Raw genomic sequence first — 109111 nt, 5'->3', positions numbered from 1 at the left:
CGCACATGTTGCCTAGATGCCATCGCAGCCCCCTATCACCAACTTACACCTCAATTTTAGAGGGGTATGTATCTTTGGTTGAACATCGGTAAAGCATGTTGGTGAAGATCACAACCGTCGATCTTGAATGTGAACTTGATGTAAACTAAGTGTAAACTCGGGCAAGCATGAACTTCTTATGATGTTGCATGTGAACCAGGTGTGAACTCTCCAAGGTATGTGCATAGCATTTTGGTGGGGGGTGTGAACTAGGAACGTGGGTGTGTCAAAACTACTTAATATAATGCTACTTTTTTCCTTGCATAACAAAACGCGTGCACTATTGTAGTGGCAAGACATTTGCTCCGTGGCAGGGAGTTTATGAGGTTAAACTCCACCCAATCCATAATTTTTTCTCCAAATGGATTGGACGGTCCACGATCACCAACAATCGCAGACTGTAGATCCCTTCCAAAAAAGGAGGTGTTAATTAGTGTCGTGGATCGTGCCCAAAGTTTTTTTGCGATGCGATCTTAGCCCCATCTGTCTGTGAAATTATGTAACAACGAAAAAAAGCCACCCAGCATCGCATCCGCTTAGGGGTTGCACAATAGAGTTCATCCTCGCCAAGGAGACTGAAGTTGGAAACCTCTCTAAAGCCTCGAAAAGAGAATGGCATCGAGCTTTCTACGTCTTACTTCAGACGTTTCTTACAACAAGAGACACAAAAGCAAGCATTCAGATTCAGCCTTCTATAAGAAGCACAAAAGTAAGCATTCAAATTCAGACTTTCCCAGACCTCTCTCCCTGATGAGAGAGGGAGAATCAAAAATATGTAGGAGGAACATGAGGCTCATTTGAAAGGAGAGGAACAACACAAAAGTAGAGGTGGTGGTGGACATGATAGCAAAATTGAACGTGATGGTTGACGCGAGGGTAAAAGTTGTAGAGGAGGAGATGATGCAGATCCCAATAGAGTACATGATCGACCTTGATGAAGATTGTGGTAGTCCTGATTGACATGACAAAAGGTATGCAAAGACAAAGAGACAATGAACATGGAGAATGAACGTATAAGGGATCGTAGTCATAGGGATGGTGATCAAAGGGCTCACAAAGAGCATGATGATGCAAGCATAGACATAATGGATATGCTGGTAATGAAGGTGACGATGAATGCAAAGACGGAAGCAAGAGGGGTTGAGATGATAGAAAACCTAGCACTTCAGAAGGACAACAACTTGATTTGTTAATTCAATGTTTACCGAGGTAGGGTTTCAAGCAGCGTGGAACATGTCTGCTTTGTGCAGCTTGTGGGTTTTTATGATCAAAAGAAAGAGATTATGCATGTGTCGAAAGTTGCCACACGTTACACGTATGATTGGGAATAAAATTAGCCTTTCCATTATTGGGAATCATACGTGTGGCAAACATCATTTTTATTCCCAATAATGCAAACAAGTTAATGTGCAATTTTGCAAAACCATATTGCCAATACCCCAGCATTTAACCTTAATGCGAAATCCAAAAATCCAATAGGTTGGATATCCAACAAAGTAAGATGCAATTTTTGTGCAGCAAAAATAATTCCTCTTTCAACTTCTCCAGGTCCTTGCGATCCAAACTTGCCTCGATGCTTTGCTCAATAGCCAAAGCTCACCTCGAGCTTGTATGCACAAGAAGGGACCCTTAGGGTGACCTTAGGGTAATTTTAGGGGACCCATTAAGGGCATGGTCATGCGAGGCTTAGTTATATGTAAGCCTTGACCGACTTGACGAAGGCATGTACGACAATGAAAAACGCAATGGGGAGCAGCACGAGCACGCGCGCGCGCACACACACAGCATAGTATGATAACTATACCTTTTTAGGCATAGTTTGAAAACTACGTTGGTTGAAAGTTGCATGTTGTCAAAAAATCGCAAGCTTGTTACAGCGAACTAAGCCTCGCGTGACCATAGCCTAAGTCCCAAGTATAAAAACCATCATTTAAACACTCTAGACAACACATCGATTCTACTTTACGTGAGCGTGACGCTTCTTTCCCACCCTTTCTTTGATACCACGGAGATGGCAAAGGTCTACTCGTCCTAACACTCCTCTCTTCCAACCCCCTATTTATATAGGTAAATAGGGGCCTTGGGTCATCTGTTGTAAGATGGTGGTCACACGAGCATAGTTATCCGTAAGAGAGAACTATGCAAAACTAAGGCCCCTCATTAAATTATTAGGTGGCGGGCATTTTCAGCATTGTCATGTGCAGGGTTATTTGCAAAATCAACAGACAAGTGGACGTTACTGCGTGATGCATGGACGGTGATGAGATGGGTAGCCGGTGAGCGAGTGTGCTGGAACCTAGGGTGAGCACGACACAGAGCCTTTTGAAGGCATCACGTCTTTGCTTGCAACTTCCAGACATTAAAGATATTTCTCCGTGCGGCCAATTTTAAAGCTTATTTGCCCCCTAGCTTCGTGAAACTATGCCAAAATAAGCCCAAGTATAGTTCTACTGAGGACTTTAAATTTTCTCGCGTGACCATGCCAGAGGCATAATTATTAGCAAAAGTAAATGATAACTATGCCTTGTGTGACTATGCTCTCGTCCGAGCATCAAACATAACACACTAGGTTTCTAGCACGCAATGCATTCATAGCATCATGACTTATATGGCTAGATGCCCCAACAATGAAATGCCTTGTTAAGAACAATCTCAATTTTTTTGGAAGGACTAAGGCTATGGTCATGCGAGGTTTAGTTATCAATTAGACAACTATGCCAACTATGCCCAGACAGAGCATTAGATGAATAACTAAGCCTCTTGCATGGTCATGAAAGGCTTAGTTATTCATTCAACCTCCCAAATATGCCTTGAACTTCACAACTATGCCAAATTTGACGTAGTTACAAAGGGTAGGCATAGTTATTCATTTAATGCTCTTCTTTACGCGTGACCAAGAATGAGGCTTAGTTATCAATTCAAATAAATGATAACTAAGCTTCGTGTGACCATAGCCTAGGGAATAAGAAACTCCACATTTACATGTTTGAAAAGGAGCTTACATCTTTAGTGCATGTTGTTATGATGCTCAAAAGTATGTGGATAATTGTGACCTGACATGCAATAGCAAATGATATTGCATCTATAGCCTCTAAGAAGACAATGTAGACATATAAATCTAGAAACTATAGCCGACTTGATCATAAGAAAATAAGAAAAGAGGGCCAAAACAATACATCTCATATAGGTGGAAGCACGTTAACGTGTCATGCTTTTTGTGCTAGTTAGCATGTGCCAATAGAATATCTTCTAAGCATAAGGACAATGATGCCTTTCAAGTGTGTGTGCCTCCATCATGAACTATATAAAGTGCATAAATACTTTGCTGATGGAAAGCTCCCAAGCTCAACATCCCAATGTTGGAGAAATTTTGTATTATAGCAAAAGATTTCAATGTTGTTCATGGCATCTTGATGGATGGTACCGACCCCAAACTCGTGAAGTGGGCCGAAATCATTGATGTGGAGTGGTTCAGTGTATTCAGAGAGTCGAAGAATCGCAATTGATATCGTCTTAAATGCAGTTGCATACATAGCGATATGTATGACTAGGTAATGCAGCTGCACTACATGGTGTATCAGAAGGCCCCAACCAACATGGAGATCAACTCTGCAATTGCAACAAAGGGGTTTGTAAAAGAACTCAGTCTGGAGGCAATTACAAGCGGTTCACCCATGCAGTTCAATTGGGTTGAGTTTGTTGTCCAGCATTTGCAAGACCTTCGAGATAGAGGATACTATGAATCCATTGTGAGTGCGCAAATGTGGTGCGTGTGTGGAGAGTGAGAAGAGGGGAGAGAGAGAACACAGGATGTGGGTGAAGCTCCCAAATCTCGATGTATGAATATAATGTAAGAATGAGTGAGAGCTCCTTATTCTTTGTATGTATAAAGAATAAGGAGATAAATGTGGGCGGCCGGACACTCGCCAACGGACAAAAGCAAAGCACGGTGAGGCACACCGCTTTTACCTAACATTCTCCCACTAAAGGCTGTGTGCCGATAAGTGGCGAGAAGACTAGCCTACAACTAGTATATACGAGAAGTGAGAGACGACAATCTCTTTCTTGCCGATATTTGCGTTGTTGGCATTGTGGTCACACAGGCACATCAGATGCCGTTGTTTCAAACGTATAAGACAACAGTGCAGAGATGTATGCGTGATGCAGATACGGCTTTGACACAGGTTACAAAGGCAGTTCCAGTGGCAGTGTATGCTAGTGATGGTGCTGTCATGCTTACCTTGAGTCTACCTCTTGTAGATTTGTCTATGGATAGCACACTTTCTCCACAGTGGTTACTAGATAGCGATGCTGCTTTCTACATCACACCATGTCGTGAGTGATTTAGCACTTTTTCTAGTGGGAGATTTGGTTGTGTGCGACTTGCTGATGGTTCGGAATTTGACATAGAGGGTGCATGAGACGTTTGTTTGTCTTTGCCTAGTGGTGCGTCATACACGCTACGGCATGTGCACTATGTTCTTCAACTGAGACAAAGATTGATTTGAGTGAGCCAATTGACAGCTTTTGGTTGTCATGTCTTGCTTAAAGAGCAGTCTTTCCAGATGCGTTGCGGTTCATTAGTGATTGCCAGAGAAGCTCGCAGTGGCTTGGTATATCCTATGCATGTGTGAGGTTCGAAACATCGTAGCCTTGATTTTGTTGCTGGCATGTTTGGAGCGAGAGACGAGGTATGTCTCTTTGGCGGATGTGTTGCATGGAGAGCGAGTTGTGCATTTGTCTTATGGTGACGTTCACGCAGACAGTGGTATCTTTGGAGCGAGAGACGAGGTATGTCTCTTTGGCGGATGTGCTGCATGGAGAGCGAGTTGTGCATTTGTCTTATGGTGACGTTCACGCAGACAGTGGTATCTTTGGGGCTGCACAACTTTGTCAGTCATCAGTTGAGGTGACATCAGTTGAGCCAGAGATCGATGCATTGTTCGATGATGCGTCTGATACGTTTGAGGGTGACAGTGTCCTTCAGACAGCTGTGTGTGATTGCAGTGGTGCTGATTTTTGGTTTTGCAGTCATTCTCAACAGATATGCCTTTGCTAGACGATGCTGACATGGTGATGCATAGTCAGGTGGTTCCTGATGAGGATGCATAAGTCCCTAAGGTTGCTGACACGGATAGGTTGGCACACCTAGTGCATGTTTCATCGGATTTTGGGTCTCTCATGAATGACCTTTTGGTCTCGGGTCTCGAGACCTGATCTTGCTTATGTGGTTGGTGCATTTGCAGTGGGAGTTGTCAGTCATGCGATGACGGACACTGGCATTGTGCATTGTGGAGCCATGCAGGCCGTCACTCGATACCTGCATGAGGAGTGTCATCATAGCTCTAGCCCTAGTGGTATGCATGTTGCATCTACACTAGAGCCCTTACAGTGTGAGCCAATGGGTATAGGTTGAGAGCCATTTTCTCTCACCTCTTGTATATACTAGTTGTAGGCTAGTCTTCTCGCCACTTATCGACACACAGCCTTTAGTGGGAGAATGTTAGATAAAGGCGGTGTGCCTCACCGTGCTTTGCCCATGTCTGCCATCGGATACGGGCAAAGCACGGTGAGGCACACCTTTACCTAACACCCATGTCGAAAAGTGGAGGATGCGTAATTCCCATCGTTCATGTCAAAACATTGCGGAGGGGTCTGCTGAAATGAAGGAGGACTACTCGGGCCGAGTAGCTACGAATATTTCCAAAGCTACCAAGGCGCACCCCTCTTTCACCACAACACTCACCAAGGGCAGAAAGCCTGTCATATTCTGGCCTTTAGGATTTGCAGCACATAAAGGTTACCGATGATCATCACACAAAACAAATGCAAGATGCTAAACATCTTGTGAATGCAAGACAGGAGTTCTCAAAGTTGCAAGGGTTTTGAAAACAAGCATTACTAGGGTTAGCCCCGTTGTGGTTGCTATGAGACAAAAGCTTCATGATAATGTCAATAAATTGCAGAGTTTATTACAGAGCCATAGTGTGGATGAAAGAGGGAAATAGAGCTTAAAGTGAAGATAGAGATACTTAAAGAGACTGGATGGTTTGGCGTTTCCTCACAGTGAGGACACCCCATTGATGCTGAAATTGACAAAACTTGTTATCGTGTAAGTGTCCGTGAATTTTGTGCTTGAATCTTATGTATGGAATATATACACAACTATTCTATGTACTTATCATGCTTCTCTTTTATTTGGGTTGTAGATTAATGTGGAGGTGCAAGAAGCAAAAGTGCACGCCTGTGAAAGTCAATTGCAACTACTCATGTATACAAACAAGATGCTAAAAGGCTCCTTCTTCCCCGCTGCACTCTTTAAATTAGCTATGGACACTTTTACGAAAAGGATATGAGAGGTATACAATGGGACGTCGATCAACCAATGTACTGGTTGTCGTCTGCCACTTGAAGTACACGAAATTACTACAACGGTCAAGATGACCTGTGAGCATAGCTATTATCTTCTCTGTTTTGTTGATGCATGCTCCCTGGGGACAGAATGTAGAGCTTCCACCTGCTAGTAGAGGATACCAACAGAATGGTGTTGCAAGCTCACAAGGCAACGACATCCAATCACACCAATCTCTAGTAAGATAATCATAAATGGAAACATGTTAATCAATAAACCAACATAACAAGAAAATATTGGTATGCTAGTTAGCACAATGGGCATGGTGGTTAGCATAGTTTGTATGCTAGGTAGCATAGTGGGTACTGTGGCTAGCATACTGTGTATGCTAATTAGCATACCCAGTTATTCTAGTTCGCATACCCAATTATGCTAGTTAGCATACATAACAAGCTAGTTAAAATACCCAGTTATGCTAAGAAAATTCAGTTATGATAGTCAGCATACATGCTACTGTGTATGCTAGTTAGCATACCCAATTATGCTAGTTAGTGTTGGGGTATAAAGCCCAATGTGGTCGCCCAGGTAAGTGGGCGGGCCGTCAGGTATGTACACATATTCTTTTGTAAAAACCTAATAAGAACTCACTATGCTCTACACATTACAATAGAGCGAGTTCACCATATCGTCGTGCTCTTCTTCTCGCACTCTCTCTCGCGTCGCACTTCCGCTCGTACTCCTTCAACTGGTATCAGAGATCAGATCGAGGCTCGGGGCAGCACTGCAGGAGGCTAGAGTCACCAGTTCAGATTGGAGTGAAATTCGACAGGCGAAGACACGGCCCCAAATCCTGTGGGAGAACCCGTAGGACCTGGTGTGCTCAGAATTTCATTCTGAGGTCATCTCGGTCACCGTTCGGCTTCGACAAAGTTCTGCACAGGCCATTTTCGACTACGTGGTCTCAACGGGTGTAGATCCGACTCTGCAAATTTGGGGGTTTTTTGGCCTACGACTGCAGGTGCTGAGGATATCGACACTCCCAGAGTGTTGATTTGTGGCTGTCTACACATCGAAGGACGGCTCACAGTTCTTGGAGGCGTGTCACATACGACACGGGCGCATCTACACACAGACTATAGGCGACATCCACTAGTTCATCAGGTAGCTTGTGTTTGCTGCTTGATATTCCAGATTTCATCCTGACATTGCAGGTACTGCCACATGGGATATATTGTCAGAGATGATGTATGTCTGTTGAGGGTTTGCTGGCTGTGAGTCACGCAGCAAACAACCGCCGTAGCGGTTACAGTATATAGTGGGAAATTTGTGGATGTATGACTTTGTGGGAAGTCTATGTACTGTCAGATTTACTGCAGCCTTTGTTGAGGGTCGAGTGAGGTTTTATTGAGTTGGGGGATTCGCGAATGTTGAGATCCTTTCGGTGATACAGGTCTTGGAGCGATCCCTCGAGCACCCTTAGATAGGCAGCTAGGATGTATTGACTGTGAGTTAGACAGTTGGGATTGCATCTTTGTTTTACTGCCGTTGAGGCATTGTCATAGTCTATGCTTACAGGACAGTGAGAGACAGTACAGGTGTAGGACAGGTTTACCCGCAGCTTACATTGTCAGAGAGACAGTGTTTTTTGAGCTGTTTTTTGGTCTGCTTTTAGTACACCAGAGCCATTTTACAAAGGAGACTCTGCCAAAATTTCTGTAGAATCTGAAGCTTTCTTGGATCATCTGACAGGTTGATATTGGTTCAGAGGTCAGTTTACAGGGGAAACTCTGCCGAATTTTTCCCAGGAAAGTAAACTACTATGAAGCGTAGCTATGGCTGGATCACAGGACACTGCTCTTTACAATATCAAGAAGCTGGATGGAACCAATTTCCCATTGTGGAAGAAGCAGATTTGGCATGTGTTGGTACAAAAGAAGCAGATAAAACCTATAAAGCTCAAGGGGATAAAACCAGAAGATATGGACGAAGATGAATGGAGCGAAATGGATGAATTGGCACTTTCTACCATTATGCTGACTTTGGCAGAAAGCGTTTACTTCAATGTAGCAGATGAGATGTCGGCTTATCAAGCATGGTTAAAGCTGAGTGATCTTTATGAGAAGCAGAGTGCAGCTTCACAGGTATACTGGCTTAAGAAGCTTGTTGACTTGAATATGAAAGAAGGGACACCTATGTCCAATCATCTGAATGAATTCAACACAATCTATAGTCAGTTGTCAGTTCAAGGTGTCAAGTTTGATGAACCTGTTAGAGCTATGTTCCTGTTGATCACATTGCCGGAAAGTTGGGACACTTTTCGCACAGCTTTGAGTAATTCTGCACCTCCAGATGGTTTGAACATAGCAAGTGTAGAAGGAAGTCTGCTTACTGAAGAAACCAATAGAAAGACAATGGACAAAGGCAAAGGAACAGCCTTAGTTGTCAGGGGAAGGACCAAAGAAAAGTACAAAGGTGGAAAGAGGAATTAGTCTCATAGCAAGTCCCGCAGTGCTAAAGGCAAGAGTGACATAGAATACTACCATTGTGGCAAGAAGGGTCACATGAAAAGAGACTGCAGAGAATGGAAAGCAGAAAAAGGCAAAGAGAAAGCTGAAGACCATGGTGAGAAGAACAAGTCCTCAGTGAAGATTCAAGAAATAAATGTGACAAACACTGTTGCAGAGGATGACAGTCTAGTGTCAGGAGACATCTACTTCTTGAAGAATACAATGGACTCAGCTCTTCTTACAGCATCTGATGGAAATGCACTGAGTGACTGGATTATAGACTCAGGGGCATCACTTCATGTGTCTCCAAACAAGGAGTGGTTTACCTCTTATGTGACCACTAAAGATCATGTTCGGCTAGGCAATGGGCAGACATGTGAGATCTTAGGTGTTGGAGATGTTCAATTGAAGTTTCAGAATTGCTCTTCTTTCACGCTGAAGAATGTGAGACATGTTCCCGCAATTACAAAGAGCTTGATCAGCACAGGTTTACTTGATGATGCTGGCTATGTCACCACTTTTGGACAAAACATGTGGAAGATATCCAGGGGTTCTATGACAGTAGCACATGGAGTAAAGTCTGGAGGACTTTACATGATTTATGTATCAAATGTCTCTAAAAATGTAATCAATGTAACCGAGCAGTCGAACGTTTCTTTGTGGCATAGCCAGTTAGGACATATGTCCAAGAAGGGAATGGAAATCTTGTATCGTTCTGGTTATTTGCCTGGCTTTTCATTTAATGATTTTGAATTTTGTGAACATTTTCTGTATGGTAAGCAAACACAGCAGCCACATAAGCATAAAAGCAGTAGAAGAGATACACAGTTGGCACTTGTTCATAGTGATTTGTGTGGACCTATGCCTAACCTATCTCTAGGGGGAGCTTCTTACTTTATGACATTTATAGATGATTACTCGAGGAAAGTATGGGTTTACTTTCTCAAGCACAAGGATGAAGCGTTTAGTGTTTTCAAAACGTTTGTGACACTTGTGGAGAATCAGAGTGGCAAGAAGCTTAAATGCTTACGCACTGACAATGGTGGAGAGTATGTTTCAAAGGCCTTTCAGGACTTTTGTTAGTCAAAAGGTATAAAACGTGAACTCACTGCTCCTTTCAATCCTCCTCAAAATGGTGTTGCTGAGAGGATGAATAGGACCATACAAGAGAAGGTCAGAAGTATGTTGTCTAATGCACAGCTGCCAAATGGGTTTTGGGCTGAAGCTGTATCAACAGCTGTTCATCTTGTAAATAGATCTCCTAGCAAGGTTTTGCAGAAGGATTCAGTGCCAGAGATGGTATGGTCAGGCAAAATGCCCTCATACAAGCATCTTAGAGTCTTTGGCTGTGAGGCATATACTCACGTTCCAAAGGAATTTAGGAACAAACTTGAGCCAAAGAGTAGAAAGTGCATCTTTCTAGGCTATGGTAATTCTGGTGAGATGGGGTACAGACTTTGGGATCCCGAATCCAGAAAGGTTGTCCGCAGCAATGATGTTCACTTTAATTAATCCAAATATCATTCTAAACCAGAGAGGGTTGAGGAGATTAGAAGAGTTGTCTTCCAAGAAGATGGACCTGCACGTGCAAGACAAAACGTCAGGGCTCAAGAGGAGCAAGGACAGGATAGAGTGGAACCACAGGTTGTGGCTGAGCCTGAGACACCTATTGTGCGTAGATCTGGACGTGTCACGCGACCTCCTGATAGGTTTGTTCCATCTATGAACTATGTCATGTTGACTGATTGCAATGAGCCTTCATGTTACAAGGAAGCAGTGCAAATAAAGGACTCCGGGAATTGGCAATTGGCCATGCAGTCAGAGATGACAGCTCTGCATAAAAACCAGACATGGAAGCTAGTTAAATTACCACAGGGCTCTACCTTGTAAATGGGTTTACAGGTATAAGATCACCGCTCATGATAGTCAGCCAAAGTACAAAGCAAGGCTTGTTGCCAAGGGCTTTAAGCAAGAACAAGGCATTGACTTTGATGAAGTCTTCTCTCCGGTGGTCAAGATGACTACATTGAGATGCTTTCTTGCATTGGTTGCCATATTAGATTTGGTGTTGCACCAAATGGATGTCAAGACAGCGTTCTTGCATGGTGATTTAGATGTGGAAATTTACATGCAGCGGCCAGAAGGGTTTGTTGAGAAAGGCAAGGAAGATTGGGTATGCCAGTTGTTAAAGAGTCTTTATGGCTTAAAACAATCACCGAGGGCATGGTACCATAAATTCCACAAGTTTATGCTTTCTCAAGGCTACAAACGTAGTGAGTTCGATCACTGTCTATATACAAAGAAGGCTAAGGATGGTAGTTGGCTGATCCTTATTTTGTATGTGGATGACATGTTGATTGCTAGCAAGCACTTGGAAGAAATTTCAGCTTTGAAGTCAAAGATGGCAAAATCGTTTGACATGAAAGACATGGGTGAGGCAAGTCATATACTTGGTATGCGCATTGAGAGAGACAGATCAAAGAAGTTGATTTGGTTATCTCAAACAGAGTATATTGACAAGGTTTTGCAACGTTTCAATATGGAGAAGGGAAAGGCACTGAGTGTTCCATTGCCACCATATGTGAAACTTAGCAAACAAGATTGTCCTGTGTCTGAGGAAGAACAGGCTGAAATGGATAAGATTCCATATGCGTCTGCAGTGGGTAGTTTGATGTATGCAATGATTGCTACTCGCCTTGACATTGCATTTGCAGTGGGAGTAGTAAGTCGATACATGTCAAACCCAGGCAAGAAACATTGGGAGGCAGTGAAAGGAATATTGAGATACCTGAAAGCTACAAAGAGTATGCGTATATGCTATGGGAGTCAGGAGCTAAGTGTAAAGGGTCTTACAGACTCAGATTATGCAGGTGACTTAGACAACCGAAGGTCTACGTCAGGGTATGTCTTTACATTGGCTGGTGGAGCAGTATCATGGCGTTCTAGATTACAAGATTGTGTTACTCAGTCTACTACAGAGGCTGAATATGTTGCAGCATCAGAGGCATGCAAAGAATCAATTTGGCTTAATCGACTAGTAACAGATTTGGGAATCAAAGAAGAGATGCCTGTGTTATATTGTGATAGTCAAAGTGCTATACAATTGGCTCGCAATCCAGTTTATCACTCAAAGACAAAGCATGTGGATGTGAAGTATCATTTCAATAGGGAAATGCTCGAGGATAAGCAACTTCAGCTTGTCAAAGTTCACACCACAGAAAATCCTGCTGATCTACTTACAAAAGGACTTCCCTCAGAGAGCTTTGCGCATTTTCGCAAGCAGTTAGGTGTAGGGTAGTACATCACTTCTCTACACTCTTGTATATTAGCTTGTATAGTAGCTTCTCTCACACTTAAAGTACCATATTGGACTTTAAGTGGGAGGTTGTTGGGGTATAAAGCCCAATGTGGTCGCCCAGGTAAGTGGGCGGGCCGCCAGGTATGTACACATATTCTTTTGTAAAAACCTAATAAGAACTCACTATGCTCTACACATTACAGTAGAGCGAGTTCACCATATCGTCGTGCTCTTCTTCTCGCACTCTCTCTCGCGTCGCACTTCCACTCGTACTCCTTCAATTAGCATACGCAGTTATGCTAGTAAGTATACATGCAATTCAATGTTGAGAAAGTAGAAGGGGGTTTATATGTTTTATGAACCAAGTTGTGTAATCTGCATGATAAGTGTGAATTATCGGGTTTATTGGCAAAAGAAGCTTGTAGACTATCGGATGTAAGAAGGGACATCAATGTTTAATCATAATGTTTGATCATTTAAATGAGTTTAATTTTATCTTTTGTCAGTTGTTGGCACAAAAGGTTTCATTGGCCACTTCACTCAAAGCTATGCTCTTGTTACTACTTTGGCAAAGATTTGGGCTACTTTTATGACATCAATTAGTTATAATGTCACGATTGATTAGTTAAAGACATATAATGTTGCTAGTTCTTTGCTTACCAAGGAAATGAATGGCAGATTCTTCTGAGGGTATTACTTTTAAATAAGGGGGAGATCCCATGCAAAGGAAAATCCTATTTTGTGAGGTAGATCGAGATGGCTCTTTTACGCATACGGTTATGACTTCAACATTGTTCTCTTTCTAGTGATGGGTTTCACAAAAATACTTAAGGTATACAACCTTTGAGGTAGTTGTTGAAAATAAAGCATGATTGATATGTTGCATTAATTGAACAGGGGTGATCTCTTGAATGCTAGGATCTTTTGCAAGACTTGTGGATCATATACTAAACTACAAAGGAAAAATTCTACTTGCATGATGCGTTTATTCATCATGCTTTAGTTTTTAATGAGTCATGATGCTTCACTTAAAAATCTAGTGCATCTTTAAGCTCTCATATTTCACTTAAATACGAGTCCACACATCATGTGATCAAGGATAGAATTCATTAATAGATGCATTCAAAATGTACATTTAGCCTTGATTGATCAAAGGAGAGCTAGAAATCACACAATTCACTTCATGATAAGTTTTTTGTAGTGTAATGATCACGAACATGAGTAATTTTTCTAAAGAGATTGAACAAAAAACATAGTTTGTTTTTGAGAAAATATTATCATGTTGAGGAGCATGTGCTATAGTACGATCCCAATTAAAACGTTTTAAAAAAATTTGATGAGTTAGATGGTCAATCTTTCCATAATAGTAGTCATAAAAAAATATTTAGATAAACGTAGTTATTTACTCGTAATACCATGTTCTTTGTCATACTACTTTGCCCTGAAATCATCTAAAAGATGACCATCTTTACCAAAATAAATTTCTATTAGGAAATGTGAAATGAAAAAATTTGACACCACGACGATCCCCTGTGATTAAAGCATAGAAAGCGACGTCTTCAAACAAGTAAATATTGTGTTGACTTTGTGTCCTCTTGTGAGATCAAAATTGTTTCTTGATTTGTATGTTTATTCATGTCATACATGTCGAGAAGGATACAGAATACTTGCACAACATGCACTATATGTCGAACATAGACATGAGAATCACAAAAATCATGAGCATGACAACGATCATGCATGTATACTTTTTGTCTTCGTTGGGAGGTTTGTAATAAATTTGTAATAGCACTAATAAGATGTTGATTTGTAATGATAGAGGAGCTATAAAGACAATCAAACAGACATGTACCCTCTCAAAGAATGAGTCATATTGATCACAAATCGTGTATATATATATAGGGGAAACTTAGCTTAATTAGATCGAGCTATATATAACTCCATCAGTAATGACTAAGTTGATACAAATTCACAACCCTAGTAACTAAAGAACAAAATAACTCATTCTTAATAAAGCTCCGTACATCTATGCATAATCTTTGCCTATAGATAAGCTAACTTTCCATTAGTTCAATGCCAAATTCACAATCCTAGTAACCTAAAAAACAAAATAATTCATGTTTAATAAAGCTATCTACATCTATGCATGATCTTTGGCTATAGATAAGCTAACCTTCCATTAGTACAATGCCAAAAGCACAAAATGAGTTTCATGGAAGACTTCTTTTCATTTCATGAAAATTTAAGTAAAAAGATATCACAAGGCAATCATTGGGAATCCATTGCATGGTCCCTTTTGGCAAGGGTTTTTTGCCCTTAGTCGTATGTTTTTCCATTGCTGGACCTGGCTCTGTGATTTTGATCAATGGGGTCGTTTGCTTCTCTGATTCATCCTGAATTTATACCAAATTGGACTTCCAATCGGTCTGAACATTGTACAACCGTTGCCATGGCTGCCCTAGCAATAGTTTGTGTTGGTTTTGATGGTCTTCTACCACATAGAATCTGTGTGGATAGACATAGGTATTGATTTGAACATACAAGGTTACCAACCCTAATGCTTTGATCTGATGGTCAATATATATATGCATCTCCTGTGATATCTTAAAGGGGAGAAACAATGGATACTGCACTTGTTGATCTTCTACCACATAAAACTTATGCGGATAGACATATTGGGTGGTTTGCACAAATATCATTGTACAAATGCGGATAGACATATTGGGTGGTTTGCACAAATATCATTGTACATCCCATTGTCTTGATTGAATGCTCCGAATAGCTTTGTCATGTTGTGTGGGTTGGAGCTTTTCCTCAAGTACGAGCTGTTTGTATATGTTGTAGGAAATAAGGTTTCCTTGAGCTCCTGAATCTAGAAGGGCATTTGCTACCACTTGATTACTTCCAACCTTGACTTTTGATTGTTGAATCCACCCTATCCTTGTCATCAAATTCTGTTACTTGAGTGCATTGATCCGTAGTGGTGGTCCTTGCTTGTGCCTCTATTGTAGAAGCTTTCTTTTTTCCATCCGTTCCTTTGCTTCCGCTAAGGCAAGTACAGCTACGACTCTTGGTTTTTTTTTGTCCACAAGCCTTAACTAACAATCTATTAGCCTCCCAAGGTGATGACTAATCCCTAAGGAGTCTTAGCATCGGCTCATGGCCTTGAGAACTCATACCACATGATAGCCAATCTTGAGCTACTAATTTGAACACTTTTTTTTTCTTTTGATTTTTTATTTGGTTCACTTCTTTTAAAATGAGGAATTTCTAGCATGTGGACTAAGAGAGAGAAGCTCGATCACAATCCTAGAGCGTGGTAGGTGAGATTTCACCATTAAGGAAGCATTAAATCGACTAGAATTGTAAGATGTGAACTTGAATTAACGAAAGATCACAGTCGACTACTTATGATTAGAAAAATAAATCCTAACTTTCAATGATTTAATGCTCACCAAAGCTTACATTTTAATCCTATGATATCTAGTTTTGACATGCAAACAATAGTGTAGATCCATAAGAGAAGCAAAACATGGAATCGTTACACTTGCTTATGCTCCTTAGACCTTCTTATGTGCTATTTTGGCCTATGACCGCTACCTTTGCATTGTGGGTTTCCCCGACATATTCACTGGCAATTTTCCTTTGTTGGCCGTAAATACCTTGGGTGGAACAAATGCAGAAGTGATCTCTTTTGAAGTTCTCTTTGGTATTCATTGTTGAACTGCTAAAAGAAGGGTTGTTTTTCCTTATCTCTTGACTCCGCTACCGATGATTTATCAGCTCTTTGGGTAGCAAATGGAACCACTTGGCGTTCCTTAGCATGTTGAATGCTGACTCTATCAGAGCTCCAATCAATTTGTACATTTTACAATAGCATGCTTCTATTGACTACTTTTGGCCTCTTATTGAATGTTCAAAGCTCCTTGTAGCAAAGATTAGTCTTAGAGCACAAGCACGAAAGCATTTAGTAAAAAATTCAAAACAAGTGCTATTCAACCTAATCTAAGGTCTCAAAAATATAGATATTCCAAAGGAAAAAAATCCTAGGGAAAGAAAGTGTCTTTAGTTTTAAGCTCATGAAATTATGCTAATAAATCTTGAATACTAGTAAAATGCAAACAACGGGTAAAAGAATATTGTGATAATAAACCTTTTGCAATTTGTGAAAAACCCTTGGCAACTAATCAAGCTTTGAATTTGTCGAAAGATTCATCCATTGAAGTTCTACAACCTTTTGATATTGTTTGAAATCTATAAAGCATTTGATTTATATCGCAAGAGGAAAGCAATGGTGAATCTTGAGAAATCGTCAATAAAAGTCATGAAATATTGATAATGAGATTTGGATGGAGAAAAGGATCCACAAATGTATGAACCAAATCAAGAAAAAAATTGGAATAAATTGGTAGAAACTAGAAAAGGATTTTGAGAATGTTTACCTACAAATCTCACATATCTCTGTATAAGGATGACCTTTGAACTCTATGCTTTACACAAGATCATGCTGGTAAATATTAATTAGTTTGAAAAAACTTGAGTGAGAAAAATGATGATTTCATCTGAAAATTTGGAACATGTAAAATGCTTCGTAATTCTAGAGAAAGAGTACCAAGATATAAATCACCAAAGTTTTTAACTTGACAAATTATGTCATCAACAAGGTAGACCAATTTCGGATACGAAGAGGATGATAATTATATAACCATTGAGACTGATATGTCATGTTTTTTGTAGCACTAGAATCAGTAACAAATAGGATTGTCCCCAAAGAGTTGGTCTAACGGTAAGGCTTTGGCCTCTCACCCTACGGGTTGTGGGTTCAAATCCCCCGTTGGGTCACACTCTAGAGGGACACCTTGTGCTCAGCTAGTGTTCACGTTGCTAGGGCTCTTGTCCTTGGACACTCCAGTGCATCCTCCTCCTGGGGTGGGTCACCAAAGGAGGAGGTTCCTAGCTGGTTGCTACAAGCTCTCTCCGTCGTTCCCAGTACGTGGTGCATCAATGAGGTGGCCATGGTGATGCCTAGGCATGGCTCTTGCCCAATGGTATGCGGCCCTTACCCAACCATCTAGCATGGCTAATATTTGGAAGGGATAAGCACCTTCCCCTGTGGGCCCTCTAGTGTGTCGAAAAAAAAGTAAAATAAATAGGATCTACTTTGCTGTTAAAGTTGGATTTGGAGGTTTATCAAATGGCTTTCAAAAGTGACTTTCTTAATAGAGACCTCAAGGAAGAGATATATATGGAGCAATCTGAAGGTTTTATAGTCAAAGGTAAGGAGAATCTGGTATATTTACTTTATAGAGAACATTATAGTTTCAAACAAACTTTACAACTTGGTATATCTCTTGTTTCTCGATCCTAACTTATATATCAAATGCCAAAATGATCATTTTGTTATTCTTGCTCTATATACGAATGATACCATACTTGTTTCCAGCAATCTCAATTTTCTTTAGCAAGTAAAAATGGTTTTGCATTCTATATTTGACATGGTGAATTTGGGAGACATACACTCATGTCTTTGTGTGATAATCAAAGTGCCATCAGTTTTGCTAAAGACTGTGTTCAACACAACCAGAAACATATTGCGGTGCACTATCATTATGTACTATATGAACTAAAGAAAGGCACGCTCATGATTGAACATTTTCCCAAAGATCAGATGCTTACAAATATCTTCACAATTCACTCTCTTACACTCTGATCTTGGTTTTTTCTCAACCTCACCGTTTGGGAATTAAATTATTTTCATCATGAAGTATCACTGTATATACAACGTTGTAATCAATATATTCAGATTTTGAGAGCATAAATAGTGTTTTGGTTGTCTCAACATCTTCTCTATTTTTAAGTTTCAACAATTGCTCTTGCTTGTGTTATCATCAATAAGTTCGAAATTGCTAATGGCTTTTAATGTTCACAATTATTTATGTGTTTTTTTTGTCTTATGCCTGTTTGATTTTAGCTAAAGATTCAAAAATATCTTTTCTCTTTGCATGCTTTTACGATTGTTGTGCTTAATGCTTTATCTCACAACTAGTTGGATTATGGTGCTTATCATATGCTTTATATTGTTGATAGTTCAACATTTTCTCTTGAACTTTCATCTCTACGACCATGTCACTATTGCCTCTTCTTGTTGCACATGACAACGTGCGTCATATTAGGAGATGAGAAATATTGGCAGATGCCAATCCATGCAACCAAGCAAGAAAAATGGCCATTCATTATGTATGCTTTTGGGCTCATAAGGGCTTCCACTTTGTATCATCTAGTAAAATAGGTTTAATTTATGGATATTGTATAGGAGCTTCAGGTCCATGTCTATATAAAGAAGCTCGTGTAAAGTTACGCATCCTTGGAAGAGTAGCCGAATCTTGAGCTTCAATATTATGCTTAAAGGGCTAAAGTTAAACTCTTGCGCAAAGAGGTATTCATGAAATTCTTGAGCTTTCTATGCTCTTGTCAACTCTTGATTTAAATCTAATCTTCATTAGTGTCATTAATATTGTCTCACTTTTTTAATAAGGGTGTGTATGAAATAGATTAGTTTTCATTATTCTCATTATTATAGTGCTAATTGTTTTTTCTTACATTCGTAACTCTTAATCATGTCATGAGTACTTAACTTTGTGTTTCAATTTTTGTTTTGCACATTTGATTTGTTCGGGCACGTGATGTATTCTTGACCTTGTTTTTGTGTGTGCATGTTCTTAATTGTGTACTTGTGTTTCAATAGGTTTTAATGTGGTTACATATATATTAAGCATTTTTCACAAGAGCATCATGGTGTTTTGACACATTGATTGACATTGTATGGGTAACCATTTCCTATGTGTGTGTAAGCTTAGTTTTGTGTATGTATCAAGAAGATCGGTAGGTTAAAACTCCATTTACAATGTGTGTGGAAGTGGCTAATGATTGATGTTTAGAAGAGGATTTAGAGGTGAAGCCATGGCTTCTTTCTAGCCCATTAGCTTTTACTACTCTCAAGGATACTCTTACCAAAGCATCTAATGTAACTCTTGTTGGATACCTCTGAGCCGTAGTTGGGTTCTTGCTCCTCAATTGGATACCCCACCAACACACATCTGGTCTAATAATCTCGTGTGGGATCGAGGCATTGCCCGTGTCATACGTGATATCATCATGACCAACAGTCTCTCTATGTTCTCAATCATCACAATACTTTGTCTGGCCCATTCTCGTCTAGTAACGAGTGTCTCTATGTATACAACAGCACGGTCCCCAAATAGCTGCACGGTAACTAGTGTACAAACAGCCACAATCTGGTGTGTGGCTCAAGGAGTTGTATATGTGCATGTTGCCTCTCCAACACCGTAAGTGCTGCATATGCTTGCGCGAGTCCAGCCTATGATGTCTCTTGCCAAGAAGGTTGGCTCTTTGAAAGTAAACCCCTATTGTCTAACAAACTCCGCTCGCTCTTCCCCAAACGTGAATATGCTGGTCTCCTTACCCACAGAACTAAGGTGCTACAGTAACTTTGGTCTTTTGGAGGTTCACCTTGAAATCTCTATCCTTGCAAAATGCATGTAACACATCCAAATGTCTCTACAACCTGTTTAGGTGAATCTAATGCATGTACAATGCCACTGCATATAGCATCAAAACCCCCGGTAGGCTAGCTCTCGTCCCTTCTCTCGATTCATGCCAAAATCTCATCTACATAATCCCCAAATGAGTAGGAAAAAGCAGACAGCCTTTGTTCACTCCAATGGCGCTTCTGGCTGGACTGGACATTTCCACGAAGGGCCTGCACTGTTCCCATCATAAATGGTCCACTATATCTTCACAAGGACTCCAATATCCTGTAACCTCCTCATCAATCTCATATGTGGCATTGCATAACATGCTTTGCTGAGATCTACAAAGCAACAATATATACTCTCTTCTTCCTTGTTTGGGGGAAACACGGCTATCAAGATGTGGAACTACCAATTGTCGAGTCTTTGCAACATTATTGTTCCCCTTCTACATTGTATCATTGGACCAAACCCCAAGGGGAGGTTTGGTGGGTGCGTGGGCTTTGCTCCATGCCAACTAACTTTTTTTTGTGAGAATCCCACCTTGCATCAATAAAAGGCACCAGAAAAGCAAGTGACAGGATATAAAAGTATGCAACATGTACAAGAAACAGAAACAAAAATGATTGAACAGGAGTCAAATATTCAGCCTCTCTTATACACAGGTTTATACAAGGTAGGAATAAAAGTGCGCTCTCGAAAGACCATAAAATGAACAAATTCAGAATAGAATTAGCAGCATCATGTAGAAGAATACTCCGAAGTGATTCATAGAGTCTTGGGAATGCAGATCGCTATTCTCCAACATTAGATCACCACATATTCACGGACAAGCAACCCAAAGGAACTGCTCTTGATCTGGTAAACAAAGAACCTTATGCTTAGAATCACCCCATTCACTAGTAAGTTTACTTTCAACAGGCTTGCTATAAATGAAGTAATATGGTAGGTACCAGACCCTGCAAGGGTAGTAACTTTTATATTGATGGACCTACACCAATCTAGGCTCTAGACACAAGTATACAAGCATGGCTGTGGCTCACAATTTTCAACATCAACAGAGGCTTCTTCGCTTTCCAACATGCTTGTCCATGAAAAGCCTTGACAAGGGACATGAAAGTCCAAAATTTGCCAGCAAACCCTACAGCATGCCCATGGTGACAGGTAGAACAAGAGGCTTTAAAGGAGGGGATGGAAACCCTTCTTGACTGTCGTGTGCACTTTCTTCCTGCGATTCTGGCACATGCATTCTCAATGCTGGAATAGATAAGCTCCGTGCTCCAAGATCACGTGCGAGTGGCGGTGGTGGCAAGGGAGATGTTGGGCCTGACTTGGGCTGTGGAGCCTCATGTGCTTTCTTTCCTAAAGGTGCTGAATGTGCAATGAGGCCAGTTGAGTTTGGTGAAGGTGGGGGAGGAAGCTTATGGAGCTCACTAATTTGAGGCAGAGACAACAGGTTTGGAGCAACATTCTGAGAGCGAGGAGACGCAAACATTGGCATAGGGGACCTGCTTACTGGACCAGATCTATACAAAGGATCAGTTTCTTCAAGGTGACTTGCAGTAGAGCTTGAAATGTTGTCATTTTGGCGTCTGTTGCCAGGCAGGCGCTTATTGGATATAGATCCCGAGTGGCTGTAGCTTCTACTCATCTTTGGAATCTTGTTCACATTCACATCGTTTGTGAGCTCATTGAATCTGATCAGCTTTTCATCTCTTTTTGCATGTTTTGCATTCTGCTCAGCTGGCATACCATGGATTCTTGACGCATTGAAAGGCAGCTTTGTAGAACTATCCACAGGCTTTCCCAGAGATGCAGGTTTCTTTACTTCAAGAGTAGTGCTTGAATCACCGAAGTTTTGCTTGGACGAGTCCACCCCTTGTCCTAATGAACAACAGCACAGTCTTATAATCTATGGTCTAATTCAAGCAGGAGGTAGCAAAACAGTAAGACCTGTCATCTGGAAGGTGAGGGCCGCACCTGTATTAGATGGAGATGGAAGGGCGTACATCGAAAGTTTTTTCTGTCCTGAAGCTTCAAGTGATGTTTCGAGGATTCGAGAAGTCTCTTTTTGATGATACATAGAGGATGAGATGGGTGCTGACTTGCTAGTTGGATCCAACTTTTTTGGAGCCATATCAACTTCCGGTGTTTCCGCAGCACCGTCCTGAGTTTCCTGGGCACATAACAGAAGTGAGCTATAAACTTCAAAAGAGAAATATGTTGAGATGACAGAAATTTCCCTACCAATAACGCTGTCGGTGAGCTTGTTAAACTTTCACTGTCAACTCCATATTTTGATGCATCTTCCACTTCCTGCACATCCTCGAAGGACACATCGTTACTTATTCCCGCTTCAGACATACTCCTGTCGATATTCTTCTCCAATGCAAGCTGCCTCATGACAGGCTCCATAGCAGTTATCGATGCAAGACCTTTGCTAAAGAGATGCATCTGTATTGCAGCCCCAACCAAAACATTTTAATACTGAAAAATTGAAGTCAATGACTTCTGTTAATATAGTAGGTAAAGACCTGTGCTGAGTGATATCTTGCTGCCTGAGTGATGAGACTGCGTGACTGGCCCTGCGTTACAGATTGCAACCTGAAACTGAGGACTTGACCTTGTTCATTAAACTCTTCCTTTGCCGATGCAAGTCGGTTCATATTGTCTACTTTTCCACTCTTTGGCTTGCCCTTTTGCATGTCCTTCAGTAAAAGGTTGAACGTATTCCTGCATAGCAGAAGAACAAATTCATGCCTATATGCAGAAAAGTTTTGAGTGGCTGAACAATGTCAAAGGAACAAGTTTGTACAACTACTCTGTAGAAGAGTAATAACTCTATCTCACCACTCCAACTGCAACTATTGCACTTGCAATGAGTCAACACCTATATCTTCCCTACAAGGAGGAAGAGGGGGGGCTGATGTTCCCGCCTTAGACCAACATCGTATACCTTTTAAGACAACGTTGAAATGAAACAAGGCACATATGACACAATGAGCCCAAACGGCCGACCCCTCCCTCAAAACTTCTCTTTCTTATGGGAGAATTGTACTATCACCGGCAATACAATGCAAAACTTCCGTAGCGATGCAAGTGAAAAATCAGCATTGCAAACAAGTGAATGTCGATGGCAATCCTCTACTCCTTCCAAGTGCTCACATTCTCTTCCATTTGCTTGCAATTGCCTTCCAAGCAAGATGCACACACACAGGACAAGAGAATGGTACATGAGTAGATTGAACAAAGTTTTCACAATCAAAACACTTGGATGACCGAAATCCTCAATTCCAATGCAATTCTTTGTGATGACAGTCCTCCATTTGTTACCAAAGAGGGATGGCTTAAATGGAGAGAGGCGCTGTAAACAGAGAATTCAGGAGTCTAATAGACAGTTTTGATGAAAAACAACAACATGAAGTGAGAAAAGAGGTGTACGATGATGAAAAGAGTCCCTTCGAGGCTGGATATGGATATGGAAAGCTTCAAAATGCAGAAAACTGCTGCAAAGCCTGAGTTTTCAGCCCCTAAAAGCGCACTAGAAGGTCAAACTTGCAAATTCTCTTATAAGTATGCCTTACCACTCAAATCTAAGTTTTCAACCCACAAAATTTCCCTAGAAGCTGAAACTCACAAATCTCCTTGAAGTAAAGTCTTTTTGGACTTGCCACTCTTCAAAACTCTCAACTTGGACAAAGGGATTTGATTTAAGTCTTTCGTGGCCACCTAAAAATTAGAAATGTGTATGAACACGCACTTGCTAATGTTCTAAGTGACTTTTTGGCCACCCAAGGGCTAGTTCTACGATGAGATTTACCACTTCTTCACAAGCCAGAAAAATGTGTCAGCGTCTCCATTTTCCGAGACAATTCACAGCATTCATGCAAGAAGGTAGCATACAAACGCAACACATAAATATGCTATGCAATGCAATACAACATGAGTATGGAAAGTCCCAGTTCATGAGCCTATGACTAGGGGATGTTCTTGAGCAAATACGTAATGGTACTAAACCCTGCGAAAAGCTAGCCTACATGGCATTTCTAGGCATGTGCATGCAAGTAGAAATTAGAAAGCTTACTTTTGCCAGTGTTCCATTTTATTCCAACAATGCACCTCTCCTTCCTACATCTACTCTTCTTGTTTCTCATACTCCACTTGTTGTACCTTCTCGCACTAATCGCCAAGCTTTTTATAGCCTTCTTTGCAAGTTGCAACAAGCATTTTTAAGAACAAATAATCAATGCCATCGGTGTTTTGAAACAAGACATATCGGTTGTAAACTTCCTTTATCAATATAAAAGAAATACTGACAAGTATGCTCGACTTGAGAGCCAATACTCCCTGGACTGTTCTCGTGCCGTCTATTGAGTGCAAGTGTCATCTTTTCAGTTCTATCAAGTCTTCTAATTGCAGATTTACGTGTTTCAGTGAGTCATCCGTCAAGTGGGTGATTACACCAAGCCTTGGTATGTACAGGTGCTTTCACACACCTAGCCATGTTATTGCAATTAGAGCACGTAGGAGAGTGCTTCCTCTTTGAGGTGCAGCATGAGGGACGACTCTTGCTTTTAGTGCAAGTCTTCCCCGATTTCAAAGTGCACTTTCCAGAGGACCAAAGTTCTTGTTGTAGCATTGCATCAATGGTTTATTGATCTAGCTCTTGAAACACTTGGGGGTTGACGACTGAAAGCCCATCCCCCAACCATCCATCCATCAATCTCTGGTCAAGAGCTTCCTTCACGACGGAGCAAGTTCTTTACTAGCATCATAATCATAGGCTACCTGTTTGGCTCTTTCCACTACCCATTTTGTGATGTAGACATGGCCTGTGTATTTTGTTTCACTCATTTTGGGGGGGTTTCCTCTTTACAGGTGCTTTCACACACCTAGCCATGTTATTGCAATTAGAGCACGTAAGGAGAGTGCTTCCTCTTTGAGGAGCAGCACGAGGGACGACTCTCTTGCTTTTAGTGCAAGTCTTCCCCGATCTCGAAGTGCACTTTCCAGAGGAACAAAGTTCTTGCTGTGGCATTGCATCAATGGTTTATGGATCTAGCTCGCCTACAAGGTGTGACTGTCTGCTTGGTAGCACTCTAGCTGCCAAGCCGTGGTTTGTTTGAAGTGTTAATTCCAGTTACAGGTTTATTTGCAAAGTTTCTTTATGTTGTAAAGTTCAAGTAAAGTTTTTCAAGGAAAGAGCAGGAGTACGAGGGCTTGCTACGGATGAGACCGGCACGCGAAACGGAGCCCAAAACAGTAAAATACAGCCTACTGTGTATTTTTGCAAGTTTAGGGTTTTGACCCTAATTGATCCCTAATACCCCCAAGAGCTTCCCCGATGGGATCGTTGTGCGGGTGATCTGGTGCATTTTTGGGGTGAAAAACAGAGAATTCAGCGTGCTGCAGACTCTCGCCAGGTTTGGAAAAGTGCTCGTATGCACCGGGGAAGTCACCTTGTGCATGGGGATTTTATCTGTGAAGCCTCCAACTACAGTTATGCTACTGAAATCGGGCTAGAGTAGGTCATTTTCAGCCCGGTAAAAGTGGGACAACTCGTAGGAACTTGAGGTTTTATCTTAAGTTTAATAAGAATAAAGAAATACCAAAAGGGGCGCCAATCCTTGGAGCCTACAGGGTGTGACTGTCTGCTTGATAGCACTCTAGCTGCCAAGCCGTGGTTTGTTTGAAGTGTTAGTTCTAGTTACAGGTTTATTTGCGAAGTTTCTTTGTGTCGTAAAGTGCAAGTAAAGTTTTTCAAGTAAAGAATTGGGTGAAAGCTAAAGTCTACTGCCCTAAAGGCCGATTTCATGGTTCCCTCGCCAATAAAATATAGCCTGCTGTGTATTTTTGCAGGTTTAGGGTTTACACCCTAATTGATCCCTAATACCGCCAAGAGCTTCGGGGAAGCGAAGGGATCATAGTTACAGGGAATGGAGGGGACGGGGCTTAGGGGCGGGGGACGGCCGTAACCGGGTTGGGGACAGTGTTGGACGGCTAGGAACGGGCAGCTGAGCACATGCCAAGCGGGAGCGCAGGTTGCCGTACCGGGGATGGATGGACGGAGGGAAAACGGCTGGCAGGGAACGGACATGATTTTCAAAATTCAAATTTTTAGCCGTTTGAAACGGTTAGCAGGGCAGCCTAGCGTCTGTTTTTGGGGGGAGGCTATAAAAGCACCCCTTGGGTCTCTCAAGGCTCAAGCCTCTACTCTCTATGGTCTACCTTTAGCAAGCTCTACCCTTGAGTCTCTCTACCCACTCTCTCCCTCTTCTACCCTCTCAACTTTGAAGCTCTCCTCTACTCTCTCGCCACACAAGCTCTCCTCTACTCTCTCTCCACCATCATGTCATCTCAAGCTAACTCCACTTCTCAAGCTGGCTCTTCTCAAAGGAAGCCCACCATGCAAACATGGTCGTGGTGGGATGAAGTCGACTCCACCGTGCGTGGTCAAGGTGGCGGTGCAAGACTATGGACATGCAAGCTATGCCCGAACAAGAAAACGGGTGGTGCAAACAAAGTGCGAGCCCATCTTCTTCATGAACCCGGTCACGAGGTGAAATTTTGCCCTCGAGTATCTCTCGAGAAGAGGTTGGAGCTTCTTGAGAAGCTCGCGGTGTATGAGGTCGCGGAAGCGGCCAAGAGGGGCCATTTTGTTGCCCTCCGCCACGGCGACACCGCGAGAGCAAAGGCAAGCCAACCTTGGATCCAGCTCTCAAGCGTTCAAAACAAATGCATCTACATGAGGGGCTTCCATTGCGCATCGCCAAAGCACCCTCAACGAAAATTGGACTCCTAAATTGAAGAAAGAGGTGGATAAGTCGGTTGCCCGATTCTTCTTCCATGACCACATTGCCTTTCCATGCTTCGCGGTGAGTTTCCCTTGTGACTTATGGCATATGCACATTGCAATCTCCCATTTTGTATTTCATTATGGGGTCTCGACTCTCGACTCTCCATACTAACACAACATCTCTATTTTGTGTGGATAGGTCTCCATACTTTCGAACCATGGTTACGAAAATAGGGGAATATGGCCCCTCTTACGTGCCACCTTCATAAGAAAGGCTTCGCACCACCCTCCTTGACAAAAAGAAGCTTGTCGTGGAGCAAGTGGCCCAAGCAACAAAGGATTTGTGGGAGACCAATGGCATCTCTCTCCTTGTAGATGGATGGAGTGACACCCGCAAGCGGTCCATCCACAGAGTGGTGGCCTACTCTCGGGGGGAGATGTACTTTGTGGAGTCAGATGATGCATCCGACAGTGGCAAGGCCGCGGAGATGCTTGTTGCGGAGTGGACAAGCACCATAGAGATCATCGGCCCAAAGAATGTCATTTGTATGGTTGCGGATAGAGAGGCGTCAAATAGGGCAGCCGGGGCTATCATTGAGGGCATGTATCCCAACATCCATGTCACATTTTGCATGACGCATTGCCTCAACAACCTCCTCAAGGACATAGGGAGCTTGTCATGGATTTCACCCACCATTAGTGACGCCTCTCAAATCGTCTTCTTTGTGCTCAACCATCAAAAAGTGCACCATGAGTTCTCAAAGAGGAGCCACTTGTCCTTGCTCAAATATTCAGAGACAAGATTTTCATTCAATTGGCTTTGCTAGGCTGCTTGGCTACATGTGGCGGAGCGCTAGGGGGTCTCTTTCTCATTGATCAGTTTCAAGCCATGCCGGAGTCTACATCAGCAACAGGATTGAAATGCCGAGAATGGGCCGACGATGCTGCTTGGTGGGAGGAGGTGAAGACTCTTGATGCCATGGTCAAGCCTACTCTACACCTACTTCGAGTTGTGGATAGCTTGCAGCCATGCATCAACAAAGTCTACGAAGCCATGGATCGGATGATAGAGACACTTGAGAAGCTTGTGCCTGACCCTATTCAGTATGCGGAGATTCGTGGCTTGTGTGAGTTGAGGTGGAATGGATACTACTCTCCACTTCATGCGGCAGCTTATGTGCTTGACCGGAGTTTCAGGGAAGGCGTCAAGAGACCGACAAGGAGGTGAGCAAAGGATGGCGGCTTGCATTGGAGCGCCTTGAGCCTAGCAGTGACACTAGGCGCAAGATTAGAGATGAGCTACTCAACTACAGGCAAAAGAAGGGCTCCTATGGATGTGTAGATGCACAGGTTGATCGCAGCAAGATTGGCTCGCTTTTGTGGTGGGAGGACTATTGAGGAGATGGCCCACATTTGCAGCGTTTGGCTGTTCGTGTCCTTAGCCAAGCATGTACCACTAGTTTCTTGGAGCAACTATGGAGTGTGTACAGCCACATTGCCTCTAAGAAGAGGAATCACCTTGGGGTCCAGAGGGCCAATGATTTGGTGTTTGTGAGCGCTAACTTGCGCACGCTTTCCAAGAGCGTCACCCACAAGGCAGATCCCTTCATTGAGTGGGAGATGGCACAAGAGAATCCATCTATGGCCGAGACACTTTTGGAGGAGCTAGAGGAGGACTGCGAGCCTCAATACGAGGCTCGCGAGGCCTCGTATGTCGCTGACGACCTCGACTACGACGATGATATGGAGATTCAACAGGCGAGCACTTCTAGAGTTTGATGAACATTGATCACTCTAGAGTCTAGAGTCTACTCCTCCAAAGTCTACCTAGCCCTTTGTACTTTTTGTTATCCTTGAGGCTTGTCCTTTTTCAGCCCTTGTGGCATGCACTTTTCATTTTGTATCCATCCATGTTTTATTAGCACATTTGCGTCTATATGACTCATGCTCTTTGGTCCATTTAGTGTAAATTAGTGGTCAAAGTGATGCTCTCTGTGTACCAATCAAAAAATGCCAAAAAACTCTTTTCTGTTTTTGTCGTTCCGACCCCCATCCCCGTTTCCTGACTTTTGCCGTCCCGTCCCCATCTTCATCCCTGTCCCAGTTCCCGACCTCGACCCGCCGTCCCATGTAACTATGGATGGGATTGTTGTACGGGTGATCTGGCATTTTCGGGGCGAAAAATAGAGAATTCAGCATGCTGTAGATTCTCGCCAGGTTTTAGAAAGTGCTCGTATACGCCGGAAACAGAATTGTTCTCGTCCGTCGGACGGAACGAGGTGTCCGGTGGCGTCCCCTCTGGTCAAGACGTCCGATCCATCCGGTGGCTTTTTTAGTTTGTTTGACTAGTCAACGGTCAATTCGACCATTTTGACAATTTTTGGTTGCACTTTTTTTTGGAAGGTTTTTGGGTTGTCTTTTGGCATAGGATCCCTCCCACCTAGCCTAAGATCCCCCCCCCCTCACCTCCCACATGCCTTGAGCCTCCCCTCCCTCTCTCTCTCTCTCTCTCTCTCTCTCTCTCTCTCTCTCTCTCTCTCTCTCTCTCTCTCTCTCTCTCTCTCTCTCTCGGAAAAAGTCAGGGTTGTATATTACTGAGTACAATATAATCCCCAACGGATGCCAAAATAGCCTATCACGTGAGGTGTACAAGCTGAATGTAAGGAGGAGAGCCACTATAGTGACTACTCGACTAGAACAATCTCATGGTGGTCGGTGTGACAAGTGGAGGAGAAACCACCGAGGAGGGGCATAATGCCACGTAATCTGGCCACCTGTCAGTGTGAAGAAGAGTGGGGATCGAGCCCAACGCCGAAGGAAGGCAAATCGGCGAGCCTCGGCTGCTCGAGATGTACTTGAGGAAGAATCCCACTGCCAAATCAGGGTGTGAATGATGTCCAGCCAAATGGCAGTGAAGGAGCTGCGGAGCCGCACTTAGAATGTGAAGACAATGAGCTCTCCAAACATTCCATAGTGTAATACTAGTGATGACTGAAAAAACTTCATCATGTGTCTGAGAATCCCCTTGCCAAGCAATCTGTGGTATCATAGCCAAAGTCCCTCGCCGATAACCAGTCGAGGTAAGCATGAAGGCTTGATCTGTGTCTGAGCCCTCGTAGAAAAGATGCGGGCCGGGCATCGACATCAACCATGAGACAGATCCCCAACTGAGAAATCCATGCTAAACACCTACTCTGCTGAGTAGAAAGCAAACTGCAAGCCACACTACATGGGAAGCTGAGCATGACCAAAGACAGTGTGCAGGTGACTCAAGTAGTCACAGAGGACAGCGAGTACATAACGGATCATGACCCATGGTAGCTAGCCAAGTCCCAACTGGAAGTCCCGCATGTGCAATCATCCACATGAAAAAAGAAATACGACGAGCCGCATGTAAATCCCAGATGGCGGACCAAAATTGCTGCAGATAGGCATGGGAGAGGCCTGAATGTAACCAGAAACGCATACGAGTGGGCTGCTCTGGTTGCTCTCTCTCTCTCTCTCTCTCTCTCTCTCTCTCTCTCTCTCTCTCTCTCTCTCTCTCTCTCTCTCTCTCTCTCTCTCTCATATTGCAGAGGAAGCTCTTAGACTTTAGTGTCTCTCATATCTTTTTTGCCCCTACTTCCACTTTTTGCACGATTGAGGCTTAAAAGGCCTACTTTTTTGTATCATCTTGATTATCAAATCTCAACTTAGCTTTTTGATTTATGACAGACATATGTAATGCGAATCACGGTTCATGCCCATTGTGTCTCATTGTCTTGATTCTCGACTCTTGAGTGTCGGCACTTGGCTCTTGCAAGTTGCCTTCTTGTCCAATGTGATAATCAATTGTCTAATTGTATGAAGTGTAAAATCTAGGCTTGAGAGTTGCATGTTTTTATTTTTGAACGTACGTAACTGATTTGTACAGAGCCATGATTCCCCAAATCAACTCAATGGGCACTCTCATCTCCTATAGTCTGCGCATCACTCAATCTGGCTCTGGGCACCATGTCAAATGCTCTGCGGAAATCCACAAAGCTACAATAAATCCGTCTCCCATGTGCCCTACCCTTGGTCTAGAGTGGAGAAGCCTCTCTTGAAACCGGCTTGTCCCGCTATCCATATGCCCTCACTCTCTGCCTATCTATTCAACTACGCTCAAGGATAGATGCATACAACCGTGCCAATGTGTGCCCAATCATGATAGTACGGTCCTAGGATCACCTGCCTTGAAGATAGGCACACTAGTAGATAGTCTCAATGTCTCAGATAGACCCTCACACATGACATGATTGAACAGCCCTGCAAGAACCTTTGCCAACATATCTCTAGCTCTGCTACTAGACCATCATGATCATATGCCCTCCTGGTCCTCATCCTGTCAATGGCCGTCTTCACCATCTCAGTGGTTAAGAAGGTACTCGTAGATGGGCATGGCTCAGGAGGATCTGGAAGGGGTGTCTGTCCAGGGACCGTATATAAGGATGTTGCATACTAACCCCACACATCAGGAGAAGTAATCACCGGGGGGGAGGAGTGCTCATGAAACAAATGTCATGCCTCTCCTGAGTCTCTACTCAAGAACAACTGGTATAAGTCTCGCTCCATCTGAGCTAGGAACCTTCCCTTCTTTTGTCGCACAAGGGGCCAGAAGGCTATGCGAGACTGTTTGTGATTGATGATCCCTAGGAGAAGATCCCTCTGAAGCTATACTCTCGTCTCTCTACAGTCCTCGTCATGTCAACTGTTCTGAGGCATGCTCCCAAAACGGCGCCTTTGATCAGGCTGAGTGTGTGGGTATGCCTCTGCTGCTGCATCATGTAATGTCTCAATCAATAAAGTGGTGATCTCCTCCACAAAGAGTCCTGGCCTGGCTGTTTACATAGACGACTATGGATCTCCTCTGTATAAACAGAGTCGGTCTCTCGTGTAAATGTATAGCGGGCATGTGTCCTCCCTCCTAATACCTACGTTGTACTGTATTGAAAGGAGACGGAAAGTGTCAAGAAAGCATGATCCACTACTGTGAAATCTTGAATGCAGGGAATGAAGCTCGGTTGTGCCATGACATCGTCCACTGTGCTGGCCCAATGCCTATGTGGAAAGCATGTGAAATCGACCGCTCTAGGAAAAAGTTGTAGGCCATTAAGTATGGCCAGATCATGTGTAGTCGCCATCTCCGTGAGATGTCTTCCATACTTTGTCTGCTCTCTGTCTTGTGTTTTGTCAAGCCCCAGATCTCCTATATCCAGCTCTCTAAGCCTCTCCTTTGCAGTGTCATAGAAGACTGTCTAAGCATTGCCCATCCGGGCATTGAAGTCCCCTAGGAGGATGATGTCACCATCCTTGGAAAACTCCCATATGTCATCCTCTTGGACAGAGAAAGTTGATTGTCTTCTAGGCCCAACATAAACTGATGTACTGGGGGAAAGTAGCATATGGCCATGTATAAAAATCAGCGTGTGTCGGCCCTCAACCTCACCCACATGTATCTAGCATATCATCTCTCCGTACAATGTGTAGAAGAGGCTATAGCTCCTCTCTGAATAACACTCCTACTCCCCCCAATCATCTGCTCCCATGCTCAAATCTCGTATCAATCCGGCAAGCTGTCTCCCATCTATATCCCGTCACATGTGGTATCATCTGTCCGGGGGCTTGATGAGTCTCTAAGAAGAATATAATGTCCTTGTCTCGAAAGATATCCTCAAAGACACCCACATCCAACCTATGAGATCTATTACAATTCCAGGCTGCCATCTTCAGTATGGTCCCGTAGGTCTCACACCGTCATGTAGAGAGTCGCTCTACAATCACCACCCAACCATCTTTGTAGACAGCTATCTTTCCCTTCTCTCTTGTTGCTGTAATCTCTGACATCACACCTCTCACGTGAGTCAGCTGCGAGAGGGTGAGATCATCACCGAGAAAAATACATGTCCTCTTAAGGGTTGGCCTCTTCCTCAAGAAGTCCTCCTCCTCCAAGGAGGGGAAACGTAGTATGAGTGCTATGTCCTTTGAGGACTCTCCCGGGCCTTCACTCCTCTTGCCCACCCTCCATGCCTTTGTGTGTAAAGGCTTCTCCATCCCCATCAAAGACATGAGGGTTGTGACCTCTTTTTCAACATTGTTGACATCCTTGAGGCCGGTGACCCTCAAATGTACGGCACGTACCCGCCTTCTTTGCTCTTCTTCAAGGGTCATGTTAACAATGGTAGGGGTAGGTGTATAAGGAGCCTCTTTACCTTTCCCTTTCCTGGCGACCTACTTTCTTTTGTGTCTTGGTAATGACCTCGACCCAAGATGACTTGTTTTCCTCGTCCTCCTTGATAAACCGGACTTGTTCTTTGATTGTGTTCAGCTCCTCCATCACGTAAGGCTAAAATTCCCCTTTTTCAAGTTGCCGACTTTTGGCCTTGTAGAGTACGGATGGTGGAATCTCGGATGACCACTTTCTCCTCGAGAGAAACGATCCTCCTACGCATGCTATCTCTTTCTTCATTCCATCTTTGAAGAGTAGTGCTCCTCTCCTTTCTCCACTCTTCCACTTCATTTCTCCATTCTCTCATTTCCTTCTCTATTGCCCACACCCTCTTCGCTGTCGAGGCTTTGCAGGCGGCCAACGAGGTATGCGTCTTCTTATACATGGGAGAAGCCATTGGCACTTCTCCGATGCTTCCCGTAAGGCTTCACACAGCTTCACATGGGTAGAGAGAGAGAGAGAGAGAGAGAGAGAGAGAGAGAGAGAGAGAGAGAGAGAGAGAGAGAGAGAGAGAGAGTGGAGAGGTGTCGAGAACCTGCTTTGTCCAAGCTCCGTGCTCGAGTAAATTCAGAGCATGCATTTGCCTTGCTCCCCTTAGCTTCACACAGCATTCTGTCACGAGTCTGTGGCAACTTTACTTGTTGATTTCTTTTTGGGGGAAATTTATTTGACTTGTTTTAAAGCACCCCTCTGGAAATGCCAATGCCCGAGTTGCATGGTGTGAGGCGGACAGTGAGAGTCTAGGCCGGACGGCCAGTGAGCACTAAAGTTGGACAAATGGACTAAGGTTAGCCACGATGGGGCTACGAATGTAAATCACCTGATAGCTGGCCTACATTGCATTTTTCGATGTGGTTACAGTGGTGATTGATGGTCAGATGACCAGTGTGAGTGCCGTGGAAGCATCTCCTAAAATTTAGGGAACTGCTATTTTGGACCTGAAAATGTGTTCGTGTCATTAGCTCTGGAATGACAAGGGGAACATTTTATTGCTCTGCTGCCAAGTCAACTAACGCACCAGTTGAGATATTTTTAGCCAAGTTTGCCAAAGTCGGAAACTGGGCGAGGTGTCGCTCTATGAGAACTTCTACCACTCTGGGTGAGTCTACAAGAGAAAGGGGGCGCCATTTTCAGCTGCAGGCGGATTGCAACAGGTGCAAGAGCTATGGAGTGCTTACTTTCCCTCTTATGTACAGTGCGGTGCCAGGAGTGATGCCCTGCACGCTATGCACTGCTCTCTCTCCCCCCTACGAGCAGTTATGTTATGCCCCTCAAGTGGGCTTCTCATTTGACCAATGTACAGTTGTGTGGGTTCATGCGCGATTGCCGATGCAAGAGCCTCTTGCACAGGTACTGGATTAGCTAGTGGCTAATCCCCTGCACGTACAGGTGAATTTAGAGAGGTTTCACGTGCGAAATCTCGTCCAATTGAAAGGGCAAGTAGCCCTATAGGTGCGGGAGCTCGAGGACTTGCTACGGATGCGATCGGCACGCGAAACGGAGCCCAAAACAGGGAATTACAGCCTGCTGTTTATTTTTGCAGGTTTAGGGTTTTGGCCCTAAACGGTCCCTAATACCCCCAGGAGGTTCGGGGACACGAAGGGGCCGCTGTAGAGGTGATTTGGCGCATTTTCGGGGCAGAAAATAGAGAATTCAGCGTGAGGCAGATTCTCGCCAGGTTTTGCAAAGCGACCATATGCGTCGGAAAAGTCATTTATTGCGTGGGGATACTGACTGTGAAGCGTCCTAGTACAGTTATGCTACCGAAATCGAGGCAGAACAGATGGAATTCAGCCCAGATTGTGCGGGATAGCTTGTAGGAAATCACAGGTTTTATTCCCTCTGTTAAAGAATAAAGAAATACCGAAAGGGGCGCCAACCTTTGGGGCCTACAAGTGTCGTTGTCTGCCTGGGAGCATTCTAGCTTCCTGGCCGTGCTTTTGTTTTGAAGTGTAATTCCAGTCTCAGTTACAGGTTCCTTCTAAGTCATTGCTTTGTGTCATAAAGTCCAGTGTTAAAGATTGGGTCAAAGCTAACGTCTACTACCCTACGGGCCGGTTTCATGGTTCCGTTGCCAGGACAAGATCACTTTTTCCTTAAGAAGTGAGCCTTGGTTGGTTTGCGGCAAAGACACAAAGCATAAGAGCTTGGAATTACACTATGGCTGACACGAAAGCGAAGAGGGTTCCTCTTCCCAGGGTAGACACGCTATTCCTTTACAGCATGAAGATGGCGAGAGTTCACGACCGCCATTGTCTACGCCTTTTGTTCGTGTGAATGCACAACGAGAACAGGTTCAAGGGTTCATGACTGGGCACTTTGAAGAGGATGCGTTCAGGACACAGTTAGTTGCTACTGTGAATGTCTTCACTCAGTTGGTGTAGAATCCCAGGTTTATGGATTATCTGCAAGCACCATTAAAGTCACAGCAGGCAAGGGAATGTCCTCAGCGTACAGAGCCCGTTGAGGCTCAAGCCTAGGTCCCCCATGCGACTGAGCAGGACAGGGAGCATTCACATGTTGCGGAGTCACGTCAGGCTCCTAGACAGGTCCCTCCTGTCCACGAACAGGTGGCGAGGATCCCTACTCCACAGGTTCTGCCGGTTCAGCCCGCCACCTTTTAGGGTCAAAATGTTGCATTGAATGGACAGGGAACCAGTCTCCAAGCAATGCATCAGGTTTTTCCACCACCCAAGGTACATCCTGGGTATTTCGGGGGTGGATCCATGTTCCAAAGTATGGTTGGTTATGCGCCTGGAAACCAACAGTACATGCCTGGAGCTGTGTTTGTGGGCATGCATGGCATGACGCCAAACCCCATGTACGGTAACATTGGCATGCAGCAAGGCTTTCAGAGCAATCAAGGCCAGTTTGGGGTGCCACAGGTCAATTTGATATGGCTGGTTTTTCTGGACAGCAGCCAGATATGGCACCTTTGATGCAGAATCTCAATGACCAAGGGGCACAGATGGTCCCTAATACAATGCCCATGCTGCAGACGCTTCCCTATGACAGTTTGGGGCCAATAGAAAAGCCAAAACCATACAAAGAAGGTGGTGCAGCTGTGAAGTTCAGCACCTTTAGTGGTTTCGAGGATAAAGCAAAGGCTCTCACTTTCCTCCAACAGTTTGATATAGCTTATGCAGGAGGGAATTTTACGGAGGCCTCTAAAGTAAGGAAAGCTGCCACTTTCTTAAAGGAAAATGCGCTTACATGGTGGACGACATTGTTAATGCAAGGACAGGCACCTGCCACTTGGGTTTACTTCAAGAAAATGTTTGCATCTGCTTGGCTGTCAAATGTATTTGAAGCCGATGTCATGACAGTTTGGCACCAGCTTACTTTGGCTACATGCAAGAGCTTGCAGGAGTACAATAGGAGGTTTTGTAAAGCATTACTCTCAGTGACCTCCTACAGATTTGTGCCATTGATAGAGCAGATAGAGAAGTACTGTTGTGGGTTGCCTAAAGGGCTTCGCGATTACTGTACCAAGAACAGAGTGGCTACCCTCACTCAGCTTATGGAAGTTGCTAACACTGGTCTTGCCTTGTTCAAAGGAGAGGACAGTGGGTTTCCGAGCAACGAGAAGGAGGGCAGCAAAAGAAAAATTCAGCAAAGCAGCCCTTTACGAAAGTGGCTCCTGAAGCCTCCTAGGGGCCGGCTAGGTTCAATAAAGGCAAAGGTTCAGCCGAGACTTCTAGAGCGTAGGCAAGGAAGCAGAAAAGGAAGCCTTTTATGCATAAGACGCCCGAGGAAAAGAAGGTCTTGATGGCTGAAAACAAGTGCTTTATATGCAAGCAGATTAGTCATTTTGCAACCAACTGTCCACAAAAGAAAAGGCCAGCTGACTCAGATGACAAAGAGGACAGGAAAGGAAAGAAGTCTATGCCCTCGGCAGGTTTAGTGCCAGACATGTTGGGCGACAGGCTTAGTACAGATGCCAGTGAGTTATGCAGAGCGTGGGGTAAAGTTAGAGACCAGATGGCACTTATCTTCTTTGATCCAGGTGCCAAAGCGAACTTTATCACGCCAGAATTAGCTATGAAGCTGGGCATCAGAGCTGAAGAGATGGGGTACACCGCAGAGGTAGGATTGGCATGTCTTGGCCACTCAGAATGCGTCACTACCATCATTGGAAAGCTGCGTCTGCATATTCAGTCGTATGTGGACACAGAAGAGTTCTACATCATGCCGCTGGAAGGATGTGATGTCTTGTTGGGGATCCCGTGGATGTTCCGAGTGCATGGAGTCTTGGATGCGTACAACAAAAAGATCACTGTACAGCATAGGGGCAAAACTCACATCTTGGATGTAAAGCTAAAAGGAGAGTCGGTCCCTATTGTATCTGCTTCTGCTATCACTTTTGTAATAAAGAATCATCTTTCTGCGTACTTGGTTTTTGCAAGTGATGTTTCACATAGTTGCCAGTCAAATTTATTTGTGTTAGATAAAGACAGGTTAGCATTTTTGCAAAAGTTTGATGGCTGTTTTTCTGATTCATTAACGTCTCAACTACCGCAGGAGAAGCCCGAGGATCATGCGATTGATTTGGTGCCAGGTTATAGCCCACCAAATAGGCCACCGTATAGGGTTAGTGAGGCACAGCGGAAAGAGATTATAAGCCAAGTGGAGGAGCTCTTAGAGAAAGGGCTGATTCAGCCTAGCTCGTCACCCTATTGCTCTCCAGTGCTCTTAGTACAGAAAAAGGATGGCTCGTGGCACATGTGTATTGACTCCCGTGCGTTGAATAAGAATACCATCAAGAATAGGTTTCCTATTCCAAGGATTGATGATATTCTTGACCGCCTAGAGGGTGCGGCGATTTTCAACAGGATCGACTTTAAAAGTGGGTACCATCAGATTCGAATTAGGCCTGAGGATGTGCATAAGCCTGCGTTTAGAACAACATTTGGTCTCTACGAGTTCTTAGTGATGCCATTTGATCTTACGAATGCTCCTGCTACGTTCAATAGGATAATGGATAGGATATTCCATCCATATCAGAACTTTGTTGGCACATTCTTTGATGACATGATAGTCTACTCGAAGAATGAAGAGGAGCATAGGCATCACCTAACCATTGCGTTCAAAGAGTTGCGCAGGAACAGATTGCTCATCAATGGCAAGAAAGCGAGTTCTTCTTGGAAGAGATCCACTTCCTTGGACACATTGTGTCAAAGGATGGTGTCCGAATGGATCCTGCGAAGGTGGAAGCAATCAAGACATGGCCAGCTTTAAGGACTGTGCACGATGTCCGTAGCTTCTTAGGACTATGTTCTTACTACGCAAGATTCATTCGCAACTTTGCAGAGATTGCTTCACCTTTACATGCTTTGCAAAAGAAAGAGGCCACTTTCAGATGGACCCAAAAAGAGATTTCAGCTTTTAATCTCTTAAAGGAAAAGATGACTTCAGATCCAGTCATTGTTTTGCCAGATCTCAGGAAGTCATTTGTGGTCCAGTGTGATGCTTGTGGCAGTAGCATTGGTGCAGTGCTAATGCAAGATGGCAGGGTAGTAGCCTATGAGAGCAGAATCTTGTAAGGGCCAGAGATGACCATGCAGGTCTATGAAAAAGAGTTACTGGCTGTGATTCATGCGCTCTTAAGTTGGAAACACTACCTGCTAGGTGCTGATTTTGTTGTCCAAACGGATCATCAGACCTTGCGATACTTTCTGACACAGTCAAAGCTATCGGAAAAGCATATGCGATGGGCAAACATTCTTTCCATGTTTCACTTCCAGATTGTGCATGTGGAAGGCAAGAAGAATGTTGTGGCTGATGCGTTATCAAGAAAGCCACAAATTTCAACTGTGTAATTCCTTATCATCATGAGCTTGATGACAAGAAGGAACAGTATGCGAGTGACGAAGATTTTGCAACGATCTTCGAACAGTTACAGGAAGGACAACGTCATGAGCACTACCTCTTCAGAGATGATTTTATGATGATGCATGGCAAACTCTGTGTCACTAGGCCATTGCGACATAAGGTCATGGTAGAGAGTCATGTCCCATCGTATGCAGGGCATCGTGGTATAGATGCTACAGTGAAAGCGGTTGAGACATTCTTTTATTGGCCTACCTTGAGGAGAGATGTGGATGCCTTTGTGCGAGCATGCGTGATTTGCCAGAAGGTCAAGTTTGACAAGCAAAAGGCACCAGGGCTGTTACAACCATTGCCGATTCTAGATAGACCATGGGAAAGCATAGCTATGGATTTTATCTTTGATCTTCCCAGAACACAGACAAGAAATGATGGAATCTGGACCATTATTTGCAGATTCAGCAAGCAAGCTCATTTCATTCCTGTTAGGAAGAAGATAAAACCAGATCAGATGGCACGTCTCTTTATGTTCAAAATCTTTAAGTACCATGGTATGCCACCGTCGATTGTCAGTGACCGTGACCCACGGATGACAAGTCTATTCTGGAGAGGCATATTTGAGAATATGGGCACTACGCTTAAGTTCTCATCGTCGTTTCATCCATAGACAGATGGGCAGTCAGAAGAGGCAAATTCTACTGTCTTGGATCTACTTAAGTGCTATGTGTCAGAGCACAAGGCGAAGTGGGAGCAGTATTTGCCGTTGGTTGAATATGCGTACAAAAACACAGTGCATTCTTCAACAGGCAAAGCACCTTTTGAAATTGTCGAAGGACATGTGAAAGTTCCTCCCATTTTACATACCAAGGAAAAGATCTTTCAGGCAGATCAATATGTACAGAACATGGATGAAATGTACCTGAAGATAAAGCATGCTCTTGAAAGGACACAGGCAAAGCAAAAGAAAGTTGCTGATCTCCACCGTCGTGAATTGTTGTTTTCACTTGGTGATTGGGTATTGTTGCGGTTTGAAAAGGCACGCTTAAAGAAGCGAAAAGGTAAAGAAAGTCTCTTTACAAAGCTTAGTATGCGTTACTATGGGCCTTTTCAAGTAACAGAGAAGATCAGTGACGTTAGTTATAGGCTGAAATTGCCTGAGAACTGGAAGATTCACAATGCCTTTCACGTGCGTCTTCTTAGACCATTTATTGGTGATGTGCTAGAGGATATGCCAATTGAAGAGCAGCCAGAAGTTGAAGAGCTTGATGAAATTTTGGTCCCAAGAACAGAGAAAAGTCAAAGGCAAGGCTATAAGGGGATATTTGGTGAAGTTCAAGAACTATCCACCTATGGATGCAAAGTGCATGGAAGAAAGTGAACTATTAGAGTCACCAAATGTATTGCAGCTCTACCTTGAAGCCTTTGGTTTACCACCTACGTATTCTCCAACTAGAGGGGGGTGATCCAGGAGCTAGCACCATAGTTACACGGAACGAGAACGGGGAACGGGAACGGGGGGCTCCGGGACGTTTCCGGAACGGGGGGCCCTCTGGGTGGCGGAACGGGAACGGAGGCCGGAACGGTAGCCTTGAGGGAAAAGGAGAGGGAGCCTTGAGGTAGAGAGCTTGAGAGAGAGAGAGAGGGTTTAAAGCCCTTATTTATATAGGAGAGGATGGAAATAACACCCCCCCAAAAGTTCAAAAAATCTGCCCCAAACTGTCATTTTTTTAAACTTTGGTGTTCCGGATTTGCCGTTCCGCGTTCCGGATGCCATTCGGGCCGTTCCGGGTCCCGTTCCGCCTGCCGTTCCGGTTATGCCTGGGAAGGGAACGGCGTTCCGGTCCCGTTCCCGTTTCGAGGAGGCGCCAGGCTTGGGAACGCGTTCCGGGAACGGGAGGGCCCCGTTCCGCCCGTTCCCTGTTACTATGGCTAGCACTTCTCATGTATCTATGGATTTAGTGCAATAGAAGTGTATCCTGCTTGGCAACCGCCCATGAGAAATAAAAGTTTTGTCCAAAAGTTTGTTCAGTGCTATAGAAGTAAGTATGTCTTGTCAGTTGTCAAGAGTACAATAATTGCTTCTAAGGAGTACATGTTGACGCATTTTTAAATTGCTGGTTTATTATGCTTGAAAGGATTCGAAGTGTACTAAAAGTTATGGACTCTATTAAAGTCAATGGCACAGTGTGAAAGCTATCCACTATGTCAATGGAACAGTCTCACAGGTAGACCATACATGAGTTAACAAGTGTTGAATACACAAGAGTGTTAACTACGAGCATGTATGTCTCGTACCATGTCGACTAGGTGTGTACACACAGAAAGGTTGACAGCCGTGATACAGTGTCCATGAAGTGTTGTACACACTTCATACAAACGAGGACATTCGTGATTTCAAGAGGGGGGTATGTCACAAGTCTGTGGCAACTTTACTTGTTGATTTCTTTTTGAGGGAAATTTATTTGACTTGTTTTAAAGCACCCCTCTGGAAATGCCAATGCCCGAATTGCATGGTGTGAGGCAGACAGTGAGAGTCTAGGCCGGACGGCCAGTGAGCACTAAAGTTGGACAAATGGACTAAGGTTAGCCACGGTGGGGCTACGAATGTAAATCACCTGATAGCTGGCCTACATTGCATTTTTCGATGTGGTTACAGTGGTGATTGATGGTCAGATGACCAATGTGAGTGTCGTGGAAGCATCTCCTAAAATTTAGGGAACTGTTATTTTGGACCTGAAAATATGTTTGCGTCATTAGCTCTGGAATGACAAGGGGAACATTTTATTGCTCTGCTACCAAGTCAACTGACGCACCAGTTGAGTTATTTTTAGCCAAGTTGGCCAAAGTCGGAAACTGGACGAGTTGTCACTCTGTGAGCACTTCTGCCACTCTGGGCGAGTCTACAAGAGAAAGAGGCCACCATTTTCAGCTGCAGGCGGATTGCAACAGGTGCAAGAGCTATGGAGTGCTTCCGTTCCCTCTTATGTACAGTGCGGTGCCACGAGTGATGCCCTGCACGCTACGCACTGCTCTCTCTCTCCCCTACGAGCAGTTATGTTATGCCCCTCTCAAGTGGGCTTCTCATTTGACCAATGTACAGTTGTGTGGGTTCATGCTCGATTGCCGAGGCAAGAGCCTCTTGCACAGGTACTCGATTAGCTAGTGGCTAATCCCCCGCAGGTACAGGTGAAAGGGGCCACCAATTTCAGTTGCAGGTGGATGCAACAGGTGCAAGAGCTATGGAGTGCTTCCGTTCCCTCTTATGTACACTGCGGTGCCCGGAGTGATGCCCTGCACGCTATGCACTGCTCTCTCTCTCCCCTACGAGCAGTTATGTTATGCCCCTCAAGTGGGCTTCTCATTTGACCAATGTACAGTTGTGTGGGTTCATGTGCGATTGCCGAGGCAAGAGCCTCTTGCACAGGTACTGGATTAGCTAGTGGCTAATCCCCCGCAGGTACAGGTGAATTCGGAGAGGTTTCAATTGCGAAATCTCGTCCGATTCAAAGGGCAAGTAGCCCTACAGGTGCGGGAGCTCGAGGACTTGCTACGGATACGGCCGGCACGCGAAACGGAGCCCAAAACAGGGAATTACAGCCTGCTGTGTATTTTTGCAGGTTTAGGGTTCCGGCCCTAAACGGTCCCTAATACCCCCAAGAGGTTCGGGGACGCGAAGGGCCCGCTGCAGAGGTGATTTGGCGCATTTTAGGGGCAGAAAACAGAAAATTCAGCGTGCTGCAGATTCTCGCCAGGTTTTGCAAAGTGACAGTATGCGTCGGAAAAGTCATCTATTGCGTGGGGATACTGACTGTGAAGCGTCCTAGTACAATTATGCTGCCGAAATCGGGCCAGAACAAATGGAATTCAGCCCAGATTGTGCAGGATAGCTTGTAGGAAATCACAGGTTTTATTCCCTCTGTTAAAGAATAAAGAAATACCGAAAGGGGCACCGACCATTGGGGCCTAAAGGTGTCGCTGTCTGGCTGGGAGCATTCTAGCTTCCTGGCCATGCTTTTGTTTTGAAGTGTAATTCCAGTCTCAGTTACAAGTTCCTTTTAAGTCATTGCTTTGTGTCATAAAGTCAAGTGTTAAAGATCGGGTGAAAGCTAACGTCTACCGCCCTACGGGCCGGTTTCACATTCACATGGGTAGAGAGAGAGAGAGAGAGAGAGAGAGAGAGAGAGAGAGAGAGAGAGAGAGAGAGAGGGAGAGAGAGAGAGATGAAATGAAATGATATATTATTGTCTACAAAAGGCCAAAATGACCTATGAGACCAAACTAATTACAATGGTGAGTCTAGTACCAAGTGTGGGTACAAACAAAGAAAACTACAAACTAGAAACTGAGATAGGAGTGCTACCGACTCCTATGGGTGGCTGCTAAGCTGAGCAATGGTATCATGCTACAAAGGTACAAAGTGGAGATAAGTGTCACCTTGCACGCACAATATCCACTCACCTTGTTCGTGATCACAACACTCTTCAAGACGGAAGGCTCTCTCCTTCCCTAAGAACTAAAAGGAACCTTGAGCAATAAAGATCACTAATCTTGAGAAAATAATTCATTCCGCTGCACCTAACATTGGTATCGGAGCTTTGGAAGTGTTCTGCATTTGCAAGCGAAAGAAACCCTCAAGAACCTCAAGATCCTCAAGAACTCAAGAACCTCAAGACCCTCAAGCACCAAGTTCCTCGTGAACTTAAGAACCAAAGATCCTAGTGCATGGTCGTCACCCGAAGCCGCATGGATACTTCGCATTCAGGTGATGAGCATGAGAGAGGCGACGAAGACTTCACCCCACCAGGAGATTTTTCCAACCCTCCCCCTTCGCCATTTACGCCACGAGTTGTCCTCACTCCTATGGAGATGATGGTCAAGTCGATGTTGGACATGATGGCACAACAAGAAGAAACGAATCGAGTTGCATTGGCACAACTCGCAAGCAAAGCAGAAGAACAAGCAGCGAAGGACCGTGCACAAGAAGCCAAGGACTGCGAGCGCGATGAAAGAAATGCCACACTTGCCGCAAAACAAGAAGAAAATCGCCTTGCTCAAGAACGTGAGCGCATTGCTCTTGCCACAAAACAATAAGAAAATCGACTTGCTTTCGAACGCGAGCGCGATGAACGAGAGGCTCAAAGAGAGATTCGTCATCAAGAATTTATTTCCCACATCCTAGCCTCGAAGACCAAACCACCCAAAGATCGTGGGAGTTCGTCAAGTGGCAGAAGCCACGACACGGATTCCAACCATTTAGTCACAGAAAAGTTGACTTTCAATAAGTATGACGGTAAGATGGATGCTACAGTTATTCATTCTTGGTTGCATCAATTTAATGCTTATTTTGCGACAACTAAGAAGACAGGAAATAGCAAAGTTTTGACGGCAGCTATGTACCTTGCCGGTGATGCCATCGATTGGCACCACGCATGGCAAGAGGCACAGCTAGCCGTGCACCTAGAGGCAGCCGACGATTTCACGCCCCTCTCTTTTAGTTGGGCTGATTTCTAAGACAAGCTCAAGGCGCGGTTTATGCCACCTGAGTACCTCGCACGATTGAAGGACGATTGACGCGCTCTCAAGCAAAATGGTATGCCGGTTATGTCTTTTTCTAATCGTGTTTTGCAGTTAGGTACCCAATTATGCATGTCGGATGATGAGCGCAAAGAGGCTTTTCTCTTTGGATTGGATGAGTATATCAAGTACGATATCGAGGTATTCGATCCAATCGATCTCAACAAGGCGGTAGCGATTGCTCTTGCACAGGAGATGAAACACAACAAGGGAAAGCCTAAGGAGAACAAGACTTCCACAAGTACCTCGCAGACTTCTCAGAACCCTCAGAACGGTAAGAACGGTAAGAATGGTAAGAATGATAACTCTTCTAACCAATCTTCCAACCGTATCTCCCCAAAGAATTCTTCCAGATGAAAAAGTAGCACAAGGAATTGTAGGAGGTTACATCACTTCGGAAGAACAAAGCACTTATTCTAAGGAAGGTCGTTGTTTTCATTGTCACATTAAGGGTCACATAAAAAGAACATTTCCTAAGCTTGAATCGAATGAATCTAAAGAACCCACAGCATCCACTACATCTGTCAATGCAATGAATGATAACACGATTCTGCCCAAAGTTTCTCAGGACCCTCCCATTGATGATTCGCTCATTAAATGTTATGGTCCTACGTCGGGGCACCGTTTTGTCATATTGTTTGACCCAGATAGTATGCATGATGTGATCAGTCCCTCTCTTGTTGAGAGAGCCCGCCTCGAAGTTAGTCCGAGATCTCCTATCGAGGTTTTTGGCTTTCGTCCTGGTATGGGACGCTCTCATCACGAAGGAGTACCTTGATGTGTTGTTTGCAATTCAACAGACTGCCTTCACTAGAAGATTTGTTGTTTCTCCTCTCTCAGGATGTGATATGATTTTAGGCATGAAATGGTTTCGTGAAATAAACCCTCTTGTCGATTGGGAGGCTAGAACTTTAACTCTCAATGCCAAAAGTGATTCTCCTACTGTCTTTCATGGAATGGACACTGCTCCTTCTCCATCTCTCATTGCTAATATGCAGGACAAGGTTGAAAGGATTCGGGATAAGGAGATTCCCTCAATCTCTTTTTCTCCACAGCATGACACACAGGATTTGCATGATTATGAGAAGCATGCTGATTTGAAGGATAATGATTTGCATGATGATTTGGATGAAAAAGACAAGCATGATGAATTGCATGAAGAAGATGTGATTGTTCACCAGGATGAGGTGTTAGTGGATGCTTTTTCTAGCGAAGCTAACCTCGTTGCAGATTCGATCAATCACCAAGAATCGATCTTGGCTTTCGAGTTGAGGTCCACAGATCCCCCACAAGAAGATTTGCTAGATCCCGAAGAACCGATCGTGGCTCTCGAGCCTTGGTACAAAGAACCATCACAAGAAGTATTATGTGTCTGCATGATTGATACGCACGCATTGTTCGAGTGTTTCATTCGTGAAGGTTTCCTATATTTTGGTCAGCATCGTTATGTGATCCCTTTTCCTAGGCATGACATATTGTATGTTTCTCTCATGGATGAGCACGAATGTATGCGGATTTTTCGTGAAAAGCTGAAAAGTTTGTATGAAAGGAAGTCGCATTACATGTCTCTTCCTTGGCATGACACAGTTTCCGAAAGATCACATGATAGTATGAGCACCAAGCATGGGCATTTCCATTGGGATTTGCCACAGTTGATTGATTTCGATCAAACAGAAAAGATCCGATCGCATTGTTTGCATATGTTTGATGAACGGGTTGTCACTCCGTCTTTATGTTCATCTACATTGCATACACGGTCTTTAGCGAAGACAAGATTTTTTTTCTTTCACTTTACATGGAATGGGTATGTTCATGGTTTTGTGTTGGAGATGGTTTCAGGAATTTTCAGCCATGGAGATTCTTGAAGACGAAAGAAGCATGACTCTAGACGAAGTTGACACATTGAAGGAGCCACAGAAGACTTTGTGTCGCTTTCGGCGCGGCCCAAAGAAGCAAGCATTGCAGACCTTATGAAGTTCAAGTACCGCTCGACCCACACATCAGAGTGGGCCGGCGAAGAGTCCCTTCCAGGATTCCGGATGCTGTTGGCGATCTCCCTAGACGCCATACAGTTCGGTACCAGTACCTCACTTTGAAAAGGAGGGGATGTCACGTGACACATCCCAACCCTATGTGTCCGTGGACAAGCTACACCACAGCAGGGTTCAGTCAGTCAAGTCAAGTTAGATTAGCAATGATCTGGCACTTTTGTGAGTCTATTCGTAGACTGTGCATGCCCAGTCACTTAGCATAGATGCATATCCTCCGGATGCACACAACATGATCATCGGAATTCCCATCAGAATCCATTAGCATCAGTTAAGGGAATTTTCCAATGCATTTAGCCTATTTTCCTATTCATTGGTATTTTCACTTATTATTTTTAAGTGACTTTCCAACAAAAGTAGGTAGGGCAATTTTGCTAAGTTAATATATAAGCAAACCCAAGTTAGCACTTTCTGGCAGAAGAGGCAGCAGGAGCTTCCCACTCAACAGGCAACTTCTCAGCAGTACCCCCCCTCAGCATCAGATCCATTGCCACCATCTCCCCTCATCTGGCGTTTTTCCCTCTTGCAGTCATCGCCCACAACATCCAATCTGTGGCGCTTGTGTTCCTCTGCAAATCAGCCCCCAACTGCTAGCGTTTTTGATATCCACAGACAGCGTTTTGGCAAGGAGAACAACAGCCCTAGCGTTAGTGAATCTCAGCCCATGGCAGCGTTTTTGCAGATCTTGACCTAGAGCCTCAGCGTTTTTACATCAATTCTCAGCAGGTACATCAGCCATTAAAAACGCAGCCAAAGAGGTACAGTAACTCAGCGTTTTTCCCCTCAGCATGACCCCCGAGCAAGAGATTCATTTTCAGCCATAAACAGCAGTACCACAGTCATTTTCAGCCCTAAAACAGTCCAAGAAATTCAGCATAAGGAAGATCACAGATTTCAGCCTCAGTCGCCGTCGTCATCACCGTCGTCGTCATCGGCATAGCCCAACTTGCATCTGTCCATTGCATTCGCATTGTACACCTTTGTGCAATCAAAGTAGACCACTCTCGCCGACGAGAGTAGGGCCTTCGGAGGAGGGTTTTACAAACCTCTCGGTGTTGTATCTCTTCTCTCTCCTTCTCTCGGTCTCATTCACTTGCACGCACAATATCCACTCACCTTGTTCGTGATCACAGCACTCTTTAAGACGGAAGGCTCTCCTTCCCTAAGAACTAAAAGGAACCTTGAGCAATAAAGATCACTAATCTTGAGAAAATACAACATTCATTCCGATGCACCTAACATCCAATGTCTTTGAGGCCTGTAACACGCACATGAAGGGCTCTAGTCTCTCTCTTTTGCTCCTCCTCAATTGTCATATTGATGATAGTCGATGTCGGTGTGGCTTCAGGCATCTTATCTTTTCCTTTCTTTGCGTCCTCGATCCACTTTTCAGCTTTATCAACCTTCTCTTGTGTTTTGACTAGGTGCTCCGCCCACGGAGAGGTTGTTCGTGCCTTTTGCTCTTCCTCTTCTCGTAGAGTTTTCACCTACTCCTTATGCTTTTGAGCTCCTTGATCATTGAGGATTGATTTTCTGCCTCCTTTGCGGGGGTATTTTTGCAAGCTGCAAGGTCTCTCTTAATTGCTTCGATCAATGCATCCTTTTCATTCATGCATTCTTCCATTTTTTATTTCCAGGATTCAAAAATAGTAAGTGCATCCTCTAATCTTTTCTGCATCATACATTCCATTACATTCACTTTTGCCCTCACAATCGTTTGCATTTCGGCCTTCAATGATGCATACATCTTGTCACGCTTTTTAAGCATCTCTTTGTCCAATTCTTTCCTCGTATCTGCATACATAGCTTTTTTGTAAGTTTCCACATTTGCATACATCTCTTTTTCAATGTCACCCCTCAAGAGGCTCAGCTCCACCTTAATCATCACCTGTACCTTCTCATACATTAAGTCATCTTTGACTCTAGAAAGTTTCTCTGCTCTCACAGAACCTAGCGATAGTGTGCTCTTTTGAAACCTCCGCCTAAATGTCGCTTTCGATTTAGGCGGGGTTTAATAATTGCTGTCATCCCCACCATCGACTGGGTGGTCCATCCCCAAGCACCCGAACAATTCCTTGCAATGGGATCGCCTCGGCCTGTGAAGAGGGAGAGTGGCGACCTGCTGCTATGTGCCGCCTTCAACAACGCGCAAAAATCTCTTTTCGGGAGGAAAAGAGATTTAACAAGATGAGGGCTTTCACCCGGGCCCACTTGCTTGCGTATACGCATGCTTGTGTGATCTATGTGTGTTGTGCGTGTGTGAGTTCGTGTGAACCATCCCTTAGAGGAAGAGATTTTTACAATAGATGTCTTAAAAATTTACGATAGCTGTCTTGATCATTGGGCAATAGAAGACAAGGAGGGTGAGTTGCCCAATAGATGACCTGGTTGGGATAGAAGTCTGGCAACGTACGCGATAGAGAGAGAAGAGCTCTGCTCTGTTGCGACCTGCACGTATGTTCGACCTCCGTGTCCATTCTTGTTGCGTGACCTGCACGTTTTGCATGCTCTACAGGACCTGCACGATCTGAGTTCTTGCGTGACCTACGCTCGGCACTTTGTTGCCCTTTACACAGCAGTCAGACCTCGGTGCAACAACCTCAGTGTGGACTATTCAGCAGAGAGAGAGTCTCCAGATACGACAAGTGACAAGTTTCTTCAGGTCGTTGAGGTGCAAGCGTAGAGCAGCAACCATTCAGCACAGAGAGAGAGAGAGAGAGAGAGAGAGAGAGAGAGAGAGAGAGAGAGAGAGAGAGAGAGAGAGAGAGAGAGATTGAATTATCGTCCATGAAGGTCAGATATGATCCATGGGACCAAAAACAAAACATTACAATGGCTTCTTCTAAGTGAATGCATTAGATACATATCAGTTTAGGACTGAGAGTCCATAGAGAAGGTAAACAAAAAGAAAAGAAAACTGAAGGGGGATCAAGTGCAGAGAGGACTGGTTTGGGATTTCGAAATTCTTGGATGATGGCTTTTCCATTGCGATAGATTGTCCATTTCCCTTGCTTGCGAGTTTCATGCATCTCCTTGAGTTCGCTTGATTTAATCTTGAGTTGAGCCATGGTCAATTCCTCGGCAATCCAAAGCTTTGTGCCTTTCAAGAGTCGGGATTGGCATAGCAACTTCGTCCGTTCTTCTTTATCCTTGAAAGTGAGGATACATTGCTTGGGTGGCACGTGCTTGTGTGTGTCGTTGATCCAGGACACAGTTTCGGGCTTAATGTTTATTGGTTGAAGAATGTCATTAAGCTTGATGATTGCTTCTTCTAAACTGTCCTCGTCGGTGCACCATGATGGGTCAAGCCCCCCAATCCTGACTTGAGCCCAAAAGACTCTTGAAGTCGGCATTCTTGTATGGCTGCTTGTATCTCAGTGTTAATCTTCTAATGTGCTACCTCGTGGGCTCCTTTCTCAATGGCCATGACAGTCTCGGTGACGGAAACCTTGGCTTTGTCTACTTCAACGAGCATGGCCTAGCTCTCCGATTCCTTCCAATCTCCAAGTTTACGCAAGCGCTCCTTTAGTTTCTGATTTTCCTCTCTGAGCTCTTGAACCTTGGCCTTCAAATCTGTAATCCTTCTTCTTGTCGAGTGATGGGGTCTTTCCTTGGCGTAGCTGCCACTGCAAGAAAACACTTTTGCGAGTGTTGGAAGCCCGAGTACCAAAGGAGGACATTGCCCTGTTTAGATACATCCACTGTCGGGGCATGAACAGGTTATTAAGCTTAATAGTGAAATTACTTTGAAGGTTAAGGTATAGAGAGTAAACGATTTGACGACTCGCGCGACGAGCAGATGATTGACGAATGACGACGAGCAGATGAAGCAAACTAGGCAAACGCAGGGGCTGCTATGTAACTGCTGTACTCGCAGGGCGCTTGGCTACTGTGTTTCTGCTATACCCACAGGGTGTCGTGTCGGATGATGCAGAGAGGGTCGCTTTGTGAGAGATGGGCGAGGCTGAGGGCCTAACGCCCCCCACAAGGCTGCCCTCGCCCAGGAGGGACTTTGGGAGAGAACGATGGAGGAGCTTGCGGCTTGTTTCTGCTGAGAGAGAGAGAGAGAGAGAGAGAGAGAGAGAGAGAGAGAGAGAGAGAGAGAGAGAGAGAGAGAGAGAGAGAGAGATGAAATGAAATGAAATGTTATATTAACGTCTTCAAAAGGCCAAAGTGACCTATGAGACCAGAAAGTTACAATGTGGTGGATCTGATACAAAGTCAAAGTAACAAGATGACAAAATGACAAAATAAAATACTATGGAATCCTAAACTGCTAGGTGTGAACTAAGCAGTTAACAGCTAGCTGGGATAGCTAGATCACAGGAGATCCAGCATCGGTCGCTGGCGGATCTCATCAATCTCCTCCATGGTCAGTAGTCTAACAGGGCGTCGTGTGTGTCGAGCCAAAGTGATCCGAATCCTTTGATGCAACCTCCGTGGATGCTGTGTAGTCCTCCGCAGTCGTGGGCGTCTGGATCTCCCCAGCTCAGTCGCTCAGTCGATCAGTGTACCTCTGGTGTGAGGCGACGAGCTCTGCTGTGGTAGTAACTCCTCCGGGTGTCCAGTGGCAGCTCTAAAGAAGTCTGTAATCTGTATCTGAGACTGGCTAGCCTCTCCTCTCATCAGGCTCTCTCTGTGTCTACGCAGATCGAGCAAAAACAAACAGCTCTGATCCTCGTACCGCATGACTCTAGAGAATGGTCCAAAGCCTTCTCTGAACAAGCAATGGAAGCGACCTCGTATCTCGTAGTAGACGGGGCAGTGGCATGTGTAGTGCAACTCTGTCTCAGGCTCGATGTCACACAAGGGGCATGTCCTGGCCTTTGCTGGTACTCCGCTGTATCTCCCAGTCTCGATCCACAGTTGGTGTGAAGATGTGCGTATCTGGCCAATAGCACATCGTATCCCATGAGACAAGTGGGTGTCCATGTATCTAGGCCTCGTCACAAAACCATCCTCCGTAAGCTGGAGGAGATGCTCTCTGTAGAAAGCCATCTTCGTGTCCAGCTCCTGTGTTGGCTGTATCCATGTCCTCTTAGTGTCTAGCTCAGTCAAGTCCTGGCGAATGAGCTTGGTGATCTCGGACTCTATAAGAGTCAGAGAGGGCGCATCCAGTGAGTACTGGAAGGGAGGCAATCTGTCTATGCTGAACCCATGCGCCTGAAACCATGATGTCATCTCCCCATACCAGTATGCTGTATCTCCCTGCATGGCTAACTGTCGAGAGGACTCAAGTGCAAGGCGTGCATATCTGTCTCTCGGAAGTTCCCACATGCGGTGTATGGCCTCAACCACTAGTGGAGGGGCAGCTAGCTCTGCTCGTACAATAGCACGTCGTACTGAAGCCTTGGCTCTAATGAGCCGCGAGATCATAGAGACCAGAGGCTTCTCAATGTTTCCCCATCCCTCACTGCGGCCTATCCTCCCATGATGATCCAGTGAAGGTCCCCAAATCTCAGCTCCATAAAGCAATGCAGAAGCCACCAAAGTGTCAAAGAGCCAGAGCTTCGTCCGAGGCTCCTGAAACTGAACCTGTGAACATATCCTTTCCAATCTACCCAATGCTGCATGGGCTCTGGTCAATCTAGTCTCTGCTGCCCTCCTCAATGAAAATGCTGGCCCACTAAAAACCACTCCAAGGTAAGTGTAAGCATCTGTATACTCCACCTTCTCCTGGCCGTATGTGAATGCAGGCGCTGACCTCCTGATCCACTGTGGGGTGGTATTAAATACCATGACCTTGGTTTTACCAAGGTTGACGGACAAACCACTTTCCTGGGCAAACCTATGCAAAGCATCCAAGTGACGTTGCATCCCCTCCGGAGAGTCGGAGATCGACACAATATCATCAGCATATAACAATAGTGGAATCCATGTCCCTGCCAGCTGTGCACCTCTATCACCATCTCTCTCAATGTAGTCATAAACCTCATCCACATACATACCAAATAGAGTAGGAGAGAGCGTGCAGCCCTGCTTCACCCCAATAGTAGAGTAAACCGGTGTGGATAGACCCTCTAGGGTGCATACATGCCCCACTACTGACCTGTATAATGCCATGACCCCCCAAATGAGCTCTGTGGGTGCTCCCATCTGCTGTAATCTGCGCATCAATCTAGCTCCGGGCACTGTGTCAAATGCTTTTCGAAATCCACAAAGCTACAATAGATCCGTCTCCCACGCGATCTGCCCTCCTCAATGATGGCTCTAAGTGTCAAGATATGGTCAAGAGTAGAAAAACCCATCCTGAAGCCTGCCTGCCCGGCTGCGCGTATCCCCTCCCCTCTCTGCCCATCTACTCAGCTGCTGCTCAAGAATAGATGCGTACAACCGTGCCAATGTGTGTCCAATCATGATAGTGCAATAATTCCCAGGCTCCATAGGGTCTCCCGGCTTGAAGATAGGTACAATAGTAGATAGGCACGCTCCCTTGCTGTCTTGTGTTGTCATTGGGGCAGGTGGTTCCACAAGCATTGGACGTACAAACGGCCTATGTTGCATGCTATCCTGTCATCACGCACATGGCTGCCCTCACCCTGCACGGCATCCTGCCCGTCGCGCTATTGTGCCACGTAATTTACTTATGGCACCTTTTAAGTTCCCTGCACAAGCCTGCAGCCGTATGTCAAGCCTCAAATTAACTATACCTTTGCGGCCCCTCTGAAGGTTTCTGGTCATTATCTGTTGCCAACGGAAACTGCTTCTGCTGTGCTGCACGCTGCTGCTGCTGTGGTCTCCACGCTGCACCCCCCCTGCCTCGGGCTAAGCCTACCTGCTACTCTTGTCCACACGCTGCACACAGCCTGCTCTGGTTGCTCTCTGCGCGCTCAGTTCAAGAAACCCTAACCCTGCGCGCTGTCCGTGCGCAGTCTGAAAACCCTAAATATAAGCAAAAACTATTCTAAAAGCCAAGCAAAAGTATTCAAGCACTGACCGTTTTTCATCGTACTGCTCCTTCATTACCTGCAAATAGTATGCACCCCACTTGAGAAATCACAATTACGCAACCTTTAGGCTCACATTACATAAACGTCAACACACACCTGAACTTGCTGAATCTCACCAATCATCTTTTCGGTGGGAGTGATAATAGTTTGGGATACGTGGGCAGCCTGTTCATAACAAAACAGATAAAACTGAGAACATCATTGAGACAACAGATACATCTATGCAGCAATTTCGAGTCCTCTCTACAAAAAAATGGCCTGCTTACAAATATGTCCAGCAGCTTGGAGATTTCGAACTGGACTTTTGCTAGCATGCTGAATACATGGCCTGCATGCCAGGAGAAGATAGCTTAGCCCTTCAACTTCGAAGGACGGGTCAGCAAGAAATATCATGAAAAACCAGCAGCAAGCGTTTCATGCTTCATACATACCAATCTCTCCGTCAATATATTGACCAAACGCTTCTAACATGTGAGAAGCCATATCCTGTACAGATCGAGAAAAATCTGCAGGAAATCATGACACTGTGAGAGCCAATAGGATATGCGCTAATTATTTCGCTTATGCAAAAAAAAGGAGTAATGATTCAATCAATATGGAAATTGGTGCCAAAAACCTTGGCAGTACCAGATTCATATCTAGACAAGAAAACAAGAAAAAAAACAATCAATCATTTGTTTGATATTCTCTAATCTGGCAATCCAATCATTGCTGCTTTCATTTATGATTCAAGAAAGTTTGAAGTTCCCCACCTATCCAACCGTCTATTTATGAGTCTATATAATGAACATCCATATTTCAAAATAACTCTCGACACTTAAAATGGGACACATTGCTCCTCCACATATGTTCAGATGCTCTTTCATTATTTCACTATCAAAACAAAGAGGAACAGTTGGCTAAGTGGTCAAATGCTGTTCCACTATTTCCCCAGGGAAAAATGCAGGCAATCTGACCAGCTTGGAATGATTATAAAGCTACCCTTCTCAGTTCTCAAGTTAAAATTTATTTCTCAGCTTGCTAACCAGGTGATGATTAGGGCCAACTTGACCACTTGTCTGACCTATATAGACCTTTTAACTGGTGCATGAGGATTATTTTCTGCAAGCAATCAGGTGATAATAAGCGATGTCTGAGTCTTTGTTGCATGAAATTTCACCCTATTGCCACAAAACTTTGTTTCCCAGTTTCTTGAGACTGTCCACCTTTCCTTATGTCGTAAACTTCTAGGAACTTTCATAAAAGATACTGTAACCACTTTGCACCAAAGATCGGAAGAAAAGAGATTGAACTTCAGTATCCTATAGCTTTGCTGCACACACACACACCCCCCCCCCCCCCCTCGTCCATAAAGCACACGGGGCCAACTCGAGGGATCGACGGCCGCCACGAGATCCACCGTCGATTAAATCTCCAGGTGGACAAAAAATTAGGGTCTCCTTCCGGCAGTCGCGCCTTGAACCCAGGACCTCCCCCACCACACGCCACAGCTCTATCCATCCCACCTATCGCGCATCACTGCAGATAATGCGACTCCAGACGTACATAAATCCTGCCCCCCCCTGCTGCGGAGATCCGGCGGCCCAAATCGCGCGCCCCTGCCGTGAACGCGCCCTGCCGTCGATCCCACGAGTTGGACCCCGTGTCATATAAACGAGCCCCCCCCCCCCCCCCCCCCCCCCCCCCCCCCCCCCCCCCGCCCCTCCCCTCTTTCTCTTGCCAGTGCCCCCTTCCTCCCCTTTTGTCACCTGCTCCAACTGACTTGTGCCCAATAGTTCATCCAAGTATTAGCTTCCGGAATTGGGCAGGTAAATTTTGAAGTCCACTCATTGATTCAATTAAGGCTTATCCATATTAGTAAAATTCCCACAATATTTAAAAATTTCTTCACGCGTTGTTGGACGCATTTTGAGAATCCCATTTTTTGTACATATTGTATGTATGGGAATGCTATGGAATGATGTAAAAGGTTGTGGGATTTCTTTTGATGGTCTTTTTAGGTTTTTTTAGCTAGCATGTATATGCGCAAGGCAAGTCATTGATATAGAGCCAGCCCGTAAGTGTGTTGTCGATGGAGGACCTTGTATATAAGCAAGATTTTGGTGGTTCTTTTGTGTTAAATTGCAGTAGAGGAACCCCTTGTCCTCAAGCGCATTGTTTGACGAGTGCCGTAAATCCATGCCTGTTTCCTAGATGCTATGATGGTCTCTTGGGTGGGTGATTGCTAGTAAAGTTCCTAAGGGTAAACATGCTTTTGTGTTGAAGGCTTTGGGAGGTTATTTTGATATGGTCTGTGGTTCTGATTTTTGTGTTGAGCACTATCGGGAGATACAGCTATAGAGGTGCCCTTGTTTCTTGTTTGCCCAACTGCGTCTAGCAAGCGTACACCCATCTAGTTTCACTGACAACTGGACCAAGCACCAGACACACTCAAGGTTCATTTCACACTCGCCATGCATTGGCTTGGAATCACTTCTTGCCCACTTGCCTGTTTCCCATAGCTTGGGAGAGAGCGAACTTGTACAAATAAAACAAAATCGAGAGAAGTGAAAATTCACCTCCAAATGACAAAGCAAACACTTCTAGAAGAGCTCCTACATACGAGAAAACCCCCCAAACAAATACGTGGAGAAGTCTCATTAGAAGCACCATAGCTAAGACAAGTAGTAGGAGCAATATTTCTAGTTGCAAGAACAAAACACAAAGGAAGAATGCTGGGCGTTCATCTCGAAAGGAATAGGCGCTCCCTTAAACAAACTGATGGCCCAAATTTTAGGGAACCTTCAAGAGCAATGGACAAACAAAATTGCACCCACGAACATCCATGCAAAGAACCATATTATAAACATACATGCATGCATGCATACAAGCACCATATGTTAAGCTTGTACACAATATATAAAATATGTACACGATACATTAAATTGTACATGATACATAAATATTTGTACACACAAACTAAGTGCATGTGTGTGCATGTGCAATCGTATATACCAAGATGAATCCAAGCAAATTAACAGATTCTTCTTCAAAACAAACTGCTGTGGATTTAAAAGTTCTGGTGGTCATCTACAAGGTGATATGACCAGCAGCTCCACAAGTTATATCACTAGATGCATTCAAATTCATCTATTGAGGAAAGTGCCAGTTATAAGTCAAAAGATATAGAATGGACACAGCTTTATCATGTATGATATTGGCTTGATGCTGAAACATCTCCATCAATGAAAATAGTTGGTGAGAACTAAGCAATGGAAAAAAGAAACGCCGCCTACATTGAGCTTAACATGCATGGCACTTATGAAAGTAGAAATGACTATTGGAGAGGAGATATTCCTCCACACAAGTTACAAATTATTGAACAGCCATACAGCAACAATGGCCAAGCCATTGCACAACTGTGGTCCAGACTCTGTCCACCATTCAGTTACAGGAATATAATAAGCCCTGGCCCCAGATCTACAATGAGCCCAGATGCTCTTCTTGCAGATCACCTTCACAAACAAAAGCCTACAGAGCAGCAATGGCAACATCTTTTGTTGCAAAAAGGCATATGGAAGCTTAGAAGAGCTAAACAGAGGCGATCATTGTCATTAGGGTTTACAACCTTGAGTCAAAATCCTAAACTAAATATGTTCTTTAATGATTAAGTCATACCTTTTAATAATAACCACCACCACAGTTCAGGATAAGCCTAACAACTCAGCAGCAAAACGGTTGCTACAAGATTGGTTTAAACTAGTCTATGGCTGAATATCTGAAGCCTCTAAGCAGCCAGCTTACCAATTAAACTAGAAACTACTATCCAATGTCTATCAAATCATTGCATTAAATCAAAACATCTGGCAAAAAACAACACTACAAAAGCTCAAACCCTGCATAGAAAAGCAATGGCTTCCAAAAACTCTAGAAGCTAGGAGCAACGTTTATCAATATTTGATGGCCATCTATTTTACTGTGACTTTGACAAACTATAGCATTCTTGCTGAGCAAAAGGAAAACATTCAGAGATTGTAAATGTTTATATACAAAACCTACCATATGCAGCACCAGAAATGATGTGGGCATTTGTCAGCAGCCCCTCGTATTGTGACCGTATGCTCTCCACACTCTGTAAAAACATCACCAACTTATTTGTCTCTGGGGGAATATGTTAATGCATCACAATTGCCACAGAATTCACTCAAAAATGAACAGTAAAACCTCAAGAATTGCCCTTTTGGATTAATTTGGAAAACAAGCAAAAATCAATAGACACAGATATATTTAGTGAGTTGCTTGTTTGCGTGTTTGTTTGCATACACATACCATTGTGCGTGAGAGTGTGTGTGTGTGTATGTGTGTGCGCATGCGAGGGCGCGCGGGTAAGCAACATGATGTTTCTGGCTCTTCTTATTTTTCTGGAGATTGTATCATATACTATAGTCTCAGGCATTGTCAGCTGGTTCGAAATGAGCTTCAACCAATCATTGCATACAATGATCCGATGGACAGACAGATGGTTGTTCGATGCGTTGTTAATGATGAGATATTGGATCTTTTAGGTCTTTACACTTATATCTCTCACATGATTATGCTCGATTGTGGCAAATGCCTGCATCTTATCCCTGGTTGCACAATGACTTTTTGGGTGGGTGATTTAATCATGCTCCTATGGGTAGTGACAATACTTCTCTCCATCGCACATGCTTGCAGTTGAAAGAGTTTCATGGAGTAATTTCATAGTTGACTCTTTGGCAGTTGCTTTGCAGTTATGTCACGTGACGCATCCAACCCTATGTGTCCGTGGACAAGCTACAACATGATCAGGGTTCAGTTCAGTCAACTCAATCTAGAATAGGAAGTGATCTGGCACTTTTGTGAGTCTGTTCGCCGATTGTGCATGACCAGTCACTTAGATTAGATGCATATCCTCCGGTTGCACACAGCATGATCATGAGCATTCCCATCAGAATCCATCAGGGGAATTTTCTAGTGCATTAAAACCTATTTTCCCTATTTTTGACATTTTTCACTTATTTATTAAGTGACTTTTGTTGGGAACTGGGTAGGGCAATTTTGCTAAGATAATATACAAGCAAAGGCTAGCACTTTCTGGCAGATGAGGCGACAGGAGCATTGCTTAGCAGGCCGACTCTCAACAAGAACAAGAACAAGAACCTCTCTCAAGCAAGACTTCCCCTTGGTGGCATTTTTACCCACAAGCTCCCTAGCGTTTCCAGCCTTGAGTCTTGGGCGATTTCAGCCAGCAAAGGGACAGTAGCATCAACGTTTTCAGCTTTTGCATTGGCGCTTCCCACCCAGCAGATCAATGAGGAAAAGGCCCTGCAAATAGTGTTTTTGTACCCCAGCACCTAGCGTTTTCCAAGCAACCAACAGCCAGCCATTAGCAGTTTTGAAACCAGCTTTCAGTAGCGTTTTTGCCCAGAAAATCTGGCCCTTGAATCTGGTGTTTTCCACTCAGCCATATTCAGCGCTTTCCATTAGTAGATTCCAGCACTCTTAGCGTTTTTGGGCAGCAAAGTAAGCAGCAATTTCAGCGAACAAGTTAGCAAGCAAAACAGTAGCAGATCAGCCCGACGCCTTCGACCCCTTGCAGATTCATCAAGCGATCCGTTTTCAGCCGTAGCATCGTCCTCGTCGTCCACACCGTCGACCTTGACGTAGCCATTAGACTCATTGCATCAACCATTGTACCAGATTGTGCAATCAATAGTAGACCACTCTCGCCATCGAGGGTGCGGCCCTTGGAGGAGGGGTTTTACGTCGTCTCTGGTGTCGTATTCTCTTCTCTCTCTATCTCTAAGTCTCATGAACCTTCACGCACAGTGTCCATTCACTTTGTTTGTGTCCATTGCACTCTCTCATTAAAGAACGGAAGGCTCTCCCTTCCATAAGTAAAAGGAACCTTGAGCACAGTTCGGAGCACTCATCTTGAGCAAAATTCAACATTCATTCCGCTGCACCTTACAAGTTACATGTCAAACCAGGGGTTCTTCATTATACTTTTTCCCACAATACGCACTCTTATTGAGCCAAGCTAGATAGATGGTATGTTTTAAACATGAAGCAATATGGTGACTTCAAATGGAAACATGGGTTGATTATTTCCTGCAAGATTATGATCATCATCCTTTATGGTTGGGTTTGTAGTTTCGTCACCATCTATCCGATGTGCATTTGCGTTGTCAACGGTTGCTTCATGTCAATCAGAATTACTTGAGTCGTGATCATTTTGCAACCCTTATTCACAGATTTATCTCTCCTTTGTTGGCTCGTATGCATATAAGTATTGATGTGGCTTGGTATATAACTGTAATCAGAATGCAAGTGCTCATTGAAGAACATGTGAAAATTGCAAAATCTACCTATCAAGGGCTCTCTGAATCAGCTGAGAGATGACTGCTTACTTCTTTGGAACAAAATTTTCTTTCTCAGGCAAAAACTACTTTGATAGTTAATGACCAACGTGAATTAAATAAAGGGTAGGCAACGAAAGTGAATTGTTGTTTACTTTTCTTGCTCATCTAAAGAAGTTTTTCCTCTCCTACATTACCTGACTCTCATGTATTGAATGCTAATCTCAGCTTCTTGTATATATTTGTCCTATACTTAATAAGGTTGATGCATCTTCTTTAGAACTAGCATTTACCACTGAAGAGTTGGATAAAAATAAGTATCTAAGACTTGGGCCATTGGAAAGCCCCTGGTTGGGACGGACTTACTAACTATTACCTGAACCTGTTCTATGTGAGTCTCTTGCACATTGTAACTGGCCCGCCTACTGCCCAGACGGTGCGAGGCAGCAAAACACAGAGATTTTCAGTTTGACAAAGCAGATAAATTGAGGAGATATAAGACCATGTGTAACAGGCTTGGACACTCCAAGCGAGAAATCGCATGTGAGAAAACTTCAACTATAGAACTTGAAAATAGAGAGAGAAGAGGAGAGCGGACACAAAGTGGCGCAGATCTGCTTCCAGATGCACTCGCCCCAAAGACTGATAGCCCTTTCCGTATTTCTTTCTTGATTGATCACAACATGTACAACTGCCGAAGGTCTCCTCCACTATGCTCCCCAGCTAATCTCTGGAAGAGAGAGCCCTGGCCACTTATTTATATGTGTATAGGGGGCCCTAAATTGGGCACCCCCAAAAGCTGTAATCTTCCATAAGCAATGCCCTCCAAAAGCTCACACGTAGAACCCTTTTGGCTGGCAGTATGGACTGCCACGTGGCAGCCTGTAAGCTGTAAATTGCGATGCAGTCTGCAGAAGCTGCCACCAGCTTTGGATCTTTGCAAAAAAATTGGTCCTACTTTATTTTAAGTTTTTGGTCCAGCTTTTAGTGGCCCTAGGCAACTGTAGGGCCACTATAGGTACCACGCCATCAAACTTGTCACATACCCCCCTCTTGAAAGAAGAGTAATGGCCCTTGATTACGCTTGTAAAACAAACAAAGGACACAAAAACTAGCTCAGCACGCACTAACTCTTGTATACCTAGGCACCAGACCACACACATCCAACACTTGCATAAAGATGACAATCATTGTGAATAGTCACATCACATTCACATCGTTATCCCAGTCGAATCATGATCATTGTAGCTTATTTAGCAATCACATCCAGGCTGCGTTGATCTTTTCATGGACGTCTTGATCTAAATTTCGTTCCTATCACCCGTCAAGTGAAATAGATAAAATGTTGCAATCATTTCATCTTTTCGACACATACTCAAACAATACACTTATGAGAGAGCACATCTAACAAGTTCATTTTAGGAATTTCCATTTCAATGTACATCTTTTCATAAAGTCATTCAGTACAATACCGTCAACCTGTTAATATCCCTAAAATCTCATGGAAAAATTAGTGACTATATTCCAATCTGTTGACAAAGGAGTGGAGTGGCTCCCCTCTCGTGTAGCATGCACCGCACCAAATTCAACCCATTGATTCGTTGTGCACTTTCAGAATAGTCGGTGCTAAACCAAAAGCCAGAAGATAAAGCTGGATCTACTAAGTCATCCTCCTCCATCCACTTTGCATCAAGAGCCGGATAGTTCCAAAAGAACAAATATCAACGGACCAGCTTACCCTCCACTTCCCTTTCCTTGTGCGCTAGGACCTGTTTTGGAACGAAAATCTCTTCCGTTCCTTTGACTTCTAGTTGCTTCTGCATTGCACCTGCCTGCACCCTTTGTTTGGCATTGACCACTTTCTAGTTTGAACCAACTGCACTTAACTTTAAAAGGTCTCAAGAGACTCACATGAAAAGCTTGTGAATCTTCCAAGTATCTAACAACTTCAATCGAAAGGATACATCATTGATCTTTTTTTGTATCTAGAAGGACCCATAGTATCGCATACTAAGCTTTGGGAAAAACCTCTCCTTACCTTTCCTCCCTCTCCTTACCTTTCCTCTTCCATAGGCGTGCTTTCTCAAAGCGAAGTAGCACCCAATCATTCTCCTTCAACTGCCAGTCGAGCCAATGCTTGTCTGCTGCCTTCCTATGTCATGCTTGAGACGTCTACAAGGCCTATTTTACCTTGACAAAAGTAGTCTCCAGATCTTGAGTAGTGTTCTGCTTCAAAAATCTTGTCCTTGGTGCTCAAAAAGGGTCGACCCTTTCTGGCACCCTCAACAATCTCAATGGTGCCTTCCCCATAGATGTGTGAGCCCCATAGATGTGTGAGCAGTGTTGTTGTAAGAAAAGTCCAAATAGAGAGAAATACTTTTCCCATCAATTCTTGTTGTCAAAGATGTAAGACTTCAACAAGCTCAAAAGCACTCAATTGGCTATCCTCGAGATGAAACGGCGATGAGAAATTAAGCCGAGTGCCTAGATTCTCCAACATTGCTCTCCAAAACAAACTCGTGAATCTGGGGTCTCTATCGAACACCTGTAGGCATGCCATGTAGTCTGAAAATCTGTGAGAAACAATTTGGCCGTCGACTTTAATTATCTTCTTTAGCATGCTTGTTGAATCTATTAATGAATTTCCAAATACCATCATGCCCATTCAGAGTCTTTGGAAGATTGAAGATCAACCATTGCTATACTCTCCCACGGTCGGTCAGGAATAGGTGAAGGTTGTAGGAGTCCTGCCAATTTGTGTCTGTCAAACTTTACCTTTTGACACATCAAGCAATGCGCACAAACTCATCCACGTCCTTCTTGAGTTGAGGCCAACATAAATACTTTTCCAGCCCTGTCAAAGTACTCTCGATGCCTCTATGCCCACAAAAGAAGGATTTCGTCGACACCTTTATCCTCAAATCCTTAGTGAGACACAACATAGTCTTTCTCATTAAATAACCTTCCTCGATAGTATATCTTGCAACTATCTCCCCACTCTATACCGGGTCAAAGATGTCGGCAGAATTGGGATTTGTAGCATACTCATCTAGCATATCCTCAAAGTTTTGGTGATATATCGCCAAGATGGCCGACATCTGTGGCTTTCGAGACGAAGCCTCTAGCACCAAATTCTTCTTTCCTGCAATGTGAACAATCTAGAAATGAAATTGAGACAATATGTTCGTCCATCTCATTTGCTTATCTAAAAGCCGCTTCTAGATCAAGAAGTATCTCAAAGTCTGATGATCTGTAAACATTCTAAAATCTGTTCTAGGCAAGTAATGTCTCTGTAACAAACTTGGACACCCCAAGTCAAGATTCTACCGCGACCCAGCAGAGATTCACTTCAAAACAATTCAAACTTTAGTCGACACGGCCCGACGTAGTTCCATGCCTAGAGATATTGGCCCCAAAGACTGGCGCCCCTTTCGGTATTTCTTTTCATATTAATCTGTGTTCAAAGTACAAGAGAGCGGGCAAGTGCTCACTCTCAAACTCTGCGTCCCAATGCTTTGAGAAGTGAGGCCCTGCCCACTTATTTATTGGTTACAAGGGATGCCCAAGAGCAGAGCCCCAAAAGCATTCAACTTTTAAAAGATTCTTAAATAAAGCAATTGACCCAAAAGCTGTCCCAAAATTCAGCCAGTGCAAAATCAAGAATTCCGTACAGCTTTGTCAGCGTAAAAAGCGAGAATCCGTACGGCAAGCCACGTCAGCACTGTCAGGGCTTTTCACGCCGCAAAATCCGGATGCTACCACGTCAGCCTGTCGGCACTTGTCCGGGTCTGCTGCCACTCTGTGACTGTCCAGGAGCACCACGTCACCCATTTGTGACATACCTTGTCACAAACTGCTGACGTGTCAAAGCCCTGAAGAATGGAGCCAACTTGCAAATCCTGGCCGAGGGACCTAAACCCTAAGAAGAACAAGAAACAGAAGAAGAAGTCCTACCAACTTATGGGGACCCCGTTCGATGGGGCCCCAAGTGACATAAAGGATTAAAATAAAGCAAGACCCGCACACATGCGTAGCAGCTGATGACGTGGCAGTTTCCGGATTTTCCGCTAACAGTGCTGACGTGGCAGATTTTTTGCAAAACGCGCTAATAGTGCTGACGTGCAGTTGTACAAAATTCGGTGATTTACGCTGGCAGCTTTTGGGCGTTGCTTTTGCACCAAATGCTTTTGAGTTTGAAGGCTTTTCATGTAAACTGCTTCTGGGGCCTAGGGCCTTTAAATATGTGCTAAGGGCTCATTCTCTGGCGTGCTTATAGGAGAAGGTGTAGAGTCTAGAGTACCGGCTTGTATTGTGTTGATGCAATATAAAGAAATACTGAAAGGGGTGCCAAGGTTTGGGGCCAATACTCTTTGGGGAGAAATTCCACCACTCCGTGTCGCGTGTCATCTCTCTCTCAGTTCAGTTGTTATTGAAGTGCTAAAAGTCTGTTCAGTCTGTTCTTTTCTATTGACATGTGGTGCCCGTCTTGTGACATACCCCCCTCTTGAAAGCATTGTTATCGCCCTCCATTATGCCTGCAAAACAGACAAAAGCCATAAACTGTCTTAGCAGACACTAACTATTAGTACCGACGCACTAGGCACAACACATCTAGCACATGTGCCAATCGACAGTCACATCACAGGACATCACATGACAAATCACATTCAAAAATTCATTCCAAATCTCAGACCATGATTAATTGGCAACATGTTTAGCAATGGCATCTACATCCAGTCGGGACCTCACAGATGCCCGATTAACTAATCCATATTGCAATCATGTCTATAGAGATTTATGAGACCGAAATGCTGCAGTCATTTCGTCTATCAATTCCTGCACTTAAACAAGTCAAGTACAAATCAATCAGTATCATTTTCATTAAAGTCATACAGCAGAATAGTGTCAGCTCGGCAGTATTTTTGAAACCCAAAGGGATATCAATGACTCTATATCAAAATATCGGGGCAATCTATCGACAAAGGAGCAAAGTGACTCCCCTCTTGTGCAAACCCGCTGCACTAGATTCGCCCATGCTGAAATCGGAGTTCTATCGAAGTAGACTATGCTAAATCGAATGCTTCAAAGTAAAGTTCCACAATCTGAGGAGTATCTGCTAGGTCCTCCTCCTCCATCCACTTCGCATCCAATGCAGGATAGTTCTTGAATTTAACCAAGAACCGCCTCATCACTTTACCTTTAATCTTTCTATCTTTACGTGTCAGTATCTGTTCTGGAACAAGTATCTCCTCGCTTTCCTCCACTTCAGGTTGCTCATCTGGCTCCCCATCATCGGACACATCGCCTTTAAAAGGCTTCAAGAGACTCACATGAAAAGCATTGTGAATTCTCCAAGTATCGAGCAGCTTCAGTCTAAAGGAGACATCATTCATCTTTTCTTTTATCTGGAAAGGTCCATAGTATCTCATGCTAATCTTTGGAAAAAGCCGCTCCTTTCCCTTTTTCTTTCTCAGGCGTGCCTTCTCAAAATGTAAGAGCACCCAATCGTCTTCCTTTAATTTCAAATCGCGACCGTGTCGATCTGCTGCCTTCTTGTGTCTTTCCTGAGATTTCTCTAAAGCCTCCCGGACCTTGGCGAAAGCAGTGTCCAAGTCCCCCGTGTACTGGTCGGCTTCAAAAATCGTATCTTTCGTGCTTAGGAAGGGTGGAACCTTCCTAGCACCTTCAATAATCTCAAATGGCGCCTTCCCTGTCGAAGAGTGAATCGTGTTATTATAGGCAAATTCCACCAAAGGCAAAAACCTTTCCCATCGAGTCTTCTAATCCAAAATGCAATACGACTGATTTTGCAATCTCAGATTGCCCATCTGTCGCCGGGTGGAAAGATGACGAGAACTGCAACCGTGTGCCAATGTTCTCCCAAATAGCCTTCCAAAACAAACTCGTGAATCGGGAAACTCTGTCAGAGACAATTGTTTCAAGCATGCCATGTAATCTGAATATCTTGGCAATGAACAGTCTTGCTAAATGATCTGGCTTGACTGTTTTCTTCACTGGAATGAAATGAGTTTGCTTGGTAAATCTGTCAATAATAGTCCAGATATCATCGTGCCCACTCTATGTCTTCGGGAGATCAAAAATGAAAATCCATAGCAATCCTTTCCCAAGGGCAGGTGGGAATGGGTAAAGGCTGTAGCAATCCCTGTGCTTTATGCCTGTCAAACTTGACCTTCTAGCATACTGTCACAAATAGGTGACGTGGCATAACCCTAGACACATAAATGGGTGCAAACCAGACACATACACACTTTCTCATGGCAGACAGCAGTTTTGAAAAAAAACTACGGAAATTCCTATAGTGTCACGTGGCAGCAGCGTACGGACATCCCTGGAAATTGCGACGCGTTTTGCAAAGGCTGTACGGACTGATGACGTGGCAGCAGCGTATGGACCTGTAGCTTTTTGCTACGCAAATCCTACGAGCGATAGAGAGAGAGAGAGAGAGAGAGAGAGAGAGAGAGAGAGAGAGAGAGAGAGAGAGAGCTTTATTTTTAAGCTGCTTTATTTACCAACCAATGGCTTGAGAGATGATTGCTTTATTTTTGCAAGGCTTTTCAGTGAGAGCTTTTGGGGCTCTACTTTTGGCATCCCTTGTAAACCTTTATAAGTGTGGACAGGGCTTCCACTCTGCAGAGCTTCTGGACGCAGAGTCTGAGAGTGAGACCCTCCCACTTCCTTGTACTTTTGAGCACAGATTTAATACAAAATAAAATACCGAAAGGGGCGCCAATATCTCTAGGCACGGAACTCCCCCGTGTCGAATCAATTGTGAACTGTGAACTGTTTTGAAGTGAATCTCTACTGTGTCATGGTAGAATCTTGACTTGGAGTGTCCAAGTTTGTTACAGTGGTATCAGATACTCCTCAGATTGTGAACCTTTACCTCGAAGCATTTGGTTTGGCATAGTCTATTCCAAAATTGAACCCCGAACTCAGCTGGGCGGAATTTGGTGCAGTGGGTATGCACAAGAGAGGAGTCGCTCCAGAGTCCACTCCTTTGTCAGCAGATTACCCTAATTTTGATACTAAAGTCACCGATGTCTCTTTTGAGTTTCAGGGATATTGTGAGCTGACAGTATTCTACTGTATGACTTATTGAACTGGAATTCTCAATAATATGATACTGATTTGTTCTTGACTTGTTTAAGTGCAGGAACTTATAGACGAAATGACTGCAGAATTTCAGTCTGAAAGATCTCGATAGACGTGATTGCAATAAGGATTAGTCAATCGAGCGTCTATGAGGCCCCGAGTGGATCTAGATGTAATTGCTAAATACATTACCGATTAATCATGGTCTGAGATCCAAATCAATTTTTGAATGTGATGTCAAGTGATGTCCTGTGATGTCAAGTGAGGTCCTGCCGATTGGTACATGTGCTAGGTGTGTGTTTCTAGTACGTCGGTACTAACAGTCAGTGTCTGCTAAGACAGTTTATGGCCTGTCTGTTTTGCAGGCATAATCAAGGGCGATTACAATGCTTTCAAGAGGGGGGTATGTCACAATAGGTGACGTGGCATAACTCTAGACACATAAATAGGTGCAGACCGGACACACACACTTTCTCTTGGCAGGCAACAGTCCTTAAAAAAAAAACGAAAATTCATGCAATGCCACGTGGCAACAACGTACGGACATTCCCGAAAATTACGCCGCGTTTTCTAGAGGCTGTACGGACTGATGACGTGGCAGCAGCGTACGGACCTATAGCTTTTTGCTACGCAAATCCTACGAGAGAGAGAGAGAGAGAGAGAGAGAGAGAGAGAGAGCTTTATTTTTAAGCTGCTTTATTTACCAAGCAATGGCTTGAGAGATGATTGCTTTATTTTTTCAAGGCTTTTCAGTGAGAGCTTTTGTCCGTCGGGCCGTGTCGAATCAATTGTGAACTGTGAACTGTTCTGAAGTGAATCTCTGCTGTGTCGCGGTAGAATCTTGACTTGGAGTGTCCAAGTTTGTTGCACATATCAAGCAACTGCGTACAAAATCGTCCACGTCCTTCTTGAGTCTCAGCCAAAAGAAGTATCGTTGCACACCTTTCAAGGTGGTATCAATGCCGCGGTGACCCGTGAATGGTGGACAGTGGCATTCGGTTAGAACCTTTTCCCTCAACGTCTGTGTAAGGCACAACATCGTTTTCTTCATCAAGTAGCCATCCCCAATGGAATATCCCGCTACTACTTCCCCATTCTGTATTCGACTGAAAACATCTGCAAAATTTGGATCTGTGGCGTATTGATCAGCCATGTCCTCGAAGCTTCTATGATGAATCACGGAAATAGCCAAGATCAACGGCTTCCGGGACAAAGCATCTGCCACCAAGTTCTTATATCCCTGCACATGGACAATCTAGAAGTGAAACTGTGACAAGATGTTAGTCCACCGCATCTGCGTAAGCTACGACATGGCCCTCCTGCATTAAGACCACTCCTAGGTTGCTGCCACAAGCATCGCAATAAACCTCAAACAGTTTCTGCAAATTTGGCAATATCAAAACAGGACCAGTTGTCAACTTCTCTTTTGAGTATATTAAACACTGCAATTTCAAAGGGTCCCCAAGTGAGCAGAACACCTTTCTGAGTCAATCTCTGCAAACTTTCTAATGAACCACGGCCTGCATGTAATACGAGTGCAAATCCGAAATGCTTTGAATTTCATGAACATTCCTTAGATCTAGCCAATTCTGAATGGTCTTTATCTTGGCCGGGTCCATCTGTACACCCGCTACTAAGACGATGTGTCCCAAAAGTGTCTAGCAAGAAGAATCCACTTTTCTTCCCAATGATCACCAAAATTGTGTTTCCGCAGTGCCTTAAAACCTGTAAGAGATGTAACCTGTGTTCTTCTTCATTCTTGGAGTTGATGTCTTCAAAGAAGGTGCCCACAAATTGTCTATACTCTCTACAAATCCAGTCCATCATCCTATTGAATGTTGCAAGAGAACTCGTGAGACCGAATGGCATCACCAAATACTCGTACAATCCAAAAGATTTCCTGAACAGTCTTGTATACATCTCCAACCACTTTTCAATTCGATTCTGCTAAAACATGAAGAACCCTGTAGTATGTCAAGTATATCATCGATCCTGGGTATTGAAAATGTTGGTCCCTCGCCGGATCCATCTGGCACACATGACATGACACAAGCCATACTTACACACAAACGAGCGTAGAAAGTGGACATAAGACTCACCTCCCAGCCATAGAGCCAATACGGCTCACCCCCGAGCCTAGGAGCCTGCAGCCAATGGGCTAGCCTCTACCACAAGGGCTAGTGTCCCATACCACCACGCCCACACCAAACCGGTGTGCAGGTAGAGCTACCAAGGGCCTAGAGTCCAAGTGTGCTGATCACTCAAGATGCTCACAAATGAGACCTCATTCCTATTTATAGGACTTCTTGACCTCCCTTCAACTAAGGGTGCGTTCACACGCAAGATCAGTTCACATTGGCCAGGCATAATGCATGCGCCCATCCTGATGTCTGGGGACGTAGCACTTCCCCCCTTATTTTCAATTGTTGTCCTCAACAATATCCTTGGTGATGGAACCGGGGAAATGACTCTTCAACGAGCGTGTTGGTTCCCAAGTAGCGCTTAACTCAAGGCGATGCTTCCACGAAGCCTTTCAAGACAGGTTGACCCTTTGATCCAGAACCAAGTCGGGTTCAAGTGGAATATAACGAGTGATATCCTCCAAACTCAAGAGATCCAGTTTGTAAGAGACGTCACTAATCTTCTTGATGGTTTGGAATTGTCCTCAATATCGTGAAGATAATTTCGAGTATTGACCAGTACAGATTGTTTCAGAATCCTTCGGTACCTTAAGGTACACCCACATCCCCTCCTAGAGATTACGAGCATTTATTGTATGTCACGGAAGAAAGCGGCTACGGATTGCATCTTAACTCTCGTGAGTTCAGTAGCAATTGGGGGTTTCGGTTCATGACCAATCTCAGGAGACGCTAGCTGAATGGTTCCCTTTATAGGTGAGGTTTATTGGTTATAAACTCCTTTAGGTTTAGGTAGGGCGAACTATCCACCAACCCAACAAATAAATCATAAAATCATAAAAATGATTTATTCATAAACAGACCAAGGAATCCGTTTCTAGGGGAAACTATCGCACATCTGTCTACTCGAGAATCCGATCGATGCACGAAATGGCTTGTTGGATTCCTCTAACCTAAAACTATATGCACGTCATACCACATGCCCACCGTAGTGTAATAACATCTATCAAAACACGTGTACAAACCATTTATGCAGGAGGGTTCCAAAACTGGAAAACCTAATCTAATGGACTCGTCCGAACATGCAGATCCTACGAATAGGCTAACAAAACTGTTGGTACTAATCCTCCTAGGATTCTAGACACTCCTATCTAGGAAGAAGGGGAAAATTGGCTCTCGAAGTAGAAGAAGCATGTCGACGTGGCACATAGAGCCATGTGCACGTGACAAGTTATTAGATCCTAACCCTATAATGTCCTGCTACGTCACTAACTTGAGACTTCATTCTTTTATAAGAACTATGGCATAGAATTCCGATGACCATCTACCATCTAGTAAGTGGTTACCATCTAGAAAATTCAATGAGTACACATGGAGTTTTTGGAACTATTTTTGCAGTAACTTACTAACTTGTGATACATTGGAACTAAAAACTAGACCAACACGTTCCTCTAGACCTAATCTACAAGCTCGTGTTGCCTAATGCTGTCACAAGACAAGCACCACGTGCCAAAAGAAAAGAACAGACTGAACAATTTTAAGCACTTCAAATAACAACTGAACTGAAATAGAGAGAGAGACGACACGTGACACGGAGTGGTGGAATTCCACCCTAGAAAGTATTGGCCCCAAACCTTGGCGCCCCTTTCGGTATTTCTTTATATTACTGCTGATTCGCAAAATACAACAGCCCGGGAGCACCTCCTTTGCAATTCGCGAACTGAAGAGTGCTAGAGAGGGCCCCCAAGGCTCATATTTAAAGGCCCAAAGCCTAAAAGCATCAAATATGAAAAATTGACCCCAAAAAATCACTTTCCTAAAATTTCGAGATTTCCCTAAAAATCCGCCACGAATTCCAGAACGTCCGTACATGTGCCACATCATCATATTTTGATGTGCCAAGTCTCTTGAGTGTGTTCTGCTTTATTTTTAATGCCTTTATGTCACTTGGGCCCCATCGGACGGGGTCCCATAAGTTGGTGGGAACTCTTCTTTAAAAATAGGCCACTCGTCAAGACTTTGCAAGTCTGTAAAACTTCTTCTTCTTCTTTTGCTGCTTCTTCGTAGGGTTTCTGATTTTAGGGTTAGGGTTTTGGGCAAAATTAGGGTTTTTGATTTTAGGGTTAGAGTTTCAGACATAATTAGGGTTTCGAATTTTAGGGTTAGGGTTTCAGCAGAATTAGGGTTTCGACACGTCAACAGTTTGTAACATCTCCCCTTCTTGAAAGAGAATAATCGTCCTCGATTACAGCATATCTGCAAAACAACTCAAGTTAGCTCAAAAATTTCCGAGGGACAACCAGTTTGCTCTTTTTATTAAGGAGTTAGCTTCTCCTTTCTGCTCCTTTGATCAAGGAGTTAGCTTCTCCTTTCGGCTATTTTGATCAAGGAGTTAGCTTCTCCTTTCTGCTCTTTTGATCAAGGAGTCAGCTTCTCCTGTCGGCTGTTTTGATCAAGGAGTTAGCTTCTCCTTTCTACTCTTTTGATTAAGGAGTTAGCTTCTCCTTTCGGCTGTTTTGATCAAGGAGTTAGCTTCTCCTTTCGTCCAAATCGGAACTCTTGATATTCCGGCGTAGTAAAATTAGCCATCACACCCAGACCGTACTGATCTTCCACGAGTGTCTTGATGCACTAAAATTACATACCCAGGCAATCTCATCCAATTAGGAATATTCAGTAATTGGCACATCACAATGCAACACAAATGCTTACATATGCATGTTACAAGACACAACAAACAGCGCCGCTGTTAGGTGCAGCAGAATGAATGTTGTATTTTCTCAAGATTAATGATCTTTATTGCTCAAGGTTCCTTTTAGTTCTTAGGAAAAGAGAGAGCTTTCCGTCTTGTAGAGTGTTGTGGACACGAGCAAAGTGAGTGGATATTGTGAGTGCAAATGGATGAGACTGAGAGAAGGAGAGAGAAGAGATACGACACCCGATAGGTTGTAAAACCCTCCTCCGAAGGCCCCACTCTCGTCGGCGAGAGTGGTCTATTCTTTGATTGCACAAAGGTGTACAATGCGTTTGCAATGGACTATGCAACTTGGTCTATGCCGATGATGACGACGATGACGATGACGACAACGACGACGACAATGGCTGAAATCTGAGATCTTCTAATCGCTGAATTTCGGGACTGTTTCAGTGGCTGAAAATGGTTGTTTTGGCTGCGTTTTCTTGGCTGAAAAATGAGGTTTCTTAGGGATGAAAACTGATGGTCTTTACGGGCTGAATCTGCTACACTTTAGGTGAATAATGCCGGTCTTAATTTGCTGCTGAAATCCAAAAACGCAAGGGGCTGAAATTGGTCCTTCTGTCGCCGGGGTTCTGCAAATGCAAAAACGCTAGGCTGATCTGTTGTGCACAAATCGCCAAGGCTGATCTGATGCAAAAACGTTAGGTCTTCTGTGGAGAAAACGCCAGAGTAGTCGCGGGGGTTGGTCTTGCTGAGAAGTTGCCTGTTGAGCAAGGTGCTCCTGCTGCCTCTTCTGCCAGAAAGTGTGAACTTTGGTTTGCTTATATATTAACTTAGCAAAATTGCCCTACCTACTTTTGTTGGAAAGTCACTTAAAAATAATAAGTGAAAATACCAATAAATAGGAGAATAGGCTAAATGCACTGGAATATTCCCTTAACTGGTGCTAATGGATTCTGATGGGAATCCGATGATCATGTTGTGTGCAACCGGAGGATATGCATCTATGCTAAGTGACTGGGCATGCACGGTCTACGAACACTCACAAAAGTGCCAGATCACTGCTAATCTAGTCTTGACTAAACTGACTGAACCCTGCTGTGGTGTAGCTTGTCCACGGACACATAGGTTTGGGATGTGTCACGTGACATCCCCTCCTTTTCAAAGTGAGGTACTGGTACCGAGCTGTATGGCGTCGAGGGAGATTGCCAACAGCATCCGGAATCCTGGAAGGGACTCTTCGCCGGCCCACCTTGATGTGTGGGTCGTGCGGTACTTGAACTTCATAAAGGTGTGCAACGCTTGCTTCTTTGGGCCGCGTCGAAAGCGACACAAAGTCTTCTGAATCTCCTTGCTTGCTTCAACTTCGTGTAGAGACCTGCTTCTTTCGTCTTCAAGAATCTCCATGGCTTAAAATTCCTGAAACCATCTCCAACACAAAACCATGAACATACCTATTTCATGTAAAGTGAAGGAAAAAAATCTTGTCTTCTCTAAAGACTGTGTATGCAATGTAGATGAACATAGAGACGGAGTGACAACCCGTTCATCAAACACATGCAAACAATACGCTCGAATCTTTTCTGTTTGATCGAAATCAATCAACTGTGGCAAATCACAATGGAAATGCCCATGCTTGGTGCTCATACAATCATGTGCTCCTTCGGAAACTGTGTCATGCCAAGGAAGAGACATGGAATGTGACTTCCTGACATACAAACTTTGCAGCTTTTCCTGAACAATCCGCATACATTCGTGCTCATCCATGAGAGAAACGTGCTCAACATGCAATATGTCATGCCTAGGAAAAGGGATCACATAACGATGCTGACTAAAATACCGGAAACCTTCATGAATGAAACACTCGAACAATGCGTGCGTATCAATCATGCGAACACATAATACTTCCTGAGAGGGTTCTTTGGACCAAGGCTCGAGAGCCAAGATCGGTTCTTCGGGATCTATCGAATCTTCTTGTGGGGGATCTGTGGACCTCGACTCGAAAGCCAAGATCGATTCTTGGTGATTGATCGAATCTACAACGAGGTTAGCTTCTCTAGAAAAAGCATCCACTAACACATCATCCTTGTGAACAATGACATCATCTTCATGAAACTCATCATGCTTGTGAGAAATCACATTTTGATCATGCAAATCATCATGCTTGTGAGAAATCACATCTTGATCATGCAAATCATCATGCTTATCGTTGTGCTTCAAATTATCATGCAAGTCATTATCATTCAATTCATCATCATGCTTCACACAATCATGCAAATCCTGTGTGTCATGCTGTGGAGAAAGAGAGATTGAGAGAATCTCCTTTTTCCGATTCTGTTGCATCTGTGCCTGAGCTTGAGAAAAGAGTCGCAATAACTCTTGCATTTGTGCTTTGTTCTCACGATAAAATTCTGCTTCTATGGCTGCCCTTCTTTCTTGGTACTCACGCTCGATGGCTACCATATCTTCTTCGTAGGCTTTTCTTTCTGCTTCTCTTTCTTGGTCCAACTCCTCCATAGGAGTTAGTGCAATCGTTGTCGTAGATGGGGAAGGGTCGGAAAAACCTCCTGGTGGGGAAAATTCTTCTTCGCCTCTCTCATGCTCATCACTTCCAAGCGAAGTATCCATTCCGCTTCGAGTGATGACCATTCTGCAATCGTGGGTTCTTGTGGGTTCTTGGGGTCTTGGGTTCTTAAGTCCACGAGGAACTTGGGTTCTTAAGTTCACAAGGAACTTGGGTTCTTGCGGGTCTTGGTTCTTGGGTTCTTGAGACTTGAGGTTCTTGAGGTCCTTGATTCGTGAGAATCTCGGGTTCTTGAGGTGTTCTTTCGCTTGCAAATCGCGTTGGAGAAGGATCTTCTCTTCACCCGAGTTCTACCCTTTTCTGCGGGCACACCCCTTGGCGGCCTTGCGCTCACACCAAGGTTGCTTTTTCCCACCTCACGTCGATTGGCCGGCCACTAAGTGCACGGTCTGCTCTTAATGAGTGAAAAGAGAGACAAGGGGAGGCTGGACAAGCCCTTCTTTCTTGGGATTCCTGTCACTCTTCAACAAAACACGATTAGGAATCGCCACACCCAAGTAAACTTGGGTTCGTGCGATCGCAACAAGCAAAAAAAATTCTTGTGGATCTTGTGGTTCTTCCCTTGAGTAATGCAAAACACTTCCAAAGCTCTGATACCAATGTTAGGTGCAGCGGAATGAATGTTGTATTTTCTCAAGATTAGTGATCTTTATTGCTCAAGGTTCCTTTTAGTTCTTAGGGAAAGAGGGAGCTTTCCGCCTTGTAGAGTGTTGTGGACACGAACAAAGTGAGTGGATATTGTGCGTGCAAATGAATGAGACTGAGAGAAGGAGAGAGAAGAGATACGACACCCGAGAGGTTGTAAAACCCTCCTCCAAAGGCCCCACTCTCGTCGGCGAAAGTGGTCTATTCTTTGATTGCACAAAGGTGTACAATGCGTATGCAATGGACTATGCAACTTGGTCTACGCCGATGACGATGACAATGACGATGACGACGACGACGACGGTGACAACGACGACGATGGCTGAAATTTGAGATCTTCTAATCGCTAAATTTCGGGACTGTTTCGGTGGCTGAAAATGACTGTTTTGGCTGCGTTTTCTTGGCTGAAAAATGAGGTTTCTTAGGGCTGAAAACCGATGGTCTTTACGGGCTGAATCTGCTACACTTTAGGTGAATAATGCCGGTCTTAATTTGCTGCTGAAATCCAAAAACGCCAGGGGCTGAAATTGGTCCTTCTGTCGCCGGGGTTCTGCAAATGCAAAACCGCTAGGCTGATCTGCTGTGCACAAATCACCAAGGCTGATCTGATGAAAAAACGCTAGGTCTTCTGTGGAGAAAACGCCAGAGTAGTCGCGGGGGTTGGTCTTGCTAAGAAGTTGCCTGTTGAGCAAGGTGCTCCTGCTGCCTCTTCTGCCAGAAAGTGTGAACTTTGGTTTGCTTATATATTAGCTTAGCAAAATTGCCCTACCTTATTTTGTTGGAAAATCACTTAAAAATAATAAGTGAAAATACCAATAAATAGGAAAATAGGCTAAATGCATTGGAATATCCCCTTAGCTGATGCTAATGGATTTTGATGGGAATCCGATGATCATGTTGTGTGCAACCGGAGGATATGCATCTATGCTAAGTGACTAGGCATGCACGGTCTACGAATAGACTCACAAAAGTGCCAGATCACAACTAATCTAGACTTGACTTAACTGACTGAACCCTACTGTGGTGTAGCTTGTCCACGGACACATAGGTTTGGGATGTGTCACGTGACAGCCGTTGAGCACTCCCCCGAAACAAACGGTCTGCGGTATGAAGCTACTCAACGACTACCTCGTCACTCCCCCCGCAAATAACCTAAAAAGGTCCAGGCCATGAGCTCAGAGGACTGTAGAACCAAACGCTCCCCAGACCGCAGTCTGCGTCGCTTGGAGGTTCAAGCATACAACCAAACGCTCCCTAGGCATCGGCCTGCGTCGTTCGGAGGTTTTCTAGCATACAACGAATCGCTCCCCAAGCATCGGCCTGCGTCATTGCGAGGTTTTCAAACATACAACGAAACACTCCCCAAGCATCGGCTTGCGTCGTTGCGAGGTTCAAACAATACCGAAACAGTATTTCTCACTTCTTCACCCGGGAGTAAAATCACCAATCATTGAAACCAGTATCAAACCAGAGTCAAACAATTCAAATCGGCACCAAAACAGGTTCAAAACAGATACCATCCATTTCAAACAAATTTCAAACAAGATCACCAAACAAGTTCTCGAACACATTTCAAACTTAAAAAGCAATCTCGACATCAGTTGAGCTCGAAAAGTCAACTGACTTTCCATCCTTAAACCTGCACCAAAATTAGGGTTAGGTTCATTCTATAAGGTCGTAGCCGAGCACAGCATGGTCCATCAGCTCTTGGACAGACTGTTTCTTTGGCGGAGATGGTAGTCCCAAGAGATAGCAATCACACCGAACCTCCAAGGTTATCAACTTAAGAAGAGACATCTACTGAGAGATGTCGAGAAATTTCAAGATATAATCTGCTAGGTTTTCCATGGCAAGCATTTCAGGATACCCCACTCTGCCAAAAGTTGCACTTCGAAGGAAGATGTCAGAAACCATATAGCTTCGGGCATTTTCTTGAAAGCTTGCCAAGTCCTTGGAAGTGTTCGGCTATAGACATCAACATCTGCACGGCACTGCTTCTGAGAAAAACAGTGACTCGAAACAAATCTGGGATCCTTCTTTTACAAGTGATCTCAATGGCTTATGCCTTGTAAGACATGAGCGGTGAAGGCGGGAGCGCGCCCGATGCGCGATGAAGTAAGGGTGGGAGTGGCTAATCAGTCCGGGTTGGAGGACGAAGATACCTCCAATAAAATTCCATCGATAGCTCTGTCTGCTCTTTTGTAGGACTGGTATGCTTTTAGAAAAGCACACGCCTAATGCTCTGATACCACTGTCACAAGACGAGCACCACCTGCCAATAGAAAAGAACAGACTGAACAATTTTAAGCACTTCAAATAACAACTGAACTCAAATAGAGAGAGACGACACGTGACACGGAGTGGCGGAATTCCACCCCAGAAAGTATTGGCCCCAAACCTTGGCGCCCCTTTCGGTATTTCTTTATATTACTGCTGATTCGCAAAATACAAGAGTCCGGGAGCAGCTCCTTTGCAATCTGTGCACTGAAGAGTGCCAGAGAGGGCCCCCAAGGCTCATATTTAAAGGCCCAAAGCCTAAAAGCATCAAATATGAAAAACTGACCCAAAAAATCACTTTCCTAAAATTTCGGGATTTCCCTAAAAATCCGCCGCGAATTCCAAAACGTCCGTACATGTACCACATCATCATATTTTGATGTGCCAAGTCTTTTGAGTGTGTTCTGCTTTATTTTTAATGCCTTTATGTCACTTGGGCCCCATCGAACCGGGGCCCATAAGTTGGTGGAAACTCTTCTTTAAAAATAGGCCACTCGTCAAGACTTTGTAAGTCTGTAAAACTTCTTCTTCTTCTAATGTTGCTTCTTCGTAAGGTTTCTGATTTTAGGGTTAGGGTTTTGGGCAAAATTAGGCTTTTTGATTTTAGGGTTAGGGTTTTGGGCAGAATTAGGGTTTCGGATTTTAGGGTTAGGGTTTCAACAAAATTAGGGTTTCGACACGTCAAAAGTTTGTAACATCTCCCCTTCTTGAAAGAGAATAATCGTCCTCGATTACAGCATATCTGCAAAACAACTCAAGTTAGCTCAAAAATTTCCGAGGGACAATCAGTTTGCTCTTTTTATTAAGGAGTTCGCTTCTCCTTTCTGCTCTTTTGATCAAGGAGTTAGCTTCTCCTTTCGGCTGTTTTGATCAAGAAGTTAGCCTTTCCTTTCTGTTCTTTTGATCAAGGAGTTAGCTTCTCCTTTCTGCTCTTTTGATTAAGGAGTTAGCTTCTCCTTTCGGCTGTTTTGATCAAGGAGTTAGCTTCTCCTTTCGTCCAGATCGGAACTCTTGATATTCCGGCGTAGTAAAATTAGCCATCACACCCAAACCGTACTGATCTTCCACGGGTGTCTTGATGCACTAAAATTACATACCCAAGCAATCTCATCCAATTAGGAATATTCAATAATTGGCACATCACAATGCAACACAAATGCTTACATATGCATGTTACAAGACACAACAAACAATGCCGCTGAGCACTCCCCCGAAACAAACGGTCTGCGGTATGAAGCTACTCAACGACTACCTCGTCACTCCCCCCGCAAATAACCTAAAAAGGTCCGGGCCATAAGCTCAGAGGACTGTACAACCAAACGCTCCCCAGACCGCAGTCTGCGTCGCTTGGAGGTTCAAGCATACAACCAAACGCTCCCCAGGCATCGGCCTGCGTCGTTCGGAGGTTTTCTAGCATACAACGAAACGCTCCCCAGGCATCGGCCTGCGTCGTTGCGAGGTTTTCAAACATACAACGAAACGCTCCCCAGGCATCGGTCTGCGTCGCTGCGAGGTTCAAACAATACCGAAACAGTATTTCTCACTTCTTCACCCGGGAGTAAAATCACCAATCATTGAAACCAGTATCAAACCAGAGTCAAACAATTCAAATCGACACCAAAACAGGTTCAAAACAGATACCATCCATTTCAAACAAATTTCAAACAGGATCACCAAACAAGTTCTCAAACAGATTTCAAACTTAAAAAGCAATCTCGACATCAGTCGAGCTCGAAAAGTCAACTGACTTTCTATCCTTAAACCTGCACCAAAATTAGGGTTAGGTTCATTTTATAAGGTCGTAGCCGAGCACAGCATGGTCCATCAGCTCTTGGACAGACTGTTTCTTTGGCGGAGATGGTAGTCCCAAGAGATAGCAATCTTACCGAACCTCCAAGGTTATCAACTTAAGAAGAGACATCTACTGAGAGATGGCGAGAAATTTCAAGATATAATCTGCTAGGTTTTCCATGGCAAGCATTTCAAGATACCCCACTCTGCCAGAAGTTACAGTTCAAACGAAGATGTCAGAAACCATATAACTTCAGGTAAAAATTTTCTTGAAAGCTTGCCAAGTCCTGGGAAGTGTGCGGCTTGGTAGCTATAGACATCAACATCTGCACGGCACTGCTTCTGAGAAAAACAGTGACTCGAAACAAATCTGGGATCCTTCTTTTACAAGTGATCTGAATGGCTTATGCCCTGTAAGAAATGAGCGGTGAAGGCGGGAGCGCGCCCGATGCGCGATGAAGTAAGGGTGGGAGTGGCTAATCAGTCCGGGTTGGAGGGCGAAGATACCTCCAATAAAATTCCATCGATAGCTCTGTCTGCTCTTTTGTAGGACCGGTATGCTTTTAGAAAAGCACACGCCTAATGCTCTGATACCACTGTCACAAGACGAGCACCACGTGCCAATAGAAAAGAACAGATTGAACAATTTTAAGCACTTCAAATAACAACTGAACTGAAATAGAGAGAGAGACGACACGTAACACGGAGTGGCGGAATTCCACCCCAGAAAGTATTGGCCCCAAACCTTGGCGCCCCTTTCGGTATTTCTTTATATTACTGCTGATTCGCAAAATACAACAGTCCGGGAGCACCTCCTTTGCAATCTGCGCACTGAAGAGTGCCAGAGAGGGCCCCCAAGGCTCATATTTAAAGGCCCAAATCCTAAAAGCATCAAATATGAAAAACTGACCCCAAAGAATCACTTTCCTAAAATTTCGGGATTTCCCTAAAAATCCGCCGCGAATTCCAAAACGTTCGTACATGTGCCACATCATCATATTTTGATGTGCCAAGTCTTTTGAGTGTGTTCTGCTTTATTTTTAATGCCTTTATGTCACTTGGGCCCCATCGGACGGGGTCCCATAAGTTGGTGGGAACTCTTCTTTAAAAATAGGCCACTCGTCAAGACTTTGTAAGTCTGTAAAACTTCTTCTTCTTCTTCTGCTGCTTCTTCGTAGGGTTTTTGATTTTAGGGTTAGGGTTTTGGGCAAAATTAGGGTTTTTGATTTTAGGGTTAGGGTTTCGAGCAGAATTAGGGTTTCGGATTTCAGCAGAATTAGGGTTTCGACACGTCAGCAGTTTGTAACAAATGCCCACCAAGTGCAACAACTGTCCAAACGGTGTACAAACAATTTATGCAAGAGGGTTCCAAAACCGGTGTTAGGTGCAACAAAATTAAAATGGTTGACAAGATCTAGACTTTACACTTTTACTTCTTTCCTTGCTTGAATGTGTGCTACTTAGCACAAATGATGGTTCCTTTTAGAGAGAGAATGAGAGGTAGAGATGTGTAAGGGAGAGATAGAGAGAGAAGACAACACCCGATGGGGTCCCAACCAACCCTCTCAAGGGCTCCCCACACGTTGCCGATGTAATATTTTCTTTTGATTGCGTAAATGGAATGTAGGCACATGCAATACCTCAATGCAGACACTACTGACTCAAATGGGGCATGTCATCATAGTAACTCTACGAAATGAAGCACCTCTGGGTTGATTTGATGCACCCTTTGGATCCGTCTCAATGTGGGGTTGCAGATGGCCACCAAGGGGTAGATCTGGGGCTGAATTGCGCTCCCGATGTGAGAGGAATGAAGGGCTGATGGCTGGCTGTAAAAACGCAGCAGATCTAACGTGCTTAGCAGGGTTGAAAACACAGTTGATCATGGAATAGATGATGGACAGCGATGGGAGCACTCGATGCGGCAAGGGAATGGCCGGGAAGAGGCTCGATAGGGTTGAAAACACAGTTGATGATGGAATAGATGATGGACAGCGATGGGAGCACTCGATGCGGCAAGGGAATGGGCGGGAAGAGGCTTGATAGGGTTGAAAACACAGTTGATGATGGAATAGATGATGGACAGCGATGGGAGCACTCGATGCGGCAAGGGAATGGGCGGGAAGAGGCTCGATGGGCTGCCAAAATGTCCGGACTGCAGCAGCGAATTTGCGTTAGCAGATGCATGGCTTGTCCAACAAGGAACTAGGCCAAAAACACCAAAACGCTAGCTGCTGGGCTGATTCCTGCGATGTGGAGCAAAACATTGGGAGCACTACAGGAAGCAGAAAACGCTAGCTGATCTGCAACTTGCGCTAGGGAGAATGATGAGAAAACGCCGCATTGGAGAATACCCTCTAATAAGCATCCCATCCATGAAAGGTGGGGGCCAGGGTAGAGAGAAAGCAAGGAAAATCATCTTTCACAAGAGAGGAGTGAAGGATAACTCTTAAGAATGGGGTTTTGGCCACCATCGCCCTAACTATAACATGGGATGGGAATCATTTCCAAATATGTGAATGGGGAATGGGGAGGGGGAACCCAAACACGGCCATTCCATGTGGCTATGAGGTAGCCTCTGTTTATTGAGCTCTCCCTATTCAAGATCATTCATATGTTGTTCTTTCTATTAGGAGACTCCAAAAAAATTTCTCAAACCGTCACAATCGTTCTCTAACTAGCTTTTACACCATAATTTAAAAGTAGCAACGCTAGGAATATCTTATCACAAGAAATTCTCTAGCCCTACTCTACATGTTGAGCTCGTCTTCCCTAGTTCAAACTAGGTCACAAAAGTTTTGTCCCTAGGATTAGAGTAACCCTGATCTACAAGGCCTGCAAATCTGCTCAAGTTGCCTCACCTGAGAAAATTGTGCATGAAGCCTTGCCATGAGCTGCTATAATTAAGGTGGAAATCAAATTTATGCCCAGATTGATGAATTAAAACAGGGCAAATAAGTTAGCTAAGCACCTTCAAGAGCATATCTCTGCTAAAAGAAAGCTTTTATTGAAACTTCAAAAAGGGTATGAGAGTGTGTGTGCGCGTGCGCGTGCCTGCCCGAGAGAGAGAGAGAGAGAGAGAGAGAGATGTTTAAATGTGCCCAATTAGAAACTTGACCTCACCAGATCAGAGGATCACAGTACAACACAAAGGAAACAGGAAAAGTTATAGCATTGTAGATATGATAATACTCCGAGCTCATCATAACGAATCAGACATGTCAAGAAAGCATTGATAAGCCTTGACCTTAAACACCTGATCTATTGGCATACAAAAGAAATGAGGAAAAAAAGGATGTACCTCCATATCTTGTGTCACATCATCGGGCTCGAGCAATTCTTCGGCCAAAGAGGAGGGCTCATGAACTTTGTTGTGCTTGCTTACTGCTAGGTCCCGAAGTTTCTTGAAAGGAGACTTCATGGTGGCTAATTCAGCTCAAAAAGGCGATGGTCAAGTCTACAGGAAGACATGCAGCTGCCGATTTGAGCAACGAGAAGCAGCTTTGTGGGTGATCAAGGACGTACAAGGGTTGATGGAGCTGTGTTCCACCCGTAGTCGGGATGATCTGATCACGATGGAGGATGTCTGTCTGTGTGTTTTGGGGGGGGGGGGGGGGGGGGGGGGGGGGGGTAAATCAATCTCCTTTAGACGAAAATGGAGCGGCACGAGAGACGCTTTCTTCTTCGTCGCGACGGACTCCTAGAAGAGAGGGATTCGGAAATGAGGCTTGTGAGAAGAGCGTGCCTTTTGTATATTTTGTGTTTTTGTAGGGACCCATGTCCTCAAAAAGGACTTTTGGCCAGCTTTGGGTCAACAATTTGACTAAATCCAAACAAATATTTTCCCCATCGCAGTTCAACATCTTGTTTGCCTTTGTAGGCGACAAGTGGTCTCTAGGAACGACCCTTTAGTGTATTTTAACCCGGCCAAAATTGTGCTAGATCTGTAGCTTTCCTTGGAGAAAATCATAAAATATTACAAGTTTTGGTGTAAAAACTAGCAAATCCTTCAAACTTTGACCTAGTAGCCTCGAGAGTCATAAGATGTCCGTTTTACGAAGAAATTTTTGGTGAGCCCTATTTACAGATCTAGAAGCATGAACTTCAATCCTTACGATTGCATCGTAGTTATAAATAAATAAAAGTTTACTCATCGGCATGGCCTGCTACAAATGATCGAACTTCATACAAACTCAAGACGTTGATGAACATTTGCAGTAACCTACAATGAATTGTACTGAATCATTGTTTGGATGCCTTGTTGTCAACAAACATTTACGGTAACATGCCACAAATCGTACTAAATTATTGTTCAAACGCCTTGGGTGTCAAAATTTCAATAAAAGCAAAAAATTTAAAACGAGTAGCACTCATTCCCTGGTCAACCTTGGGGAAGGATCCATGGCGACAATTATGCATGGTGATCCACATATGTCCTCAACCCTCAAATCCCCACAATGAACTAGGGGTGAACTAGGAATGTAGAGCTTACTCATGTGCACCTCTGGTTGACCCGTAATTCGCTAAAGAGATCAGATGATTGAGAGCATACACTGGACCCCATGTGAACTAAAGGCATGGACTCAACTCCATAGATGGCAAGAGGACAATGAAATATAAACCTCTTATTCATAGAGGAAGACAAGTCAACATGGAATAAGAAGTCAAGCCATAACTATCAAAACCAACCTCTTCTTTTCTTCTTTCATTAGGTTTTTGTAATTGTGATTGCACTTAGGGCATAGTGTAAACATTTCATATCCACGACAACAAGATTCTCATGGCTCAAGTATGAGCTATAGTTTAGGTGTTGTTGACCTTTCTTTCTTGTGTAAGTGAGAGAGGTATTAGGGCTTCACTGCTCTATTGGTAGCAAATTTTGAGCAATTGAACTTAATAGTATCGATGGTTTTCAACTTAGGTACTCAAAGAATTTGGGCCCCAGAAAGAGGAAGGCAAAAACAAGACATCACAAGATTCAATCATCTTCTCACACATGAGTGTAACCAATCATCTTCTTTCGAGACAATATGATCTTGGCTTTTGTCTCGCCATCAATGCTCATCACATAGCAGCTACCTCCTTTGTCACCGACAATAATCTTTAATTAGAAGTAACAATTTTCAAGCATTGAGAAAATTGCAAAATGAAAATTTTGTTTGCACAAAGATGTTTTTGTGGTGATTTAAATACAAGTTGAGGCTTGAAATGTATAATTTGTTCTAGCTAGAGAGATGAAATGCTCTTAAATGTAACTTAGTGGGCTATGAAGCTGATTGGAATGCCAATGTTGGGTTTTGGAAATGCTTGAAGGCTTACAAAACATTCAAAAGCCACTAAGAGAAAGAGTACATATTGTTTCTCACAATCTTTTTGGCATGGTAAAGGCCTTAGTGCACTATGGGCAAAGGTCGTTCAATTTTGTTTGCACGACAAGTGTCTCAAGGAGGCTCAAAAGTCTTGTGAATGAAAAGAAATCATGGTCTATTAAAAGCTATTTTCTAAAGTATTCCTAAGAGTTTGATCCCATGATGTAAAGTCTTGATAAAGAGCCCTTTGATGTAAGGATTTCATAAAAACTTATCTTATTAATTTGTTTTATTATCTTTTATGTTTATTAAATTTATATTTTCTTATGAAATTTACTAATTTGTTTTATTATTTTTTATGTTTATTAAATTTACATTTTCTTATGAAAAAAGCACTAAAATATTTTTTGTTTCAATTTTTACTTTTATTGTTTTTACTTGACTTCTTTCTCATTTTATTTTATTGATGTGCAATGTGCATCTTTCATATTATTTAAGTGGAGCCTTTCATAATTTAAAAACCATTTGTGATTATATATGTATGATAGATAATATTTGTAACTAATGGCTCCTACAAAATAAAATTCATTACCCTTTACGTATTCGAGCTCTTCCCTCATCACCTCGCCTCTGTGCGTGCATGCCCTTGTCCCTATACCCGTCCTTTCTCCCACTAAGACCTCCTGCAACAACCGTGACAAGCAATCTCTGTGTGAATTTCGTGGCCCTCACAAGTTCCCTTGCACGTGACAAAGCTTGGGTGAAACCTTGGCTCTCACAGGTTTTTGAATCACCTACGCCTCGTGTTGCCTCCCTCCCCAATCACTTGCACTTAGCCATCAACTATTGTTCCATTCTACCCCAATCGCGAGCTTGCACTCAACAGTTTGTAGATGCAAAGATTGCAGGGCCATGCAGACGCTTTGAGGCATGACATGATATGAGAGAGAGAGAGAGAGAGAGAGAGAGAGAGAGAGGGTTGAAACAGTGAAACAATGCAGACTAGGGACGGCGAAAAAGAAAGAGAAGAGAGATGGAGCCACGTGCTATCTGCAGGCTGGTGCATGAGAGAGAGAGAGAGATAACTGCAGTTGCCGTCAGCAACTCTAACAATAAAAAAGTCTTAACTAAAGAATCGTGTAAGATAATTAAATTAAATTATCATTTTTAAATAGTTGGTATCCCCTAATAGATAATCAAATTCTATATTAAAACACAATAAAAATTCCATGTGATTGTAGGCACATATTCAAACTTACTACCCCTCATCTCCTCTTACCTTAGTAAGCCTTCGTGCCTCCTCACCTTGTTGAGTTGCCTAAAGGGCAAGGCCATAGCCTTGCTCACCTTTTTTGGAATACATACATTGTTCTTAGTGAAGGGTTGGATTTTGCGTGCATCTCTGGACCATTGGATAAATCTTTCAAATTAGTGCCACATGGCAAGCTGATGATAACAAATTTTTAAAAATTATTTCTTTAGGCCTTGTGAGAGGGTGTTGTCATTTGTGTACCACTCTCTTTAAAGAGGGGTATTGAGTATTGTGTCAAACATTATTCTTTATGCTTTTGAAAATAGTTCATTGTTACACTTTTTTTATAAAAACAAGTGAAAGGGTCACGATGGCTTTTTAAAACAATAAGAAAGTGATAAAATAATTAGGTTGAGTTTAACTGGAATCAACATTTGGGAAAGGATTGCCTCAACTTAAGCATGAGCCAATTGAAAATCAAAACTAGCCGGTTGCAAACCATGGTAAAGGGAAGAAAAACTGGTGAAATATGTGAAAAAATAGTTCAAAAGTCATGCTAGTTAAAAAATTTTGCTAGTATTTTTGGTTTGCTACTTTGGCCGACGACCGTTTAATAAAAGATACTTTCCCCATATTGATTAGATTTAAGTTATAGAATGCAAGAAAAGTAAAAAATGTGAGGTTCTGAAATGAACTGTGAAATTAAAAAAAATCATCAATAAATAAATAAATATATGTGTGTGTATGAGTGTAAATATAAATATGTGTGTGTGTGTGTCTATAGAATTTATTAGAATTATGTAACGTTAATGCAAGAGAAGTCAAGACATGTCACATGTGAAATGAAAGGTGAAATAAAAAGATCCATTTATTATTTTAGAATTGAAGATAAGTCTCCATCATCACACTGAAAACATTTAAGATAATCCTGCATTATCACACTTAAATAACATTTAAGATAAGTCTCTATCATCACACTTAAAATAAATTTTAAGATAAGTCTCCATATGACACTCAAAACATTGAAAGTATGCCTAAACAGACTCAACCCTAAGGCTTCTTTTAGAAAGCCAAAAATTAATTGTACATTGCTAGTTCATTGTACATTGATTGGTATATTATGAAACATCTATTTAGTGTTCTCAATGATGGTCATTTATTATAGTTTAAAAGAAAGAGAAAATGTGATTTTCAAGGTTTCCCTTCATTGCATTTAGAAGTTCAACATGTGTAAGTTCATTGTGTATGAAAGTCTCCTGACTAGACATTGAGTTGATGGGCATTCTTGTGGCTTGCTTGTACTCTATCTCTTCTCAAGATTTGTGATTTGATCACTTGTTTAAGCTATAGAACTAATGGAATTCACAATTATCAGCCCTATATGATTTGATCACTTGTTTAAGCTATAGAACTAATGGAATTGACAATTATCAACCCTCTATGATGTGTACTTCCAAAATTTCTAGTTTTGATGAGAGTTCCTCGCGAGGGAGACTTCATCTCCATGTGTGTGTGTGTGTGTGTGTGTCCTTTCTCTACCTCCCTCTTTGTCTATCCCTAAATACTCTCTCCTTTTATCTCCAACTCTCTCTCTCTCTCTCTCTCTCTCTCTCTCTCTCTCTCTCTCTCTACATGTGTGTGTGTGTGTGTGTCCTTTCTCTATCTCCATCTTCCTCTATCCTTACAAATTCTACATCTCTTCCCCTTGCTATCTCTCTATAGTCTATTGTCTCTTCCTCTTTATAACCTTCTACCTACCTATCTCTCTTTGTATACCTCTCTCCCAATCTCTAATTCTATCTAAGTCTATTTGTATCTCCCTAGTCCCTTGCTTTTTGGCTTTCTCTAGAACATGAATTAAGAAGTGCATTCGTAGGAGTTTGATCCCATGATGTGAAGTATTGATTCACTAAATTTTTCTTGGTACTTCAATTTGTGAAGGAGTCTTTTCATTTAAACACCTCATAAAGGTCTATATTATTAAATTGTTTTATAATTTCCTATGCTTATTAAACCTACTTTTTTTAAATGAAAACATTAGAACAATCTTTTGTTTTAGTTTGTCAATCAGTCTCTTTATTTTATTGTTTCTATTTTACTTCCTTTTCATTTTATTGTTTTAGAATGCAAGTGAAAGGCTTTTGCCTTGTTGTTGTTTAAGTGGGGCCCTTTGTAACATATAGGTTATTTGTGATTATTTGTAATAAAAAAATAATCTTATTAAAACACACAACAAAAATGACATGTTTGTAAGCATTCATTCATACCTACTCTCCATAACTCTCATCCCCCTTAACTTCAACATGCCTTTGTGACTCCTCCTCACCTTGTTTGCTTGATAATGATTTACATTGTAGCCTAGTCCTTTCATTTCAAGCTCACTTAAGTTCCTTTTCCTTTCCTATGCGTCTCAAACAAGTGAAAGGGTCATGACGGCTTTCAAAAACAATAAGAAAGTGATAAAATTGTTAGGTTGAATTAAAGTTGTATCAGTGTTTGGGAAAGGATTGCCTCAGCTTAGTCTTGAGCCGATTGAAGATCAAGACTAACTAACTCCAAACCATGGTAAACGGAAGAAAATTGATGAAATATGAAAGTCGTCCAAAAATTTTGCAAATTTTGAAATTTTTGATTTTCTTCTTTGTGAGGAAGAAACTCGATCAGCAGTTGCTTAATTAAAGAGACTTTCTCGAACGTTAACACAACACAACACTAAGGGTTTCTTTTAGAAAGCCAAAAACACCTCTATTTTATATAATATAAAAGCATCAATAAAGTTCTAGTGGCAAGAGAGTCGCACTTTTTATTTTGATGGATTCTTTACATGTACCTTTTAATGGATTGTATCTTTATTTGCTATTGTCTGATGGAAAAATGAGACCCTACTCTTTCTTTCAAACAAAGAGCGTGAATTTTGAGAGGTAGATGTGATGCTATATTGCATCCCAAAATTAATAAAACTTCTTTAGCATGCCATCGTGACCTTTACCTTGGTTTTTTGGCTTTCAAAAAGAAGCCTTAGCGGAGGGTTGAGTTAGGCATACTTTCAATGTTTTCAGTGATGATTGGGACTTATCTAAAATTTTATTTTGGTTTTAAAATACTAGAAGGATCTTTTTGGCTTTCTAAAAGCAGCCTTAGAGGAGAGTTGGGTTAGGCATACTTTCAACGTTTTTAGTGATGATTGAGACTTACCTTAAATGTCATTTCAGTTAGAAACTAGTAAATGGATCTTTTTATTTCACCTTTCATTTCACATCTGACATGTCTTGACTTTTCTTGCATTCTATTGTTTTAGAATGTTAAATTGAAGCTTCACCTTGCATAATTCTAGTAAATTCTATAGATACATACACACACACACATATACATTATATATATATATATGAGTTCTTTTTATTTTGCATTTTATTTCACAGCCTCACATGGATTGACTTTTCTTGCATTCTATAACTTAACTCTAGTCAATATTTGGGAAAGTCCCTTTTATTAAGCGACCGTTGGCTGAGTTTCCTCCTCACAAAGAAGCAAACTGGAAATACTAGCAAAAAGTTAAAATTTACATGATTGTTGAACTATTTTCTCACATATATCACAATTTTTCTTCCCTTTACCATGGTTTGCAACCGGCTAATCTCAAATTTCAATTGGCTCAAGGCTATGCTGATGCATTTCTTTCTCAAATTTCCAGTTGAACTCAACCTAATGATTTTAACACTTTCTTATTGTTTTAGAAAGCCACCATGACCTTTTCACTTGTTATTTCACCTTTCATTTCACATCCCGACATGTCTTGACTTTTCGTGCATTCTATTGTTTTAGAATGCTAAAGTGAAGCTTCACCTTGCATAATTCTAGTAAATTCTATGCATACATACATACATTTATATATATATATATTTATTTATATTTACACACACACACATGCACACACACGCATATACATAAAGATTAATGAGTTATTTTTATTTCACCTTTCATTTCACAGCCACACATGGCTTAACTTTTCTTGCATTCTATAGCTTAATTCCACTTAGTGTTCGGAAAAGTCTCTTTTATTAAGCGGCCGCCGGCCGAGTTTCCTCCTCGCAAAGAAGAAAACCAAAAATAGTAGCAAACATTTTAAAATTTGCATGATTTTTGAACTCTTTCCTCACATATTTCACTAGTTTTTCTTCCCTTTACATGGTTTGCAATAGGCTAGTCTCGATTTTCAACCGGTTGAAGGCGAAGCTAAGGCAATCCTTTCCCAGACACTGATTCAGTTAACTCAACCTAATGATTTTTTCACTTTCTTTTTGTTCTAGAAAGCCTCCATGACCCTTTCAATTGTTTTATCTTTATCATCATCTGCTTCTATCTTTCTGTACCTTTATCTTCATCATCCTCCAAGGTCACTTTAGTATGAACCTTGATGCACTCATCATAAAATGCTTCAATCCTTTCCGTTGATTTTTTCATCCCATAGAAAAGGTGCACATACGTGCACATAAATGTTTGCTCCACCTTTGTCTACTTGAAGTCATGGCATCCAAACCTGATAGAAACATTGAGCTTCTATGAACATGGCCATTGTGGGCGCCCTGCCTAAATGTTTCCTCAACCTTTCATTGATGAGAAGGGAAACGAGGGAAGGAAGAAAACCTAGTTTCTTGGACAGTGAAAAAAAAAGCATTTTACATATCATGTATCAATTGGCTAGCGCATTGAAATGAATGCACTTGACATAGATGCAATTCTCCCCATGTTGTGATCACCACCACTAGAGCTCATAAAAGGTATTGATGCTCAGCACACAATGCTTTTGGGGTCACCTAGTGACGTCACTATGAGCATCAATATTACTGAATAATGTGCATATTGATGCTCATACCGATTCTATCGCTGGCGAATGATGTGCATATTGACGCTCGTACTGATTCTACCACTGATGAATGATGTGCATATTGACGCTCATACTGATTCTACAATTGATGCTCACTCGGGGTAAGAAAAAAATTGAAACATGTCGCGAGCTCATTTTGAGCTCGTGGGCAACAAGAACATGGAAATTTTTTGTTGTTGGAAGTAACATTACCCCCTCTTTCTCTACACTCTCTAGCTTTGTTTCCTTCCCTCTCCCAATCACATATACATACAACACATATATATACATGCACACACACATTGTTGTAGGTTGGACATAGACACATACTATTACACAGAATAAACATAATTTTTCCTAGATTTTTCCTTTGATACATAGAATTAGCAGTAGATTTGAGTGTTATAGAGAGGTTTTTATATTTAGTTTAATTTCTAGAACATTGTTGTTGTTTTAATTTAAAGTTTTGCAAATTGTTATTGTTTAAAATTATTTTTTTGCAAAGGAGTAGTAGATCTAAGTGTTATATAGAGTTCTTTTAATTTGGTTTGAAGGTTTAAAATGTTCTTGTTCTTTAAGATTAGATTTTGTAAATTAAGCTAAGGTTTATGTTGTACGTAAATAAGTTAATTAGATTTGTTTTTTGATTTTTACATAAATTAAGCATAAAATCTAACTAATATATTATTGTGATATTAATCGATATATTGTTTCAATTGATTTTGTTTTATGTTAATTGCGTTTATGTGCTAACTTTGTTAAGATTTAATCTAATCTAAGTTTAGTATTTCAAGTTTACTTTAGGGTTTGGTTTAAAATTAGTTTATAATTAATTTTAAGGTTAGTTTAGGTTAGTGTTAAGGTTATTTTAAATTTAGTTTTGGTTCTAATAGAATGGTGTTTTAAAATTAGTTCTATAGTTAGTTTATGGTGGATTGAAGGGCTAGTTAGGATTGGTTTTAGGGCCATTTCAAAATTAATGTTGTGATTACTATAGTTACATTATGCTTTGTTTAAGATTAATTGAGGGTTAATTTACAAATAGTTTATGATTCATTTAGAACTACTTTTAGTGTTACCTTAGGGTTGGTTTAAGAGTTAGCTTTGGGAACTGTTTAAAAAAAAAGAGTTAGCTTTGGATAGTTAAGGATTAGTTTGAAGATAGTTTTGGTTTGAGTTTAAGCATTGCTTTAAGGTTTATTTTTAAAGTTATTTTAGCATTTTAAGTTGTGATAGGATTTAGGATATTAGCGTTTTAAGTTAGATCTATGATTAAAGCTAGTTTAGGTCTATGATTAATTTAAACTCACTAATTGAAACTAGTAAATTTAATTACAAATAACAAACATAATCTTTGGATTGAGTTCACAATAAAACCAAATCCCATAGGGGATATCTAATTCCAAACAATATCTTAATATCAAACACTAATTTCAAATAGTTACCTTAATACCTAACACTAAAGTTAAATTCTCATGTGATTAGTAGTACACCATATCTATACTTTGTCAAGTATTTTTTGTAATGTTTGTATGCAATTCAAAGGTTGCATTTTAGAGTGAAGCTCAATTTTAAGTATGTGTTTTAGATATATCTTGCATTTTAGAGTGAAGCTCAATTTTAAGTATGTGTTTTAGATATATCTTGCATTTAAGATTTCATTTTGCGTTGTAGGTTATAGGGTTGCACTTGCATTTTACCTTTACTTTGCATTTTAAGTGTTCATTTTAAGTTTACTTTGCATTCAAGTACTCTTGCCTTATCCCAATTAGCAGGTTTAACAACAGATAGTGATCCTGATCCCAAATAGTAAATTTAAATTTGCAAGCATTATGAGTAGCGACGATAATGTGGGCCCGTTCGATTGAGATGGATGACATTTTTGGACAATCCATTTCTAGCAATCACTTTTTCGATGCTTGACGAGCTTTTCTAAATACATTAATTCAACGCAACACATTGAGAGAGAGAGAGAGAGAGAGAGAGAGAGAGAGAGAGAGAGAGAGAGAGAGAGAGAGAGAGAGAGAGAGAGAGAGAGAGAGAGATATTTTATTATCGTCCTCGAGGTCAATATGACCTATGGGACCAAAGTTACATGTGATGTAGTATGTGTATGGCTGATGAGTGACTCTCGATGCTCCAAAATTGTGGTGATAAGAGTCGCAATAGAGAGAGCACACTATGGCTGGGAGAGGAAAGTGTGTAGGTCTAAGTCATGGCTGAAAATGTGAGAGAAGCAAGTTCGGATGTGATCAAAAGCTGAGCACTCTAGTAGTGTGTGGTACTTGGACTCTCGAACTTGCAGTGACCATAATGTGCACAATCGATTTGACTCTTCTCCATTGCCTTAACGCTCTGTCTTGCATCGAAGGAAATGGGAGCTAAGCCGAATAGCTGCGATAGTGCATATCACCGACAAGGGGATAGGCTCAAGCATGTAAGTGAGATTACGGTTTCCTCTTTCAACGAAGAACATGGTTTTGTAGTTGGGGGCAATATGGGTGGTGTAATGTATGAAGCGTGCCGCACCGGATTTCTCCCAAGCCGTAACACATTGGCGTTGTAGAAAAGCTTCATTCACTTGGGAGTCAATTGAAGCATCATGTAGCAAGTGTAATGCATCCCATCTCCCAAACCACTTCTTTGTGTCTTGCATCCATCACGTGCTCAAGATCTTGCTTTTATGCGTTTTTGCTTGCTTCCCATGCAAGTGTAGGAAGTCGATGTGAGGGTTTTTGATGCATCTTTATCATGTACTCCACAACCCTTTCCATGCCCATAACCTCAATTGGAAGAGATCTCGACTCGAGAAGTAGGAGCGTATACGGTGTTTGTGTCTTAACTTGGAGAAAGTTTATAAGAAAACGCTTTTGGACATTCTCAAACTCTTTCCAAGTAGACTTTGAGATGCTCCCACCCCACACTTCAACTCCATAAAGAAGAACTGGTGTCACCAATGCATCAAAAAGATACTTCTTGAGAACCCAACACTTGATGTTTCCTGCATTACACATGTTCTCAAATGCATAATATGCTCTCTTTCCCGCTTCCAAACGACGCATAGCACATTCATGCTACTTGTGATTGGATGGAACCTCAAGGCCAAGGTACCTAAAGCTCTCAACAACTTCAAGTGTCTCATTGTTGTACACAATGCATGGCTTCTCCTTATGGTTGGTTTTCACAAGCATAACCTTTGTTTTGAATTCATTCACAATCAGCCCACTATGCAAGCAAAAGTTCTCAAGGATAACCATAAGCTTTTGTGCATCTTCTAAAGTGTGTGCTAGAAGCACTACATCATCCGCATACAGCAAAAGCATGATTAATGCACTGAAAATAGTGACCTCTTCAATGCCTTCTTCTTGCATAAAGTCAAGAACCATTTGTTCCAATTGATCGATGCATATACCAAAGAGAGTTGGTGACAATGGACATCCTTGTTTAACCCCAATAGTGCTTACAAAAATCTCTGAATTTTTTCTTCCTATGCGCAATTGACAAATCACCTTTTCATAGATTCGAGAAACCGCAAGCATAAACTCACTTGGCACTTAGAGTTCTTCCATCCTTCTCCACAAATTTTTACATGGAATCATATCAAAGGCTTTCTTAAAGTCCACAAAACAACAATATAATCGCTTGCCTTTCAACCGACTTTCCTCCATGAGAACACGAAGAGTGACAGGATGATCAATGGTGCTATGGCATTGATGAAAACCCGCTTGTCCTTTTGCACGCTTATCATTCTCTTCAGCCCAATCAATCAATTTCATCTCCATTATGCACCCAAATAGCTTTGCCATAAGAGACCCAATCATTATAGTCCGGTAGTTGTTTACATTCTTTACATCCCCTCCTTTATGCAAAGGCTTAACCCAATTAGTACTCCAATCATAAGGCATACCATGTTGAAGTGCAAGATTGAACATATCACACATCCACTCATGGGTAAAATCTCCCATTCATTTGATCATCTCCGGCTTGATACCTTGAAGATCTCTCGCTTTGCAAGTGTCCAACTTTTCAAGCCCACTGCATACATCCTCAATAGTAAAAAAAAAGGGCATACATGGGAGTGAACCATAAAATGGTATTTTTTCAGTATTTGCTTGCTCATATAATTGCCTACAATGTGTGTACATATTCACAAGACTCAAGTTACCAAAATTCTCAACCTGCTTTCTCCTCAAGTTTCTCCAAAATCTTCCACATGCATGTGCCTTTTCTTGGACTTGAAAAAGTTGTTGCTTTACTTTCCATCTTCTTCTCTTTTTTTGAATCAATGCCTTGTATGTATGAAAATGACTTTGATGGTTGTCTTTGTCCATAGTTGTATCAAGCTTTATGGAGGACTTTCGAGCATCTTGACATTCTTTATCAAACCACTTTTTGCGTGATCTATCTTCGTTGATACCACGGAGATGCTTTATGGCAAATAATTCTTCGGCACAAGAACAAATAACTTTCTTGAAAGCTTCCCATTTAGTTTCCAATGGTGCATCATATTGAAGCTTTTTCATCCATAACTTTTGCTCAACCATTTCAATGTACATTGGTGCCCGTTTAGTTGCTTCTCCACATGAAAGGTCAATACATAAGGTCCGATGGTCATGCTATAAACACATGACATTTTTTTCCTTGCCGAACATTTTTACAACCCAAAAGTTCTTTCATGTTTTCATGTTCTACTCATTCCCTGCCTCTACCTTTAACCCATTTTATGCTTCTACCTTTTTACTCCTTTGTGTCTTGAACATCCTTTAAAGTGGTTGCCTCTTCTAGAAGGCTTTGAGAGTACTCGTGTGAGTACTTCAAAGTGGTTTCCTCTTCTGGAAGGCTCTGAGAGTACTTGTGTGAGTAGTGTCATTTTGATTGGCCAAAAAATTCTTCCATAGCTAAGCCTATGTGTCAAGAGTCCTTTTCAAAGACACATTGTGATGGGAATCTATACAACCCATGCTCTCCCAAAACTAATATATCGAGGTTGTGAGAACCATCACATCATTTATGTCTGAAGCTTTATTCAATCAAGTCCAAAACATCTTCTCCTACAATTCACGATGTTGGGGGATGTATGTTCATGAGGTGAGCCGAGACAACACCATGTTGTTGGATATAAGAGAGTTGAGAGACAAGAGAAGCAATAATAGAAATAAGCGTATATGGTGTAGCAAGAGATACTAGAGAGTTAATATGAGGGCATAAGTGCCATTAATGGCTAATTTGTAGGAGATAACACAGAAACAGTAAATTTCAAAAGACTAATAGCAACACACAATAAGAAACAATGCAAGAAGAGACCAATCCAATAATAAATTTATTGGATCTAGAAAAAATTGTAAACAGTATGGTCCAATTGACCTATACATTTAAAATCACTAAGATGTTCAACAAATTTGGGTAAAGCCTTAAACATAAGCACCAATAGTCAATCAGAACCACTACTTGGCTTCCAATCAATCACAATCTTGGGGTCTTCTTGATGAATTTCGAGGCCCTCATAGCCGCATACACTCAAGCCCCTCAATGAACATAAACTAGCACTTACCTCAAACATTGACCATTGTTTGTCTGTTATCAACCTCACCCTTCCTTTCCCCAAGTCCTTGAACATGTAACTGCCCTTTGTCTACTCTTAATCCCAATCCCAAGGAAAACATTAGCAAATAACAACCCATGGTTCCCTCTTTTATGCTTCATCTTTAACCTTCATTCACTTTGTTCTCTTCTCTTCACATCACTTCCCTTGCACGAGAAGGGGAGAGAGAGAGAGAGAGAGAGAGAGAGAGAGAGAGAGAGAGAAAGAGAGAGAGTAGCACATACAAGAAGAATAAAACCCCTCTTCCTCAACTTCTTCTTCTCCCATCTTCTTCTTCTCTTTCTTCTTGCAATTCTTGAGAAAACAACAAAGCATAAAAGCTTGAATATCTCCCAATCGGTGAAGAATTGGCCTATGTGCGTGAGATGAAAATATGTTGAAAACAAATTTTTTTTGTACTCAAGGATTTGTTTTCACAAAAAAAACTAATTTTGTAAAATTTTAATAGAATAGCACTTTTTGGCCTTCCTCATGCAATACAGTTAGTCTCTCACCCACTTTCCTTTGACCACATGGCCTCCAACTACCCAACTTGCCGTGCATGTTTCAAGAGGCTTTTCCCATACAATCATGTTTTTGTAATCATTGAATCCTTGCACTTGGGCTTACACACCTGCTGTGTTATTCAAGCATTCATTACTATTGCACTTGCATGTCATCCCCTGGAGTGATGCGGTGAACGAGAGCTAGCACATGAGTAAAGGGAAGTGCCATGCCCTAAGGACATGATCAGTTCACAAAGGGGAGTAAGCCTAAAGCTTTGCAAAAAGCTTCAAGCTTCTCACAAGACAATGCCTTTGTGAAAAAATCTGCAAGGTTGTCCTATGTTGGCACATAAGCCAAGCTGATCTCTCCTGCTGAGAGCCTCTCCCTGACATAGTGGTAATGCACCTCAATGTGCTTTGTGCGAGCATGAAAAACTGGGTTCCTTGCAATGGCCAATGCGCTCTGACTGTTAGTGTAGATAGTGTTGGCAATGTCCTGTCCAACACCCAAATCAGCCATAAGGCATTTGAGCCATACACACTCAATCGTAGCTGTGAAAACTGCCCTGTACTCAGCCTCACAACTCGACGTGTCCACAGTAGGTTGCTTCTTGCTCAACCATGATATACATGAACTGCCAAGCATGAAACAAAAACCGCTTGTGGACACTCGCGTGTCAAAACAACCAGCCCAATTTGAGTCCAAAAAAGCATGTAAGTCTGGCGGCAATGATCCCCCCTTGGGATAAACAAGCCAAGATGTAAAGTGCCACTAAGGTAGCAGAAAATCCTCTTGACAGCCTACCAATACTTAGACCCTGGGCTATGCATAAATCTGTTGACCTGTGAGACTGCAAACTAAATATCCGGCCTCGTATCGCATACATAAATGAGGCAGCCAACAACAGTTTGGTAAAGAGTGACATCAGCAGGATCATCATGTAGACTCAACTTCAAATCTGTTTCCATGGGAGTGGCAATAGGTTTGCAATCCTCAAGTCCAAACTTACATAGCAATGTCTCTATGTAACTTTTCTGACACAAGGCAATACCACCATCACACTGCTTAAATTGTATACCCAAGTAATGATGCAACAGTTCCAAATCTTTCATCTTGAAAGTAGCATTCAAATCAGCCTTGAATTCAGCAATACGTCTCTTATTTGGTCCAGTGATCAGCAAATCATCGACATAAAGAGCCACAATGAGAAGTACATCACCCTCACGCTTTACGTACAATGTGCTTTCGGTTGGACTGTTATGAAAGCCTTGTTTGATCAAATGAGTGTCAGCTTTCTCATACCAAGCACGAGGAGATTGCTTCAACCCATACAAAGTCTTCTTACATTTGCACACTTTGTCCTTTTGTCCTTTCTTGAAAAAACCGCGAGTCTGCATTACATAAACTTCCTCAAATATGTCACCATTCAAGAAAGCAGTAACAATGTCTGATTGATGTACATCCCAACCAAAATGAGCTGCGAATGCACATAGAAAATGCACAGTAGTCATACGACAAGTGGGAGCAAAAGTCTCTTCATAATCTATGCCTTTTTGTTGTGCATAGCCCTTTGCAACAAGTCGAGCCTTATGGAGATCGATCTCACCATCCGGCTTGCATTTCAACTTGTAAACCCACTTTGTACCAATGGCCTTTTTGCCAGGAGGCAAATCACATAAAGTCCATGTGTCATTTTCTACAAGTGCATCATATTTTGATTGCATGGCAGCCATCCAATTTTCTGAATTTTGTGCTTCATCAAAAGACAAAGGTTCCTCAACATCATGTAAGCTAGACACAGCCAAATCATAACAATCTGATGCATAAGATGCATGGTGAGAGCCTGAACGAGTACGACTAGACAAAGGTGCATCCAATTTACTATCACGCAATGTATACACCAGCCATTTTGGCATACCTCTAACCTGCTCATTTTTAGCCCTCTCCTCATCAAGTACATCTGCATCAGTAATAGGCTGATCTATAACATTTTATGAAACCCCCATAGGTTGTACATTTGCCTCATTGGAATTTACATTCGTATTTCCACCACTGAAAAGAGGCAACAAAGTATCATAAATGTCTTGTGAGCTTACATTACTGTCTCTAGTACATGACAACAAGGGCTGAACAGAATCTTCCACAAACACTACATCCCGTGAAACCAAAATACGCTTTGTTTGCGGATGATACAACCTGTAACCTTTGATTTCAGCACTATAACCAACCAAAATACATTTGACAACCTTATCATCCAATTTTCTACGCTGTGTTTGTGGCACCAAAGCATATGCTAAACAACAAAAAACACGTGTGTGTTCAATAGAAGGCTTTCTATCTTGCCATGCTTCATATGGAGTAATAGACTGCAAAGCTTTTGTAGGACACCTGTTAAGCACATAAGTGGCACACAGATGGCCTCAAGCCAAAAAGAATGCAGCAAAGCTTGACTTTTGACCATACATCGTGACATGTTTTTCCTCTCAGCAACACCATTTTGCTGAGGTGTATAAGGCACTGTATATTTGTGTTTTATCACACGACTAGCCATAAATGCATTAAATTCATGAAACATATACTCCCCCCCTCGATCGGAACGGAGGGTGCCCATAGTACATTCGGATACATTTTCAGCCATAGCAAGAAATTTTTTGAAGCACATAAAAACTTCGAACTTCACTTTAAGCGAAAATACCCATGCATGCCTGGAGTAATCATCAATGAAAGTCGTGAAGTACATGTAATTGCCCAAGGACGGAGTTTGCATGGGCCCACAAACATCACTATGCACAAGTTGCAACTTGCATGTGGCCCTAACTGAACCATCCTTTGGAAACTTAGAACGCTGCATTTTACCCAAAATACAGCCTTCACAAACATGTTTGACAGGTGCTTCAAGAGGCGGCAAAGAAGCAACCATATCAGATTTCTGCAAACGCAGCAAACTGGCAAAATTCAGATGACCAAAACATGCATGCCAAAGTTTTGCATTTGAAATAGCCCTTGAATTTGCAATTGCATTTGCAAAATTTTGTCCACGCTTGTCGTACAAAGTGAGCTTATACAGCCCACGACACAAAAGCCCATATGCAACAATTTCATCACCAAAACTGAGATCATGGACTGTACATCTATCATCCACAAATTTGACTACGAGTCCAAGTCTAGCAAGTGCAGATACAGACAAAGATCCTTCTTGATCCCAGGTACATAAAGTGCATCAACAAGTGTGAAAGAACTACCATTTGCAGCAGTAAGCGCAATCTTTTCCAACTCCCTGAACCGGATAAGAGGCATTGTTGGCACAAGTGACTAAATTCCCATGAGGGATAGACTCGAGAGAGGTGAACAATTCACGATGTGAGGTAATGTGCTTTGTAGCACCACTGTCAAAATACCACACATGTGAATCTGCAGCAACTGACAAGCATACATCATGGACAGGGGGATTGTAAGTGCACTCTGCACTAAAAGCCCATTCTGCATCAACATCAGCATCACAGTCTCCTTTCACAGAAGACTCAACAATGGCTATATTTGTAGTCGAACCAACATTTGCAGTGGAACCACCCTATTTCTTCTTAGCCTCTTTGGCCTTCAACTTAGGACACTGCTTGATCAAGTGATCATTAGCTTTACAATAATAGCAACGCATCTTCTTTTTGCCGTTATCACCAGAATTTCCAAACGAATTGCTGCCAGCAGAAGCATTAGGAACAGAAGTTTTGCCACTCACAGCAGAACCATAAGAAGTGACTGCATTGCTGTTACCACCCTTTCTTTGAAAAGCAATAAAAGCCTGTACTGCACGCTACCTAATCCTGTTTTTTTTGGAAAGTGACTCTTGCAGCAATGTGCATAATGCATCAAACTTGAAAACTTCAGGATTTCCTTGGGTCATAAGTCTCCAAGTACTAGCAAAACTCTGGTATGAATATGGTAAGGCATCAAGAATAGTTTGCCAAGGGAACTGTGTGAAATGACTTCACCTGCAGAAATAAGTTTCTCATTGATATCCTTGACACCAGCAAGGAAAGTGTCCATATCATCTTCCTCATGCATAATCTTCGACTCCAGCTCTTTACGCAGCAAAGCAATTTTAGCCTCATTGCGACTTGCATAAAGACCAGCCAATATATGCCAAGCATGTTTTGCAGATTTTGATGAACAAATGTGAGGAACAATGGTGCGCTTCATAGACAACGCAATCAATGCATGAGCCTGTGCATCCTTTACATCCCAACGAGATTGTTCTACCGTAGGCAAAACAACTCTAATAGCAGCAATCCTTGTAGCAAGACCTGCAACATCCTCAACATTGTCTGCATCCTTAGAACCAGGACGTACATCAATGCCCTGCACAATATTCAAGAAGCCCTTTGACACAACAACATGTTTCTCCCCATTCAACATGTCCTTAGCAGCAAACATCTTGAACATATGTGTGTTGTTGTCAGCCATGGTAAATGCTGCACCTGATGTGAAAACTGCCCAAAAAGAGGAGAAACGAAGCGGTAACAACATGTGCTATATAGCACAAACCGTAGAAGAATGTAAGGCACCTGTTATGCAGAAAATGGCACTGACAGAAATTCTGCACAAAATGACAAAATAGCCTGTGTAGTACTGCCTGTAGTGGAAACGGAGGCCGAAATGAGCCCGAATCAAAAATCTGAGCCAAAGCTCACTGAAATCTACGAACGCTTGCCAAATCTCACTAAAATCGGAGAAGGTGAGCAGGTGTGTGCTGGAGCAACTGGCGACTAAGCCCGGGAGGATGCAACGTGCTCTGATACCAATTCTTGGAATTAAGGTTGCAGAGAAACCACACAGCTTGGAGAAGACGAAGGAAGCTCAAAGCACACAAAAGAGAGTGTGTTACTTAGTGTGGAAAGATAGATAGCCCTAGAGTGATGGGCGTATATACAATGCACCGGGGGAAAAACCTCCTAAAGAGGGAAAAAATGCCCCGACGGTCCTAGTGTGTTCACACACATCACTACCACATGTATATGGTAACAACTACAATGAATCACATACTTTATAAAGAGCTTATGAGTACATGATTTTGAAGCCCATCGTATCACATGACTTATAATTTTTACAAAACCATTGGCTATAGCAAAACCACTACTTACAAAATAACTAGTATTTTGTAAATTACTTACAACATAATGGCTATTCAAATGACAACTTTGCCACTGAAACAAACCCTTCATAAATAACACAAACGCGAAACAATAAAAAAGTAGATACTAATAAGGAGGAGGGGATGTGAAGGATATAATTTTTGGGCAAATGATTCTTGAAGGAGTGTCTCGAGAGGCTAGATGTGAGAGCTAGATGGTACTGCTAGTGATGGCACATCGCTTTGACCTTCTGCTATCGTTTTTGAATTTCTTTCCTCTTGGGCTTGCCTTGAGGTAGGACCGAAAAACTTTCGGGTTTCGAGAGGTAAATTCTCTATTCCTTGAAAGCAAATTGAAAAGCACTCTCCATTCGTTCTCATGGATCACACAATGCCAGTGAATCTCATGACATCTTATGCCATTGTGTTTGTGCCCGCAAACACATCAAAGAAAATGTCCCCGACTTCCATGCATGTACCAAGCAAGTCCAAATAAGCACAAAATTTGACATTTGACACGACATACTATGGAGATTGTAACATCATTTAATGTATATTGCCACTGAGCAAACAATGATTGTCATTGTGTTGGTCCTCTCATAGAACATCTATCCTTCTTGCGTGCCACTACCAAATTTTTCATCTCCTCATAGGTTGCCTCCAAAATGTGTGCTATTTGGGCAATAGCACCCATCCTTAGCTGTTGCATCTCTTGGGCATAGCAAAATGGATTGTCCCAAGGAATCTTGTTGTTGTTATTCCAATGTGGAAGCAACACATACCAAAGTGGTTTATGAGTGCTATAGTACGGCCTCTATGTGGCAATCGGCTTTTGGACCACACAAGCTTGTGAGAATGCATAGAGTCATCCAAGTTCACAATCCTAGTAGATGATGGAGCATCTTGTTGGGGTTTCAAGCCAGCTAGGCTAGGCACCCAATAACCTATCACTAATATAGTTCACTTATTGGTTTTAATAGAATAATAAGGAGTGGATGAGTGTTAACCCTCACGGCTCACGGACACCTTATCACCTATGACAGACGCTGTATTATTTATTTGGTAGAGTTAGGGATCGGGCTTGTCAATCCAATAGAAAAAGGGTAGAGTGATCGCCGATGAGAGGTGCACTCTAACTAGAACATTGAAGAGTTAGCTGGCTAAGCATGGGCGCCCAAGTGTGAACGAGTGAGCTCATATAAAAGTCACCTAAACCTAAAAATCACTCATTCTTTCATTTGTGCAATTGAAGAGTGCTCTTGCTCCATCTCCATCTTCTTCTTCTTCATCTCCTTGTGTGTATATGTATGCGTGAGAGAGAGAGAGAGAGAGAGAGAGAGAGAGAGAGAGAGAGAGAGAGAGAGAGAGAGAGAGAGAGAGAGAGAGAGTGATCGAGCATTGCAACATTGGCATGGCAATGGCGAAGCGGTTGAGCGCGACACGGCGGTAGCTCCTTCTTCTTCGCAGCAGTGAGGAATCCTCCACGAAGGCGAGCGTAGGGCGGTGAGTGACACAGCCTTTTGTCTTGAGCTCGCTAGATTAGTCTATTTGTGTGCTTGCAACCATTTGTGGCTCGCACACAGTGTACGGAAAGTCCCTAGCATTGACACGTGCAACAAATACGCACATTTTTGGCGCCGTTGTCAGGAAAATTCCCTACATTAAGCTCGAGTAGCACTCTATGCTGCTTTCTGTTGCATTTTGAAATGTAGGAAAGGTAGAGAAGGAAGGTGTGTGTGTTGAGAAGGAGTTTGTTTTGCTGCAGTGTATTGTTTTGTTAAGAAGGTGTTGAAAAAAATTGTGTTTTCTCTGTAATAAGGTGTTAGAATTAAGGTAATAGATTCATAATGTTAGTTCTGTGTAAAGTACAATAAGTAGATCTGTTAGCTAATGAGTTGCTATAGTACTGTGTTAGTGTGTAACAATAGCTCTATTAGTTGTTAGTAGGTAGGTTAGGTGTGTGTGTGCTCGTCTGCATAGCGTGGCCGCGACGACCTTATCCCAAAAAAATAAAAAATAAAAAATTTTTGAAAGGTAAGATCGGGATCAAGAATATTCCCCAAGCACAAGCTCAAGCCCACACTCAGGCTCAGGCCTCAGTCACCCTTTATAATTACTTATTTTAGCCTCACACCTAAGTAAAAATTGACATTTTTGAGGACCATCGGAGCTTCGAGTAACCGAATGTTGTGGTGTGCTTTGTAAAGCACACAAGACCCCCTGAGCGATACGCTTGTTTCGAGCTATCACACACTTTAATCCAAAAACCGATCATTAAAAAATATTAAAAAACATAAAAAACGAGTGAAAACAGGGTGCAAAAACGCCTAAAACATTAAGCGATTAACCTTCGAGGTTATTCACTGACGCTTGTAGGGTGCCAAAGGCACATGCATCTGCGCTTTTGGTCGTGTGCTAGAGGCCGAGCAACTAGTGAGCATTTTGACTTACACGAGTTCTCCTTATTCCTCTACCTTAGGCTCTAGGCCCTCAGCGGGGACCCAAGGTAGTACCGCTCAAGACCCGCACATTGCATCCAGTGACTCTTCCTCTGACTATGACGTCATGGAGGGTTACCCAATGCCTAATCCTGATAGCTCAAGCCAAGACATGCATGCCATGGGTCCACGGTCCAGGCCGAGCGTGCTTAGCCACTTGAAGGAAACCTTTAGTAGAGCCACTCGTTCTGAACATGGAGCTAATGATGTAAATGAGGGGGTGGGGAAGTAAATTCGCCATTCATGACCAACGTAGACTATATGCTCTCAGAGAGTGTACACGTGAATACTCCATTCACTGCACCCCCTGACTCTTCAAAGCTATTCTCCTCCACGGTTATATTACCTGATGGTAGAAGCCTTGCCGAAGTACAAGAAGTTGAGCGATATATCATTGCGGCTAGGGAAAAAGAAATCGAGAGCTTATGCAAGGTGGAGCAATCAAGAGGGTTAAAAGAGAAATCTCCTATGCCAATATCCTTGCTAGGAGAGCAATCAAGTGCTCCTGAATTAGCGACCACTAAGGGTCAACCCATAGAGAGCCACATTGCATCTAGTTCAAAAGACACCCCTAGCACCTCAATCCTAGATGGAGCATTCTTAAATGAGAACTGGGAGTACAAACTACAAATGGAAACTCTAAGCGACCTATACACGGGTCACACCTATCACGTGGGTTGGTTAGATGTCCTACAATCCACAACGGGTGCTACTACTGTGGAGGATAACCAACAAGGAGTTTGTGAGGACATCCATAGGGTTATTGAGCTAGAGAGACAGAACAAGGGGATCCACATGCCTTCAACGGGTCTCATGAGATTCTTGGAAACAGGGAAGGATAAACAACCAACCTTATCGCAAATGAAGACTCCCTCGGTAAGTCCGATGGATCCTCCATATGTTGTTTTGCCAGGGGTCTTAGTGCAATCTGAGCCCATAAGTGATAGCTTTACTTTTCCAAGTCTAGGTCATCTTTCCCTTGATGACACCACGGCTAGCATGCCTACCCCAATGATGGGCATGCCAAGAAACACGCCATGGACCTCATTTGTTAGTAAAGCACTGCTACATGGTAGCTCAATGCCTGCAATAGTACCTACAAGTGTGTACCAATCATATACACCTATAGGTCCTCATACTCATGTAGCCCCTACCCGTCCCATTGTTTCGACAACCTATGCTCCTTAACCACAACACCCAAGCTCTGATTTACATGGGACCATAGTGACTAGCATTAGCATGTCACATGCGACGTCTGCTATTCCTAGGGCCACACATATGAACTTTGGGCCGCCACGGGACACAACACTGTACCAAACGTGGAACCGAAGGGCTTCCTATGAGCCATGCCCAATGCCAATACCTACTCCACATGTAGTCTCTGGAGCGCCTTCACCCACGGTGCCTGCTCACTTAGGTGACTTGGCAACATTTGCTCAAGCTATCGGTCTATCTATTGCCAAGAATATGCGTAACAGGCCTAATAGAGAACCTAGAAGTAAGGCAGTAAAAACAACCAAGCTCACACAAAAATTTAGTGGAGATGGAAAGCATATCGAAGTGTTTGAACAAATATGCGATTCTCTAGGAGAACACAATGACTTGCATAAGAGTAATGCTTGAAGCCTAACCTTAAGTGGGAAGGTTGGGGATTGGTATAAAGCCCTAAGGGTGGAAGAAAAAACGATTTACCCTACTCTTAGGAGACTGTTCTTGAAAGAATACATACGAGAGGGAGTGCTTTGGGGTATAGCCTCTCAACTCCAGAAAGCCCAACGAGAGGAAGGAGAGTCGGTGAGAGACTTTATTAGTCGCTTAAAGCATTTGAATTCTCGTTGTAATCCAAATGAGCGCTTTAATAATAATCAATTGCTTGATAGATTCATTAGGGGATTACGACATGAGGATATCTACAATGGCCTAGTCATTAGAGGTATCACCACTTGGGAAGCAGTCACCACCAATGCAATCCAATTGGAGGATAATTTAATGATTCAAGGAGAAAGAGTGTCTGTTGAGCCTAAATCTACTAGCTTGCAAGCATCCGGGCATCAGCCAATGACCCTAAAGCCTATTGCTAAGGAGCCAAAGATATATGAGATGACTTTGGCAGATCTCACCAAGGCCATTCAAGAGAGTCTTAGAGACAATCGTGCTCCGCAAAACAATCATATGTATCCAAGAAGCGAGCAACAATGGTGCTCAGTATGCTATGGACCGCATAGTACCAGTGAATGCCCTACTTTTATAGTAAAATTCAATGGAAATTGCAATGCAGGTGGGAGGTATGGTCATCAAGCTAAGGATTGCATAGTATTTAAGCGTGCGATGGCCAATAGACCAACCTTAGCATGGACAAACACACCTCGAGTGCCTACATTGATGCCGGCCCCACCTCTTGAACAAACATCAGAACACATGGTCCCTAGGGTCCAAAATGTTGTTCAAACAACACCCTTACCACCTCTAGTGCTAGGACTGCAACCACCACATCCGAGGATCACTTCTGTGAATCAAGTGGGTTGTGAGTCATCTATTGCTTGTTTGGAAGGCTGTGAGAAAGATATAGACCCTAATATTGCCTATGGGATTGATGCGCTTGAAGAAAGTCCACAATACTACATGAAGGACTATTGGGAACAAGTCAAACCTTTCTATCAAGTAGCTGCTCTTGCTACAAGAGGCCAAAATATCAATTACACTGCCAAGAGAGCCCCTCTTCAATGCTATGAGTGTGGAGGTCCACATCGTGTGGCCGAGTGTCCTATTAGGCTACAAAAGAATGCCACACTAATGCAAACCAATCAAGCGAGCATGTCTACAATGCCGATACTCATGTGTAATTGATGTGGCATAGATCATTGGATTGCCCAATGTCCAAATAATCCAAATGCACCGAAGATCACGCCATTAAACTTGATTGAGGTTATCGAGGAGCCATCACAAAGTACACATGTAGTACTAGTACAAAATTATATTCTTGAAGAAAGACACACGGCATCAATTGCCCAATCTTAGAAAAAGAAGAAAAAATGAAGGAAGAGATCGCAAAAAGCAGCGAAGTCAGACCCTAGTTCAAAGACCAACATAGGGACTAGTGACAACCCCGTATATATGAATGATGCTGAAGAGGATTCTGATTCAGGTGAAACCATGGAGACCAAAACGACCAATAAGATAGAAACCAACAAGTAACATCTTCATGAGTCACAATGGCTAGGATCCAAGAAGAAGATAGGAACTTATCCAAACCCTATAGAGGAGATCGAGCGAGTCAAGCAGTTAAGGAATTTGGTAGAAGATACCCGGGACCTAGAACCAGCACTTAGGTAGATCCAGATTATAGACACAATGTTCCCTACGCAACAACAACCTCACCAAGTCCATAGACCCTTAGCCATACCTAGTGTCATCCAAGAAGAAAGTGACTTAAAGTCATTGGAAAGTGGGTGTACTCAGTTCTTGATGGAAAGAATGTTTACAGAGGGACTACTTGACCCTATCCCAAGGCTACTATCAAGGAAATGATCAAATCTGTGTGCCAAAATGTAGATTGTGTTCTTACTTGTCACCTGACCCATGTGAGTCAAACCCTGTGACGACAAAGCCGATGAAAGATCGTGGGAAAGGAAAAATCACAGAACACTATACACCGGATCCGGAGCTAGTATGGGTTCCCAAGCGAGAAAGGCTTGTTTTGCTCAACTCAACCATAGAAAAAATGAATAAAGCTTCTAGCTCCTCATGTAATGCATCCATAGAGGTAAAAGCTTCTACACAACCTCCACCTACCATAGGCAGCCTCCATGAAGTTACAAAAGATTTGACACCTCCCATTGTTCAATTATTACCCGATGCACTACTTCAAGTTCGTTCATGGGAGAGTACCTTACCACCCTTGAACTCGATGAGGCACCCAAGGTAATAGGCAAAAATCCTCACCTATTACCAATTGGAATAACTGGTTCCAAAAGGTGATGACATCCTTTTAAAGTACGATCTACCCAAGGAAGGGGGGAGTCTTCAATCACGTCAGCCTATTGATTTATTTCCCTCTTACCCTTCTTTCCCTGACCCTTGAGCTTTCCGATCTTAGGGAATGTATATATAAAGCCTTATACTCACAAAAAGTACGATCTACCCAAGGAAGGGGGGAGTCTTCAATCACGTCAACCTATTGATTTATTTCCCTCTTACCCTTCTTTCCCTAACCCTTGAGCTTTCCGATCTTAGGGAATGTATATATAAAGCCTTATACTCACAAAAAACAAAAAATAGTAAAGAGCAAGAGCAATTTTAGCAAACAAGTGTGCACAATAAAAGTCAAAAAATTGACCCAGACATACACATTCACATCCGGTACACTAAAATAGAAACCTACGTCATCAAACACCTTTGATCCTCATCACTCGAGTGATGGAGGATTTTGTTGTGGTTAGGATTTGGACCTTCAAGGAATCTTTATCTCGTTCACTCTTCAAACCAAGCGTGATCATCAACACAAACAGGTGTTTCTTGTCCATTAGCATTGTCCCTTATCTTTTTTGCATCTATGTTTGTCTGCTTTAATTGTGATTGGTAGCATAATATTCAGCGCATTTGCTTAGCACTAGGTTGGTAATGGGACACTTTTATGTCCTGGGACACTTTTATGTCCTGTTAAGTGACCATTTTACTTGAATTATGTGAAGAGTTTCAAAATGGATTTTGAGGTGCTATCTATTTAGAAAGTTGGATCATGAGCTGAAAAAAACTTGACATTTTTTGGGAATATCAATTCCATCTTTAACCTTGTCCTTGCACAACATTTTGCAACCTAAACTATGTGAAAAAACGGGTCCTGTTTTTGGCTTTTTTCAACTTTTTGCAACTATACCACTCTAGAACTCATGTTTGTGAGGTCTATAATGCTAGAGAACTATCTTTAGTAGTCCTCAACATGTCGTGATGCTTCTAGGGAGAAATAAATGTTAACGTTGTAAGTTATGACCAAATTACAAAAATTGCCAAATCCTATCTTTAGCCAATTTTAGCTCTTCTATGATTTTTTTGGTGGCTTTCATGATATCCAAATGCAGTTTAGATTTTCTATGTGGCATATTGTAACATAAAGCTAATATTGGTTGAGTTTTGGGGCACCTAATACCCTATTTTGCATAGTACACAACGATGGTTGATTT

General features: G+C 42.9%; 2 protein-coding genes and 1 pseudogene across 2 annotated transcripts; 1 reads left to right on the top strand and 2 right to left on the bottom strand.

Moving 5' to 3' along the window:
• Positions 1 to 20355: 20355 nt before the first annotated feature.
• On the bottom strand, positions 20356 to 82402 carry LOC147438841 (hydroxyproline-rich glycoprotein family protein). The gene is made up of 10 exons (XM_086484807.1): positions 82094 to 82402; positions 57226 to 57298; positions 53619 to 53693; positions 53454 to 53515; positions 53284 to 53352; positions 53175 to 53203; positions 22281 to 22479; positions 21994 to 22200; positions 21727 to 21922; positions 20356 to 21630 (listed from the first exon to the last, which is right to left on the bottom strand). Exons 1-10 carry the CDS (start codon positions 82211 to 82213, stop codon positions 20888 to 20890), a joined length of 1773 nt encoding a protein of 590 aa, XP_086340933.1. The 5' UTR covers positions 82214 to 82402; the 3' UTR covers positions 20356 to 20887.
• On the top strand, positions 22497 to 28961 carry LOC147438843 (uncharacterized; annotated as a pseudogene).
• LOC147438842 (uncharacterized) lies at positions 50394 to 53168 on the bottom strand. Its single transcript, XM_086484808.1, has one exon. It carries the CDS (start codon positions 52349 to 52351, stop codon positions 50735 to 50737), a length of 1617 nt encoding a protein of 538 aa, XP_086340934.1. The 5' UTR covers positions 52352 to 53168; the 3' UTR covers positions 50394 to 50734.
• Positions 82403 to 109111: the final 26709 nt, after the last annotated feature.

Source organism: Adiantum capillus-veneris, chromosome 16 (assembly GCF_014529385.1).
Source record: "Adiantum capillus-veneris isolate H3 chromosome 16, ASM1452938v2, whole genome shotgun sequence".
NCBI classification, from domain to species: Eukaryota; Viridiplantae; Streptophyta; class Polypodiopsida; order Polypodiales; family Pteridaceae; genus Adiantum; species Adiantum capillus-veneris.
The sequence above is the reverse complement of the archived record's forward strand: the minus strand, read 5'-3'. Positions and strand labels throughout refer to the sequence as shown.

Bases quoted from the DNA above. Each gene is read 5' to 3' on its own strand.
- LOC147438842 (XM_086484808.1), bottom strand. From the start codon at position 52,351: ATGCGCAGATTACAGCAGATGGGAGCACCCACAGAGCTCATTTGGGGG.
- LOC147438841 (XM_086484807.1), bottom strand. From the start codon at position 82,213: ATGAAGTCTCCTTTCAAGAAACTTCGGGACCTAGCAGTAAGCAAGCAC. The intron at 53,516-53,618 runs GTATGTATGAAG...CCTGGCATGCAG, and splicing joins ATATATTGACGGAGAGATTG to GCCATGTATTCAGCATGCTA. The intron at 21,923-21,993 runs GTAGGGAAATTT...TTATGTGCCCAG, and splicing joins GCTCACCGACAGCGTTATTG to GAAACTCAGGACGGTGCTGC.